Source organism: Pelodiscus sinensis, chromosome 2, assembly GCF_052426305.1.
Source record: "Pelodiscus sinensis isolate ZL-2025 chromosome 2, ASM5242630v1, whole genome shotgun sequence".
NCBI classification, from domain to species: domain Eukaryota; kingdom Metazoa; phylum Chordata; order Testudines; family Trionychidae; genus Pelodiscus; species Pelodiscus sinensis.
This window is the reverse complement of record NC_143053.1, coordinates 87145370-87264087: the sequence shown is the minus strand read 5'-3', so window position 1 is coordinate 87264087 and position 118718 is coordinate 87145370. Positions and strand designations below refer to the sequence as shown.

The window sequence follows — 118718 nt, the reverse complement described above, 5'->3', positions numbered from 1 at the left end:
CTAGTTCTCTTTGAACCCTGTCATAATCTTGGTGTTTACAATATTCCAGGGGTGACTACTGAGGAGGGACACAAGGGGAAGGGGGCACACGGGCACAGGATCATTCCTGCCATGTGACTCCTCTGTGTCACCCCTATGCCAGGGGAAGGCAAAAGCAACCCCTGCCACTGTTCCAAGCCCTACCCCTCTTCCAGCCTGCTGCTTCTGCCCCTGCTCAACCTCCTCCCCGTCTCTTCTCTGCCCTGCCTCTTCCCCCCGTCCCCCAAGCAATGCAGCCCCAGTGGACTAATGGGGATCTGGCACAGGGTGGCAGCAAGGATCAGGCCCCTACCCCTGGCATCACCAGCAGCGGCAGGAGAAAGCAGAGAAGCCTACTTCACTCCCCCAGCTCCTGGCTGTGTCTACCCACTTCCTCTTGCCAGTGAGTGTGGAGGGCAATCCTGCGGCCTCCCCCGAGTGACACAGTCAGGAGCTAGGAGTAGGCTAGGGCCATGTTGCTCCACTCTCCTGCCCCCCTTCCCTTTCCCCCTCCTCCCCGCTGTACATGAGAGCAGGGGGTGATCCCAGCCTCTTCCCTTGAGTAGTATGGCCAGGAGCTGGGGAAGCAGACTAGGCTAGGGCTGAGTCACTGTGCTTTTACCCACCACTGCTGGTTACAGTGACGGGGAGGGGGGCAACCCCAAGCCTCCCCCGCCCCTGCTACTCCCCTGGGCTGCCCGGAGGCTCTCCCCCTCCCCCCCAGATGCTGGCCCCTTGCCTCTCCCACCCACAGTATTTGGGTGCACATGCCTGCCCCCCCATCCCCATGCCTCATCCCTGCAACACCCTCTGGCAAAGAGTTCCACGGGTTGACTATGTGCTATGTGAAGAAATACTTTATTTTGTTTGTTTTAAACCTTCTGTTTATTAATTTTATTTGATGATTCCTACTTCTTGTATAAGAAGGAATAAATAACACTTCCTTATTTACTTTCTCCCACCAGTCATGATTTTATAGACCTCTGTCATATCCTCTCCTTTTCTAAAGTGGCTCTTTTAGCATAAACTGTTTCTAAGAAACAGTAATCTACTTTTATTAGAACAGGAATAACCCCAGAGATATTGTATAAATATTTACTGCTATGAGAGTAATAATCGGTGAGAGTCCCTCCCACCCTGCAAAGAATGACATATGTGCTTAATTCTACACAGTGTTGGCTGGTCTATCTGCAGAAGCTGCACCACGTAACTTATATTGCTTTTTAAATTGGTTTAGTTAAATCTGTGTGGACACACAAAGCAGTTTAAACCTCTGAATTTCACTTGCTAAAAAATAGTGAACATATTCAGATTTAAAAACAATGTCATCACTTTCACAGAGCCCTGATAATATGTAGCTGCTTATTTGATAGTAATCAACACTAACGATTAAATTAAAATATATCAAAATCAGGCCAATCATGCTTAGGAACAAAGAGGGAGAGAGAGAACAACACAAAGACACATGCTTAAGGATTAAGAACAGCTAATGACATTCCCTCTTCCAGGAACTGGCATAACCTCAATGTTTGTCCACATGCAAGGAGATGTGGTCAGGGAAACATTTTTGAGGAATTTGTCATGTTTCAGTGTTTTTAAATGTACAGTCTGAAGCTGAAGGAAAACAAGTCTTACAATGTAACGGTTTTCTTTTTTCTTTTGTGGCAGCTTACTGTGATTAATAATTACAAGCTTTCCAGTGTGTTACAATGTCTTGCCTTGCTTCTTCATACCCTACTGTATTTTGCTTATACTATACCATAAATAAGCAGCACCATTTTTCAGAAATAGTTAAGCATCTCAAATAATCTGCTTTCTCCTTCTGGAATCCTTTACTTCAGTTTCTGTTGACTAGTCAGTTCCAATTCTCCTCTCATTTATTTGGTTTTACACCAGTATAACTCCACTAATTTAATCTGAGGAATTCCCGATTTACACGTGTGAGAACTAAGCCTTTGGAGTTTGATTTAAGCCACAAGGTTTTGATCTGGCTTCAGATATGAGGGCATGAGGGAATATCTGGATTTGGAAGGTTAATTCAGATCAATCTCTTGTCTCTGTATTCAATTGGGGGAGGATAGCACTGATTAACAGCAGCAAGCACCACAGAAGGGAGAGAGGATAGTCTTGTAATTAGGGACACGACTGAGAGTCAAGAAATCTGGATTCTTTCCCCAACTCTACCACAGACTTGCTCTGTGACCTTGGTCAAATCACTTATCTGCCCCATGCCTCAGTTTCCCAATCTTTAAAATAGGAATAATGATATTTTCCTAACTCACAGGGATGGTGTTAGAATGACTTGATACTTGTAAGACACCCTGATTTCTTTCTTTTGTGGGTGACAGATGCAGACATAGACCTGGCCTTATGTCCATTCAGCTCCCTAAACTAAGATGATCCATCCCATTGATGGAGTTATCTTCTCTATTCTACTGCTACTTTTGTTCCTGGTCCCTGGCAAGTGTCCTTCTGACACAAAAAAGTTTTCCCTCCTCCTCACTAGTGAGTTAAACTTCCATATCATCATGTTTTATGCTTCCTTCCCCCCAGCTCTTGTCCCTAATGCATAGAACAGGAGGCAAGTAAACTCATTGCTTGCAGTAAGAAGTTGTTGTTGTTTTTAATCTGTATTTCAAAGGAGAAATAAAATACTCAAATGCACAATATAATGATTTTGCTATAAATATTAGAGATGTGCCTCCTCCTCAAAAAACAAACAAACCTAGTAAATAGAGAACAGCAGCAATAAAGCAAGCAGCTCAGGTCAGCAGAAAAGGGTAATAAGAGCAGCTTGTGGTTCAGACTGTACAGCCTATTCAAAATCCAGTGGTTGAACTACAGTTTATAACCTTGAGGCGTTTTCTTTTACATTTTTATATTTTCCTGCAAATTAGAAACAGATTGTCCTCATCCCATGTCCCAAACCTCCTGTACTAAAGAAACACAGCACAGACTTTGAAGAAATATAAGTGAGAAATATGCAAATGAGGCTAAGCATGGAATATCGCCGAGCCTCATTTGCATACCTAATGAGCCGCCATTTTTGTAGGAGAGGCTCTTGCGTCAGAAGGAGCTGTCTACACTGCCCATTCTTTTGCAAGGAAAACCCTCTTGCGCAATGCCTTTACGCCAATTATTTTCAGGAATAACCACATTGCGCAAGAGGGTTTTCCTTGCAAAAGAAGGGGCAGTGTAGACAGCTCCTTCTGATGCAAGAGCCTCTCCAAAAAAAATGGCGGCTCATTAGGTATGCAAATGAGGCTCAGCGATATTCCACGCTTAGCCTCATTTGCATATTTCTCACGCAAGAAGCCGCGAGTGTAGACATAGCCTAGAGGAGGAAGCATCTGCCACCATTCTTCAGGGGAAAGGGAATGTGACCTTCAAAGGATCTGTCTTTTATTCACCTCTCCATGAGCATGTATGCATGGCAGGAAGGGCATAGCCAGGGTCATAGACATTTCTCCACTCCTTCTGTTATTTTGTATTGTCCTGAGACCCCCAAACCTGCTGGGCAGCTCCCCCTTAAGTGTGAGAAGACATTCTTAGGCAAAGCAGTGATATTGCAGAAAATCCAGTTGTTGGGATTTTTTTAAAATAAAATCTAACAAAGATGCTTCATGCTACTTCCTAAAAGTTTCGTGCAGTTTTCAGAGCAGCTTTTGTAAATGTTGTGCTTGTGAAAAGTCCCAAATGAAAGACTGTTGCCCTCTGTTAAGCCACTGGACAGGTAATACAGGATTATAGATACCAGCTGTGAAACCTTCTCTCTCTCCCCCATCAATAGTGATAGAAATGTAGCCGTGTTAGTCTGGTGTAGCTGAAACAAAAAACAGGACTATGTAGCACTTTAAAGACTAACGAGATGGTATATTAGGTGATGAACTTTCATGGGCCAGACCCACTTCCACATCATTTGATCTGAGGAAGTGGGTCTGGCCCACGAAAGTTCATCACCTAATATACCTTCTTGTTAGTCTTTAAAGTGCTACATAGTCCTGTTTTTTGTTCCCCCATCAATGTACCTCCACCCCAAAGGGCAAGAACTACTCTTAATGCTGCAGAGATAGTGCGGTCCTTGGTCTCTACAGTCTTGTGTGCCAATTAACACTGAGTATTGTGTAGATTTCTCTGTCTTGAGCAACTTGGCCACAATCAGAGCTGATGTACTCCAATCAAGTCAGTGAATGAGTATAGCCCTAGGGCTGTTAGAAACTGGACTGACACCAACACCTAATTTCACTTAGTTCATCAAACATCCATTGTTATTTCAGTCTGTTATTGATGTGGGCTGAATTCAAAACAATACCCTTGTGATGACAGGCTCAGTATCCAATCATCAATCCTCTTTGCTGCATCTAAATAAAAATATTTTCTCAAGTTACACTCAATACAAAGTGCATGGGTGCATACATGCTTATAATGTGAGAGGCAAAACAAGCAGATAAGTTGCTGAGATTTAATGTAGCCATATTTCAAATCAGGGGTCTCATTAAAAGTAAGCATTTAAGGTTGCAGACCCACATTTCTCAGTTGCTATTTTTCCTTTGAAAGCAATTCTTAGCCTACTTTTATTGAGCTCTGTTTGAAATGTCACATGAATGATTATCTCAAGAGATTCCATCAAGCTTATGTGGATGGCTTACTCTCTGGCATGGCTGGCATGCTTTTTTTCTCCCTGACTTAGGATGTAGCTACTTTTCTAGCATACTATTCTGCAAGGCAGTGTTAGAATGGAGCGGGGGGGAATGCACTATACCACATCTGCAGACTCCAGGCCATGGGATTGGGGTGGTGAGGGAGACACAGTTTTAAGCAAGCAGTATGTGAACCTTTGCAGCGGTGATAAAACAATAACATCTCCTGCCTTTCACTCTTCCCAAAAAGCAGCCCAGTGAAAATCCTAGAGTAGCAAACTACAAATGATTCCACTGAACAGCATCTCAGTAACTTTCTAGAAGTAAATTTCTCAGGATACTACTAAAGTAGTTGTAACTGAGAAGCCAGCTCACACCAAGAATTTTATTTTCAATGGAGAAATCCATGTTTCTTGCCAAGTGAAAGGAGAGCAGCCATTGTTCCTACTTTTAATGAAACAATGTAAAATATGAAAATGGCGTAAAATTAAGTTTATTCTCAAAGTTTTATTCTCAAAGGCTATGTCTACACTTGCAGCTTCCTGCACGAGAAATATGCAAATGAGGCTAAGCGTGGACTATCGCCGAGCCTCGTTTGCATACCTAATGAGCCGCCATTTTGTAGAAGAGGCTCTTGCACCAGAAGGAGCTGTCTACACTACCCCTTCTTGCACAAGAATGCCACTACGCTGATTATTTTCAGGAATAAGGGAATTGCGCAAGAGGGTTTTTCTTGCGCAAGAAGGGGCAGTGTAGACAGCTCCTTCTGGCGCAAGAGCCTCTTCTACAAAAATGGCAGCTCATTAGGTATGCAAATGAGGCTTGGCGATATTCCACGTTTAGCCTCATTTGCATATTTATCATGCAAGAAGCCACAAGTGTAGACATAGCCAGAGGGTTTTCTATTGTGTGTATTGACAAGAAGAGATAATAGGCAATTTGGGTACTACCTAGTAGATATGAGATTTGTTTAAAAATGCCCAATTTGAGTACTACCAGCTAAGCAGAGTTTTAGTTTCAAAGTGGTTTAGAGGTGCTTAGTCAGTAAATGCATATTTATGTATGGTTTTCTGTAGAAGCATGTGAATGAGAAATTTCTCCACACCCACTTTTAAAAAGGAGCTTCCAAATACATTTCAAGTAAAATGGTAGTCAGTGCTGGCTAAATTGAAACATCCATTCAGGTTCAGCCAATGCCAGCGCTGCCACTCTCTATTAGCACTGCCCTTCCTTCTACCTGCTCTGCTGGAACTGCACCAGTTGTAGCAACTGTGAAGAATCTGAGTTGCATACAACTCTACTGTTGCCAAAGGAACAGACAGAGCAGCAGTGCAAAGACCCAACACCTACCAACTCATCTTCATACTTCTTTATTTAGACTTTTGAGCCTGATTAAGCAAAATACAGTGAAACCTTTGTTATCCGGCACTCTGTTAACCAGAAAACTTTGTTAACCTGCATTGCCCCCAGCCACAATGCTGTCACATCTTCAGGCGCAAAGGCCTGGCTTGGTTTACCATGATTGACTTAACAATTTTTTCTTTAAGAAGTACTAATCATCTTTAACTCAAAATAGAAATATGAGACCAACTGCCTCACACTACAAAACTACCAATATTAAAAACTTGAGTTTTATTATTATTGTCCATTGTTTTTTCCTAGTTTGATGGGGACCCTCAGATAAGCAGAATGCCCTAATCTCCGAGCGTGACGGATAACATAGGTTTTACTGTACATTAATCTTCCCTTCTTCACTGTCACCAGAAAATATCTGATTCATGTGACCTTTCATGACATGGAAGCAAAACTGAATTTTTTGATAAACTAGATGGCAAATAAGGAGGTTGACTAAAAGAGATCCCTGACTGCAGTCTATCCATCAGTCAGAAGTTCTCATTGGTCACTATATGAAACATGGATTCCCAAGATTTTTTACTCTGACACAAGGTAAAGCTTGTTGGTTTTCACCGAGGAGTCCAGTTATGCCTAAGGACCCCACTGGTCTATGCACTGTACAAACAGAACAGAACATGTACATTCACTCAAATTTAGCAGGAATCCAAAAGCCCCTTATGTCATTGGGTTCAATCATGGTGGACAGGGGCATATGAAAAAATCCTGTGCTTAGATAGAACGTGAATTTGGTCCTTTTGAAGTCAAATCCCCCCACAGCTACTCCATTCAGCTAGTATGAAGTGTATATCTGTCCACTGGGCAGTAAGTTGTGTGCCCAAATATTAATGTGGAAAGGGGTTAGTTCGAACTGAGCCATTTCAAGCACTGAATCCATTCAGATCACCTGTGTCCATTGGAACTCCAGGGCATACCTGTAGTCCCCATAGAAGTAAAGGATCATATGGACTGAGACTGGGTGGAACTATCCCATTCATTACCTTGGCCAGTGGTCTTAGGGCAGGAGCACTTTTTCCCCCATTTAGGCTCCAGGTGGTATTAAGACCTCATAGCACTTCCCGGTGGCCAGAGACCAAGAGCCACAGAAAGTGGTTCTGACAGCAACTCTGACTTTGGGAACTGGGTTCAGAATGAGTTGCAGAGGAGGGAAAAACAAGGAGAGCTCACGTTTGGCGCAAAGGAACTTATTTACACAGCTCTATATTCTAGAACAGGGTGACTTAACATGTGGCCTCCAGGCCACGTGCAGCCCATGGCCCATTTGTTAGGGGCCCTTGGGGCATTTTGGGTTTACGCGGGGCTCAACATGCAGCCCTCAGTTGGGATCCTTTGAACATGGCCTCTACTGGGATCACGCTCCACAATGGCAAGCCAATGTACTGGTCTTCTGTTGACATACGTTTTAGTAGTTAAATTCCTGGACTGTCATTGCTCATTAAAAGTGTTGTCATATGGGTGGAAATCAGGTAAATATTGCATTTTATTAATATCAGCAGAACTGACTTAATTGGGGCCTGCATGTTGTGTTGTCTTGCATTAATTTTTGTATTCATGCCCATCAGTGTGAAAGAAGCTATTTGCATATATTTGCATGTATATGCAACCACACTTAAGTTGTGGCCATCAGCATGTGCTGTGAGTATCATTGTGGACCCCAGAGCTTCCAAAGTTGAATAGCCCTGTTCTAGATACTTACGTTGGGATGCAGTCTTATCTTAATGACACACAGTTATATAAAAGAGTTTGACTGTCTCTGTGGAGCAGAGGGAAGTAGAATCTCAAGGGAAATCCTTTAGAACAGCCAAGTTCAGGCTGAGATTTATATTGTTGCTGTTATTTAAGCCAACAATAAAAGGCAAATCTCAGGAATTAGTCTAGTACACAGCTAATGTGTGCATTTTTTGGTGGCAGCTAAAGAACATGTGTAAGTGGCAAGGATGAATAGAGGAGACAGCCCTAATGATGAGTAAATTTTAAGCATATCTTACTTTTTATCTATGTATCCAGATCCCACTGTTATCAATGAGAACTGTATTCATGATCTGAGGAACAAAGTGGACTTTAAAGTTTTATTTAAAATTAGCCAAATTTCCACAGTCTCCATGCATTACTGAGAGTGTATGTTTAAAATAAATCACAAATTATTATAGCTGATGTGTGTGTGAGCTGTCCTTTTGGCAAGAAGAAGCTCATTCAAAGAGGAAGTTCTGCAGTCATGCACATGGAATTAAATCTCCAGAAATCCTATTGAGTGATAGCTCAGAGAACTATGTAAACTAATTTTGCATGTCCAAACATTAAGCAACTGAAATTACAACAAACAAAAAATTCTGATTTCTCCCATGCTTACTGAGTCACACAAACTAAAGTTTTTGTGTATTTGATCTAAATTCTGTGTCAATATGTGAGTAAAGGGATGTACTTACAATTCATTATATTCACAAATAACTTAGAATAACACTATGATTCATATACAGGTTCAAACAGGATGGGAAAACTTATTTGATCAAACATTGACATTTTACTCTTTTTTATGGTTTTGCATATCCCCACGCAAACTCCACGTACAAAATAAATAACCCTAATAAGCACTTAGAGATAGTCAGATAGAAGATGTTAGAGAAGAACAGATTTTTTAAACACCAGAATTCTTATTCTTGCACATCAGTGACTCAAAATTAACTGAACTTTAAAACTACAGATTTTCTTAATGGCTAAAATTCAGTGAGACAATCACTGCTAGTTTTCACACACACACACACACACACACACACACACACACACACACACACACACACACACACACACACACACACACACACACACACACACACACACACACACACACACACACACACACACACTGAAATCTGACCTTGAAGCACTCATACATTTTCTAGAAAGTTTAGCTGCACAGTCATTGACAACACTGTGAAGCTGCATTAAAAACTACTGTGTAACAGTGTTGCAGCTACTAGTGTGCTGTCAGACAGACCAAGCACCTTATTCACATTTTGGTTTACCACTGGATTTATATTAGTGTAATTCTATTGATTGACAACATTATTCCTTCTTTACTCTGATTGAACCAGTGACATAAAGTTGAACCAGACTAGCAGCCTGATATTTAAGCTAAAATTTGTCTCTCAATTTAATCCCTTTGCTCCTAGTTATATTCTTTTGTGACTCTCACTAAATCCTTTCTATCCTTTGTATTCTTTCTTTCAAGTATTTGTTGATTAATTCTAGGTCCTTCACTCAACTGTGTCCACATTTCATATAAAAGAGAAACCACATTAGGTGGGTATGTCTACTCTGCAGCTGGGAGTTTGCCTCCCATCCTGAATAGGCAGACATGCACTAGCGTTGCCTGAGGTAATGTGCTACAAATAGCAGTGTTGATGCGGAGGCAAGGTCTAGCTGCCTAAGTACAAGCCTGCCTGATCTCCTGGTTCTGTATTTGGTGCCTAGCCCTTGCTAATAACCATACTGCAAGCTCCACACCACTATTTTTAGCCCATTAGCTCAAGCAGAGCTAGCACACATCTGGGTATCTGGTCTGTGAGGCCTTCTCCCAGCGAAAGTGTAGATATACTCCACATGTAAACATGTTAGCTCCTCATAGTTGCCCCATACCTAGGCACATTTTGTTGCAAATGCTGAGGAAATCACATGAATACAAATACATTAGGAACCACAAATTTGCAAACACTCACTACATTCATCACACATATTTCACATCTACTCTGTCCCCTTTTGCGGAAGCATACCTGTAAGCATCTAGTAAATATTAGGGCTGTGAAGTGATTACAAAATTGAATTGCGATTAATCGCCAATTAATCGTGTGCGCTGCCCCTTTGAAACGCTGTGGCAGCGTTTCAAAGGGGCAGCGCTGCGGATGCCTGGGATCAGGTGGAGTCCTCAGCTGACCCCGACTCCAAGAAGTTCTTCCCCTTGGAAAGGCTGCCCCGGCGTTTCCAAGGGGCAGCACCGCGTGCCCAGCTGACTCCCAGCTCTGTGTTGCACTGCCCCTTTGAAGCACCGCCCCAGCACTTCAAAGGGGCAACGCAGCATTAATGCTGTGATTAACACATTAATCTTGTCTCTTTTAATCACAGACGTTAACGCACATCAATTGACAGCTCTAGTAAATATGCTACATACCACAATCCCACACACTGGAAGGAAATCCAGTAAACCTGGATCTGTCACTGGCTACATGACAGGGGGAATCTGCTACATTGACAGCCCCTTACCACCTAGTTCAGGGACCTCAGTCCACAGCTCTGCTTCTTTTAGGACCAGGGAGGTAAATGGACAAACCTCACTGCTAAGTCCAAATATTTGTAAGGTTTCTCTTCACTGAGTTTTCTTTTCCACTGTCCCTTCATCAGGGTTTCCTTCAAAAAAGGAGGCACAGTCTGAATCCTTGTGGAATAAAGGTTGAGATGGACATGTTCTGCTTCCAAAATGTTTATCATTCTCTTGATCTCTCCTGAAGAGGGCTACAGGACATTCTCCCACCAAGCCCTCCACCCAACTCTTCAAATGTAATCCCACCATCAAAGACTTTAAGCTATGCCATCCATCCCTTACCAGTCACAGAGAGTTGTTTCACACTTTACATATGCAACGTTTTTTTCAGCCTACAGTAAACTTCTGATAATCCGGCACCTTTAGGACCCAGGGGGTGCCGGATTATCAAATATGCCAGAGTACTGGAAGGGGGGCTATAAAGGGCCTAGGGGGGGCGGTCGGCGGGGAACTGCGCAGTATGGGAGAGGGCGGTGCTGCGGGACCAACCCGGCAGAACCCCAGCTGCTCTGCCCCCGGCTTCCCCAAGTCCGTTGCTGCTGAAACTGACCAGCGGCTGACTTGGCTGACCAACCCGGCAGCACTCCAGCTGCTCTGCTCCCGGCTTCCCCAAGTCAGCCCCTGGTCAGTTTCAGCAGCAGCGGACTTGAGGAAGCCGGGTGCAGAGCAGCTGGGGTGCTCTGCCCCAGGGCTTCCCCAAGTCCACTGCTGCCGAAACTGACCAGCAGCAGACTTGGGGAAGCCGGAGGCAGCGCAGCTCCAATTGTCCGGCTGGCCGGAGCACTTCCGGGTTCCAGTTGGTGCTGGACTATCAGGAGTGCCGGACCACTGGATGCCGGATAATTGGAGTTTTATTGTATATCATATGTCCTGAGCAACAGGCTTTCACTATTTCCCTTGATAAACTATTCCCATGGTCTTTGTTGTCAAAAAGTTTCCCCTGATATGTAAGCTAAAAGTTGCCTCTCGATTTAATCTCTTTGCTCCTAGTTAAACTCCTCTTTTGTCTCTGTAAATAAATCCTTTCCATCCTTTGTATTTATATCTTTCAGGTATTTGGGGACTAATTCTAGGTCCTCCACACCATTGTGTTCACACTGCACATGAAAGAGAAACCACGTTAGAAAGACAGCAGTTCAAATATATGAAGATATGATACATATAAGAGTAGTGACGATAGCAAGGGATTAACTATTTAAATGATCAAGTTAAAGAAGACAAGATTAAATTTCATTCAATCCATCTTTTATGAGCCACGTTTTTGGGTGAAATCCCAGAGCATGCCACCTTGTGGTTCAGCATGACACTGCTCTATAGCCCATAAGCCATAACTCACCCATAGTCAGGGTTTTAAAAATAACAGTTAATGTTTCTAAGTGTAATTGTTAAGTCCTCATAGTTCCTCTAGAGCTTCCAGGTTCAAACTCTTTATCTTTCTGGGCCTATGAACCTTCACTTTTTCCTGGTTTCCAATTTTCCCTACACATGGGAAATAATTTAGTCCTACTCTGCTCCCAACCTCTCTGGATAATCTTTCCTTCTCAGATCTTTCTAGCTTCAGTCTTTGGCTTTGTTTTCTTCTCCCTGTTCCCTGCCTTCATGGTCTTGGGGACCACAGTAGGCCAAGTCCTTGCAAACCTTCCCTAAGGATTGGGCTCCATGGACAAAAGTTACTGTCCATATGCTGGATGAAGGCCTGTTCAAAACCAAGCTATTTAACTAAAAATCCCTTTTTTGTCTGTGAGTTCCTGAAGAGTCCAATCTGAACTAGTCTGTGCAGATTTAACCATGGGATGATTTCAAAGGGGCGATAACTAGGGAATTACATTAGTATCTCTCTGCTCATAGAGGAGTTACGTACAATTTCTCAATAATACGTACACAACCTGATTTTTAATACAATGGATCTGTAATGGATCAAACCTAACTCATTAAGATTTTACTTAATTCAGTGAAGTTTATCTTAATTCAATGAGGTTTACTCAGAATGTTGCAGGATGTACTCAGTCTTTTACACTCCCACCACGTCACAGCACAGTAGCCATAGACAACCTGGCACTTAAATCATAGAATCATAGAACACTAGAACTGGAAGGGACCTCGAGAGGTCATCAAGTCCAGTCCCTTGCCCTCACGGCAGCACCAAGCACTGTCTAGATCAGTGTTTCCCAATTGGTGCTCCCAACTGGTGCAGCCGGCGCTCCCCCGCCCCCTCTGAAAAAGAGAGAGCGAGAGAGCCGGCTAGCCAGCAGAGGCGTGGGCGGCGAGTTTTGTGGTGCCCAAGCTCCAGCAATATTTGGAGCTGGAGCGGGTCCCGATCCCACCCCCTGCGCGTGTGTCCTCCCAGCCCAGCCCCAGAGTGTCTCTCCCCTGTCCCCGTCCCAGCCATGCACGACCTTCCCTGAGCTCTCCGTCGCTGACTGCTGCTGCCCTGCGCAGCGCGCTCAAACCAGCGGGTGGGGAGACGCCCGGACGTGACATAATGTCACAGCCCAGGATTTTAAACTTGCTGGGCGCTATGATGCGCTGCATGGCTGAGTTGCGGGTTTGGAGTCCAGGGACAGAGCACAGACTCCGGCCCCACAAAGTGGAAGGCAGAAGGTATGGGAGAGGGAGAGGGAAAGAGAGAGGGAAAGGGAAGGGAAGGGGTGGGGCTTGTACAGAGGGAAAGGGGAAGGGCTGGGAGAGGAAGGTGCTTGTGCGGAGGTGGAGGGGAAGGGGGAGGCACCAAAGGGACAGGGGTGGAGGAGAGAAATGGCAGGGGGCCAAGTGCAGACAATGAGGAAAAGGGCAGGAGGGGAGGTGTCAGTGGAAGGGGGACAGGGTGATGCTAGGAGGGGAGAGGGTAAGGGCATTGGGGGCTAGAAGGATGAGGGGAGGTGCTGGGAGAAGGCTTGAAAGAAGGGGTGGGCATGAGGAAGGCTGGGATGGAGCAAGTCATGTGAGAGGGCACAGGGGCATGAGGGGAATGGGGGCAGAGGGTGGTGAGGGGTGGGCATCAGGGAAAAATGGAGCAAAAGGGGCAGGGGAAGTGAGGGAAGGGGGAGGCACCAGGAGGGTACAGGGCTAAGGGAACGTGCAGGTGCCAGGGGATTCTGGGGGTGAAGCAGAAGGTCAGACACCTGCAGTGGAGGGACCACCATCAGAGGAGAGATGCAAGGCAGGTTTGTAGAGGGAGGTGTTAGAAGAGGGGATGAGGAGGGGTAGCTCACATAATCAGAGTGGAGCTACTGGAGAAGTGGGTACAGGGAGGAGAGAAGGGCTGGTGGAGGGGGGCAGGTTGCAGGAGGGCTGAGGACAGTGAGAAGAGCAGGAGTCAGGACAGTAGAGGAGGGTGAGGAGTGGGGGGGGGCAGCAGGCACCAGGGGAGCTGACATGGCAGCAGAGGGAAAAGGTAGAGGTTTAAAAATATGTATTAATAACTTGGGTGGCACATCCAAACAAGCCATATGAACTCAATACTGGTGCACAATACAAAATTCATTTTGCTCATGTGAGGAAACTCTTAGGCTATGTCTACACTGGTTGTTTCTTGTGCAAGAACACATCCACTCTTCCATGTGCGAGCTGTGCTTTTGCACAAGAGCATCTATGGCAGTGTGGACACTCTCTTGCCCAAGAAAGTGCTGATGGCCATTTTAGCCATAGGGCTTTCTTGCTCAAGAAATTCATGTTGCCTGTCTACACTGGCTTCTTGCGCAAGAATAGTTGCTCAAAAGGGCTTATTCCAGAGTGGGAACATCGTAGTTCTTGCAGAAGAAGCCTTGATTTCGTACATGAGAACGTTAGTGTACTTGCGCAAGAACACACGGCCAGTGTAGACAGGCAGCAAATTTTTGTGCAAAAACGGCTGCTTTGGTGCTAGATCGTGCCAGTGTAGACACAGCCAAGGGGAGGGAGGAAGGCAGGGGCAGGGAATCAGCACTGGCTCAGCATGTCTACATGGTTTGGGGGAAGGTGCAGGAAACTGATCTCAGATGGGTTGCAGAGTGGGGAAGTCTGGGGGGCTGGGCTGGGCTGTGGGGTGGGGTGTGTGTGTGTGGAGCTCAGAGCTCAGTTTGACTGCAGGAGGAGGGAGGTGCCGGGAACCGGGGCTAGACTCCAGGGGAGGGAGGGACAGGGAATCAGCTCTTGGCTCAGCAGTTTTGCGGGGCTTGGAGGAAGTGCAGGGAAACGGGGCTCAGCCGTGCTGTGGGAGAGGCATGCAGGGAACCAGTGCAGGGCTCAGCTGGGCTGAGGTGGATGGGGGAGGGCATACAGAACAGACAGGTAGCTCAGCTGGGCTGTGAGGGGCTGCAGGGAACTGGTGTTGCACTCCCTTGGATTGTGAGGGATGGTTTTGGGGGAGGTGCAGGGAACCAGCAGGGGTGGGCAGCTTAGTTCGATTGCAAGGGATAGAGGTGCAAAGAAGCCTAGTGGAGAAGGGGGGGGGACCAGGAGACCTGAAATGACCTCCCCTGGTCCAAAATTCCTCATCTGGGACCAGTCAGGTCTAGAGGGTACCAGATCAGGGAGGTCCAACTCCTACCCAAGTCCCCTCCTCGCACCCTCCCTCGTAGCCAGACACCCTACATCCAGCCTGTTTATGCACCCTACCTATCTGGTCTGCACCCTACCCAGACCTTGTCCCCTTCCGCCCCCCAGATCCCTCCCAGATCCTGCACCCCATCCCTATCCCGCTCCTTGGCAGCCCTGCCATCCACCCTAGCACCGCTCTGGCCCCAGCACCTTGCCTCACACCCCAGGACTCAGCACCGCCCCGGTCCTGGCTCCGGCCCCAGCACCCTGCCATCCATGCTAGCACCCAGCAGCACCCTGTGTCTTGTCCCAGCACCCTGCCAGTCACCCTAGTGCCCAGCAGGACTATGTCCCTGACCCCAGCACTCTGCCACCTGCCTGTCCCAGCACCCTGCCACCTGAGCCAGCATCCTTCCACCCAGCAGCACCCTCTCCCCAGCCCCAGCACCCACTAGCACTCTGTCCCCTACCCCCACCAGCACATTTGGGACCACATTAGTGAGGCTTTGGGGTTTTTGGAGGAGCTTTTTTTTGTTTTTTTTGCATCTCACTTGTGTGGTCCCAACTGACTTTTCTGTGGGTCAGTGACCTTTGACTCAAAACAGGTTCCTCACCCCTCTCATATATAAAGACAATGCTAAAACCTTTTGAGTTTGACATAATACTTTATTTAAAAATGAAGCCTGGCCAACAAACCCCCAATTGGGACCAAACTCCCATTTCACTGCAGCATCATAACACTCCTGCACCACCTGACCCCAAATCTGAGCCTATCATACACTGGAACCCCCCTGTCCTGAGCCTCTTACATCTCCAAACTCCTGCATCCCCACATCCTCAGTCTTCTGCCACAACATTCCTCCACCATCCACACATCACAAATCTGTGTCCTGAGCCCATCATACTCACAGCCTCCTTGCCCTGAGCCCCTCACATATCCAGCCCAAACTCCTGCACCCTCACATCCACAAGCCCTGGCTTGCTCAGCACCCCAACCTTCCACCTGAACCCAACACTCCCCGGCCTAGAGCCCCCTCCCTGAGCCAACAGCCCCTTCTCCTGCATCCAAATTCCCTCCCAGAGCTTGTACTTCTCACCCCTTCCCACACCCAAATCCTTCATTCCCACCCCACACCGCACTCTCACTAGGTTGAGACAGGTATAAGGGCTGGGGATAGCAAGTGATGGAGAGGAGGGAACAGAGCGGATGAGGCCTCACAGAAGGAAGATGGGGGTGTGTCTTGGGGAAGGAATGTGATTTTCATGAATTGGTGGGTCCCTCTTTCCTCCCCCGCCTCCTACCTTTTTTTTTTTTTTTTTTTTTTTTTGCTTGATAAGCCTAGGGGTTCCTTGAAATTCTGAAAAGCTGAAAAAGGTTCCTCGGCCAAATAAAATTGGGAAACACTGGTCTAGATCATCCCTGACAGGTGTCTGTCTAACCTGTTCTTAAATATCTCCAGTGATGGAAATTCTACAACCCATCTACGCAATTTATTCCAGTATTTAACCATCCTGACAGTAAGGAATTTTTTTTATTGTCCAACATAAATCTCCCTTGCTGCAATTTAAGCCCATTGCTTCTTGTCCTATCCTCAGAGGCCAAGAAGAACAATTTTTCTCCCTCCTACTTGTAACACCCTTTTTTAGATACTTGAAAACTATTATTATGTCCCCTCTCAGTCTTCTCTTTTCTAAATTAAACAAGCCCAGTTCTTTCAGTCTTCCCTCATAAGTCATGTTTTCTAGACATTTAATCATTTTTGTTGCTCTTCTCTGGACCTCCGCAGTTTTTCCACATCTTTCTTGAAATGTGGTACCCAGAACTGGACACAATGCTCCACTTGAAGCCTAATCAGGGCAGTTTAGAATGGAAAAATGACTTCTCGTGTCTTGCTCACAACACTCCTGTTAATGCATCCCAGAATCACATTAATGGCTACTCCCTTCCTAACGTGGCTTTTTTTATAACTATTGCATCACTATGGCTTCTTTTGGAAGTTTGTCTCACTTTGACTCATCTGAAAAGTTCTCTCTGGGATCTAAGGGTCTGATCCATGAAGGTACCTGGGGACTGCAATACTGAGCATCATGGCACCTAATGTCAGGCACTTAGAAAACCACAGTAACAACACTGTTATCAACAAACCCAAGATATGGTGCCTAGGCTTTCTATATACAATGGATGGGGAGAGATAGGTGCCTTACAATGCCATTTGCAAAAGCCAGCATGCTAAGCAGGAAGCCAAATCATCTATTCTATACAAAGAAGAGGCTAAGAAACAGGGTATATGAAAATCTGCCTGCTTCTATCACTGCTTAGCAATCCACGAATAAGTCAAGATGGCTTAGGTGCCTAATGGGAGACTGAGGTCAAGTCTACACTGGCACCTTACAGCACTGTAATTTTTTGGCTCGGGGGTGTGAAACCTCCTCCCCCACACAGAGACACACCCAGCACAGCAAGTTACAGTGCTGTAAAGCACCAGTGTGAACCAGGCTGTAGTGCTGAAAGCCCTTGTAGAGGTGATTTACACAGTGCACTGGGAGAGCGATCTCCTAGCAGTCATGCCATGACTACACTTTGGCTACGTCTACATTGGCATGATTTTGCGCAAATACTTTTAATGCAAGAGTTCTTGCATTAAAGTATTTGCGCAAGAGAGCATCTACACTGGCATGTGCCTTTGCGCAAGAGACGTGCTTTTGTGCAAGAGCATCTGTGCCAGTTTAGACGCTCTCTTGCACAGGAAAGCGCCGCTGGCCATTTTAGTCATAGTGGTTTCTTGCGCAAGAAATTCATGTTGCCTGTCTACACTGGCCTCTTGCGCAAGAACAGTTGCACAAGAGGGCTTATTCCTGAGCGAGAGCATCATAGTTCTTGCGCAAGAAGCACTGATTTCATACATTAGAACGTCAGTGTTCTTGCGCAAGAACTCCCCGCCAGTGTAGACAGGCAGTATATTTTTGCGCAAAATCATGCCAATGTAGACACAGCATTTCAGTTTAAAGCACTGCTGAGGCAGCACTTTACACGGAGTGTAGATGAAGCCTCAGAAAGTCCCACATGAGAATACCCGTATCTCAGTGGCAAGAGTACTTTCCTGAGAGGTGGGAGACCCATGTGTGATGCTGTATGGAGTCTGGGAGATACTATTATGAATGTCGATATTGTAGAATGGCAATGAGTTATGCCAGATATGCCATGTAAGATATCTGCAAACATGTTAAAATGTGCTAAATATGATCATTTCAGTTATATGTTTGTATCACCTTTGGATTTGGGGTTAAGGATATATATGTATGTATGTATGTATGTATGTATGTATTATCACAAAATTTGTGCTATGCTTCTGGCTGACATCCACAGGCAGTTTGGTAATGCACTGCCTAGCCTGCTTGATGGCCCATCAAGTACCATCTGCTATTCAATTGACCCATTGAAAGAAGGCAAGGGATAGGCCTTGTGACTCAGGAGCAAAGAAAACACACTTTCTCCTTTTATTCCCTTTTAGTTTGCTTCTCCTTCTTTTTATACTGTGCCCCAAGTAGTGAGTTAAATGTGAGGAATGTCCCAAAGAATCAACTAGTTAGTTAACTACCCAAAATACTCAGGCTGTAGAAAGGAATCAATTACAGTTAGCGTGCAGGTGGTGAGGGATTATTTTTGTGACCACTCCAAAAATATATGGTTGCTGGCTGCTCTGGGTCCCAGGTTGAGTTTGTAGTTCTAGCAGTTTGAATGAAATTCATCCTTTTCCTTGTAAGCTAAGCAAATTTGACCTGGAAATTATTCAAACAACAAACACAAAAACGCATATAAACACACTTTAACATCTTGTATAAATCCATGGAAAAAGAACAGTTATGGAGTTAAAAGATCTATAAATCTTTTAAAACTTTGTATGATAAAGCTATCTGGCCTTGGACATCTCCCAGATTTCATCATTCTTATTGCAATTCCTACTATATCAGTGATTATAAAGGCATCTACTGTATCTATCAGCAGCTAATTTTTTGATTAAGTGGTTTTTACTCACAAAAGCTTATGCTCACATAAATCTTAGTCCTGAAAGTGCCACAGGACTCCTTATTGTTTCCTCTAATTTTTGTTTATTAACTTATGTTAAAACATATTATCCATTAGAGTCTGTCTTGGTTTTATAGGTTCAAGGTTCTTAATAAAAATGAGCATATTTCATGGAATTACAATTAAATTAACTTCTTTATTTGGGCTAGCTATTATTGGTGGTTTCTTTTATTAGTTACATAGTTCTTCCTAACAATGTCCAGTTTTTATTAATTCCTTCTAAACAAACAAACAAACAAACAAATAAACAAGACTCAGAATATTCTCTCAATCACTATATTAACACAATATCAATTTTCAGTTTGAGCTTTAATTTGTTCCTCAGGGGATTTTTATATTATCATAATATGTATAATTTCCTAATATCATAATTTATTTAAAAAATGAAGGCACTCTTCTCTTTTTAGTTTGGTCTCTACTGTTTCAGGATTCAATTCTTTCCCTGTATAATATAAAGCAAGGAGTATCACTACACATAGAAAATGGTGGTCCCATCTCACTATGAGCAGTTAGAGACAGAATTTTAATTCTCCTCCCCCCCCCCCCCCCGGGATCAATCCTGCATTGGCATTGCATGGGTAGACTGCTGTGCCCATGTGAAGCCCTGGTTATATTTTTTATCCCTGTAAATTCCCAACACTGAAAACCTCTCTTGTACATTTAACACAGTCTTCAGCAACATTAAAATAAACCTTTCAGCTAAAAATCTCCATGTAGGTTATCAATATAGGGGTATAGGAATTGCCATACCAAAATAGACCGATGATCTATTAAATTTAGCATCCCATTGGGGCTAAAAATGGGTGCAATAGTCCACCTATACTTTAAATAAATAATAATAATAATACACCAGGACCTCCTTATGCTAGATGCTGTACAACTAAATGATTGTCTCTGCCCCAAAGACATTGCAATATAAGCTAAGAGACAATAGATGGAGACAAACAGATGGGGGAGTACAAGAAACAACGAAACAGTATTTGTCAGAATGATAGAAAGAACTCTCAGCACGCTAGTTGTCTAACTCTTCACATTTTGAAGAAGGATAATAAGGTAGCTTTGTAATCATTTTCGGTGAAGGACACCATGAGAAAAAGCACCAAAATGCTTGTCTGAAAATTTAACAAATGGTTACATTTAACTCGTCAATCAGAGGTTGGAGTCGACATCTCAACAGTGAAAGAGAGATGTCTTGCAAATTTACCGAGTAGTCCTTTCATGTGGAAGCCATTTGGGCCCCGAGTTTTCCCTATGCCTAATGCTTTATAGCTGCCACAATATTGAATAGATTGATTCCATATCCCAGCAAAACATATCTTGATTTGGGAAAACACTGAAGTTGATGTTAATTAAATATTATTTGATTTGTTAATTTTTGTAGTTATGAATAGATCGATAGAGTACTTTACAGTATTCACCTAATCTCTTATTATTGTTCTGGGATTTTATGTATTTAATGCATATTATAATTGCAGGTACCATATATGTATTTTTATCATGTGTGAAATATACTAGAAGTCTTCCATTTGAGTCTTTCCATTCAGAGCCTTTGTTTTAGGGTTTTATACATTTCCTGAGATTTAGTTTCTCAGAGACCATGAGTAGTGGGTAAATCCTTCAGCCCCACTCCTTTTGCACAAGGCCCACCCCCAGTGTGGCCACTGCTTGCCTAAGTCTAGTACCCCACCTTCAGTTGGGCCACTGACCCCCAGCCGAGGATAATGAGGCCCCAGAGCTCCAGAGGCAGTGCCTAATGGACCCCTACCTCCGGTCAAGCCACCAGTCCCAGTGCTTGAAGGACAGGCGGTGTGGTGCAGCCCCCAGCATGCCTTCCCTAGCCTCTGCCACCTCAAGAGCAGGCTGGGGAAGGGAGCCTGGGAAAGTACGGTGGAACAAGGGCAATGCCAGGTGAGGCAATTTGGGAAGGCTGCACCCTCCCCTGCCCATGATACTTGCTGCCCAAGTTAGAGACCAGACTCAAATTTAGCTATTTCTAAGAGCTTGCATTTTCTGGTGTTTGCAAGTAAAGACAGATCAATATGACTATATCTACACGGCAGCGTTATTTTGGAATAAGCTATTCCAAAATAACAAAGTCTGTATCTCCACTACAAGCAGTTATTTTGATAGAATGTCGAAATAATGTTGAGCTGGAGGACTTCTTACTCTGACTCCTGTAACCCTTATTGTACAAGGAGTAACAGAAGTCCGAGAAATAGTGCTCTACCTCGGATTTCCTGCTGTGAAGACAGCGCCAAAAGCTGAAATAAGATATTTCAACTTATGCTATGCAACTGAGAGGGGGATCAGGGCTATGGCTGGGGCAGAGGGCTGGGGATCAGGAGTGAAGGCTCCAGGCAGAACTTACCTCAAACAGCTCCTGGAAGCAGTGACATGTCCCTCCTCCAGCTCCTATGTGGAAGGTGCTGCCAAGTGGCTCTGCAGTGTTTGCTGACCTGTCCATAAGTGCCACTCCTACAGCTCCCATTGGCCATGGTTCCTGACCAATGGGAGCTGCGAGGGCGGTGGTTGGGGCAGAGACAGCATGCAGAGTCCTTTGGCTGCCCTGAGGCATAAGAGCTGGAGATGGGACATGCCAGCTGCTCTCCAGGAGCTGCACGGTGCAGAAGCCAGTAGGGATCCTGCCAACCCTGCTGCACAGTGCCACCAACCATACAGTCAATGGCCTGGTTAGTGGTGCTCTCACTGATTCATGAGATGTTCCTTGACTGCTTACTTTGCATAAGAGCCTTGGTGTGGGATCTTGTCAAAGGTCCCTTGTTTGGACAACTGGTCTAAAAATAATGTGGAGGAGGGCAGGTAGCTTGCAGCTGGGAGGGGAAAGCTCCAGCCCCCCCCCCCCCCCCTTACTTGGTCAACTGTAGTGTTTAACACTACAGTTAACCGGTTAATCAATTAAATGGGATTTTACATCCTAGTGGACTGAACCATACTTTATACTCAATGGTTACAGACTAATGAAGAATTATTGCTTTTGTTTAACTTTAAAATGTATTTTTTCATGAAAAACTAACAATAGCAATAAATAGCACTCCTATGGAGTGTTTCACAAGATTTTTAAATTGGAGGTTTCTCTTCTGCAATGACAAGATATCTATTTCCTAGTGAAGACATTGGGATGCCTTAACTATGATCCCAAGTGTAAGGGCATTGATGATCTCAAAGTGTACCAAATACTATAGATCACTGATTAAAGAATGAATGAATGATTCGGCAAAACCTCTCCTTGCTGCACTGAGACACTTCTGGAAGATGCTTCTTTGTGGAATGACATCACAGAGCCCAATTCTGGCATTTTTGTGTCAGCCTCTAGGGCATCCTTTGGTATTCTAAAAACTAATGGTGCAACCTCTGCTTAGAGCATTCACTTTTGATTTCCTCATTTCAAACAACACTTGGCAGGCACAAGTAGGCTGTGTCTAGACTGGCTAGTTTTTCCGGAAAATACACCGCTTTTCCGGAAAAACTTGCCAGCTGTTTAGACTGGCCGCTTGAATTTCCGCAAAAGCACTGACTTCCTACTGTAAGAAATCAGTGCTTCTTGCGGAAATACTATGCTGCTCCTGTTCAGGCAAAAGTCCCTTTTAAGGGCCAGTGTAGACAGTTCTGATTTGTTTTCCGCAAAAAAGCCCTGATGGCTAAAATGGCGATCGGGGCTTTTTTGCGCAAAAGCGCATCTAGATTGGCACGGACGCTTTTCTGCAAAAATTGCTTTTGCGGAAAAACATCCATGCCAATGTAGATGCTCTGTTCCGAAAATGCTTTTAATAGAAAACTTTTCCGTTAAAAGCATTTCCGGAAAATCATGCCAATCTAGACGCAGCTGTAGTGTAGATGAAGGTGCATTCTGTTTACCCATAGCTCATTTGGGGAATATGGAGCTTAGTTTAGATTATCCTTTTTTTACCATTATGACATTGGCAGACACAGTGAAGGTCCAGAAAAATGTTTAGATTGATAGGGAGGGGGCTTCTGTATAAGCAGAGAGTGCCAAGTAAGACAGGAGTGGTGCCAGTGCCACTGGGCAGTGGTATCAAAGCCAAACAACAGAGAAATAAAACCAGTGCCAAATGTACATGGAAGGTGAAAGAGGCAGTAACAATGCCAAGCAAGTGGAAAAGACGTCAATGCCAAGTATGTGGAGAGGGAGTGACACTGCAGTGCCAATTTAGGGGCAATTCATGTCAGAGCCAAATAATACAGTGCCAAGTGTGCTTTGGTGGGGGTTGAGGGGGGAGTGCAGTGATAAAGCGGGATTCATGCAGGATTCAGGAGAGGGGGCACTGCACCAGGGCCTGATGTCTGGGGCTGGAGCAGAGGACACAGAGCACACGGGGTTGTGGGAAAGAGGTGCAGCTGCAAGCCAAGGGTGAAAGGTTGAAGAAAGTAGGTGAAGAGCCAGGCTGCAGCAGGGGGGTTGGGAGAAGGAAATGCCAGGGCCCAGCATGTGGGGCTGAAAGGGAAGTACCAAGGGCCCAGTTTTCAGGGCGTGAGGAAGCGCAGGGTGTATGTGGGGAGGGGAAGGAGGTAAAGTGCCAGGGCCCAGTGCATGGGGTTAGGATGTGCCAAGGCCCAGCAGGCACGGAGGGGGAAAGGCAGTGCCAGGGCCCAGTGTGCAGGGTGAGAGAGAAGAAACGTCAGGGTGCAGCGTGCGTGTCTGTGGGGGGAAGTGTGCAGCGTGCAGGAGAAAGGGGCACACAGCCAGGGCCGAGCATGCAGGGGGAAGAGGGGAGGCACGGGGCGCAGTGCCCGGCCCAGGCGGGGAAGGAGCGCGGAGCCAGGCCAAGCGGGCAGGGACGGGGACCGCGCCCCGGCTGCCCCCTGTAGGGCCGGGCGGGCCCCGGCCGCTGCCCTGGAGGCGGCTCCGCGAAGTGAGTCAGCGCCAGCGAGCGAGGGGCGGGGAGGGCCGCTCTCGTGCGACTCCCCGGCGGAGGCGGGAGCGGCGTGTCCGGCTCAGACCCCTCCCTCGCTCGCCGCCTGCCTGCCAGTCTCTCTCGGGGACACCGGAGACGCCGCCAGCGGGCCCGCACCGCACGGGGCTTCCCCTCAACACTTGGGGGGGGGCGGCGTCGGCAAGATGGCGGGTAGGTACCAACCGCCTTCCCGCGCCCCCCTCCCCCAGCTGTGCATGGGCCGGGGCAGCGCCCCCTGTTCCGCCCGCGCCCTGCTGCGGGCGCGGCCCCCGTGCGTGTGGGGAGGGGGGGGCGGCTGTGGGGCGACGCGCGGGCCCCCGCCCCTGCGCGGGGAAGGGGCCGGGGGCGCGGCGAGGCTGCGGGCGCGGCTCATTGTGTCTCTCCCTAGATCTGTCGCTGCTGCAGGAGGACCTGTCGGAGGAGCTCGACGCGTGTGAGTAGCGCTGCCGCCGCCGCCGCCGGTCCCCCCACTGGGGCTGGGCTGAGGGGTGGCGAGCCCAGGGGCGGTGCCATCACCCTGGCCGCAGCCGGAAGCTCCGGGCGTGTCGGGGCCTTGTCCGAAGCCGGGGTGCAGCAGAGGGGAAGGAGGCGGGTGTCTGCCTCGGTGGGCAGGTGCGGGTGGCACTGCGCCCGCGGGCGGGCCGGCTGGGGTTGGCGGGGCTTTTTTTTTTTTGCGGGGTGGTGTCTTCTTGGGCTCGATCCCGTGAGGAAATTGGCGAAAGCTCACGTTGCATTGTGGGAGGAGGCGGAGGCGGCGGCCATGCTCAGCTGCTCCTTCCCCACACGTGTGTGTGTGTGTGTGTGTGTGTGTGGGGCTCGGCAAACTTTTCCTGTGCCCACGTCTGCGTGGAGGCGGCGAAAAGGGGGAACGGGGACAAGCGGGAGCTGGGCTGATGACTTGTGGGGAGAGACAGTTGCTGCTGCTGCTGCCTGAGCTTTCTTGGCCTGTTGCGCTTTAAACTCAAAGGCGCGTTATCTTAGGACAATATTTGCAGGCAGGTTGTGTGTTGCACTTGTTTTAAGGCCGCGTGGTTGTTTGTCATGCTATGTCTGCAGCTGCTGGTTGGATATGCCACAAATTGGATGGCTAAATTTTTAAGCTTCTTAGGCTTTTGTGTTCAATGCATAAAGTTTTAGGGTACTTTTATGTGATGGTCGGTAGCTGTGGGAATAGAATTTTTCAGGACTGATGCTGTGTAGAAACTGAAGCTCTTTAAAGGGCCTAGGAGATACACAAAGGGCAGTGTTACTTTCTTGTGGTGGTGACATTGCACCAGAGACATGGAAAATGAGCTGACTTGCATCTATTTCTTTCTTAAATCTTTTTCTTCCATGGTAGTGTTGGCAAAGATAATAGTATCTGAGAGAGAATTAATCTTGTGTTATAGTTCTATAAAAGAAGCCTCAGTGTGCAATTTAGCATTAATAATGGATTGTATGCTCCTTTTTGTTTAAAACAACAATAAATGCAGTGACTTGAAGGCTATGAGAACAGCTGTGACTTTTGCACATGTGAGTTATGGAATGTAAAACGTAACCAACAGTAAAATAGTATGTATATGACTATTAGAAAACTCTCTGGTTAAAGTGTAGAGCTGGGAGTATTAAAACCAAGCTAACTCCAAGGTGGGGATAAAAGAATCCTTCAGATTTAGGCTTTAATCCTGTAATCTTTGTTGGCAAACCCATGGCCCTTTGCAGAGACCCATGGACTTAGAGTCCATACTGTCACAGGAGTCTGCCCACAAGAATCAGCTTTCAGGATTGGGTTCCTAGATGGTTGGAAATAAGCTTTTAAGACATGGAAATGTTAGTAGAAATTTTTCTGTTTTTTTTTCATCTTTCATGTAGAATTGCAGTTTTACAATTGCTGTAGAGTATTTGTGTAACAACATTTAAGCATTTTGTTCTGGTTTCTTTTCTTTCATTTTAAACTACTTTTCAAGAGAGAGTCTCTCTTGTAATGCTTAACAATTATTACAAAATATTAAGTTTAAAATACTAGATTTCGGATAGTATAAAAGGAATATCAATCAATGTGGGATATTCTTGTGAATAGTTAAATGTTTTAAGCTATTTTCTTTTCCCTTTAAAAAAAATGCAACCTTCTTGATTGCAAAGGACAAAGATTAAATAAGACATTGTAGGTCTCTTAAGAGGTAGCTAGAGAAGAATATTTATATACTTAACTACGCCACACATTTTAAATCTTTTCTCTGATACTTTCAAAGATAGATAAAAAATTATAGATTTGACTTTAAAAAGAAGACTCAAAGATCAGACAAGAGCTGTCTTAGAATTCTGAAGGAAGATTCAGACAATTAATAAAAATATTCAAGATCTTACTGAGCAAGAGGGAGGTTCTGATGTAGAGATCAATGGATCAGTGTTAGAGAATAACCAAGAAACTGGATGAAACTAGGGACATAAGTGACTAGTCAACTGCCCTATAAGGGTATGCTTATTGGGTAGTTGAGTAGTGACTTGCCTAGTGGCTCCCCCAACCCCTTGCTGCCTATATCAGAGAAAGGCAGCCGAGAGGGAGAGCAGGAGCTGGCTTAAAAAATGGTTCTCCCCCTCCCCGGTACCGTCTCTGCAAGGGGGCAGGGGTCGTAGAGGCAGGGTGGGGGACTGGTAGCAGGGGGTGGGGAGGGAAGGGGAGCTGGAAATCAGCTGGCGGCTCTTAGTACATTTAAAAGGCAGAGCTGCAGTGAGGTTAGTTTTTGGGACTGGGAGCTAATCCTGCTGTGGCTCAGCAGTTTCCCCCCTTATTGATTAATTGAGTAGTTGATGTAAATTCCATCAACTATTCGATTAGCTGATTAAATGCAATTTAACATCCATTGATGAAACCAGACTATACAATGTAATGTAGGAAAAAATTGTGCATGGTCAAGGGGACTAGATTAGATTATTTTAAAATTCGTTTACAGTTCTAACTTCTGTAGGTTTCAGTAGTTGTAACTTTGACTTGAATAGTGGGGTTATCCTTGATATTAACCAGAGGCATCCTGGAAAAACACAGGCACTCTGCACTGTGTACATTTGGTTAAAAGGCATTGTAGATAACCGTAGATTGCAATTCTTTGAACTTGTAGGCTACGTCTACACTGGCCCCTTTTCCGGAAGGGGCATGTTAATTTCACCTATCGTAGTAGGGAAATCCGCGGGGGATTTAAATATCCCCCGCGGCATTTAAATAAAAATGTCCGCCGCTTTTTTCCGGCTTTTAAAAAAGCCGGAAAAGAGCGTCTACACTGGCCCCGATCCTCCGGAAAAAGCGCCCTTTTCCGGAGGCTCTTATTCCTACTTCAAAGGGCGCTTTTTCCGGAGGATCGGGGCCAGTGTAGACGCTCTTTTCCGGCTTTTTTAAAAGCCGGAAAAAAGCGGCGGACATTTTTATTTAAATGCCGCGGGGGATATTTAAATCCCCCGCGGATTTCCCTACTACGATAGGTGAAATTAACATGCCCCTTCCGGAAAAGGGGCCAGTGTAGATGAGCCCGTAGTGCTTTGTAACACAGCTGCAAGCAACAGCTGTTCCAGTTAATTTACAAAACTTTTTTATGAATTAATTGTAACGTTGGGGATGAGGTCTTATGGTCTGGTATGCGTAAACTGGAATCTGCAATGGTTTACCCAAAACAGGACAGAAAGCTTTGATTGTAAAAGTTGTCCCAGTTCAACTGTATATATGTTGGAGTTGTCTTAACTCTATGATACTGTACATGGTTCTCATATTTAAAATACTCCAACGCCCCTTTTTCTAGCAACAGGCTAACTGGTTCTGAGACATGTTTCGGAAGACCCAGAATGCACTCCTACCTTCTTGGTCCTAAGAAGCCTATTACATGAATGCAGCCATATCGTTTTTCAAAAAAAATCTTGTTTTTAGACATGCTCAATTGTTGCAAGGATAAGTGAGACAAAATATTAATATAATTTATTATCTTTGTAGGAAACTGGCATAATTTATAGTTCACAGTTTTTCATAGAAGGCTGTAGCAGTGTGTAATAAATACCTGTTTGAAATGAGCTCAGACTGGGTCACCGGGATACAAAACTGCTGTACTTTTTGAAAATCTTTGATATTAGAGCAATAAAAAAAGTTTATTAAGGCGGCAAGTATGCAATGAAGAGTGCTTGAGGTTATAAAGAACTCAGTTGGATTTTAGAGACATGAACATACGTGATGATGGAACATGTGTAAATTAGGAGGTGACCAGTTAAACATCACATAGCTCATTAGTTGCTCTAATTTTGCCCTTTCAAGAAGAATGTGCTGCAAGTGTGAAATATTATTATTCCAAACTGGGAAACCTTTATTAATAATACGGTAATATTTCACTGAATATGGATACATAAGTTGATTATGGAATTAAAAATAGATATATTTAAGATGATTGGCACACCTGTTGTTGGTCATGTTAGAAACAGCAGAAGAAAGGGTGGAGGTTAGTGTACATCAGATTCCACAGTGTTAAAGCACTGTCAGATACAGTAAATCAAAATCAGAATATCTTTAAGGTAATAGTTTGGTAGAGGATTTATGCTGTGGTCTTTATTGAAGCTTCTTATAGGTATGTTTTTAATCCTTGAATTAAAATATTTAAAAATATGTCCACTTAAATAAAATCTTGCATTTCAATAAGTAGCTAGTATATTCCCTATGTCATCACATCTGCACATCAGATATTAAAAGTATTCTGGTTTTGATTTGTCACTGAAAATTGACTGCTGCGGGAGTTCATTAATGGACATATAAATCAAATGAAATGTTTCTAGTACGAAAAGAGACTAGCAAAGTTACTTTAGGATTAATGGATGTAGTGCTGATTGCTTATAGATGTAGGGAAAAATACAGACTCTTATTCAAAATATCAGAGGGAAAGTAGTCTTCAAAGAGCACATTTGATTAAAAAATATATGGACAAATAGTTTATGTCTATGATGTAAGTTTAGAGCAGTGTTTCTCAACTTCTTTGATACCGAGGACTGGCTTGCTGCTTTCCTATATTTTGTCAATGAAATTTCAGGGAGATATGCCATTCCATTGACTGATCATTGAGAAACACTGGATTAGAGTATGGCTAATAGCCATGGGGCGGTGCCTTTCAAAAGATCTAATGTGATTCTAATGTCTGCATGTCTGTTTTTTAATAATAATTAGATGAAAGGGAAGTGTCTCAAGATACTAGTAATGAGATAATGGAGTCATTCACTCCTGAGTTACCAGTTTTGAATCAAGCCTCAGTAATGACTAAAAGTTTTACCATCTGGCTATTATATAAAATAAGGATTGGTCCTGCACCATGGGACATAGCTATGTATCTCAAGGGTGTGAAAAATCCACACCTGAGAAACATAGCTATGCCATGTAAAAAGGTGCTATATCAATGGAAGAATTAACCCATTGTCTTATTTACATCTTTCTGGGAGTTGAATTATTTATGCTGATGGGAGAGCCCCTCTGATCTCTGTAAGTAGTGCCTATGCTGAAGTGCTACAGGAGCACAGCTGCAACTACACACAGTGGTAGTTTAAATTTAGACATACCCTAAGTTGTTACTTCTGAGCTTTGTTTAAAGTAGATAGGTGTCCACATCACAGCTTGGACTAACTGGCATCTTTGAGCTTTGTCCACATTTGATTTTTAAAACAGTTTGCGATGTGTAGACCAGGTAAATCATGGTTTTTAGCTTGTGATAGCAGAAACAGTGTTTGTTTTGTGAACTTGTCAAATTCCTGTTTGACTGTGATCTTGTGAAGAGTCCTATATCAAGTCAATTGGCAACTGTGCATCAGTTGGTGGTATATTGGAGGGGCTTGTTCTCACTACAGGTTGTACCTCCCTTGTCCTGCCCCTTTGGGACCTGGCAGGTCCTGAACAAAGGGATTTGCTGAATGAGGGAAGACCCTCCTAACACAGCCTGCGTTGCACCTGCCTAGGACTCCAGCCAAGCCCTGGAGTCTCTGGGGCTGCTGAGGCTCCTAGGACTCTGTGGCCACTGCCAGCCCCCCACTAGTGCCCAGCAGCAGAGGCCAGAACTCCGTCTCTCAACATGGGGCTCCTGGCTGAGTCACACCTCTCCCATCCCCCTCTGCTCCTGCCCTGTGGCCCAACCTCCTTATAGCTGGAATCCATGTCCAGGAATGTCTGTGGTCCTGCTGGACTACAGAGTCCTGGTTAAGGGGGGTACAACCTGTAGTGCAACTTGTATTGCGTGTGTCTATTAGATAAGTAGAGTGTTGCCATCTCTTTGGTTTTCAAGCCAGCATCTGGTACAGTCATGGAAAACAAAGTTCAGTATAAATAATGTGTCTTTTTAATGTAAATTAACATTTGCCTTGTGTTTTTGGAAATCTAGAGACTAGTTTGGACAATGGAACTAAGGAGAGTACTGAAAAGCAAGTAAATAGCTTAAATAAGTAAACTGAAATAAATTTAACTATTCCTCTCAGTAGCTAAAAAGCCCTGTAAGATCATACTTAAGCAGTTTTTTCCAATGCACACATCCAAGAAGCTGTAATCAAAATGGTCATGCCATCTTTTTCTGGTTCATTGCTATGCCCGTGATGCGTGTGTTCTGAAAAGATGTATAATTAGAATCCTGAGTGTGAAATCATAATAACAATGTGATATCAGCTTTCAGCACTGCTGTCACATTGCTACCACACATGTACTACAAACTGGCATGATACAAGCACCGAATGTCGGTAAGTCATTGGAGTTCACCCTTACCTACTCCCTTTTTGGTATACATGGTATCAGTAGGACTTGCTTGCACTGAGGCCTCTTTGCTTTTCTATATTAGTTTCACTGCAGGGGAAGAGTTAACGAGGAATCCTTGAGTCCTGTGGTACTTTTAGCAGCTGTTTGTGTGCAAAGACCAGGAAATTTATTTTTTTAGTTTAATTTCACTACAGGTAGGACTCAATTGTTTTACTTGCCACTGGACATGTAGCTCTAATTCAGTAGTGGAGAACCTCCAGGCCATGGCTTGCCTGGAACTGGCCCCCAAGGCTCAGCATTGGGGAGCCCATGTTGGCGCTCCAGCCCCCCGACAACCACCCACAGGGCTGGAGTGCACAAAATCTGCTAGCCTGCCCCCCTTCCCCGCCTCCCAGGCTCTGGTGTGCAAGGGAAATGTGGGAATTATTTTTCTCATTGTCAGCCAGTGGCTTCTCAGTTGTAAGTAGCCCCTGACTGATTTTTTTTCTGTGGGTCAGAGGCACTCTGGTCCAAAAAAGGTTTCCCACTCCTGCACTAACCACTGCTTCTCCCTTATCCACAAGGCTTGATACCCTATGAAAGAAAGCTATTAGATTGGTTTGACATGATTTGTTCTTTACAAATCTATGCTGACTGCTACCTATTTCCTTATTATCTTCCAGATGTTCGCAGATGGATTCCTTAATTACTTGCTCCATTATCTTCCCTGGTACAGAAGTTAAACTGCTTGTCTGTAGTTTCCTGGGTTGTTCTTATTTCCCTTTTTATTGATGGGCACTATATTTGCCCATTTCCAGTCTTCTGGAATCTCTCCCAACTTCCATAATTTTTCGAAGATGATAGCAAAAGGCTCAGATACGTCCTCTATTAGCTCTTTGAGTATTCTAGGATGTATTTCATCAGGCCCTGTTGACTAGCAGACATCTGACTTTTTCTAAGTGATTTTTAACTTGTTCTTTTTTAATTTTAACTTCTAAACCTACCCCATTTCCACTAGCATTCACTATGAGTATGTCTACACTAGCCCCGTAGTTTGAACTAGGGAGGCTAATGTAGGCATTCGAAGTTGCAAATCAAGCCCGGGATTTAAATATCCCTCACTTGATTTGCATCTTCCCGGCCGGTCGCCATTTTTTAACTTTACAAGTCCGGACTAACTGCCCGGTGCTCGGCGGATGCAGCGTCCCAGCCACGCGCTTTCTGCCGGGGCTGGAGCTGCTGCCTGCCCCCGTTCCAGTGCAGGCCGCTGCTGGCCCATCACACCCTTGAAAAAACTGCCAACTCTCTTCAGTTAATTTTCTTCTTAGTCTTGCTTCCCATGGGACCTTACCTACCAGCTCTCTTGAGTTTTTACCAAAATCTGCCTTCCTGAAATCCGTTGTCTCTATTTTGCTGTTCTTCCTTTTACCATTCCTTAGAATCATGAACTCTATGGCTACGTCTACACTGGCAGCTTCTTGCGGAAGAACAGCCGTACCTCTGCAAAACTTGCCAGCTATCTACACTGCACGAGCGTTTTTCCAGAAGTACATTTACAGTACAGCGTTGTAAACCTGGCTTCTTCTGGAAGAGTTGTTCCTCTCCCCACAAGGAATAAGCCTTCTTGTGCAAGAGCTCTTCCAGAAGAGGCCAGTGTAGACAGGTAACATGAATTTCTTGCGCAAGAAGCCCCTATGGTTAAAATGGCCATCAGAGCTTTCTTGCGCAAGAGAGCGTCTACACTGCCATGGATGCTCTTGCGCAAAAACACATCTCTTATGCAAAAGCACATGCCTGTGTAGACCCTCTCTTGTGGAAGAGTTTTTGCACAAGAAGCTACCAGTGTAGACATAGCCTATGATTCCATGGTCACTTTTGCCCAAGCTGCCTTCCACTTCAAATTTCAACCAGTTCCTCCCTATTTGTTAAAGTCAGATCAAGAACAGCTTTCCCCCTTGTAGCTTTCTCCATCTTCTGAAATAAAAAATTGTCTCCATGCAGTCCGAGAATGTTTTGGATAATCTGTGCCCTGCTGTGTTGGTTTCTCAACAGATGTCTGGGTAGTTGAAGTCCCCCATCACCACCAAATCATGCGCTATGGATGATTTTGTTCGCTGTTTTTTAAAAAAGCCTCACCCACCTCTTCTGCCTGGATAGGTGGTCTGTAGTAGACCCATAGCATGACATCACCTTTGTTTTTTACCCCTTTTAACCTAACCCAGAGACTCTCAACAAATCTGTCTTCTGTGTCCATCTCCACCTCAGTCCAAGCGTATTAATTTTTAATATGTAAAGCAACACCTCCTCCCTTTTTTCCCTGCCTGTCCTTCCTGAGCAAGCTGTACCCTTCTATACCAATTCTGAGGCCGAGCTCCAAGTCTCAAGGGCCAGATCCAGGCAAGCTGTGTTAAACATTTTGTTTAACAAGTTTACTGATTAACCACAATTCTACATCTCTAGTTTGTGCTAGTAGTATTGCTGTGTAAAGCATCTCTGTGGTAGTACTTTGAGTTAGTATCAAGATACTGCTGTGGTTCTAGCTAATGCTTTATAGGAATGTTATGCTCATTTGGTATTTTATTTGGTTTTCAGTGCTTAGAGACCATACTTTTCAGTTTTCCTTGGATCAGTCTTCTGATTTTTGGCTCTGTCATGTCATTTGGAAGTTTTATAATGTGATTTGTTTTTCTAATGTAAAATCATGTAAATCATTCTAATAGTACAATTAAATAAAATATTACTTGTGTAATTTTGTTGCTCAGGTACTTTGTTGCAGCCTGTAACCAGAACAAATGTACATAGGAGTTTAAGACAAATATAGCAAGTTTCTCTACAGTAATTGAATAAAAATGACTACTTCTTATTGGATGTGTCTGTGGGAATTGCAGTAAGTGCACAGTAGACCATAAGAGTATTATTGGGTATATAATGGAAAATGACAGATATAAAGATTAGGCTCAAATCACATTGTCAGGAGTCCCGATACAGTAAAACTCCATTGGTCCGGCATCTGATGGTCCGGCACTCCTGATGGTCCGGCACCATCAGGAACCTGGAAGTGCTCCGGGCAGCCAGACCATTGGAGCTGCTCTGCCCCCGGCTTCCTCAAGTTAGCCGCTGGTCAGTTTTAGCAGCGGCTTACTTGGGGATGCCTGAGGCAGAGCAGCTGGGGTGCTGCTGGGTTGGTCCAGAAGCGCCGAGAATCAACGCTACCGGACCAATCCGGCAGCGCCCCAGCTGCTCTGCCCCCGGCATGCCCAAGTCAGCCGCTGCTGAAACTGACCAGATGTGGGCATATTATGGATTTACATTGAAGCAATATAGATTCCCAACATGGGTAGCTTTTTCTGTCTTTTAACCAGTTAGTGTTTTAGGAGAGGACCTTCCCTCTTATTCCATAACAGTTTACTTAACTTAAGAGCCTTTGGTGAGGTACCCTGTCAAAGGCTTTTTAAAAATCTAAGTACGTTATATCCACTGGATCACCCTGAGTCTTGTTTGCATGCCTGTTGATTCCCTTGAAAGAATTCTAATAGATTGAAGCATGATTTCCCTTTTATAAAACCAATGTTTATCACACTAGTGTGAAAGGGAGTGGAATTGAATAACAGCAAATGAAGGTTTGACCATAGTAAGGGTAGTTATATCTGTTAAAGTTTTATTCTAGCCAGTGCAGGGGCTGAGGAGTGAAGATGCTTGGTTCAGCGTAGGCACCCCCAAGTCTGTACGCAGGTTCCTTGGTGAGCTTGTATTAGGGCCCTTAGCCCACGCTGAAGCCCATACAGCGACATCTTCGCTACCAATGTTATCTGAGCTAACTAGATTAAAGTTGGTGAGAGTGCTTTCCTACGTTACGATTACACGTTCGTTTGTTGTGAAGTTGTACTCCTAGAGGGTAGGAATTGTCAGCCATTGTAACAGGAAATGCAGAGGAAAAAAAGGCATGTTTGTACATGCATAGGTATGAATGGAAATTCATGATAACTGGCAATACAAATGCTAAGCATGTTTTCCTGTTGTTGATGCTGAGTGTACCAGTAGGGTCTACTTAATAAATAGCTATAATCTGGAGTTGTGCCATAAATTGAGTATATAATGTAACTCTGAATCTCTAACCTGGCTGGTGGACTATAATTAAAAATAGAATTTGGCTCTCCTTTCAGAATAAGTATGAACTTTTCTTGGTACTTTTTAAACTAACAGTTATGACAGGTCCTTAATATGCTAATGCTTACATTTTAGTTTATGAATTGACACAATAATTCAAACCACCTTTTCTTTGTAGGTACTGCTAAGGATTTAGCTTTTTAACATGATGGATCTTAACTGCTTCTCAAACATTATTTTCTCATACCTTTTGCACTCACCATTCACCTTGATTAGCTGTTGCTTGAAATCATTTAAATACTGATGTTATTGTCAGTTACAAGAAACACTCAATTGGTGTCAAGCCTTTGGGCAAAGTCTCACTTTATCGTAACTATGATTTAAGTGTGATGTGGATGTACAGAGATATAAATTAATTTGGTGTTCTTGAGTTTGGAATAGTAAGGTTTGGTCTACACTAAAAAATAAGTCATATCTATGTGCTCAGAGGTGTGAAAAATTAATACTTCTGAGTAGTATAAGGTGGCCTAAGTTGGCTGTGTGACACATCCCCTCCATATTTGTGCACATAACATTAATTCTGCACATTGATGGTGTGGCACAAAAGTAGGGCTGTGAGGGGCTCAGGGCAAGAGCAGAGGGATGGAATGGGGAAGGCTCTGGCAGGAGTGGATGCTTTGGGGTAGGACTGGGGCCTTTGGGATGCAGGGTGCCTTGGGGCTGTGGTGGGGAGAGAGAAGTCCTCCGAGCCATATCTCTCTGCAGTAGCTTGAGGCCAGAAGTGGGGTCCCTCTTCCTAGCTGTGGAAGCTCCGGCAAGGCTTGGTCATGGGAAGGGAGGGAGAAGGGCACATTGTCCCCTGGCTGCAGTAAGTCCAGGCTGGGTCAGGGTCAAGACCCCAGCCTCTCCCCCAGCTCGGGTGGGAGGGAGTGCTGCAGCAGGGCTGGAGCTTGTAGAGAGAGATGTTGCTATCTGCCACAGCCCTGAGTTCCCTGCAGCACTTAATAGACAACTGAGGGAATTTAGCTTGAGGATGGTGTTAACCAGGTAGACTTTTAACAGGAGTACAGGATGGTAAGGTTAAGATGTTCTTGAGATGTGAATATGTACAGAGGGATGATAGATGAGTGGGGAGGCAGTGCGGAGTTTGGGGGTATGGAATAAATGGATATATAGTGCCAGCTGTATTCTCCTTTGTTGAGCCTACCATAATGCACTTCACTTGTCTCCATTATTTCTAGAAGACATCTTTGCAACAGGTCATTCTTGGTGAAACTATAAATGACTTGTTGGTTCTTAAAAGCAGAACTGGGAGCTAGAGCTAGTTTGAAAATTTTTCCGCAGCTGGATTTTTCTCATGAAAAATACCCTTTTTGTAAAACCATTTTTTATTCCACAAGAAAATTTAGTTGTTTTTTTTTTCAAATAAAGTTGATGTTTTTATGTTGGGAAAATTGAAATGATGGCTCTTGATAATTTCATCTTCTGCCAGTGAAACCGACAAAAACTTGTAGAAGTTTCCAGACATGGAGCCCTGGGTGTACTCTATCTCCTTGCTCCAGAGGAGCTGGAGGGACAGTCAGACACCATGCATTGGGTTGCCTGAGGCTGGGGACCCCAGTCATTCAGGGTTTGTGTCTCCAGGACAGTGCTACCCTTCTAAGACATCCAGGCCAGTTGCTACAGGGGTCTGAGCCTGGAATGGGCTCCCAAGCTCTGCAGCATCTGGCTAACTCCCCCATATGAACTGCCTCAGATCAGGCACTCCAGGCTTTCCAAACTCTTCCATCAGTTCGCACCACCTGACCTCTCAGATCACGAGAGCCTCAATAGCTGCTGAATGAGATTGAAATTGACAAGAGCGTCAGTGCTGCTGTTGAGGGGAAATTGAAACAAATATAAATTTCATTAAGCGGCTTTAGGGGATCCTAGGGAGCAGATGTTTTGTTCTGAATGGTGATGAAATCTTACTTTAAAAACTAGATTTCCTGTGATTTGGCCAGCTGTACTGGAAACATATTTAAGACAACTTTGGGTACAAATAATCACATCATAAAAGTGCCTCTTTTGGCTATGTCTACACTACAGCATAGGTCCACGCAATTTATGTTGCTCAGGGGTGTTTATAAACCACTCCTCTGAGTGAGGTAAGTTACACCAATGTGGACAGCACTGATATAACTGTTGTCTCTCATAGAGGTGGTTTTATTTTGCAAACGAGAGTTTTCTGCCATCAGTATATAGCATCTTAACCAGATGTGCTACAGTACTATATGTAGATTATCCTTTTACTTCCTGCAAGGAGGACAAAATAGTAGGGACTTATCCAAGCTGCTGATGCCCTAGTTTGTGAGAAGCTGGAAACAGGTACAGTATTGCAGTTGGTGAAATCAGCCAACCATTCTTGGCAAAGTCCCCAGTATTTGTGGCAAATTAAAAATCTTAAAAACAAAACAAAAAGGAAAAAGTATTATATATTGAAATGTCTTTTACACTGTAGAATGGAGCATCTGTTTGAGGCAGTTTGGGAATTACAAAGACTCAGCTTTTTCAGCTGTATGGTTCCAAAACTGGAGACCCACATTTCAGTCAAGCAGTTCAGGGTAACTGCACCTATATTCCCCCTCCATGGTAAAGGCAAGGTACCATCTCTAAACTCCTGGCTGCTTAGCCATTAATTTTTGTGAGCAGTCTACCTTCCTCCTGACTCCTCTCCTCTCCTCCCCTCCCCCCAGATTGCACAGTTCCCAAGCTACACTGTGATTACCCCAGGAAGCCAGACTGCCTCAAGTGGCTAGCATCTGCTCTTTGATTTCTTTTCAAAGGCTGTAATAACTAATTCCTAGCAGTTCCAAGTCTTCACACAACTCTTCAAAGCCCACTAAGTTGTTTTCTGTAATTAGAAGTTCAAAACAGCTCAGAACTAGTGCAACCATGAATAGTTCAGACTTTTCTTTAAACAACTTGGGCCTTCGATCTTGGCCTCATGTGGAAGGCGGTCAGCAGATGAAGGCCTACTCCTCAGATCATTGCTACAAAAGGCTGAGTTTTTACATAACTGGAGGTGGGGAATATGCATTCACATCCCCTTACATATTTCCCAGGAAATCAACTTCACACATATTGTTCCAAAAAGCCATTCTTATATGTGCTGGTGTTCAGTATAGTCTTTTGATTATCCTATGATTACAAGGCATAACATTTCAATTTAATACAATGGATTCTGAAGTAGGGATGTGAAAGGTTAACTGGTAAGCATCACCCTTAACGGTCTCTTCCCTTCCCTCTGCTCATGCCCCTTTACTTGGTTAAACAGTTAGATAATGTTTAACCAGTTATCCAATTAAATGGGATTTTTCATCCCTATTCTGAAGATAGGTTAGGTTGTTTCACTAAGGTTTTCCAAGTGTATTGCAAAAAATTTACCTGTCAGAGGCTTTTTGTGGTGTTTAACTTGTCCGAAGATCACTTGTCATTGCTCATTTGTAGCCTCAAAATCCATCATTAATCAAATTCAGAAGAATTCAACTTAATCCCTTCAGCCATATCTTTCCATGTCATTGGGGCATTCTGATAGTTTTATTTATTTTTTTATTTCAGTTAAGAAAAAATACCCAGATCCCACTATCTGGGCATCCAAGCATCTGTTAAAAATATAAAGTATAATATAAAAGATTAGCAACTGTCTCCTAACTTAAACAGCCAGTCAGTAAGAGCTTGTCTACCCACCTGCTTTGTACGGATATCCCCAGGAAGCGAGATTGCTTTAGATTCAAATTTAGTTGAATCTGTAATGTGGACACAGTTATTCTGGTATGTATCTTATTTTCTGGTTGTCTAGATCTGAGGGTATGTCTACACTGGCAGATATAAAGCTCTGACAGTTGCAGCACTGCTCACAGAGGTCTGCAGGAAAACCACTGTTGTGTGTTCATACTCTTAGCTGCCAGTGTAAAAGCATAAACACACTTGCAGTGGCGTTTGGAGAGAGGTACTCTGGACAGCTAGCCCACAGAGCATCTCTTTCCCCTTCTGACACTGAGGCTTGTAGAAAGGTAAAGGAGGGTGGTGTGGGGCATCCTGAGTCCTGTCTCAGTGCCCTGTGATGCTTCATATCCCGGTAATCTCTGTGCTTCTTGTCTGTTTTTGGTGACATCTTTCAATGGCTTTTGTGATGTGCTCTCTGCCTTCTTGGTCTGCAAGAATGGATCCGGAACTGTTGAAGAAAATGCAGATAGGTCTCACTAACATATCACAAAGTCAAGTCAAGGCAGTCAAGTTATTCTTTAAAGTATGAAGTGAAGAAAAGGGGTCTGACATTGATCTTGCCACCCATAATGACTACAACACAAGATTGCTTGTGGTATTCCCAGAAGTGCTAACCACAAGCACTGAGAGGTAGGATCACATTATCATACAAGTTGGGACTGGGAAATGAGCTCGCCCCCACCATGCAGTGCAAGGATAAGAGAATGAGATCTGCAATGCCAATGGTGAAGCATGTGGCAATTGCAGTGTAGAAACTGACTACTCCAGACAGCTACTGATCAGTCACCAGTCAGTTTGGGGTGGGAAAGTTGACTATTGGACATGTCGATGGAAGTGTGCAGGGTTATTAATCACATCTTACTCCAAAGGATTGTGACTCTGGGCAATGTGTGTGATGTGGATGGCTTTGCAAAAAAGGGCTTCCCTAACTGCAAAGAGGCAGTAGATGGCACCAGATCACCTAGCCTCCAAGAATATTAATTGGAAGGGCTATTTCTCCATGGTTCTGCAGGCACTTGTGGATCACCATGGATGTTTCACAGACATTAACATAGACTGATCTGGAAAGGTGCATGACACGAGCATCTTTTGGAACACAGGTCTTTTCAGAAAGCTGCAAGTCAGGACTTTCTTCCTGGACCCAGAGGATCACTATAGGGGAGGCTTAAATGTCCATTGTGATCCTGGGAGACCTTGCCTACCCCTTAATGCCACGGCTAATGAACCATACATGGGGTGCCCTGATAGCAGCAGGGAGCAGCTCAACAACAGGCGGAGCAAGTGCAGATTGACTATTGGGTGTGCTTTTGGCTGTTTAAAGGCCCACTGGTGATGTCTGTATGGGAAGCTGGACACCATTCCCATGCTTATAGTTTCATGCTGTACCCTCCATAATATTTGTGAAGGGAAGAGTGAAAGCTTCACATAAGGTTGGGCTGCTGAAGCTCAGCACCCAGGGACTGAATTTGAACAGCCAAAGACCAGGTCTATCGGGATAGCACAGCCTGGTGCTATAAAGATCAGGGATGCCTTGAGGCAGCAATTTGATGCTGAAAGCCAGTAGTATCTGTTGCCATGCACGGAAATGCAAGGGTTGTGCTACAGGTTGGACCTTCTCATCTGGCATCCTCGGGACCCCACCAGACTAGGGCTCCAGCCTTGCCCCACTGTTTCCCCGAGCCCCCTGTGGCTTTCTAGCTGCCACCGGCACCGCTGCTGCCAGGGAGTGGCACAGCCAGCACTCTGGAGCTTCTTGGCTCCATAGCTGGGACTGGAGCTCTGCAACCAGTTGGCTCCACGGTGAGGGCTCTGTGGCCCCAAGTGTGTCTGGGGTCATAGCTCCTGGAACACAGCCAGAACTCCACAGCTGCTGCTGGGGTCACAGCTCCCTGGCTGTGGCTAAAGCTCCACAGCTGCCACTGGGGCTAGAACTCCCTGCCATGCTGCCCACTTCCCCACATTGGGCTTATAGCTGAGTCGCCGGTACCACCTACCGCACTCCTGTCCTGCCTCCAGACCTCCCTGTTCCTGGGCTCAGTGGTCCAGGAATGTCCATGGTTGTGCTGGACCATGGATGTTGCTGGATCACAGAGTCCCGGTTAAGGGAGGAACAACATTAGTAGGGGACTGGGATTGCTCTGTACAATGCACTGATTAAAAAGTGTCTGTTGCTTTGGTTGGCTATACTTGCTTCCATTTAAAGGAATAAAGATTGCTTGCAAACCACAAAAATTAATTTATTAAAAAATAACAGTAGTACAGAGACACACTGATGTATTCTGTCACAGGCCAACTGCTTAATACATTTGTACTTTGTGGGATGGAGGAAGGGAACAGGTGAGTTTACAGACTTGTATATGCCCAGGTATCATATACAGCCTGGCTGTTTGGACTACACTGGATGGATGGGGATGTGAGTTGAGGGCAGTGGTAGAAGTCTGCAGAGCGAAAACAGGAATATGGGACAGGACCAGAGGGCAGTCACAGCACTGTAATACACAGGGCATCCACACTGGCAGTGCTGTAGCTCTAGTGCCAAAAGTATTACACTTCTCAAGGTGATTTTCCTGGAGCACAGCATTTATAGAGTTTGTGCACATATAGGCTGTGTCTACACTGGCCCCTTCTTCGGAATAGCCATGCTAATTTAGAACTTTGGAATAGGGAAATGCACGGGGGATTTAAATATCCCCTGTGGGATTTAAATAAACATGTCCGCCGCTTTTTTTCCGGCTTGGGGAAAAGCCGGAAAAGAGCGTCCAGACTGGCGCGAGCCTCCGGAATAAAGCCCTATTCCGGAGGATCTCTTATTCCTACTTTAACGCGAGGAAAATAATGACAAAGGCAAGGCAGTTTGTAGTTTTCACCTGAGTTAGCAGGACAAGTCCTTTTCTTCATTGGGGGATAGGAGCTGTTCCATCAGAAACCCTGTTTCAATCACCTCTGCCCTCCCCAGTTGCCTTTTTAGTTGCCCAAACAGAGGGTTGCTAAGTGTTTTCCCTTTGTGCTGCAATTATTTGATTATGTAACTGATCTTTCGCTGAACCCTCCTCATGAGTAGTTCAGTAACACTCCACCCAGTGTGACTTCATGTTTGCAGAGACCTGTCTTCTGTTCTCCTTCTACTGCAGTTCTGTCACCACCTTACCCTCCAGGCTTCTCAGCTGCTACTGCACTACATCTCCCCTACCCCACTGGTTCCCTGCTGCCTCTCTTCCTAAATCTTACTCTCCTTCCTTTTCCCAGGTTTCCCTTAAAATACTCATACAACTGACTCCCAGCTACTGTAGAATTTGGCCATTTTTTTTTCAGGATATTTGCAGCTCACCCTTCAACTTATATGTGTATTTTGTAGTCATTTCCCGTGGCAATTACAGAATGGCAGTTTATTAGAGAATGGATACAGAACTTTAGATATAAAGCAATTAGGGTTGAAAAATCCTGTTTAATTGATTAACCAGTTATACGTGATGTTTACCCAGTTAACTGATAAAAGGGAGACAAGCGGGGAGGTGGGGGCACTCCAGTCCAAGTGGGGCTGCAAAGGCCCCAGTGCAGCTGAGCTGGAGCGTGCCTCCCCCCTGCAGGTAGGGGATGCTTCAGATGGCCAGGGCAGCCACTGCCTGTGATATGCCTGGGCCAGCTACAAATGGGCTGGGCTGGAGCAGCCCCTGCCTGCGACGAGGCAGGGAGCTGGCTCTAGTCCTCACTATTTAACCAGTTGACCTTTCACATCCCTAAAAGCAACATATTAATATGAGTTGCTAATATCACTCCCTTGAGATAACACTGTCATCTTATAGTATATAATAGTGTGGTATTTAAAGAAGGTACATTTTGAAAACGAAAATATGTAAAGATTCAATTCAGAAAAACATACATACATGCATGCATGTGGAATATTGAAAAGCAATTTTATGTCTGAAACAGTGTCAGAACTTGTAAGGAATGCCCGCATTGCAATTAAACACCCAGATGCCAGCTGACTCGGGCTTGTGGGGCTCAGAATAAGAGGTTGTTTACTTGTGGTGTAGACATTCAGGCTTGGGTTGCACCCAGAGTTCTGAGATGTTCCCATCTTGCAGTGTCCTAGAGTGCAGGATCCTCCCTAGTCTGATTGTCTACACAGCAGTTAAACAGCCCTTTTCACCAGTGTTTCTCAACCATTGGTGTGAGTACCCTTAGGGGTACTTGAGAGAAATCTGTGGGATATGGCAACACAACTGAAACTTGGAGAAAACTGAATTTTTGTTTTAAGTTTTACAGCACTTTATTATTTTTGTACTTTTTACACCCAAAAATTTAATCTCCTGCCCGGCTACGTTTAAGTTGTTTAAACAAATGTGTTGCAATAGTAGAAAAAAATTGTGTGCATCTGGAAACCTGTAGGTACTGGGGGTATTTACAGTTTTTTTTTAAAGGGGGTACTTAAAAAAATAAAATAAAAAAAAGATTGAGATACACTGCTTTAGACTGTGTTCCATGAGCCCAAGTCAGCTGTCACTGGCCAACCAAAAGTTTGTAATTGCTATATTTTAAAAATATAGTTCTAGGCTGATGTATTAAGTTGTCAGCCTTGAAAATGTTAGATGGCAGAACTGAAATAGCCAGAAGTAGTTATACAGTGCTGTGGCTTCAGGCCTACAGTGGTAACCTTGGGTGTGTCTAGACTACAGGGTTTTGTTGACAAAAGTGGACTTTTGTCGACAAAACTATACCTGCCTCCACACTACCGCTGAGTTCTGTCGACAGAATTCAGCAGTTTTGTCGACGCTGGTAAACCTCATTTTACAAGGCATAACGCCTTCTGTCGACAGAGTTTCTTTGCGTCTACACTACCATGTCGACAAAGCAGCTTGCTTTGTCGACAGAACTCAATGTAGTCTAGACGCTCTCTGTCGACAGAAGCCTGTAGTCTAGATGTACCCCTTGTGACCTGGGATTCCTGCGGTTTTTAGGTAGAAAAGTAGTCTCATTTGAGCTCAGTGGAAATATTCGCATATGTAAAGATTACAGGCTTGGATCTTTGATCTGTTTTACTGAATCTTTAATTAACTTAGAGGAGTTATACATACTCAGAGACGTAGGCCACGTGTCTACTTATTGGAGGATCAATGCTCTGGTGATTGATCTTCTGGAGTTTGATTTAGCAAGTTTAATACACACCCGCTAAATTGAACACGGAGAGTGCCCTGGTTGGTGCTGGTACTGGTGGAAGTGTTTCTCTCATCGACCTCGTGTTTTGGAGGTAACACCAACTATGTTGTTGTAGTTGTGTACTTTAAGCCAACTTTCTGGGTATAGTGTAAACCTGGCCTTAGTAAAAGCTTCCATCCTTCTCACAGCTCCATACAGAACATCCCATGTACAGCACCACTGACTTCACTGAGGCTGCACGTGGATGCAAGTATGTGCCTGCATAGAGCTGATTCTCAGATTGAAGTATGCATGTATGTGTAATTATGTTTCAGAGGTGTATTTTCTACATAGATGTAGGTGCATTGGGAAATATTTTCTAAATTTGATCTTGGATTATAAATGTTACAGCAAGTATTGGAAGTTTATTTATGTTCTGAGCTTTCATTTCTGCACATTTTTATTTTTGTTTTGTGCTTTAATTTCATATTAGTCCAGATGCACACTGTCTGCAAAAACTACATCTGTCAATTATGGATTTTTATTTTACTGAGATATTAATCTAGATGTTTTTAAAAAGTTGAGTCAAATGAAGAGTCAGTGGGTTAGTCAAGAGTCATTTGATCTATGCTAATGGAAATATTGTGTAACTCCTGCAGCTTTAAACATTTTGTGACATTTCAGACTTGGGGAATTGAAGCAAATGGCATGCAAGTGGAAGCAAACAGTTTCTGAGATTAAAAACTGACCTATGTAAAGAAGGCTTCATAGAAGGGAAAACAACAATAAAGGAAAATGAGGGTATTTTAAAAATGTGATGCAGTATATACTTACCTGAGACAGATTCTTGCCTGGACTTGCTTGTCATCAGACCAACAAAGGGCATAATTTTAGTATTGAAGTACTGCGATTATAAGGAATATTTCTGATGTCTCTGATAGTTGGTGTGGATGACTACAGCTCAGAGTCTGATGTGATTATTATACCTTCAGCCCTGGACTTTGTCTCACAAGATGAAATGTTGACGCCTTTGGGAAGACTGGACAAGTACGCTGCAAGTGAGAACATATTTAACAGGTACGCTTTTTAAATGTTCCGTTTCTGTTACAGAACAAGATGCATATTGTAAACTAATCTGATTTAGGTCTCTGACTACAGTTAACCAGTGTGACACATAAGTGATTTAATTTCTTTATAAAATACATTGTTAGGTTAAAATGCATACATTGATCTCCTCCTGCCAAAACCCAACAAGTATTTCTTACCTATTTAAGTGACCATAATTCTCAGAGATGCTCAGTACTTTACATAAAATGGACCATATCCGAATAGGTTCCTATGGATGTTTCCCCTCCCATAAACAATCACGTGGCAGTGCATGTGCAAGGCTGTCATGACTTATGTGCAAAAGTAATACAAGTTGGATCTCCCTGGTTTAGCACCCTGGGGACCTGACTGGTCCCAGATGAGGGATTTTGCCAGAGCAGAGGATGTCATTTTTGGACCCCAGACACCTGTCCCTGCTGAACACCTGGGCAGCCATTGTTGCTGTGGTTCTGCCAGTCAGCCTGGTGCTGGGGCTCTAGGCAGCCATGTGCACTGCATTCTGAGGCTCCAGCTATCTGTGCACGCCACACTGGGGCTCCTTGGGCAGCCACACATGTGCTGGGGCTCCCAGACCCGCTGGATAGCCACATACCAGGTCTCACAACCTGCTGGGCAGTCCTGCTGCCACACGCTGGGCAACCCCACTGTCAGCTCCCTGTGGGCAGCCCATTGCCTTGCCAGCCCCACAGGGATCCTTACTGCTGGCCCTGTAACATCCATACCGGGTCCCACCGCCTGGGCGGCTTTGCTCGGGTCTCCCTGGTCTGCTGGGGGGGAGGGGGCGCAGCTAGTGCGCCCCCCCCCCCCCCCCCCCCAGCAGACCAGGCTTTTGTTGCGGGATGCCTCGGGTAGAGCAGCTGGGGTGCTGCCGGGTTGGTCCTGTGGGAACCTACCGGGCAGCGCCCCAGCTGTTCTGTCCCAGGCTCCAGATTCAGCAGCTGTTGAAACTGATCAGGCTGATTCCAGGAAGCTGGGGGCAGAGCAACTCTGCCTCCGGCTTCCTGTAATCAGCCCCTGGTCAGTTTCAGTGGCAGCAGCTGAATCTGGAGCCAGTTCCGACTTACATACAAATTCAACTTAAGAACAAACCTGTATAAAAAGTTTCTTGGTGTTTTAATATTGCTTATATTTTAGGTATAAACTATCTTTAATAATGTGTGTTTGTGCCATTCTTAATTTTTGGTCTTGTTTTTCATATACTTTTTCAGACACATTGCAGAGTAGCTTGTTAATTTTGGTATTTAGGGCCCCAGTCCTGTAAAGATTTACATATGCTTAAGTATATATGTAAATAGTCCGTTAAAAGTTGTGACATGCCCTCAATTTACCAGATTGGTCCTTCATTTTTCAGGCTTACCTGAAGTTTTTAAATGTTCTAATTTAGTAAAGTTTAGCATATAACAGCTGTGAAAAATTTTCTTCCTCTTCAGGTATCTCGCATTTAATAGTTCTTGGTGTAAATTTAGGTTAATTACTGTGGGGGAAATCCTCAACATCCAACATTTCCTCATAGTTTTGCTATTGAGGGTTGAATCAACAGATCACCAAAGTAGTGTTTTTTTTTAAATAAATGTTCTAAGTAAGGCCTATGGTAGTTTATTGTGGTATGTAATAACTAATTAGTGAGGAAAACAAAACTTTTGTAAATGTGAAGCCTATGAGGTTCAAACTTAACAGGAATAACTTTCCCCACATGCATCCTTGAAATGTTTTCAGCTCCACTTACTAAAATTCTTTTCTTTTTTTCTTTTTCCTTCCAATTGCCCTCTTTCCTAAACAAGTATCATGGATTTATTTCTCTCTTCTCATGACCCAATTATGAATTGATGCATGCATGTTCTTATAACTGCACTTACTGTTCTAAAGTGCATACATTTCAAATGAATATTATTCTGTTTCTAAGGAGAGCCTGTTAAAGTATACTTTCCAAAACACAGGCTCACAGAGTTTAAATAAGGAAGGTGTGTTGAAATGATGTCAACAGATGTTGGAGTTATAGATTTACCATTGCTCTCAAGCCGGTGTTAGGGGTCTTAGTCTACTTTATAATAACTTCTGATGTTTGCCAAGTCCAAGGGGTAAGGGATGGGTATTAATCTTTCCATTCATAGTGGTACGTTGCAGGTCAGTGTAAAACTGGGAATAGTTTCTGAAAATCTTAGGTTTGTTTCCTTGCTTGACAAATATTTTAATTACTAATAGTACAATTTCTCAAATCAAGTCCTGTTTTTCTTGTAAACTTGAAAAATCTTCCACATTGTGTTAGAAACCAAATGGAATTTTTTCTAACTTTCCTTTTATTTTTTCACCCTACAAGCACATGTTTAGAAATGTCGTATGCAAAGCTCTAGTAAAAGAGTCTTCCACCTCTTAGACCCCGTGATAGAAATTAATGGCAGAAAGGTGTAAAATGTTTGTATATGTGCTCTGTGAAGATGTCTCAGTGCTGGTTCCAAATCAGTAAGTGCTAAAAAGGAGCTTGGTGTGCCCGAGAAAAGTTATCTATGGTTCTTCAAGTATATATAACTGTAGATCCAACTATAGGCATGTATTTTTTTTTTTTTGTACACACAAGGCAAGAGTGATTATATGTATATAAAAGTACCGACATCACTATATGAAGAACCTCATGGCTTCAGGAATCAAGGATTCTGAAGTTTCTGTAGGCTACTAAAAAGGACCTGTCCTATGAAGGGATGGAGTTGCTCAGTGATCACACAATGTTTTGCATTCTTTGAGAGATTTGAAGGCTACTTTGCAGTCCTTTAGAATTTATGCACTGTCTCCTTATCAAAAACCTTTCTGTTACACACCTCAGATGAAACAGAAGAGCCTGTGGTTTTGTACCAGAGAGCCCAGTTATCCACCCAGGAAAAAGCCCAGCTATACTGGGAGATGCCATTCTTTTACTTCTTAGTGACACATCATGCACTGGTGGCACCTCAGCATATTTGATGGGACTGTTGGGGCCATATCAGGGTTATTTCAGTGATCACAATTTTTGGAAGCCACCTGACACCAGAGAAAAGGGATGCCAGAATAGCCTTTGGCAGTGGTCTCTCTGAAATTTCATTCCTTATTCTCCCTTCACCTCATTTCCCTCCCTTTTCAGGCACTTCTCTCATAAGTACCTACTGCAGGTGGTTTAATTTCTTTGTCTATGAGCCAAAGGCAGTGGTACCTGAATACAGGGAAAGAGGCTTCTTTTTTCTTTATTTTCTCTTTCTGAAGAAAGTAGGCCTTCATTAGGGATGTGAAAGTGTAACCATGTTCATGGTTAATGGTTAACATGGCTACACCTACCTCCCTGTACAGGAGCTGCTTGCTGCCCTGCACTGCTGCCTCAGAAGCAGCAGCGTGGGGTGGCAGACAGGAGCTGGTATGCATAGAGCAGGCATGTCCAAAGTCCGGCCCGCGGGCCAATTGCGGCCCGTGTTCCGGTTTAATACGGCCCCACAGGTAATTTGGCAATATCTATCTTTTATGGCCCCCAACGAATCCATATGTATTGAGATGAATACATTGTAAAATCTCAGTTAATGTCAGTTGGTCTAAATCAGTTATAAATATATTTGGACACAACATGTATACTTGGTGTTATGTTCCTGTTCATATTTTTTGAACTTAAAAGTTGGCAGACAACCTTTATTACCAATAATATGTAATGTACTTTACAATGTTCCTGACATATATTTCAGCTTCCTGGATTTTTTTTTCATCTGGCCTTCAGATATGAAAGGCAGAGTGATTTAACACCTGTTTAGATTGGTCATCCATGTGACGAAATGAAAAGTATGCTGTTTGCAATAAACTTTGCATAAAATAGTTAATTTGCATTTAATTTTAATGGTTCAAAGAATGTCAGGCAAAATGGTCGGCCCTCACGCATATTCACTTCATCAAATCTGGCCCTCTTTGAAAAAAGTTTGGACACCCCTGGCATAGAGAGAGCTGGCTTCTAGTCTGCACCTGCTCCTTAGAAGCCGCCTGCTGCCCTGTGCTGCTGCTTCTGTATCAAAGGCAACAGTGTGGGGCTGCAGGCAGGAGCTGATATGTGTGGAGAGCTAGCTTAAAAGCCACTTGCCACCCTACACTGCTGCTTCTGTATCAGAAGCAGCAGCATGGTGGTGGGGGGAGGAGGCAGGAGCCAGTATGTGCAAAGAGCTGTCTTAAAAGCTGGCCTTTACACACCGGTTCCTGGGGAGACGACTGCCGCTTTGTGTGTAATCATTGAAATTTTCAGTGATTACAAGGTTAATTAATTACATGCATTTTAACATCCCTAGTCTTCATGCTTTGGTAGATCTGAGGAGACTCCACATATACATACCTTGCCTTCGGTTCAGGATGTTAAAACTTGCCTCTCTTATTCCATCTCTTAAAGCTCAAAGCTGATTAGTGGCTTGACTTATAGGATGTGTTTCCATATAGTCATCCATACAGCCCTCAGGAAGTACCTGTGATGCACAGGGTGCCCAACCATTGCCAATACAGGGTAGTGCCATTTGGATTCTCCGTAGGATTGATGATCTTCACAAATTGCCTAGCGGTGATGGCAGTATGTTTAAGGAGACTGGATATTCATGTCTTCCTGTACTTAGACAATTGGTTGATCAGAGGCAGATCACAGAAGGAGACTAACTCTTGTTTCATTCCATCACAAATGATAGAGTTCATACAATCAACTCTCTGTTGGTGAAAGTCTATCTCCAGAGGCCTGGTTCTACATTTTCTGATCAATAATAAACAACCTAAAGTCAAGTCCAACTATGACAGCATAGACTTGCCAAGTTCTAGTTGGCTGCCAGGTGGGCACATAACTGACATCATGTGCCAAACTTCATCTGTGGCTCCTACGAATTTGGCCGAGGAGAGTGTACTCCTTGTCTGTCTACTACATGACCAAAGGTCCAACTCTAAGTCCTGAGAGACCTCTGGTAGTGATTAGATCCCAAGAGCAGGAAAAAGGATGCTCCGTATTCTGCTCCCTTTGACAATGACACTCATTACAGACACATTAGGAGCAGGATAGGGAGCCTAGCTAAACAAATTGTAGGTCTAGGGAACATGGCATCAAGATGACTTGAAACATAAACATCCTGGAGTTCATGACTGTAAGACTGGCTAATATGGCATTTTATACCTGCACTAGTTAGGCCTCAGCTGGAGTACTGTGTCCTGTTCTGGGCGCCACATTTCAAGAAAGATGTTGAGAAATTGGAAAGGGTACAGAGAAGAGCGACAAGAATGATTAAAGGCCTAGAGAACATGACCTATGAAGCCAGGCTTCATGAACTGGGCTTGTTTAGTTTGGAAAAAAGAAGATTAAGGGGGGACATGATAGCGGTTTTCAAATATCTAAAAGGGTGTCACAAGGAGGAAGGAGAAAATTTGTTCCTCTTGGTTTCTGAGGACAGGACAAGGAGTAATGGGCTTAAAGTGCAGCAGGGGAGGTTTAGATTGGACATTAGGAAAAAATTCCTAACTGTCAGGGTGGTCCAATATTGGAATAAATTGCCAAAGGAGGTGGTGGAATCTCCCTCTCTGGAGATATTTAAGAACAGGTTAGATAGACATCTGTCAGGGATGGTGTAGATGGAGCTTGGTCCTGCCTTGAGGGTGGGGGGCTGGACTCGATGACCTCTTGAGGTCCCTTCCAGTCCTATGATTCTATGATACCCTCCTATGGAACTCCAGGTTACGGCTCTTGATGGCCAATATGCAATATAAATAGAGGGGCTGGTTCATCACCTCTCTGTTAGGAAGTCATCAAGCTGTGACACATTGCCCAACATGGGATAATTCCATTGGCTTGTTCTCTTCCAGGAATCAGCAACAACCTAGCAGACTTTTTGAGTAGACCTGCAGTAGTCAGAAGTGGGTAGTTTCTGTGAAAATCCATTACAGAACTGGTATTTGGTCAGTATGGGATTTCCACAGTTGATCTTTTCACTGACAGAATAGTGCCAAATGCCCAAATTTTTTTTGTTCCAGAAGAGTAACATACCCTGTTGTTTTGCCAGTCTGCTTCCTCCAACAATAGACTCAAGTCATGAATGCATTTCCACCAATTTTCTCACCATTCACCAGATTGATGGCCAAGGTCAGAAGGGGCTACATTGATTCTCAGAGATCTTTACTGGCCAAAGCAGTTTTGGTTTACAGACCTATTGCAGGTATCCATTTCCCAGCCTGCCCAGATATGCTATCACAAAATTGCAATTAGATTCTGCACCCAGACCCACTATCTTTGCATTTGTTGACTTGAATGTTAGCTGATGGAGCTTCCAGCAATTAAGGAAATTCTCATACAGAGTAGACAGCCACATGCAGGAAAGATATGCTCTTTGGAATGGAAGAAATTCTCCATGTAAGCATCCCAATTCAATCTAAATTAGGGATGTTAAATTTAGATCAGTTAACTAATTGAATAGTCAGTGGGATTTCTGGGCTTTTGCTGCAGTTCAAAAGCGGAAGCCCCACATGGAGCATGGTTCCAGGAGAGGACGGACCCCTCACTTCCTGCAGCACCTGAGCCTTTGAAATGTACATTTCAAAAGGAAGCCCCACAGGAAGCTTGGAGCCAGCTTCTCCCACTGGTCCTGTACTCCCTGAGGGGCTTCTGCCCTGATGGCCACGAACAGGGGCTGGTGCCAGAGCAGCCTGTTTGCCATCGCCAGGGCTGGCCGCCGTGAATAGAGACTGCTCCGGCACCAGCCCCTGTCCACCGCAAACAGGCTACTGGACAATGAGTAAGCCAGGATTGAGCAGTCCCAGCTTGTGTTGATCACTACATCTCTGTATTTTAAATGTAGTAAGAGCCCAGCTGCTCTTACTACATTTAAAATGCAGAGCCACAGCACGGGTAGCTCTGGAGCCGGCACAAGTCAGGACTGCTCAGTCCCGGCTCAAGTCGGCTCCTCTGGAGCAACTCCTGCTGAAGCTCTGCAGAGGCGCTTATTGACTAATTGTATAGTAGATACAAATTATATTGACTATACGGTTAGCCAAATAATCACATTTTAACATCCTTAGTCTGGTCACCTTCTCTCTCCACGAACACTACATGGATACTTTTTGGTCAATTGATTACAAAACATTTGAATGAAGCATAAAAATTTATCAAACTAGAATTTGTTCTGTTCCAGTTTAGTCAATGAGCATGTTTTTATTAGCTGTTTCTCTATTTAGAAATATGTACCACTTTACAGGTTGAAACTTGGCATGGGTGATCCTATTTCAAGAGCAGGCTTGGAAAAAGTGAAGAGTCTCTGTTGTATTTTTAAAGAAAAACAAGAGTGCTTACTTTTTTGTTTGTTTAAAACAGTTTTGCTGGTGGCTAGTGTGTAATATGGCTGGATTACTTTTGAGATTGGAAAAAATACTCATTTTAATTCTAGAAAAGTTTAAATGATGGTTAGTGTTGAGGCTTTACATTCATGGTAATCACCTGTATTTTCCTGGCTCTATTTAAATGAATTGCAAAGTTCCTAAAGCCCTGCTTATGTGAGAAATCCAAACATGTATTGGTAACCCAGCCTGTGACTCTCTTATGTGATCCAGTTTTAATTAATGTGTTTGATCTTTGTCTGCACAGCTGAATTTTTCCATGGCTCTCCCATTTGTTAACAGACTGTGCGTCCACACCTACGTCACTGTGTTAGTATCTGTTCATTCTGAGACTATTTAGGCAGTTATCCTTTAACTGCCTCAGGAATGGAATAGATTGTTTGAAGGACGTGCACAAAGAGCCTGCAGCTTGTGGGGGCAATGTACTCAGTTTTGGTTTTCTTACTGTAAAGAGAGCTAAAGGACCATCCAAACTGATGACAGTTGTGAGTATCTCATCTGTGTGGCCAAAAAGTGCAAAGAAAACCACATGCTCCGTGTAGGTCGCTTACAAGGCAAAATGTTGATAGTGGTGATGGTTACTAACCAGGTAGTAACCATGCTACCTGAACACATTTCATTTAGGGCAATCCATGTCACTAACAAATTACAGTTTTAGTTTACAAATTAGTCTTGTTGTTTACATTTGTAGTCTAGACTTTAGTGTCAATATTGAGATGTTTTGGGTTAATTATAAAAATTTAATTAGTTAAAAATAGTGAATTAGGTGGTTCTTATTTACATGAATGCTGCATTTCTATTATTCTTCATGTATGTCCCAAGCATAAACAGAATTGTACTTGTGGTTCTGTTTATTTTCATGATGTATGTACATGACTTTGTTTAGGCTTTAGACAAAGTGCAGCATTGGTAAGTTATCTTTTGGTTTGGCTGTAGTTAGTCTCTACTGAGTGCTCATGCTTTCAATCAAAAAGCTGTTCTAAAAGCAAGAGTTTCGCCTGTCTCTGTCAAGTAAGAGAATTCATTGTTGAGGATGAAAATTTGACACACTCGATATTCATCTGCCCTGAAGATGGGGAATAATTCCAGGATGTTGACATTGCTTCTAAGTTCCTTATTCTTGTAAATTGAAGGGAGACTGCACATTTAATGTTAATAGTTCTGATGTATAGCATAGTTCTTTAACGTCTTAGTTTTCTTAAGATTATTTTAATTGAAGTTATTAGCTTAAAATTATTTAGATCCTTTTTTTTTTATAGTGTGGTTAAAAAAACTCCTTCACCCTCAAAGAAATATTGAGTAATCAGAAACGTTCTGTTTATTGCTTCCAAAAATTGTATGATATTTATTCTCTTATGAACTAGGCAAATGGTGGCGCGAAGTTTGCTGGACACTTTGAAGGAAGTCAGCGATGATGAGAGAGATTGTATTGCTGTGCTGGAAAGAATCAGCAGATTAGCTGATGATTCAGGTATGTAGTATGAAAGATCATAATGAATTAATGGAGGAAGATCAAAACGTTAAACATGAGTTGAGTATATTCTTGCTCCTCTTCCTTATTTAAAATAGGCTATCAGAATTCCATAATATTCTCTTTTTTTTTTTTAAAGGAGATTTTCTTCCCCTCCTCTGCTGCTTTTCTCAAGACAGCTAATAATACTTGATTAATTTCTAGTGCTTTTGATGAATAGATGGCAATGAATGTTTGTATTATGTAATCATGTGCCCTGGAAGCATGTAGATGGGTGTGGCTCCCACTTGCTGTCAGTCTCTGAGGGATGCCAAACCCTTTTGCTGATTCTACTGAAATCACAGTCTAAATAAAGGAGGAAGTTAGCCAGCTCCAGTTCTTGGGCAGGGTAGAAACAGCAACTAGTTCAGGAGCCCAGGCCCTCAACGAGGGCGGGGCACCACATAGCCCTTAGGTAGCAGCGAGTTATTCTGGGCCCAGACACTTGGCTAGGGTGCGGCACCCAGCAAATGGTCTAGACTACAGGGTTTTGTCGACAGAAGTTTTGTCGACAGATACTGTCGACAAAGCTTCTGTCGACAAAGAGCGTCTACACTACATTCAGTTCTGTCGACAAAGCAAGCTGCTTTGTCGACACGGCAGTGTAGACGCAAGGACAGTTTACATGCAATAATGCTTTCTGTTGACAGAACTCTGTCGACAGAAAGCGTTATGCCTCGTGAAATGAGGTTTACCAGCGTCGACAAAACTGCTGAGTCCTGTCGACGTTATGTCGACAGAACTCAGCAGTAGCGTGGACGCAGGTATAGTTTTGTCAACAAAAGTCCACTTTTGTCAACAAAACCCTGTAGTCTAGACACACCCCCAGTCTGTCGTTATGCCTCTGGTGGGCGACAGACAAGCATGGGCCTCTTGGCCTTGGGAAGGGGAATATTGCCACCACATGGGTAGGGGGACCCATATTCATGCGACTCCACTTTGTCCCAGCCTAAGGTCCTAACAGTGGCAGAGTTGTTTGCCACTGGATCAGTGAGGAATTCCACCATGATATGCTGACAGCATTTAAGATAGCTGACTGCAGACTGACTGAAGGGGTAATTCTGGACTCCTTCCTCCCTTCTCCTCCAGGTGTACGTGAACCCTGGGGTTGTCCTCTGTGTCCCAGTGGTAGTCCTGGTACCTTGGAGGTATCCTGAGGACAGCAGAAGTCTTCTGCCACTTCCAATTCCAGTAAAGGGCAAGAAGCATCTGTCTCCTTCCCTGAGCAACATGGCCTGCCTGTTATATTTCTGGTTTCTTTCCCACCCTTCTGCTTCCATCATGGCAGCCTAGGCATTCTGGGTTCCTCTCACCAGGGAACGGCTTCATTCTCTGAGGGAGGCCACACCCCTTGGCTACACATCCCAAACTTACATGGTACACATTCTCTGCCCTAAAGAGTTGACAATTAAAGGGTGCTTAATTCTGTAAAAACTTTAAAAAACAGTAAATAGTCTGGTAGCACCTTAAAGAATAACAAAACAGTAGATGGTATCATGAGCTTTCGTGGGCACAACCCACTTCTTCAGATGATTAACTCGTCTACCCTTCTGAAGTTATTAATCCTGTAAGCTAGGGATAGGGAAACTTTTTTGTGGTCAGAGGCCACTAACCTACAGAAAAATAATTCAGCAAATCCACACAGTTGAGAAGCCAAAAAAAAAAAAAAGAACCCCCCAAACCAATTCTTAACCTGGTTTCCAGCTAAGGAGGAAAAAAGCCCTTAGAGACATTGCTCCCAACTGAGAAGCAAAAGGGAGAAAAAGCCCACTTCGTTCCCCTCACACTCCAGCCCCACAGGAGAGGGGAGGAGGGCATGCAGAGACTGGTGAGGCTTAGGGATTCCTCCCAGGGCTGGACTAACTCTTCTGCAGGACCGGAGCTAGTAAATTTTGTGAGGCCCCTTTTGTTTTGGAGTGGACCCAAAATAAGATGTTCAGTGTGCAGGAGGGAGCTGTTGGGGCAGGAGTGCATGGGGCTGTGTGGTATCTGGTTTGGAGGTGGAGTGCAGGATAAAGATGTTAAATTTAGATTAATCAACAAATCAAATAGTTGATGTAATTTGTATTGACTATTCGATTAGTCAATAAGGGCGCCTCTGCCTTTGAAATGTAGCAAGAGCTTTGCCAGCTCTTGCTGCATTTCAAAGGCAGAAGCACCGCGTGCTCCCTCCTTTGGACATCTGGGGCTCTTGTACATTTTAAAAGTAGGGATCATGGAGTATGGGGCCAACAGGGGACTGTTTGAGTCCACAGCTCGCCCCAGGCTTCCTGCAGTGCTTGTGCTTTTGAAATGTAGCAAGAGCCCTGCTCTTGATGCAATTCAAAAGTGTAAGCCCCACCAGTTCTCCACATTCCCTGCCCCTTCTTCCCACAGAGACGGTGCTGGGAGGAACTGGCTTTTAAGCCAGCTCCCCCCAGCACCGAATTCTGCTCCCCCACCCCCTTGCTGCCTCTCTCTGATAGAGGCAACAGGGAGGGGAAGCAACTACTCAGCTAGTAGCTTACATCCCTAGTGCAGGAGTTGGCTGGAGGTGTGAGATCTGGGAGGATTGTGGCGACTACCTGGTGCAGCGGAGAGGGACAAGTGGCTCTGTGCTACCTTGTGCTTGCAGATACCATCCCCTCCCACAGATACCATTGGCCATGATTCCTGTCCAATGAAAGGGACTAGAGAGGAGCCTGCAACTGAATGCAGAACAGAGATTCCTTGTGCTGCCATTCGCCTAGCTTTGGGGGAAGGGCAATGGCATTGCACAAAGTTGTTTCCCTCCTGCTGCCAGGCAGAGTTTGCATGAGGCCTGTGGCTTGGCTCGATCCCGCCTGTGAGGTTCCAGGCTCCCCCTCCTTGTGCTGGAGAGCCAGTGCTTGTACTCCAGCAACGTGGGGGTGCCAAGTCACACATTTGTGGTCCCCTTGTCCCTGTGGCTGGAGTACCAGTGCTCACTTGCCTTGCTGTAGGGAAGGCAGGGAGGCCCCGAGCCTTGTGGGATGGATCAAGGCAAGCTGCAGGTCACAGGTTCCCCTTCCCTGGCATAAGCCCTCTGCAAAACTTCCATTGGGTTCAGTAGGAGTTTCACATGCAGAGTATTCAGGCCCTACATTGATCAAATCAATCACCTGATAACACAAATTGCTGAGGTAAAGGAGGACGTGAGAACTGGTGATGAGGTGGAAGGATTTTGTTGTTGTAGTAGGGTTTTTAGGAGGAATTCAAAGGTTGGGGGAGGGCTTTGCTGATGGAACATTCTGAAACTTATGGATGTTTGAGATGTGAAGTCAAGAGTAGAAGGACCAGAATGGAAAAGTGAGGTCAGAGGACTGGGGAGAGATTAGGGAATAGTACTGAACATAGAGAAAAGAAACTAGGGAAATAGGTGCAGTAAAATTATATACGTTATGCTGTATGTATATTGTGCTGCATCAGAGGCAGCACCATCAGAGGGAGAAGCAGGTGGCTCTGCGGGAGCTGGTACATGGAGCCGGCTTCTCATCAGGGGCAGCAGCACTGGGAGGAGGGTGTGTGTAACCATGCATGTTAACCGATGAGCCCATGCTCATCAGTTAACCATGTAAATGGTTACTTTTTCACAGTGGTCCCCAACCAGTAAATTCTACCGGTAGATCTTGGAGCCTCTGACAGGTGATCTTAACTGATTTGGCCAAGAAGCTATCAAATGCCGGTACTTCAACTGCCTCTTTCCCCCACTGCTGCACATCTCCTGCCCTTTGCCTTGGAGCTGTCCCCTCCTCCCCCCGACACACACACTTGCTGTGCAGGGAAGGGAAGGGAAGGGAGAGGAGGGGGACACTGAAGTCAGGGTGTCTCCCTCCCCCCCTGTATTCTGTCTCCACAGGATGGAGAGGGACACAACAGGGCTTGGGATGGAGGGAGTTTGCTGGCAGCTTTTGAGAGTGATGCAGGGCCAGGGCAGGGGTGAGCCTGCCTTAGCTCCACTGCACCACCTGCGGTAAGCAGTGTCTAGCTGGAGCCTGCATTCTGAACCCCTGCTCCAGTCATAAACCCCCTCCTGCACTGCAAGCCCCTGACCTAGCCCTGAGCCCACCCCCCAGACTCAAACTCCCTTTCAGAGCCTGTTCCCTGAATACCTTCCTGCACCCCAACTTCCTGCCCCAGGCTCAGCTCAGAGCCCCTCACACTCTGAATCCCTTAACCCAAGACCAAAGCCTGAACCCCAACCCTCTGCCCCGCCTGATGAAAGGGAGAGAAGATGCAGTAAACAGGGCTGGGGCCTTGAAGAAGGGGCAAAAAGGAGGTGAGGCAAGGGTATTTGGGTTTGAGGTAGTTCCTGGATTGCACTTAAATTCAAAAAAGTGATCTTGTGCTTAAAAATGTTGGGTATCACTGCTTTTTCACATCTCTAGTAAGTAGCTCAGTGTGGGCACTGCATAATTTTGAGGGCCTAAATGACTATTCTTAACGAAACAAATACGTTATTTTAAAATATGCATTTTAAGATCTAAAAATAGTGGTAAATCATTGTTTCTAGGACACTTTCTGGCTTAGGTTTTACTTCTGAAACTATGTTTCTAAGCATCAGCCTGCCTATTTTTGTTTTGTAGCTGTGCTGAGCTCTAGCATCTCCCAAGGCCTCCAGTTAGTTTTGGGTTCTCAGCACATCTTGAAATAGGACAGATGTGTCTGAGATAAAAATAGCTGCATGCAGAGCTATGTATGTTTTGGTGCAATAATATCAGCCGTCTTTATTTCTGTAGTGAAGACGAAACCGAATGAGCAAGTTTGCTGCCTAAAGCTTTCATACATAACTAATATCAATTTGTCATATCTATTTGTAGAAGAAAGACTGAATACTGAGACCTGAGCTGTAATCTGCCTTGTTTCCCTTAGCAAAAGTTTTTGGATAGGACTGCTATTTGCTTACTCAGCAAAAGCAGCAGCTTTTTGTGCACTTTAGAATTCCAGTTTTGACATGATGTGGGTTTGATTCTGCAGCTGCTTCATGAGTGATCATGTCATTAATGTCATTGTGAGTTTCATGTATGGTACAGATGCATCAGGCCTGTTTTTTTTATGGCAGTCAATTTGAACATTCATTGTGCCTCTTAAATGAAAAATGGAAATAGATCTGTTGAAGCAGGTAAATGAGAGTTTAAATCTATCTCTTTAGTCTACTCTTCCTCGTAAAATAATAGTACTAATGTATAGTAAGAACAGGGATGTTAAATTTAGATTAATTAACTAATTGAATAGTTGATGGGATTTCTGCCTACTGGGCTATTGCTACAGTTCAAAAGTGGAAGCCCTGCAGGGAGTATGGGTCCAGCAGGGGACTGGTCCCACATTCCCTGCAGCTCCTGAGCCTTTGAAATGTACAAGAGCCTCAACAGAGCTCTTGTACATTTCAAAAAAGAAGCCCAGCATGGGGCCCTGGGGCCAGTGGGACAGTAACCTACTGGCCTCACACTTACTGAAGGGCTTCTGCTTTTGAAATGTACAAGAGCCCTTCAGGGCAGAATTGCAGCAGAAGTTGTGCCGCTTGTGCCATTTCCCACTGTGCCTATACCTCCCCTGCCCCCCGTGGAGACAGTGCTGGGGGGGAACTGGCTTTTAAGCTGGTTCCCTCCAGCATCTGCTCCCTGCCCTTGCTGCCTCTCTCTAATACAGGCAGCAAGGGGAAAGAAGCAACTAGTTGCATCACTAGGGATGGTCAACTAGTTGCTTACATCCCTAGGTAAGAAGTGGTATTTTTGAGACATAGATTATTTTGCTTGCTTTGTAAAACTTTTAAACAATTGAAAATGTTAAACTATTTGTGCTTTGAACTTGCTTAGTTTGACTCAGATCTTTGTATGGTGGTACTCTGGCTTCATTGTTAGAATGATATCAGAACCAAGCTCAGGTATCAAGAAAATCTCATTAGCATGTGAACTGCTGGAAGATCAGACTAACCTAATGTAGAGGCTTTCTCATTTTTTGACAGCTGATTTCCACCGTTACACTTGAACTATTATTGGGTTTTCTTCTGATTTTCACCATATGTCAGCTGGCTCAAATGAGAAACTGAGGTAGCTCTTTTTATTTTAGGTATGTTGTATAATTAAGTTTGAAGGCAGAAACAAATGAGAGTGAAAGGACTTGCTTTGAATGAGAGTCCACTAGTGGTATTCGTAATCAAATATAGCTATTATAGCTGGAGTGCTGGAAACACCTATATTGTATTAAGGTTGTATAAGAACTTCTATTGCAAACCCATATCTTCAGTCACTCAGTATAAAATCCATTATTGGGTTGAAATCTTGTAGTCATGGTCTCTACTCTTTATTAAGTTTGACCAAAAATGGTTCAGTTGCATCTGCGTTTGAATAGAAGAATAACGAGTAAAAGATGTTTTTATTATAAAAAATCTTATTCTGATAACACAGAAATTGCCATACATATCATACCAGTGATCTGTCTGGTCCAATACCCTTACCCAAAATGGTTGTTGCTTTAGAATAAAGTCAGTTCTAGATAAAGAAAAATAATAGTAGGCAGATTAATCCGCAACTGTCTAAGGAAGGTTTCCTCCTAACCCCCAGTAAATTAGATATTGGTGTCTGCCACAAAGTTTGAAGCTTTCTATTCCTTCTAAATGTTTTTTTTTTTAAATATTTACTAGAGGACTGTGCCCACTGCACTTGCCAAGGCCACAACAGCCTTCACTCCTCCCTCCCCCCCCCGGCTCCCAAGGAAGGTAGACTGAGGCTGTACAAGCCCTGTCTCTCTTCCCTCCCCCCCCCCACACTCCCCCGAGCTGAGGATAGGTGGAAGCAGTTGGTGGGATGCAGAATGATGTGATGATGGCACTCTGCCATCCTGCAGGAATTTTATACATATATGTATACATATACAGACACACACACACATGTGCGGAGAGTTGTGAAGTTGGTTTAGAATGAGTAGAGGTACAAGATAAGGAGATCCGATATCTCTGAGTATCTTCATCATGCACCTAGAGAGAGCGATGGACAAGATTAAGGAAGAGGTAGAAGGGATATCGGTGCACGAGATGAGAATTAACAACTTGTGGCTCACGGATGATACAGTTATAATCGAGGAAAATGAAGAGAAGCTAGCAAGAAGGGTTCAGGTGCTAAATGAGCAGGGCTTAACAAATAATGTAATCTATTCTCCCATGGTGAGTAGATTACAACCTGGAAGAGCCAGCGCAGAGCGATCTGCACAGCGCGCAGAACCGCACGGCTGGCGAACAGGGCTCGCCGCTGCTTGGCGAGCCCTATAAATGAGGAAGGGAAGCGGTATGGACTGATTATATATATCAATAAAACAAAGACAGTGGTATTTGGAGATAAGGAAATAGGAAGTTAGATCAGTGTAGATGGCCTCAAACTAGAGAATGTAGAGAAAGAAGTTCATGTATTTGTGGAGCAACATGACGTATGATCTAGACTGTAAGAAGGAAATAGCGACTAGAATAGTGCAAGAGTGAGTTTGAAGATCTGGAAAAGTAAAGCAATTAGCTTAGGAATGAAGCTGAGTGTCTTGAAAAACGTATGTATTTAGCAGCATGTTGTCCGGGCTGTGAGACATGGGTGATAATGAATGATTCGAAAAGAAGGATATTGGCGTTCAAGAGGAGTTGTTATATATAGATCCTGAGAATAGGATGGATGCAGAAGGTTACCAGCGAGGAATTATATGGGAAGATACAGCCGAAAGAGAACTTACTGCAGAAGGTTATACAATGGAAGTTACAGCTATTCGGGCATATCTGCAGAATGAACAACGAGTGAAAAGTTAAGACCCTGGTATTCGGCATAATGGATGGTCCGAATAGGAGAGGCAGACCCCACAGAGAATGGGTAGATGATATAGTATATTGACGCAGAGCTAATCTACAGAAACTAAGCCACTCCGCACTGGACAGAGAAAAATGGAAGGAAATAGTGAGCGAGGCGTCGGACACCAATGGGTGTTGAGCCCATGGTTGATGATGATGATAATATAGAGAGATAGAGATATATATGAATGAGAGACAGACAGACTACTATACTCTGGGAGGAGGGTATCGTTACTTACAAGCATTTTTTTGAATTCTACCAAGCCCTTGACTTCCCTGAAAATTTGTGGTAAAGAGAGTTCCACAGACTGAGAGATTATATTTTGTATGGGAAAAATATTTCCTCTTCTGAATTTCTTTCAATTTTATTAACCACCTAGTTCTTACATAAAAAGCATGAATGGTGGTTAATGTACAAACAGATCTCCCTTGTGTACTTGTATGAAGTCCATCACCATAGAATCTGAATGCCTTACAACCGTTAATTGACTTGTCCTTCCAACGCTCTTGTGACCTATAATGTATTCACCCTTGTGAAAGCTTGTCTTGCAGTGAACACATGGAATTGGGATTGAGGGGTCACTTTCCAGCTTTGCCACAGTCTCTTTTGTGAGCATGGACATGTTACTTGTGTCTCCTTTTGCCATTTATAAAATGGGGTTAATTGTACTTCTCTACCTATCAATAATCGTGATAATTTGTCCTCATTTGATTTCGTAGTACAAGTTGCACCTCTATAAAGTAGGTCCCCTAGACGATCGAGATATAAAAGGAGCAATCAAGGACGATAAAGCCATTGCAGAGAAACTAAATGATTTCTTTGCTTCAGTCTTCACGGCTGAGGATGTTAGGAAGATTCCCAAATCTGCACCATCCTTTGTGGGTGGTGAATCTGAGGAGCTGTCCTGGATTGAAGTGTCATTAGAGGAGGTTTTGGAACAAATAAAAAAACTTAATGTTAACAAATCACCGGGACCGGATGGCATTCATCCATTTTCAGAATGGAGAGGGGTAACTAGTGGTGTCCCCTGAGGGTCAGTCCTGGGACCAATCCTGTTCAACTTATTCATAAATGATCTGGAGAAAGGGGTAAGCAGTGAGGCGGTAAAGTTTGCGGATGATACTAAACTGTTTAAGATAGTCAAGACAGAAGCAGACTGTGAAGAACTTCAAAAAGATCTCACCAAACTGAGTGATTGGGCAACAAAATGGCAAATGAAATTTAATGTGGATAAGTGTAAAGTAATGCACATCAGGAAAAATAACCTCAAGTATACGTACAGTATGGTGGGGGCTAATTTGGCTACGACAAATCAGGAAAGAGATCTTGGCGTTATCGTGGATAGTTCTCTGAAAACTTCCACACAGTGTGCAGCGGTGGTCAAAAAGGCAAATAGGATGTTAGGAATTATTAAGAAAGGGATAGAAAATAAGACACAGAACATCTTACTGCCCCTGTATAAAACTATGGCACGCCCACATCTTGAATACTGTGTACAGATGTGGTCTCCTCACCTCAAAAAAGATATTTTGGCGTTAGAAAGGGTTCAGAAAAGGGTAACTAAAATGATTAGGGGTTTGGAACGGGTCCCATATGAAGAGAGGTTAAAGCGACTAAGGCTTTTCAGTTTAAAAAAGAGGAGAGTGAGGGGGGATATGATAGAGGTATATAAAATCATGAGTGGTGTGGAGAGGGTGAATAAAAAAAGTTATTTATTAGTTCCCATAATAGAAGAACTAGAGGACACCAAATGAAGTTAATGGGTCGCAGGTTTAAAACTAATAAAAGAAAGTTCTTCACACAGCGTGTAGTCAACCTGTGGAACTCCTTGCCAGAGGAGGCTGTGAAGGCTAGGATTATAACAGAGTTTAAAGAGAAGCTAGATAATTTCATGGAGGTTAGGTCCATAAAAGGCTATTAGCCAGGGGATAGAAAATGGTATCCCTGGCCTCTGTTTGTCAGAGGCTGGAGAAGGAGGGCAGGAGACAAATCACTTGATCATTGTCTTCGGTTCATCCCCTCTGGGGCACCTGGTGTTGGCCGCTGTCGGCAGACAGGCTACTGGGCTAGATGGACCTTTGGTCTTACCCAGTACAGCCATTCTTATGTTCTTATGGCTCTCTGGTCTAGTTCCAGGATCAGTGTGTCCTGGTGCACTGCATAGGTTGGGTAGCCTGGCGATGGGGGAGGGGCATGGGAGACAAGCGCGCTACTCGGCTGGGTGGGGGGTGGTGGAGACAGCTGGGAAGGCCAATGTGTGGCCCAGCTAGACTGTGGGGGTAAGGGGGTGGAGGCCCAGCACATGCAACCTGACTGGGAGGAGGTGGAGCCAGAAAGGCTGATGTGTGGCCTAGCTGGACTGGGAGGAGTTAGAGGGGGTCAAGAAGTCTGGCTTGCTATCTAGCTGGGAAGCCCAGTGGGGCAGCAGGGAAGGGGGACCAGAAATGACCTCTTCTGATTCAGCAAAATGTCTTATCTGGGACCAGTCAGGCCCTGAGGGTGCTGAACCAGAGAGGTCCAACCTGTATCCATGTTTGTTTAATCAGACTTGTAGGCTGATGGTGCCATTAACTCCCTTTTGAAGTTAATCTTTGATTCTCATTCAACATGTTAGTTTTGCAGCGTCTGTAATACTGGTCCCCCTTCAGTTATAGCATCTGTAAGGCAGGTACTGTGTCTTTAAGGTACTATAAAAACGTAGTAACATAATAAACCTTTTTATTATTTGGCCCCCTCCTGCCACTCTAATGGCTTTTGAATGGTTAGAGCAGGGTGACGTATTCAAAAAAAGAGAAAAAAATTGTAAAAAAGTGACTGACCCTTTTATAAGCCAACTCCAGGGTATAGTCACAGCTTGTCAGTTTCAGCATGGGCTGAGGGACGTGCAGACTGCAGGGTATGGAGCTTCTTAAGTCCCACTGGCTGCTGTTTGCCTCGCTGCTTCCTCAGCTCCTGTCCTCTCCATCCCCTGCCCATCCACTGAGCGAAGGGGCTCTCGTGGCCAAAGGGAGCTCTGGAGCTGCCAGCATCTCAAGGGCAGAACTTTGGGAGGGTAGGGGGCAAAGGCAGAAGGATAGGGGGCAAGGGCGGAACAGAGTGGGTGAGGGACAAGCAGCCATGTGCACCAGGACGCAGCTTGCTTTTGATCCCGTTCCCCAGACACTAAGGGCGTGCAGTCTAGGACTACATGGGGACTCTCCTGTTGACTCCAGGCTCCACACTGTGCTGACTCTTTGAAATGCTGCGTGCAGCCTGGGTCAGCTGGCCCTGGCCTGCATGCAGCATTTCAAAGCAGCAGTGCCACGTGGAGCCCAGTGTCTGGCCCCAGGCTCCACACAGCCCTGCTGCTTTGAAGCACCCCTTCTTTCCCTCCTCTCCCTTGCTGCCTCTTTCTGATGGATCTTTCTGATAGAGGCAGTAAGAGGGGAGGAGAGGAAGCGACTAGTTGACTAGCCTTTGCTTATCGGATAGTTGACTAGTCGTTCAGGTCCCTACTGAGAGGCATACGTCGCGTACAAGCACTTTCCCCACGCTTCCTTAGCTTTCAGAGAACAGGATCAAAAGCAAGCCACATCCCGGCATGCACAGCTGCTGACCTCACCCCATGCTCCAGGTGGTGGGTCCAATACTTACTTTTAAAAACTTTCCACGGATCCTCTGCAGTGCCCTTACAGATCCCCAGGGGTCTGTGGACCACAGGTTGGGAACCACTGCCATAAAGCACAAAATCTACTTGGAAGCCCAGTATCTACCAGGGCTACAGAATATTCTGATGGATGTCCTCAGTGGGACCTTTATAGTTCAAAAGTGATCAGTCTGGGAAGATGTGATACGATCAATCTTCCACAGGTAGGGGACTCCCCATCTAGATCTGTTAGCTGCCCCACAGAACAAAAAGTGCCTTGACTTTTTTGTTCATTCCAGAATCACTATCAGGATTCCATGGGAGACACATTCACTCTGCACTAGCGGGGAATGTCCCTCCTGTGTGCATTTTCCCACAATTCCCTTGGGACATCGGGTCCCACTAAAAGCCCAGAGGAACAGGGCCTATCTAATTTTGGTAGCACTGGCGTGGCTGTGCCAACATTGGTTCTCCACTCTGCTCAACTTGTCGCTGGAAGCCCTGATAGCCCTTCCTCTGTACCCAGACCTCCTGATGCAGCATCAGGGGCATCACAGACACCCGGATTTGCGCTCACTCCATCTAACAGAGTGGAAACAGGCTGGTTCAATTCGCAAGAGCTTCTGTGCTTGGCCAAGGTACAAGAGGTCATCTTGGGCAACAGAAAGCTCTCTACCATGGCAGTGTACTTGGCCAAATGGAAAAGGTTCTCCAGTTGGTGTGTGGAGCGGGATGTTTCTCCTGGGTGGGCACCTATTCTGTGGTGCTGCAGTACCTGTTGCACCAACGGTCGGAGGGACTAGCGCCCTCTTTAGTCAAAGTTCACTTGGTGGTGGTATCTGCCTTTTACCCAGGTTACTCCCAGCATTCCCTGTTTGGCCACCCCATGGTGACACGTTTTAGGAAGGGGTTAGACAGATTATATCTGTATTATCGTCCACTTGTACCCGCTTGGGACATGTACCTAATGCTCATTAACTCATGGAACCTCCCTTTGAACCAATGGCTGAGTGTTCATTGCTTCATCTCTCTGTGAAAGTAGCCTTCCTGGTGTCTGTCTCCTCAGAAAGGAGAGTGTCTGAGTTGAGGACCCTATCATCAGAACTACCGTACACAGTCTTCCACAAGGATAAAGTGCAGCTCAGGCTGCATTAATCTTTCTTACCAAAAGTGGTCTCCTAATTCCATCTGACCCAAGAGATCTTCCTTCCAGTTTTCTATCCCAGGCCACACACTAGTGCTAGGCAGAGAGTGCTTCACACGCTGGATATGAGACGGGTATTAGCTTTTTACATAGATCGCACTAGGCCATTTAGAAAGTCCATGCAGCTATTTGTGGCGTTGGCAGAATGTATGAAAGGTGACCCGGTTTCTATGCAGTGTATATCTCCCTGGATAGTGTGGTGCATATTCACCTGTTATGACCTAGCAGGAGTCCCTCCCCCACTGGTCACAGGACATTCGACTAGAGCACAAGCCTTGTCAATGGCTTTTGTGGCACAGCTTCTCATACAGGAGATCTGTAGGGTGGCCACATGGTCTTTGATTCATATGTTCACGGCCCACTATGCAAGCGATAAATTCTCCAGGGAAGATGCAGCTGTTGGTAGGGCAGTGCTGCCATCAGTCATTCCAAACTCTGACCTCACCTCCATGGGGTAGCAGCTTAGGAGTCACCCAATTGGAATCACCGTGAATAAGCACTTGAAGAAAAAAAGACAGTTACTTGTTCTCATAACTGGTGTTCTTCGAGATGTGTTGTTCACGTCCGTTCCAATACCCATCCTCCTTCTCCACTGTCGGAGTAGCTGGCAAGAAGAAACTGAGGGGGAGGGTAGGATCAGCTGTGGTGTATATATGCACTGTTATAGCAGCGCCACTCTAGGGGTTTCCGCAGCCGAGCCTACAGGAGCTGTTAGGAAAAGAGTTTCCAATGCTTGTGCATGTGGTGTGTGTACACCTGATTGGAATGGATGTGAACAACACATCTTGAAGAACACTAGTTATGAGAACAGGTAACTGTCTTTTCTCTAACTTGACAGTTTTTCAGGCAGACATTCTCTCCTTGAACCATTAATCCCTAGATTGATTTACTCCTGTGTGGTTAGCAAGGCATATCGAAAGAGCAAAGCATCATAGTGGGCAGCCTATAGAAACAGACTGTAGTCTTGTCTGTGTATCAGTCCAGTTTTTTGTTGAATGCAATTAGCAAAGTCTGTGTTGGATGGAGGAAGAGGTGAAAGGGAGGGTGAAGTGAGTGAGCGATGAAGTGGTAGGGTGAGGATTAAAAAGCATAATGGAAGAGAATTGGAAGGAAGAGGAGAGAGGGTAACAAAGGAAGAAAATGGTATATGGAAAATAGTATATATTAGATGGAAGGAGAGAAGGGAATAAAGCTTTAAGAGTTGGTAATGTATTACTGTTTGTTCTAACTATCACAAGAGGACAAATTGACAAGTTCATGTAAACTATATAAATTATATATGCAAATTAGATTCTGCCCTCAGGCTCTTGGTAAGTTGCCATTGTGATTCTCAGTGTTTATTGGATAGTTGACACACTAGTCGATTAGTCACTCTCCCTCCGTCCCCTTGCTATCTCTATTAGAAAGAGGCAACAAGGGGCGGGGAAAGAGGAAGGGGTGCTGCAAAGCAGCAGTGCTGCGTGGAGCCCAAGGTCTGCCTCTTTGAAACGCCGGGAGGAAGTCCCCTGCTTGTCCTGGGCTGCACGTGGCGTTTCAAAGAGCAGCGCTGTGTAAAGCCCAGGGACAGTTCTCCAGCTGACCCTGGGTTCCATGCAGTACTGCCACTTCGATACGCTGCGGGGAGCACAGGGCCAGCAGGGGACTTGTAGTTCTTTGAAAAGTTTACAGCTGAACATTGATTTTATTTAATAGTTTTTAAACTTTTCTATGCAGAAGAAAAATGCTGAGTTCCCTTTATTATTTTTAGTAGTTTACATTTAACACAGTACTGTACATTATTTACTTATTTTTCTTCTGCCTGATTGCATACTGCCAATTCCAAATGAGACTTGTGGTTGACTGGCCTGTTCATAATGAAGTTCTGCTGTAAATCTTACCGGATGGTTTGCCAATTGGGAAGAGCAAAACTGTATCAATTTACCCTTGAATCATTTTTTCAAGTTCACATCCAGGAGAATTAAAAACAAAATTTTGAAAAGAGAAAAACCCTTAAATTGTGGAGCACAGTTATGTGTTCTGCAGCTGCTTAGTCATGTGAGTCCTTGGTGGAGCTACATTGAGTTTTAACAAATGAAATAAACAAACACAAGAAACTTAGGTGTAAAGCTTGAAAAGTAGCCAGTCTTTCAGATATCAGGAGAAAGTATATGTTTGAGAAGTTACACATTTGTCTCTGATAATTTGCTATAAGAAGACACAAAGATACACTTTTAGGCAAGATTTCTCAAACTTCTTTGCACTCTCTTCTCACAACAAAAATTATACGACCCTGGGAAAGGGACCAAAGCCTGAGCTTCACCACCCCAGGTGAGTGGGACGAAACCTCAGCCCTGCTGGCGGGGACTGTTTTGGCATCAGCCCTGGGCAGTGGTGCTCAGACTTTGGCTTTAACTCCATACGTTAGCAGGTCTAATGCCATCACTGGCAATACCATTAAAACGGGATCACAACCCGCTTTGGGGTTCTGATCATTGTTTGAGAACCACTGCTTTCAGATGACAACATTCATAAAGGGAGCATTTTAATGTTTCTTCAACAAAGGTAGAAAATTATTTTTTCAGACAAACTTATGGAAAATGTAATAGTCCTCTGAAGATGTATTGTGGTGTTTAGAGTACAATCATTAAAGTTTAGAAATAGCATTATTTAGCCCTGATTGAAGTATTGATTCAACCCAACTTTTTTATTTATTTGCATTTTGTTAGTACATAGAGGCCTGGGCCTGTTAAACTAAACCCTGTGCAAACATAAAACACAGATATGGTTCCTATCCTGAAGACCTTACAGTCTAAGTAATAAGCTTAACCAGAGCCTTCATAATCTTTTTATTACTAGGGATGTTAACATATAGTTGTGTAAACAATTAATAAACCTGGGTTTCCTGGTTAATCTGAAAGACTACACGTACTCCTCCCCACCCCCTTGCTGATGTGGCAGCACGCAAGGAAAGCAGGAGCCGGTGCCTGTGGGAAGGTGGCTTAAAAGAGGCAGCAGCGTGGGGGAGGGGGCAGGCTCGGGCCCTCCATGGACAGAGGCTGCTGCCGCCACCCTGTACTGCTGCCTCTGATACAGAGATCTCTGCGGGGATCCTACAAAGAAGTGTTCTTTACTACATATCTCTGATTCTTCTCCAGAGCAGGTCCTCCATGTGCACTGCATTAGTCTGTGGTCCTTTAAAAAAATTTCCATCACCATCCCCCCACATCAATTGGTTCTTGTTCCAAAACTCCTTGTCCAGCCAGTTTAATCTTCCTCCCTCTCTCCACCCAAGCTTTTCTTCCAAATATCAATATCCATCAGTTTCCAGTCTCAGCCTCCCCTCCTCCACCCAGCTCCCTGTCTCTTTAACCAGGCAATTCCACCCTCCCAACTCCAAGGCACAGCTCCCCATACCTCCCGAGTCCCAGTTTCAGCAGACTCCTAGTCCCTAAGTCCTTCCCTCTCTGTTATTCTGGCTTTTGTCTTGCATTTGAATCCTACAGCTTTGACATCCATGCTGCATGGGTGCTAACAGGGAAAGCACAAGGACGACAGGGTATCTGCTCTCGGTTCTGGTGGCTGGCTCTATTCTGGCTCAGAGTAGCTATTACAGGGAAAGTGTGACTATTCCCTGATAGTCTTGGGAAGAAACATGGTGAGTTGCTCCATAGAGATTGTGCAAGTACAGCCTGATCAGCAGTAGGCTGGGACATGTTTAGTCACAGTCTGTTCAGTGATAGGAGCTGAGAGAGGCAATGAGCATGCCCAGTGAAATCACAGTCTTTGAATTTTAGCAGCTATAAATCTCAGATGTCTGTACCGAGCTTATGCAAACTGAGAATTCTCAAAGGCTCATAAATGAGCATGGATTTTCACAGGGATGGCAAAAGGCCCTTCCTCTGCCAAATATGAACTCCCTACCCTAAAGCATGGGACTCTGGACTTTACTATTTGCATATGCTGCATTTTGAATTATACATTTTAAGTTATTTATACATTTTTGTGTATAATATAATGTATTAAAATGGATAGTCTCTCTTCCTCCTCAGGCTTTCTTCCAATGAATTGTTTGTCTGTACTGCCAAAAATGTGCACTCAATCGGTAAACTGGAGTCTAAGCTTTTTTTAACCGGTTAATGTAAGGCCATGTCTACCCTAGGAGATTATTTCAAATGTTCTAAGTTTGACTTCTGGGCACCCAGTTTTACATATTCGAAGTTCTGTGACCTCACTACAGAGAAGAATCAAATGTAGCCCAAGGCAGGCTCCGTTAATGTGGACGCGCTACCTCAGACTCAGAGCCCCAGGAAGCGCTCTGGGGAGCTGCAGGAGACCACTCGGAGGCCAATTAGTTTGAATTAGTGGCACTGGAGTGTCCATGCTAACTTTATTTCGGACTTACATGCTTGGGAATAGCATTATTCCTCATGAAAAGCAGGACTACAGAGTTCAAATTCCGTGGCCCCTTATTCCATAATAATGGGCTTGGTAGTATGGACATATTTCTTACAAAATTGACCTTGGAGGGCTCATTTTGGACTAAGTTCCTAGTGTAGACCAGGCCATACTCAATTCTGATTACAATTCAGATTTAATAAATTAAATTTTTAAGGTCTTATTTTTAGACGTTTGATTGTAATAGATTTTCAATTTATACTTACACATCATTTATATGTATCAAGAACATCTTCATTTTAAATACATTTTATATTTTTATTATACAAGTGCTTAAAAATGTCACATGAAGAGAAACTAAGCAGCCCAAAACTGTTCATTTCCATTTGTCTGTTTTCATTGCCCAATAATCAGAACAGCCAACCAACTTGATAATTTTAGGATTTTCTTAGCAGCTTTAGGGAAAAAAATTATTAGAAAATATAGTTGTGAATTCTTCCTGACTCTCTTAAATACATTTTAAATGTGTGATACGAAGAAATGAAATTTCTACAGAAATCTGATAACTTTACCACTCAGTCAAAACCCTTGCTTCTAATTTAGATGCTATGCAGTATTAGATTTGCTCCATCAGCCACTGGATATTGTAGCACAAATAGCAAAATTTGTTTGCAGCATGCAATAACTATGACATATAAATAAATATAAATTATGTCCCCTCCTTAAAATAAAGACTGCTTTTTTTGATGATTAGTTTGTTAATGTACTAAGGTTTACAATGAATGTATTCACCAAAATGAAAAAGTACCATATAGACTTTACTTGAACAGTTCATGTGTGAATGTCCAGTAAGGAGCAAATAGTAAAATATACCCCTGTGAAGGAATGTTACATAAACTCTTTTAATCATTAAAATTGCTGTAGTTTGAAGGTATTGACTTGTCTTTATGTATAGTTGTTGCAAATCTATCCTCTAATAGCAACTACAAAGGTATACAAATTCTGGAGAGGCAGATTTAGTCAGCGGTTAGGTCTGAAATAGGTTGTTTTCTGGGCAGATGGAGTACTGGCAGTCAGTGATGTCCCACTGTCTATTAAAATTGAGGATGTGCAAAATACCCAATTTGAATTTGGTCTGTATATCTTCAGAGAGATGTGAATTCAGTATATGAAGATATGCAGATTAACTCAAGTAGTGTCCCACTTCCTCCACAGAAAATAATTATTCTTCTTCGAGAGGCATCCTTGGGATGCTCCACAGTGGCTTGTCCCTGGGGGTGCTCCACAGTGGGTGTTGATGTGTCCCAGCATCTCTAGATGCTGTGGAGCACTCCCAGGGACGCTCATCTCGAAGAACATCAGTTACAGGAAGGTGAGTAACCTCATATTTATGAAATGGTTACAAATGTTATGAAAATATACTATAAATGAAAAAGTCGGCTGTTTACAGTAAAAGACTCCACAATTTGTGTCGCTTTTTCCGATTGGTTTTTCAGAAGAGGCTTTTCCGATATTTGGCCCTGGGTAGATGAAACTAGAAATACAGGGCTTCACGAAACAGCGTGTCTGCTCATCTGCAAAAAAAAAAAAGCACAAGAGCAGATGCATTCCTTGGACGTGGCAGTGTTTTTCTGGGATACCTCTTGTATCCCGGAAAACCCCGCAATATAGACGTACCTTTAGAGGGAGACCTTTGGGGCTTGAAGGCTCCCTTTTCTCTTTTTCTCTTGCCACCTTGCTGTAAAAACGTGAACCCAGACTGTCAGTAGGTTCAGTGATGCAAATAAAATCTGCATCCTGGCTTGTAGAAGGATGTTATGCTCTCAAAATGTTTTTTAGCATAAATATATTATGATGTGATTCATCTGGGCAGCATTGTAAAAAGCGCTTAATATAATTATATATACAATGCACATTTATTTTATTTTATTTTTATTTTGACATTCTTGTAGAGCCAACTGTGCGAGCAGAACTGATGGAACAGGTGCCTCATATCGCTATATTTTGTCAAGAAAACAGGCCTTCAATACCATATGCTTTTTCCAAATACTTATTGCCTATTGTGGTAAGATACCTCGCAGACCAGAATAACCAGGTAAGAGCTGTTTGTAAACTGTTAAGAACTAAAATTGAATGGCTTGTACATCTTCTCAAATAGGATAATACAAACATTTTACTCCAGTGTTTCTTAATCTTTTTAAGACCGAGGAACACCAAACAATAATTTTTTTTATGAGGAACACACAGGATTTTTTTGTTGAGCCCCCCTCTCTACTCCCCGCCCCAAAAGGTCCGGGGGGAGTCACCTGCCACTTTAAGGGCAGCCTTTTTGAACTTTGTTGTTCTCCATGGCACACCTCTGACTGCCTCATGAGACACTAGTGTGCCACAGAACAGTTTAAGAAACACTGTTTTACACTATGTAAATAAGGTTTAGAGGAAGAAGAAATAAAGTGAACTCTGAACTTACATGAAAGTTTATATTTTTTGAAATATGATCTGACTGGTCTTAGCAATCTGTGACTTCCTTTATGTAGTGCTAAAGCACCGCTACCAAAACAAAACACTGTCCTTATGTAGGCTTTCATATTGTAAATTTATTTGAAGCAATGAAGAAATAAAACCATTTTAAAATATAATTTATAGATTTTAAGATCATTGGGACCTATTATAATCTTATTTGATTTCCTGCATAACAGGCTGAAAACCTCACTCAGTTATTTCTGTCTTAATCCCATAGCTTTTGTTTGAGCTGTAGCATAACTTTTAGCCTAGATGTAAAGATTTCAAGTGTTGGTGCATCCGCCATGTTCTTAATTAAATTCTTCTAGTGGATAATTACTCCCAGTCTTTAAAAATAAAGGCATTTTTTCTAGTCTAAATTTGTCAAGTTCCATCTTCCCATCATTTAACTTTATTATGCCCTTTTCTACTTGATCTCTTCTCTTGTGTATTTACTTGGAGACTGTGATCAAACCATCTTTTCACCTTCTTTGAAGAAGCTCAGTCTAGTTTCTTATAGTTTATCAATCTAAGGCAGGGGTCAGCAACCTTTTCAAACCAAAAAGCCAAACTACATCAAAATTCAGAATACGTGGTCAATAAAGAACCAGTATAAGAATGCCCGTTTGCATGACTGAAAATATATAACTTAATAGTACTAATAATTGACATGATGATTAATAATAGCATAAATGAAACATTGTACTCATGGACTTTATTTAATGGGACTTCTGGCACCTTTTCACACATTTATTTGAAATTTACATCATAACTGGTCAAATTCAGCTTCATGCATGCATTCAGGCTAGCTTCTGTCAATCTTGAATGCAAATTACCTTTGATGTGATTCAAATGAGGGAGAGCTTGCTCACACAGATAGGTGGAGCCAAACATTGAAAGTAAAGCCAAGCTTACATTGTGCATGGTGTTGTATGTGACAGGAAGTTCTTTCCAAGTTTGCAGAATCACCGTACTCCAATTTCTTCATGTTAGCCTATGCGTGCAGTTTTGCCAGTTCTGCACATTGTCGAACAAGGCATTCTAAATCAGAATTCAGTTTGACGAATTTTGCCACCCCAATATCCAACTCCTTGAAATCTGCTGTTTCTGTTTTCATTTCCAAATCGCTGATTGAGATGCCTGGAATGATTGTCAAATCCAGTTCTTCAACAGATGCTTTATGTGGATGAATCATAAACTTAAACAGAGCACTGTGTTTACAAATGTCAACAAAATGAGACTTGAATACCATCAGAAGCTCAGAAACAAACCCCGCAAGGTGCTGCAAATCAAGGCTGCTCTTTGAATTCTCTCTCTCATACGAATCACAAGACCTTCATAATCTTTCAAAATGTGCCAGTCTGCCCGTCTCGATATCTTTGGTGAAGACAGTCAGTTTTGACTCAAATCCAAGCACTGACTGCTGCAGAGTCAGGAATGTATTTCCTTGCCCTTGTAGCTTAAGGTTCAACTCATTCAAATGACCTGTAATGTTGACAAGATTGTAAAACTTGAGCAACAAGTCGCAGTCTGAAAGCTCTGTGTTTGATACCCTTCATATAAAAAGAGCCTTAATCTCGTTAATGTCGGCGGCAAAACAAGACAAAGCTTTTTCATTAAATAACTAGCGAACATTGTGCATTAGTAGATCGGGGTATTCAGAATTTATTTCCTTGAGCAGTGACTGAAATTGATGGTGATTAAGGTCTCAGGCAAGAATCCAGTTGACAATGCAAACGACCAGTCGCATTACATATCTGAGTTTAAGTTCCACAAGATTGCACACACAGTGCCTCCTGATGCACAATGCAATGAAAAGTGGGCAGTTCTGCTGTTCTGACAAGAGTAAGGAATCCCTTGTATTTGCTGACCATACTGTGTGCACCAGCCGTACAAACAGCCACAAGATTATCCCACTGTATTTCTTTCTCGTTTACAAAGTTCATCACAGTTTTAAGGCTGTCTTTACCCTTGTTTGATTTTTCATTGGTAATTTCTCAATCATTTCTTCGTGCACAGCATTTCCACAAATATATTGCCCCAGAATACCCAACTGATTCATGTCACATGTCAACTGTCTTGTCCAAAGCAAATGAAAAATAAGTAGCTGAACTCAAATTTTGCATTTGTTCCTTGTTGATTTGATGGGCCATTTTCATAGCTCTGTCATGAGCTGTTTTTGTCTTGAATTTTCTGTAAGATTTTGTCCTTGTTGTGAAACTCGTCAAATAGTTCATGACCATTTTTAGTATACATCTCTTCAAGTAATCCCTGTCAGTAGAAACTTCCCCACTCAAATAATGCTGTATGAGCTCACAAAACTTGCAGAGTGTAAGCTCCCACCTTTTTTGACCACGTCAGCAGGCTATTTTGTCCAATGTTCATTTTTTTGTTGTTGTTGCAGCTCCTCGCAGGCTTTTTCGTGTGTCACCCTGGGGAAGAATTGTAGCAAAAGCTGCCTCTTTTGTCATGAAATTTGTGGGGGGTTTTGTTGTGTGAGAACTCTCACTACAGATGAGACAATGTGGAGATCCAGATCTATCCACAAATGCATACAAGTTTGTCCCCTTCTTTTGGAAATTTTGGTACTCGTCATCTCTCTTCCTCTTTGTCATTTTTACTGTTAGGGGGTTACAAAATTCACCATCATATACGATGATGGAAATATTTCTTGATCAAATAAAAAGAGAATATGCACAACTATCAATGAGTGGAGAGGATGGGTGGATGTTAAAATGAACAGTTAAAGATGAAATAGCCAAAAAAAACCTTCTTGACATGAGTAATTACGTGTTTTTAAAATCTCGAATTTTTCGTTTTAATTTTAAAAAGTTGTGTGTATTTTGGGAATGACAAAAGAGTTATATATGGTTCCATATTGAGCCAGAGGTTGCAGACCCCTGCTCTAAGGCATGTTATCCAGACCTCAAATCATTCTTGTAGATCCTTTTGAACTCTTTCCCATTTGTAGTGCACTTTTGTTATATAAATACTAGAACTAGACATAGTATTCTAGTTATAGTTCACTAATGCCATATACAAAGATAATATCACCTCCCTACTGCTTGATATTCTTCTGCTTATATACCCAAAGATTGTTACCCTTCTTACAGGGTGTGCACTGGGAGCTCATCATTAATTGACTAGTTACATCAGTGTAGGGAACCTTTTTTAGATGGAGGGCTGGTGACCCACAGAAAAATCTGTCGGGGGCTGCACACAAGTGAGAAACAAAAAAAATAAACTATCACTGACATGGCCCCTGACCGATTGTTATGAAAGACACTCCCTACATTCCCCTCCCACACCAGAGCCTTGGGGGAGCCCAGCTTAGTAGATTTTGTGTGCTCCAGTCCCATGGTAGTGTGTGCAGAGTGGGACTAGAGTGCCCGCATGGGCTCTCCAATGCTGGGGGGAGGACCTGAGCCTCGGGAGCAGGATCCAGGCAAGCTGAGGGCCACATCTGGCTCCCAGGCTTGAAGTTCCCCACCCCGATCTACATGAACTCCGAATTCTTTTCCATGTCACTATAAGACATGATATAGTCCCCCTGTATTTTTACCTATATTCTTTACCTATGTTTTTTATTGTTACCTATATTCTTTGTTCTTCATTAAAGTGTGTGCTGTTCAATAAACCCAATTTACCAAGCAGTCCAGATCAGTGTAGTTAACATTTCCTGTGATTTATCACTCCTTCAGCTTTTTATCATCTGCCAGTTTTACCAGTAGTGCTTCCAGATCATTAATACAGATATTGAATAACACTCTTCCAAGAACACATCCCTGTAGAATCTAATTAGAATCAAGTCTGTTGGATGATGATTTCTTGTTTACATTTATTTTTTAAAATTTGTCAGTTACCCATTTCAATGGATGTAATTGATTTTTAGAATAGTACTGAGTTTTTCTTATCAAGAAGGTTATAAGGGATTAAGTCAGATGTCTTACAGATGTCTAAGTATATTATGCCAACATAGTTACTTTTATCAACCAAACTTTAATTCTTTCAAAAAATGGAATTTGTTTGACAGATATTTTTCAGAAGACTGTTAGATTGGCATTAATTATTCTCTCCTTTAATTCTTTACTAATAGTGTCCAATATCAGCCTTTCTGCGATTGTACCTGTTTTGCATCACCTTTTTGTCTTTTTCGAAATGTAAGGGAATGCTCTTGCAGTATTTGTAATACTGCAATAATTTACTCTATATACATGTTCCTGTGATGACTTTTCATTCAGTTGCAGAAGGACTTAAGAGCATATGCCCTTCACAACAACAAGGGTGATGAGGGCATGTCAGCATATCTTCCAGCGTATATTTAAAAACCAGCTCATGTAAACTCTTGTTTCCACTTTTTTTTTCTATGATAGGTGAGAAAAACAAGCCAGGCAGCATTGCTGGTTCTGTTAGAGCAAGAACTTATTGAGAGATATGATGTAGAGACCAAAGTTTGCCCTGTTCTTATAGAACTGACTGCACCAGACAGCAATGATGATGTGAAGACAGAGGCTGTGGCTGTGAGTAAATCAATAAAACTGAGTTTTTAAGGTCTAAGATTTGAGTTAACATTTGATGATGTAATGTACACTCTTTCCTATATATTTGCTTTCAACAACCAACTACATGAGTGATGTACCTGAGTGTTTAGATTGCTGTATCTAAACTGTATCAAATTTATTCACTGAAATTTAGGTTATTTCCATTTATGTACTACATGTATCTTATTACTTTTTTAAAAGTATGTTATGTTTTTGGATAATCTATGCACAATATGCAGATGTACAGATAGTCTTTCCTTAACTTGTGTATTTATTAGCTTTATTAAAGGTACTCAGGTTTTTCTGAGGCACTTAACCATGTGGTGCCTCAGAAGTGGCTATAAGTAAATTTATCCTTAGCATTTTTTGCACTGTCTTGCACCTAAGCAGAGTCATGTTTGAAATAAAATACTTGTATATTCCCTAAAAGAAGAAAGACCAACTGGACAAGAAACTCAGGAGACTAATTGTATTATCTGATAAAGTGTTTTGTATTTTGGGAGCCTCCCTTTATGGCCGTTGGCACTTGCTTTTTTTCGTACTGGGTTCCTTAGTAAAGAAAGCTTAGTACATGATGAATTGTGTTAACCTTTACTTTGGGGGTTTGTTCTCCCTTTTATTTCTACCACCATGTCTGACTGTAATTCTCATTCAGACAAATGTGAATGAATTTTATCAGATGTAATTTAGAGTAATGAATGGACTAAGATGAGCAACTCAGTGGTTTAAATGAGTACAAATTTAATAAATAGTTCTCATTTGATTATATGTCTCTGACTAAATTAATAATTTAACTAAACCATTTAATGAGTTAATTTATAATAGTATAATACTAAATGTGGTGAATATACTTACCATCTGTCAAATGCATTGTAAACCACTTTATTCCCTCTAGATTTTTTTTATGTGATGTAAATACCTTTGAAACAGAAACACAAATACTTAGTAAGTCTTCAGAAAATTGCTTTTAAGTGTTGAGGTGTTTTAAAAAGTGAAAATGAGAAATGACGTCCCTCATTTTACTGTTTTAAAACTAATCCATTTGCTGTTTCTCTGTTTTATAATACACAGTATTATGAGATAAATGCATTCATTTGTCGAGTTCATTCCTACCAACTTTCCAGAATGCTTTGCAGTCGATTGTTTCCATAACTTTCTGATTTTGTTGCTTTTATATTGGGAAGAACACATTCCTACATACCTTATTGCACTTTGATACAGGGGAAGAAAATTGAGCTGCCTACATAATGCACACACTTTTCAGTATGACATTTAAAATATCAGAAAAATTTAGGATCATGTGCATCTGTATTTAGCTTATTTTTTAAACTAGTTTCTCTGTTGTATAGGCATTCCTCATCAGTATTTTCTTTTCATTAGATAATGTGCAAAATGGCCTCCATGGTGGGGAAAGACATCACAGAAAGACTCATTCTTCCTAGGTTTTGTGAGATGTGCTGTGATTGCAGAATGTTTCATGTTCGTAAGGTATAAATTTTTTCTTGTCTAGTTTGATTCAGTTATTTACTTTAGATTTAAAGGATCCTGGCCAATGTAAAAATCACATTTGTCTCAAATTATTTTTATCTGTTGCTTTTACCTGAAATACCTATGATAACTATAAATGAAAGGTACAGGGCCCCACATAGTCTGAGTGAGCTATGGAAATTTCTGCAGAAGTGTAGTCTACAATCTTTAATTTAAAGAGAAAACTATGCTTCTAGTTCTTAGGGTTGTGGCGGTAACATTGAAAACATGAATCAAATGTAAACTGATACAGATTCATCAACCTGACCCCACAGCTCTCTGGGAGGGAAGAAAAGTTATATCAGGACAGAAGATGTGCTAGGCATAAGCAGAACTGCTTAGGTTACTGAGCAGCTCCATGGGGCCCCCTATTATGTCTGTCTGTCTGGGCACCTGGCCATAGCAGAGTGTGGGAGCTAGGACCACAGCCTCACAAGTGGCCCTGGCAGGTCCCTGGCCTGGACTGCACTGGGTTGGCAGGTGAGGCCCCAGCAGTGCCAGAGTGGTCCCGCGAGGCCTCGGCACTGGCTGCACTTGGGCAGGCTGGCCATTAGGATGCCAGCCCAGGCTGCTCCAACTCGGCAGGTGGGAACCAGGCCCTAGCTACTGTCCGCCAGCATGCCAACAGTTAACCAGTTAGATGGTATAATTTTAATTGTTTAACTGGTTTACTATTTTAATGGTTATTTACATCCCTATTATTAGTTTACTTATCTCTGTTTTTGTCTACAGGTATGTGCAGCCAATTTTGGAGATATCTGCAGTGTGGTTGGACAGCAAGCCACTGAAGAAATGCTTGTAAGTCTTTTGTACAGAAGTCAGTTTGTTGAGCTATGATTCTAGGTATATATAGTCTCCTCACCCTCACAAATAACACCTTCCTTAAAATTACTGAAGAGAACTCAGGAGTTGAGAAATGAGAAAGTTAGGTTTGCACATGCACCTGATCTCTAGTCTTTCAAAGACTGTATTGCAATACATTTCCACAATTACGTAACATGTTGTTTATGCAGAACCACTGCCTCTTTCATCACTCATTCTCTGAGCTTTTTGTATTTCATCAGTTCCATCTGACGTGAATGATTCTATAGAATTTACTCTTTTTTTCACCTTTGCAAGCTTGGATACATGTGTAAGTTGTGGAGTTGTTTTAAAAATACTATGTGATCATTAAATGCGATCAGGCCTGTGCATATGTATGTTGAGAAGAGGTTGCCTGCATTTTGCCCGTGTGGACTTTTCCTGAATTTTGAGTGCAAGCACAGCTTATATATGCATTTAATATTGCTGTTAGTATGAGGTTTTTTTTAAATAAATAAAGACGGAGAAAGATGGTGGCAGGACAAGAAAGAAACAGAAGGAACTGCAGGACTGATGCCTTTTTTTGCAAGCTGAAAGAACTAATAGAGTTGTAGAAATGTAGGGCTAGACGGGACCTTGAGATGTCATCAAGTCCAACCTACTGCACTGAGGCAAGACCAAATAAACTGAGACCGTTTCTGACAGGTGTTGGTCAAACGCAGGGGTGGGATTCCACAGTCACCCTTCGAAGCTTATTCCTGGGCTTAATCATGCTTAATAGTTACAAAATTGTACCTAATATCTAACCTAAATGTCCATTTGAACTGATAAAGCCCATTACTTATCTTACGTTCAATACATGTGAAGAAAATTGATCCTAACTTATTTAAGTAGCATGTGTGTACAGGCAGTCCCCGGGTTACATGGATCCGACTTACATCGGATCCCTACTTACAAATGGGGTGAGGCAACCCCGCACTAGCTGCTTCCCCCCAGCAGACCAGGGAAACGCGGAGCGGCTTTTCTCAGCAGACACCTCAGTTTGAGAATAAAGGACTGAGGGAAGTGAGGTGTGGGAGAATAAAACTGAGCTCTGGAGAAATGTTTGGCTAGAGTTTCCCCTACAATATGTACCAGTTCCGACTTACATACAAATTCAACTTAAGAACAAACCTACAGTCCCTATCTTGTATGTAACCCGGGGACTGCCTGTATCTCATAATTTAAAACTAGTAGGGTAGACATCGTGGCTAACGTCTCATTTAAGAGGCAGACAAGAATGTACAGTGGGGCTCCATTTTGAGCACTTTTACAGAGTCCCTTAATAATTCATACCAGGGATGTAAAAGGTTAACCTCTAAGTTCGTAGTCACCAACGGCCTCGACCAGTCGATCACGAGGTGTCCGGGCCCCCTCCCCTTATTTTCCCCCGACCCCCGAGAAGCCCCATTACCTACCTCCAGTGAAAGTGGAGGTAGTGCCAGCTTCCTGCGGGTGGATGGAAGTCCCGCAGCTTAGCACCACTTCCAGGGATTCCGGAAGTACACTGGCTGCTCTGCCGGGTGTGCTGCGGGAGGGGGTGTTGGCCCCAGAGGAAGAGCATGGCAACTTCCCTGCACCGGAGCAGGAGGGGTGAGTCAGCCCCGGGTCAGGCATGTATGGGGTTTCCCTGTGCTGCGGGTGTGTGTGTGTGTGTGTGTGTGTTTTGGCTCCGGGGCAGGCACGCGCGGGGTTTCCCTGCACCATGGGGAGAGGGGGGAGTCGGGCCTGGAGGAGGCACATGCTGGCTTCCCTGCGGGAGGGGAGGGGGAGGGGAAGGGCGGGGAATCCTGGGAGGAGTCAGATGCAGGGGACTCTCTGCCTCTGCTGGCACCCTGTCCCCACTGCCCAGTTCCCAGCCCTCACTCCCCAGTTCCCTCTTCCCAGCCACAGAACTCTGTCCCCACTCTCCTGTCCTGAGCCACAGAACTCTGTCCCCACTGGCACCCTGTCCCCTGCTGCAGAACCCTGTCCTCGCCTCTCCCAGCACCCTGTTCCCTCTTCCCTGCCCCCAGCCACAGAACTCAGTCCCCACTGGCACCCTATCCCCTGCCAAAGCACCCACTAGCATCCTTCCCCAGTACTATGTCCCCTGTTCCCACCAACACAGTTGGGGCCACATTAGTGAAGCTTGGGGAGAGGGTGGGGTTGGAGGAGGGTTTTTTTGCAGCTCATTTGTGTGTGGAGGGTTTTTTTGCCAGCTGACTTTTCTTGGGTCAGTGACCCCTGACTCAAAACAGGTTCCCTGCCCTTCTCAAATAAAGACAATGCAGAAACTTTTTGTCTGACACAGTATTTTATTTAAAAATGAAGCCTGGCCAACAAACCCCAAATTGGGGCCAAGCCCCCATCTGGCCACAGCATCATAACACTCCTGCACTCCCTTTTCCCCCAGACCCTACATCTGAGCCTATCATATACTAGAGCCCCCTGCCCCGAGCCCCTCACATACCCCAACCCAAATTCCTGAACCCTCACATCCGGAAGTCTGTGGCCTCCTTAGTACCCTAATCCTACATCTGACCCCAACACTGCGCAGCCTGGCGTCCCCTCCCTGAGCCAGTGTCCCCTTACTCACCTTCTCCTGCATCCAGATTTCCTCCCACAGCTTGCACCTCTCACCCCTTCCCACACCCAAATCCCTCATTCCCACCCCAGAGCCTACACATCCTGTCTCAGCCCAGCAAGGTTACGGCTAGACTGCAGGAGTTTTTCAGGATTCCGGAGATAGCCCAGAAAAACACTTCTGCATCCAGGGATGCATTTGTTCTTCCGCTTCTTTTAGTGGAAGAGCAAACATGATCTTTCGGTCACCCCTATATTCCTCTTTCCACGAGGAATAAGGGGGCTTCCAAAAGAAGGGTTTTTTCTGACATTTGGTCCAGTCTAGACAGGCCAAATGTTGGAAAAACCTCTTCCTACAGAGGAATTGGTAAAAAAGCAGCAGGTTAAGGGTTGGGGATAGCAAGTGATAGAGAGGAGGAGAATAGAAAGGGGGGGGCGGTTCTGTCATCTTGGCTTGTTCTGTGATTTAAAAAGTGATCTTGGGTGTAAAAAGGTTGGAGACCACTGCTCTAAGTGGATGCTTAATCAGTTGCAGTTAACGGTTAAACTCTAGGAGTTTCTAGATCCATAATTTACGCTATTCACTTACATTTTCCATGGTATAATTATTTTCTTGCTGAGCTGCTTTAAAAAAAGAGAGAGGAAAAAGAGTGAGGAATTTCTTTTCATGATGACAAAAATGTTTGTGTCCCACTCCTCTTGTCATTCTGCTGTTACTGAAGTACGTCGGCTGAAATTTTATTTAAAAAAAAAACACTTTGGTTGGTCTGGAAAATGTCAACCCAGAAGGAGACTGCTTCAGCAACTAATGCAATGAAAATTGTTGTACTATCTTGATAGAAGCCACTGCGAGTCTTGTTGCATTATCGTGGATAGTGATAATCATGTGACGAAGTTCCATGCAGTGATTGCTTCAACTGCACCCTGTCCACGGATCCATTTCTGGCTGATGGTTTGGGAAACACAGGGATTGAAAGTCAGCAAGCTAGGGAGAAGCAGGAGTGGGTGAGAAGACCTGGGAGCCCATTCCTATTCCCCCAAGCTGGTCCCTTCAGGGAGGACAGGTGCATGCACGCAGGAGAAGGGAGGGAGGCTTCTGGGTTCTGAGTCAAGCCCTGTGCAGCCCATGCGGGGAGTAGGGGGGGGGCATTCCTGTACCCTGTCCTGGTCCCTTGTGCCCCAGAGTGGCAGGCCCTGTACCTTGCAGGTACGTGTTGAACAGCAGTGACTGGGCTGCATCACCTGTCAGGCAGCCTAGAGGGTGCATTGCAGCCAGGGCCAGCAGCCAATGGCTGGAATTGAACGCCAGGTTGGAGTTAAGGCTTTCCAGCATCCACTTGTCATACAGCGGCTTGGCCCCTTCTCTGCACTTTCCCTTCTTGAGACCCTGCACTCATACTGCCCCTAACCCCCAGTCACTTCCTTCACACTGCCTCTTCCCTGCAAAACTCTCCCCTCATCCCAACCCCTACTCGCTCATCTCCACTCCCTTCTCCCCTTCCAGACGGCTGGTTTGTGTGAATGGGGGTAGAGGGAAGACAGCTACTGTGTCACAGGTCAGACTGTAGGTTGATCCTGCCAGATGTGGATTCATGTATTTGTATCCACACAGAGCTCTACCAGTGAAGTTGGTGTCTGTCCTTTATTAGGTGCTAGACTCACCATAAGTTTAGATGGATCATTTATGCAAAGGGATGAACACTAAGGGGGACGCACATGCTCCAAAAGACTATCTCCTACAGACTAACCCCCTCGAGTTACATGCCATCTGGAACATCTGTATCTGCTTTCTGTCCTTAATCAAGGGCCAGTCCATCAAAGTCATGACTGATGTAATCTGTATGTTTTACATAAATATTGGTGAGGGACAATTGTAGTGAAGCAATAAAACTGTGGAATGGATTTATAGCCTATCACGTCCTCATTTCAGCCTCTTACCTTCCAGGCATTGCAAAACACCATGGCTGATTATCTCTGTAGATGTTTTTTTTCAAGGTTATGAGTGGGAACTGGACTCCCAGATCCTCAAACAGTTTTTTCCCAGGTTTCTGAAAGTGGACATATTTGTGACCTCTGCTTAGAGGAAGTGCAAGAAAATTGTGTGCAAGAGGACGGACTTATTGGTCCTTGGAGATTTCTTTCTCATTCCTTGCATGAGAGGTTTTTTCTATGTATATCTTTTGACATAATTGATTCAAAGAGTGTTGAATAAGATCTAACAAGACAAAGACAGTTATTCTCATTTCAGAAATTTGTCTGAGACAGGTCTAGCACATTTTCCTGATTCATTTTAGCTTCTGCACAGTATTTAAAGTTCCAACTATTTCCATCTGCTGATTTAGATCTCAGGTTGGATCCCAATCTGGACATCCTCTGACTCAGTGTTTGATTCCTCAGTGTTTTTCAGAGAGATTTCCTGTTTGACTGACAGAAAGATATCTCTAGAGATCCACAATGAAAAAAATGTCACCAATGGTCTGTCCAGCAACTTTTCATCTCTTCATTCTGCCCTTTCCACTGTTCTTGATTACTGACTGGATTTACTGAACTCTGTTTTTTCTAATGAGTGCTATCGGAGTTTGTCAGCTTTTATAGCCTTTTAGTCCCCAGAGATTCTCAGTCTGTGCTTATCCCACAACAGCAAGATTCATGAGAGGATTTCTTAAACTTTTCCTCCAAATCAGAGAGCCTACATGGAATTTGAATGTGAACCTTAATTGACTTATCAAACTTTCCTTTAAGCCAGTAGCTATGTTATTTGCTGAACTTACCTATGAAAATGGCAGTTTAGTACTTCTGCTTCCAGAGTCAGGCAATTGGGAGCAATGATGGCTGATATTTCTCCATCCCCCCACTCTTATCAAGAATAAGGTACATTTAATCCCACATTCTAAAACGTCCTGCAATACAGATCATCCTCACTGTAAGTCCAAGATACATTCCAGAAAACTTGGGCTTATAGTGAAACAATGTAAATTGAGCTGCCCTATATATCTTGGATGTTAAAAGGGAGTTAGCCTTCTATTTGAACAGTTAAGACCATTTAGAAAGTCTCCGAGACTGTTTTTCAGCTTCAAACAATTCTAAAGGATGCACAAGTCTACCCAAAGATTTTCAGTGTGAGTTTCCAGTTGTGTTCTTGTTTGTTACTAGGCTATTAATGTTCAGCCCCTTTTGAGAATAGAAGCTCACTGTTCAAGATTCCAAACTATCTCCATAGCACTCATAAAAAAAGGATATATCAATTGCTGAAATATCCAAACACAGTACAGTAGACTTCGGGACCTAGGTGATGCCGGATGATCAGATATGCTGGACTATCAGGAGGTGCTATAAGGGGACATACTCCCAACCCAATCCTCCTCCCCCTGCTCTAACCTAATTCTCAGCTCCCGGAGCTGCCGCTACAGCCACGTCTCCCTCCAGGCTCTGGGGCACATGCGCTGAGAGGCCGGCTTTGAGCATCAGCTGTCCGGCACGCCATGCGCAAGCCAGTCCCCTCCCTTCCCCTTGCCTTCCCCAGAGCCAGCACTTCCCCCCCTGCTGTAACCCAATCCTCCCTCCCCGCCCCCAATCTTATGCTCGGTTCCAGAGCCAGAACTGCTGTGCCACACCCAGGATGCCATGCGCACTGCCTTCCTCCCCCGATCCTCCTCCCCTTCTCCATAGCCAGGCATCTCTCCCCCCGCAACCTTATGTCAGGGTCCAAATCAGTTGCCTGCACTCAGCGGCCGGCTGCTAGCACGTGCAGGCTGGGACGCTGTGTGCAACCCGACATGCACGTGCAGGGTGTGACGCAGTGCACTGGGGGCCGTGAGCGCACATGAGGCTCACAGCAGCCCAGACGTGAAAGCGGCTGACCTGAGTGGTTCCAGGTTCCATCCCGGTTCCGTCAGGAGGCGCAATTTTTTTCCGTCAGAAGCCTCGGGTTGGCCACCCCTGCACTAGGCTCTTGCCATTCTGAGGCTGGACAATTGGATGCTGGACTATTGGAGTTTTACTGTATCTCGATGCATGCCTTTAGATCAGGCATTGCTGTTGGCACAATAGTCCTTTCTGTGTTGGAAGAGGAAGCTTTGGAGCTGGATCCAAAGGATACTGCTCAGGAGTACCTAAAGTAGAGTACCCGTTAGGGACACTACTCGAAGAAGAAATGGTGACTTACACTGTGCAATAACGAGTTCTTTAAGAGGTGTTTCCCTAGCTGTGCTCCATCACACTCAGAAATTTCTGATCAGAGGCACATTTCAGAATGGAGCACTTACAGGGAAATACATTTTAAATAATTCCAGTTACTGCATGAGGTGAATAACCTCTTCTTTCCCGGCACCAAATGTAGAATTTTTCACCTGAGAGCCAGGAATGGACAGTGTTCTGTTGATAGGGCAGTGACAGGTTTAAAGGTTGATGTCTACAGTCTATAAGAGCTAGCAATTGGAGTTTTATAGCATTAAAAAAAGAGAGATTCTTCATTTTCTGAAGACTCATCATTTGCTTTTAGCTGGGAATCTTCTTTCCAATTGCTATACAGGCAGTCCCTGAGTTACATGGATCCGACTTATGTCGGATCCCTACATACGAACGGGGCTTTTCTCGCCGTGGAGGACGCGGGTGGCGGGACCGCCCAGATGCGCCACGGCCCCACCGCCCGTGTCCTCTGCGACGAGAAAAGCTCCTCTGCGTCTCCCTGGTCTGCTGGGGGGGGGGGGGTCCCCCAGCAGACCAGGGAGAAAGCGGAGCAAAGCCGTGGAGGACACAGGCGGCGGGACCACGGCGCCTCTCGGCTGTCCCACCGCCCACGTCTCCCTGGTTTGCTTGCGGGGGGGCGCAGCTAGTGCCCCAGACCAGGCTTTTCTTGCCGCGGAGGATGCGGGAGAGAAAAGTCCTCCGCGTCTCCCTGGTCTGCTGGGAGATGTGGAGCAAATCCGCAGAGGACACGGTCGGCGGGACTGCGGCGCCTGTCAGTGGTCCCGCCGCCCGCGTCTCCCTGGTTTGCTGGGGGGAGGGGGGCGCAGCTAGAGCTAGAGCTTCTCTGCCTCGGGCTTCCTGTAGTCAGCCCCTGGTCAGTTTCAGCAGCGGCTGACTTGGGGACGCCTGCGGTAGAGTAGCTGGGGTGAATCTGGACGCCAGTTCCGACTTACATACAAATTCAACTTAAGAACAAACCTACAGTACAACCTATCTTGTACGTAACCCGGGGACTGCCTGTAATCTTAAATGTTTTCTGACAATAGAAAACAAAGTTGTGAGACACAAGTATGATTGTGTCCCTTTACTATTATCTCTTTCAAACGAATTTACCTAGTGAGGAGGTTCTCTTGTGATTTTTTTTTTTTTTTTTTTTTTTTTTTTTTGTAGTTTATGGACAGACTGTTACTTGGATATAGGAGAAAAACAGTGATTAAAAGAGAGTTAAAGGAAAATCTTGGATGTCAAAAATGTATTTTGCATCCAGGTGCACATGCTTTGATGCCCATTTTTGAGGGAAGCTAATTAATAGGATAGTCAAAAGGGCATGCTTGGCAAAACCAATATAAACAGATCCTGCTGAGAGCATCAGGACAAAGAATAACAAGGGAAATAGTAAGGTAAAGGAACATAAATTGGAACAAATAATCCCTATTAAAGTTTTCATAAACATTTGTTTACCATGTTTTATATAGCTACCAAGATTTTTCCAGCTCTGTTCTGATAATGTTTGGGGAGTTCGGAAGGCTTGTGCCGAATGCTTTATGGCAGTTTCATGTGCAACATCTCAGGAGGTCCGGCGGACAAAACTGTCAACTCTTTTTATCAATCTAATCAGTGACCCTTCACGATGGGTAAGAGTTTTGTTTCATTTATTAAATGCCTATTTTTCTGTTCACTTTTTTGATACCTTGTGTTAATTGTTTAGAGATAAATAGCTTTCATGTGAATGACTGTATCCAGTAACTGTGTATACAGGCAGTCCCTGGATGAAGTACAAGATAGGGACTGTAGGTTTGTTCTTAAGTTGAATCTGTATGTAAGTCGGAACTGGCATCCAGATTCAGCCACTGCTGAAATTGATCAGTTTCAACAGCGGCTGAATCTGGACACCAGTTCTGACTTACATACAGATTCAACTTAAGAACCCCAGGCGTCCCCAAGTCAGCTGCTGCTGAAACTGATCAGCAGCTCATTCCAGGAAGCCCGGGGCAGAGCAACTCTGCCTCGGGCTTCCTGTAGTCAGCCGCTGGTCAGTTTCAGCAGTGGCTAACTTGGGGACGCCTGGGGCAGAGCAGCTTGGGTGCTGCTGGGTTGGTCCAGTAGTGCGGCCGCTCCTCGGGCGCTACTGGACCAACCCAGCAGCACCCCAGCTGCTCTGCCCCAGGCGTCCTGATTCAGCCACTGCTGAAACTGATCAGCAGCGGCTGAATCAGGACTCCTGGGGCAGAGCAGCTGGGCTGCTGCCAGCTTGGTCCAGTAGCACCAAGGAGCGGTGCTGTGGGACCAACCGGCAGCGCCCCACCTGCTCCACCACAGGCCCCGGGCTTTGCTCCATGTCTCCCTGGTCTGCTGGGGGGGGGGGGCACTAGCTGCGTTCCCCCCCCCCCCCCCAGCAGACCAGGGAGACGCTGACCAAAGCGGCGGAGGACCCAGGGCCGGACCCGCGGCCGCTTCCAGATCAGCTGGACCAGCAGCTGGACCTGGGAGCCAGCAGACCAGGGAGACGCTGAGCAAAGCCGCGGGGGACCCGGCCGGACCTGCGGCGCTTCCAGATCAGCTGGACCAGCAGCTGGACCTGGGAGCCAGCAGACCAGGGAGACGCTGAGCAAAGCCGCGGGGGACCCGGCCGGACCTGCGTCCCGCCTCCAGTCCTCCGGGGCGAGAAAATCCCCGTTCGAAAATCCCCGACATAAGTCGGATCCGCGTAACTCGGGGACTGCCTGTAATAGTGGTTTTGCTGACTGGAGGAAGGCAGTTTTACATATCCCCGTAAAAGGTACTGAACCCTTCCATTGAGACAAAGCATGTGGAGCTGCAGGCTTCCCTGCTGTTGTCAAAAGTCTATTTATAACCAGGCACATGAGAAAATTGCAGATGTAATTAAATGTAACTTACTGAGATTTTTTTCTCCATGCTTCACATTTATTTTTACCCCATCTTGAAAATCCATCCTTCAAACCTGTGTTAGGGTTGTCAACAGAGGAATTCTTTCTCATGCCAAAAGGAAGCTTCAGTGCCTAAGAGCACCATCTCTTTGGCTCGGAGAAGGCAAGTGAGCCATAATCGGGTACAATGAAAGAAGAAATAAAAATGGGGGAGAGAGGCTCACCAGAAGTAAATGGACACCGTAGGAGCAAGGGAAGGATAAAATGTAAATAAGTGGGAAAGGCAAAGAAATTAAAGATTGTGGTTCTTATTGAGTCAATTTAAATTCATGACCATGAATAATTGAGTGGTAATGTTTCCACTAAATTAGTTTTTTCCAATCACTTGGGTCCTCCACTTGGTTGGTGTTTAGATTTACCCACTTTAAATATTGAAACTATGTGGGAGAGGGAAGGTGATATGAAGATTTATATAATTATCTGTGAATCTACCACTATGCCTACCTGCTGTATTTCACATCTCACCCCAATCTTTCTCCACACAGGGCTCTTTGCTTGGCACTTTCCCATATCCAGCTTGTTGGCATTGTTCCCAGATACAAGACTCCCCTGTCGCTTTCCCAAGGCCCTTACAACTCTTCCCATTCCAGACAGCTGGTGGTGTATTTGTACAACAGCTGTATTTAAATTATTTTCTCTGAAACCTGCCAATTATTTACTCTAGGTCCGCCAAGCTGCCTTTCAGTCTCTGGGGCCTTTCATATCAACTTTTGCTAACCCATCCAGCAGTGGCCACTTTTTTAAAGAAGAAGAAAGTAAGAATGCCGAAGATCATAAATCTGCAGAGGAAAATAGGTATGGATTTTCTTGGTTTTGTAATTTTCATTTTTTCCTGCATATCAATTGCTGCTTAAGGAACTTTTATTATTCTTTTAATTTGGTTACACACATAAGTAGGGAAGACACCGTAACTTTTGCTGAAAATTGGCCAGCCCTCTTTAGATAAGTTATTTAGAGTACATACAAATAATTCTGTGAACATCAAAATAAGAACATGACCGTGTACTTGCATAATTGTCTAAGTTTATAACCGGTATGTTGGATTGTTTTTAAACTCATGCCCATTTTCTTTGACACCCAACAGTGAAAAGATGAGGGATACAGAAGATGTCACAACAGAGAATTTACATAACAGGACAGAGAAGCCGCCTTCAGATACTGATATTAGTGGTATTACAATAAAACTTGAAAACACCATAGAAGAGGATAACTCTGTGCCAAGTAAATCTCAGAGTGAAATTGATTACCAGGCTGAGATGTTTTTATGTTGCACTTTGTCTTCAGAATCTTATGGGGAAATGGCTAAGGAGAATGAGCAAAATTCTAGCTTTTGTAGTATAGCAACGCTTCAGGCGTCTAGGTTGAGGCCCCAGGACACCTCCCTCTCAGAACAGGAATTATACAACTCTTTCCATTTCTGGAGGACTCCACTTCCTGAAATAGACATTGATTTAGAGCTTCAGCAAACTGATCAGATAATGCCCAACTCAGAAATTCAGGAAGGAACAAAAGACGTGACCGTGCCATCTTCTTCAAACATTACTATGGCCACAAGGAAGGAGCTGGAAGAAATGATAGAAAATCTAGAACCTCATATTGATGATCCTGATGTTAAAGGTATAGTGAAGATATTTGTGTATTTCAAGTATCTAGAAGTGTTTTTGTGTTTTGCTGTGGAGGTTTTAATTTTTAACCTTTTGAATGAAGCTTTCTAAAAAAATAATTCAGAAATTCACTTTGCCAGTAGGTTTAACACCTGTTCACAACAGAGGAATATAAAAATGTAGGACACCTGATTTCAATTCCATTCATTTATAGGGGAACATTTATAGTGGTTGTAGACCATTCTGTTTCTGTACCCCCAGCCTGTCATTGTCACCCTCTGCATCTGTGTACCTCCTAATGCTGTCTCAATTGCTCAATTTCTGATAGAGGCAGCAAGGGTTTGGGAAGCAACTAGTCGAGGGACTAGTCAACTATACGATACGTTTTTGCTTATCAGATAGTCGACTAGTCACTTCTATCCTAGACTACAAAAAGGTGTATACTTATCTCTAGACCGGTCACTTTGCCAAATTTCAAGTCCCTGCTCGAAAACATGGAGGAGCTAAATCCATGGTTTCCAACATGCTAGTCACAAGCTATTTGGCTTGTTGAGTGTGGCTAGTTCGCTATAGCAGTAGCCACTATAGTAGGAACTGCTTCAGAACTGGTTGGACACCACGGAACTAGAATGTATCAAGAAAATGGTTGACAGAATTGTTTTTTAGTATGGGCAAAAGAACATTTTCTCATAACCTTATTCTCAGAAATGATTGAACCATTTTAAAAGCTTCGAGAGCAACTCTGGAACCATCCTATCAGTTGAACCATTTTAGTTAAAACTTACCCAGGAACTTCATTTTGAGGCTGATATCTGGCAAAGAAAATTTCAGCACCCAGCAGATAATTTGGCAGCGCTCTAAGCACCAGAATATAGGGGCTTATAATGGAAAATATGTCATCATTAAGTATGTTTGTCTGTACTATATCAATCTGTAATAAATAAATATCAGTTAGTTAAAGTTGGGGGCGGAAATCTTGTTTGTGTTTTATCATTAGAGCAATCTCAAAGGAACTTCACGTTTCTACTAGGTATTTCAGGATAGATTTTTTTTTCTAATACAGACTTGCACCATTGTAGCACATAAAACAATCAAAGAGCATTTTTTGCCTACTAATAATGCACTAAAGAGTATAAATAAGGGAAGCAGAAAAAATAAACTACAGAAAATAAAAAGAAAAGATGTGCTGCTGTGCAGAACCTTATTTTTCTGTTTTTCATGTATTTTTCTGTGAATACACACATATTTGAAGTGTCATGCTTCTGTATACATTGTCTATTTAGAAAAAGTCTCCTAATCTTTCATTTTAACTGAAAATGAAAGGCCCATGTTTGCTTGTGTTTGGAGGGAGAAGAGAAAAGATAAGTTTTCCTAATTGTGCTTTGGGATAAAGTTCAGTTGAATTGTTCAGATTTTTAGCCTCATAAGAATTAACTCTTCTGAACATCTGGAATAACATTTCATGCCCAAATAGTCTGGTAGACGGTAATCATCACTTGCTTGTTTTAATTTATAGCAAAAACTCAAATAATTCATTTTGCTTGTCCATGTATCTATTATTTGTGTATTTAAAATGGGGGTCTTTCCATCACTTCTCAGTAAAGAAGAAACGGCTGAATGCTTCTGTGGGGTCTCTAATTGTAAAATTAATGAGATCTTGACGAAGTTTACTAAAGAGAATTTAATAGTGTTATATGAAAGATGGTATTAAAACCAACTTATAGTTTCTATTGAGCCTGATGCATTTCATGATACAATATTAGTACTTTTTGGCTTACTTAGTAATTTGCAGTAGACTTCCCTGATAATATAGATTATTACAATCCTACTTTAAACTCTTTTCTTTCAGGTATTTTATTAGATGCTTGTCAGTTACAGAACTGGCCATGCTACATAATAACCAAATCTCTCTTCATATTCTCCAGCTGTTCTTACCCCCATCTAAAGGCCATCCCAGAGGTAGAAGACAGCATTTCATGTTTGGCCTTCATAATTGGTGTTACTTTCCCATCTAACACCATTGTATGTGTTTCAGTTGTCTAACTTTGTGCACAGTGTTTAATATTGTGTTGAGTTGTAATTCTGCTTTATGTAACAGTAATTGAAAGAAAAGAAAAGTTAGGTGTGTTATACAAATTAATCTGGCTTTTGATAAACTCTGGTGACCTTATGAGTAAATGTATATGCACGAATAAAGGTGACAATTAACAATCCAGGATGGGAGGTAGAGTGAGGTGGATGATAAAAACAGATGCAATTGTTTAATTTCAGAATGTGTACGAAGTATTGCAGAGCCTTGCATGTTTAAAAGTCTGAGGGGTAGTGTGTTAGTCTGTAACTTTAAAAACAAGTAGTCCTGTGGCTCCTTAGGGTATGTCTACACTTGCACTCTAGTTTGAACTAGGGATGCAAATGCAGGCATTCGAAATAGTCAGTGAAGCGGGGATTTAAATATCCCAGGCTTCATTAGCATGATCTCACCGGAGCTTTACTCCGACCAACAGCTGTTCCGAAAGCGAAAGTGCACGCCGGGACGTGTTAGTTCGAACCAAACCCCTTGGTTCAAACTAACGTTACTCCTCAAAAAATGACCAAGGGGGTTGGCTCGAACTAACGCGTCCCTGCGTGCACTTTCACTTTTGGAACAGCTGCTGATCGGAGTAATGCGCCAGTGAGATCATGCTAATGAAGCCCGGGATATTTAAATCCCCGCTTCATTGACTATTTCAAATGCCTGCATTTGCATCCCTAGTTCGAACTAAGGTGCAAGTGTAGACATACCCTTAGAGACTAACAAATATATAGTATCTGAGCTTTTGTAGACAAAACCCATTTCTCCAGGTGCTATATATTTTGTTAGTCTCTGAGGTGCCACAGGATTATTCCTTGTTTTTATAGTATTGCAGAGGCCTTGAAAAAAGGTTCAATACAGTTTTAACTCATGCAGGTAGGCTGATTTGGACCAGAGAGCCACTTGCTTCTTCCCTGGAAGGGAGGAAAAGAGCGACCCAATCGCTTCTGGGAAGTGGATGTGGAAGGCAGAGTAGAGCACTCCCTGAGCCACTTGTTTTTTCCAGGAAGGGAAAGTGATAAGCTGGGTGCGAGCAATAATTTTTGCAGCAGGGCCATGTAATGAATTTTGGTAAGTGGTCATGGGCCAATTCCATGGAAGGTGCTGGGCACTAGCTTCACCTCAGAGTTGTCCCAGGGCTGGAGGCTTTGAATTAAAAACACAGCAAAGAGCTTGTGGCTCCTGGCCCTGCTGCTACCGCATTGCCTGGCAGCCAGCCAGGATAGCACCATGACTGGAAGCTGGGAGCCATTTAAATAGAATCCTGCTGCCTGAGCCATTGCCTGGAACTTTGGTGGTAAGGGCAGGATATAAATAGAAAGAGGCCAGATGCAGTCCGCGGGCTGGGTCAAAGTGTTAGGTGGGCCGGATCTGGCCCCCAGAGCCCATCTTGCCTAGCCCGTGATAGGCAGAAAGCAGAATGGCAGGTGCTGCAACTTTCTTAGGAAGGGAAGGAGAAAAGAAGGGAAATACGAAATAGTACTGGCTTCACTTCAAGAGAAGGGGAATGAGGAGCCAAATGACAATATGGAAAAGTTTTGCTGTGAGGCCAAGCACCTCCTGTGTACCCAGGAGTCTTACAGTCCTCGAGAGGCTGTTCAAAGAAATAGAGGGCCCAGTAGTTTTCTTTGCAGTTGTAATTAGCTTCATTTAGAGGAGGAGGAGAGCCAGAATTTAACAACAAGATTGGGAAAGTATGAGAGAGCCAGAATTTATTAATCTGTGGTGGAAAGAAGAGTGGCAAGAAGGACCAGGTGGAGTGGAACCTCAGATTTCATTTTTATCTGTTTTCAGGATATTATCAAAAATGTCTAAGTCCTGAGACATGCAATTGCACTGAGTAACCTACTCTCTGATATGCTGTGTCTGCATTTCCAGAAGAGTTGCTTTGTTTAGAATTAGTTCAGCATAATGGGTCCAGTCAACCTTCTGGCAATTTGCAGCGTGGGAGCATCTGAAAATGTATTTTCCAGGATCCCAGACCTATCTTATATTCTCTGTTGGAACAATTAGCAGCCCTGCTCTCCACATGGCTTTACAGGAATGCAGCTAAATGCACTTTTGGAACTCCTGTTTATTCAGTCCCTAAAATTACTTTCTTCTGGTCTTTAAAAACTGAAAAGTCCAGTTTTCAATTGTATTTAAAAAACGAGAGTCCAACGTTTTCCCACCCTTTCCTTGCTGTGTTCTTTTAACAATGGTTGCCAGTAAGCTGATGCGGAAGATTGTGCACAACTGTTTATTTACCCAGCCTCAACATAAGTGGTTTGTCAATTTTTTGTAAAAGATTATTCTTTAAAGATACTGTTTCCTAAGCAGCTTATCACTCTTAGTTTTCCTGCCTCTCAGACAGTTACTCCCTTAGTTCTGGATTTCTGAGGCAATGGCAGCCAGTGTGAGGACTACCAAACCTTTCATCCTCACTGGTTTCTTCTATTGCAGGACTTACTAATCATTGATAATCTGAGTAAGAAATGTTCATTTTACCTATTTAGGTATTCCTTAAATTAAAAAATATTTTTCAAAAGTAGTTGCCATTAGTAATTTTGTGCTGTGTAACTTTCCAATTTTATTCATGTGTTTCACTTTGCATACAGCACAAGTGGAGGTGTTGTCTGCTGCACTGCGAGCCTCCAGTTTGGACTCTCAGGAGGAGATGATGGCAGGCAAGGGAATAGACTCACAAAATGAACCGAGCATCAAAGACCAACTAAATTATAAACTAATTCAGGATGATACTGTGCCTTTAATTAGCGACACGGTTGAGGTAAGAGATGTGGCTGTGTTTGGCATACACATTATTTAATTCTGCAATACAGGGCTACGGTAATATGTATTTTGCACTTCTGGAGAAAACATAGCTAAACTGTTCTCATTTCAGGCAGAAATGTTTGCTGATTTTTGCACTTCTGCCTGTTGCATTAAGTAAAGTTTATTCTCCCAATGATCTGAATCATTTGAGTACTTGAAGTTAAACCTCAATCCTAACTGTCACTTTCATTGGCTTTGCTGCAGTGAAATAGCCTTACTGGAAACAAAGCCCTTTTTAAAATAAGTTAACTCTTTTTTTTTTTTTTTTTTTTTGCTTGGCGAGAGAGATGCATTCTCTTTATGGTGGAAACATTTTGCTGTAGCAGGCAACACACTTTTCTGACCAGGAGACAATCGGGATATGTTGCACTAGACCTCTGGCAATATCTGGACTCCAGAGAATGAGGGCGGGTAGTACTACTCAATATCATTTTGAGCTTTTATGTATGGCTCTTCTTCCCATTTTACCACCACCACAACCACCACCACCATCCAGTCAAAGCAGCGTTTAGTACAGGTGTCATGTTCTTCATTGTGTGTTGTGGCAGAAATCTTGTGACTACTTCACTTGAAGGCACAAGTCTGATGGTCTTTGAAAGTCTAGTGCTATAGAAGAAGAATAAAATCTTGATGCAACCTTCATGGATTGTTGCTTGCCAGTTTGCACTATGAATAGTTTTCAGATTATACTCTGTTGCCATTCACCTGCTATAGTTAACATGGTTCACTGTGTTAAGAAGCACCTTACATATATTTGTATTTGATTTTTTGGTAAAATCTGCGTTTTTAAAAAATTTGGATTGTTTGATGGGAAATATGCAGACTGCTCTCATTCCAAAATCTTAGAGATGCCACCATGACCTAGCTATTGACCTATCTTACAAGCTTTTATTCAAGTTCTTACCTTTGTAAAATGAAGTTATGTTGTGAAGAGTGCCTAAAAATGGTACCCCTGTCAAAATATTGGGGGTGGGGAATGCCATCAGGTGTTCTCTGCCCCTTGCCGTAGGTATTGGTGCCCTGATAAACCTTACCTAGGAAAACCCACTCAGGTTTATGTACCAAGAAAACATAATCCTCCAAGAGCGTAAAAGGGCAAGAAATGGTTAGTGTCCCCATGAGTGGGCAAGTTAAGAAAGCTTGCCTGCTCTTCCTGGGAATTGATGGATGGAGCTAGGACAGGATGGGAGCCCCTTGGTTCCCCCTCCCTAATAAGCCTGGCGTTGTATCCGCAGCCTGCCAGGGTGGGGTTGACAATTTCTCCTTGTCTCCTTCGTCACCAAAACACATGATTTCCTGGTGACTAATGTCTACTTCAAGTCTATATAACATACTTTTAAATATAACTATATTAGTCCTTAAATATTACCGATATATACATCTCTTAATGATTATGAATCTTGACAAGTCATGTCTGCAAAAGACAACTTACATGTTACTCTTTATAGATAAATATCCTGTAAGACATGTTTGGTGTGGTGAGTTTGTCAGGTCTGACATGAGTGATTGCTAAGAGCAAAGGGACCCCTTTGCAAAGGGTGCTCTGTCTCACCCACTTTAGAGTAATTTCATCTATTACCACAACTCTGTAGCTTGTTTAGGAGAATGTCATATGGGACTGTGTCAAAAGCCTTCTTTAAGACAAGATGTGTCACATCCACTTGGTCCATAACCTTGTCAAAGCAGGAAGTTAGGTTAGTTTGGCATGATTTGTTCATGACAGATCCATGCACGTTGTTACCTTACGGCTGTATTATGATCTAGGTGCTTACACATTGTTTAATAGTTTTTTCCAGTGACTTTCCTGTTATCAGCATTACAGTGAGTGGTCTATAATTCCCTGGCTAAGTTTCCTTTAACCTGCTTGGCCACCTGTCCTGCAGCTGCCTAACAAGCCCAAGTGCAAGGGCTCAGGGAGACTGCCCAGAGTGCTGCCTCTCTCTAGCCATAGCAGCTCTGTGCTGGGTCTCGGGGAGTGTGCGCCTCTCCCTCTGGCCACAGTGCCAAACCTGAAACTGTCCCAGATCTGTAGGAGTACAGGTACCCCTTTCCTAGTCCCCACCCAGCCTAGCCTGGACCTGCCCTGGCTGGGGGACAAGGGTCCCTCCCTGGGCTGTGGAGAGACCTGGCCCCAACTTGCTCTTGTGAGAGTGCTGAGAGAGTCCTCGTGCCCTGGGATAGCCTAGAACCTGAGCCTCCTCACCCCCACACTCTGCACCTCAATCTTCTGCCCGAGGCCTGAGGCACCCCACCCTCCTGCATCCCAACCCCTCGGTGCCACCCCACCACAGATTGTTGGTGTGCAAAATGACTTTGGTTATGTGATATATCACTTCCATGTTGGTGCACATAATGAAAGTCATTCTGCACATGGGAACACTTCCTCGGATCCTCTTTGTTCCCCTGTACCCTTCTCTAGTCCTGGGACCACACCCATTCCCCATGAATTCTCAAAGATAAATTTAATTTTTTTATGTTAACTTGAGCTATAGGAAAAATATGTTGTAAATAAAAATACATGTCAAGAATCTTAAAGAAAATACCTACAATGTGAGGCAACCTTTCATGGCATTTAAGTTGTATGTGTATGTTTGTTTAATCCTTGAATGTCCCATTTTGTAAGTGACCTTTCCCCTTCCACGTGCAGAACATAGATTCCACTCTCCGCTATATTCATAATGATTCAGACTTGAGCACCAATAGTAGTTTCAGCCCTGAAGAGGAAAGAAAGTCCAAAGTACAGGTAAATGAGAATATTTTCCCTTGTAATTCTGATTAAATTGAATGGAAGATTCACCTTTAGTTATGTAATCCATTGACCCACCCTCCTTTGGTAATTTTCAGAAGATGTTGAAAGCATCAGTAGTTGGTCACTGTATAATCCAGCCTTGATGGTTACATTGGCAGTTTGCTTTGCTGTAATTGACCATTTCATTCTTTGTAGGGTAGTTTTGACAGTACAGCTATTAGTCAGGCTCCAAAGATATTTATTTTATTTTGTCCTCTCCCACTGACTTGCTGTGCAACATTCAATGATTTATTTACAGAGCCAGTTGAAAATTTTTCATTAAAATTGTTTTTGAACAAAAACCGAGGTTTTCTATTAAGCAGAATGTTGCACAAAAATCGTGTTGTACATTGAAAACTTTGACTTCAGCGGGGGGGAGGAACAGATTTAGATTTGATACCAAATAGAACTATTTGGTCTTAATTTGATGTTAAACTATATCCTCCTGAGCCACTTTGATGCCTGATGAGAGTTGTATTGTGATACCTCATTCGCTCATACTTCTCTGTGGGCTGGGCACTCCCAGACAGACTTCCTGTCCCATGAGGCATGGCAACAGCTCAACAAGAGGGTCACTGTGGAGTATCTTGGGAGAAGTAGTTCCAACCAAGGAGCCTAGTACATAAGGGAGAAGAATGTGGCACCCAAACTGCTATTCCTTTGAGGCACTTCAAAAGCTCAGGCCGACACAATTTAATACTGAACTGAGCCAAAATGAAACATTTCAATTTAGTTTTCATTTTTTGCCAAAAGGTAAAAATTTTCTGCGGGGTGGGGGAAAAACATGTTCTGACCAACACTAGTCACTTTTATGTATTTTATGTATTTGTTAAACAGGCATAAAGTTTGCCAGTCTCACAGGATATTAAGTCTTTAATGTTTGTGAAAGAGCTAAGCAGTATTAAGAAGTCTAAGTCTGTCTACACTAAGAATGTTAAATTTAGATTATTGAACTAATTGAATAGTTGATGCAGTTTGCATCGAGTATTTAATTAGTCAATACAGGCACCTCTGCCTTTGTAGCAAGAGCCCTTCCCTGCTCTTGCTACATTTCAAAGGTGGAAGCACCACTGGGGGCACAGGTCCTGTGGGGTCTCAAGCAGTCCCCGGTTGGCCCTGTACTCCCTGCTTTTGAAATGTACAAGAGCCCTCTCCGGGCTTCAGTCCCCTGTTCGCCCCCTGCTCCTGTGCAGCTTCTGCATTTGAAATGTAACAAGAGCCCTGCTCTTGCTATATTCAGAAGGTGGAAGCACAGCCAGTTCCCTGCTGCATCCCTGCCCCCATTCCCCATGGAGGTGGTGCTGGGGAGAACCAGCTTCTAAGACGGCTCCTCCCCTTGCTGCCCCTCTCTGACAGAGGCAACAAGGGCTGGGGGACGGGGAAGAGAAGCGACTAGTCAGGTTTGACTATCTGATTAGCACTTGCTTATTGGATAGTTGACTAGTCAATTACATTCTTAGTCTACGCTGCCATTTTCAATGCTCAACACATAGTCAGTCATTCAGGGGTGTGAAAAATATCCAGAGAGTGACAAAAGATCTAGAGCTGAAAAGTGCCACTGTAGACAGCACCTATCTCTGGGAGTCATGCTCCCAGCAAGAAAGCTTGAGCATTCCTCATATTCCTCATTTGTTTTTGTTTTTTTGTTTGTTTGCTTTTTTTTTGTCGAGAGTTTTACCCCAACAATAAAATGTGACCATGCTTCCCATATAAGAGGGTTGTGGTGGCAGCAATGTAATGTGAGCAGTGTAGACCATACACTAATCCACCCATTCATCCTTGTTACTTCAATCTGGGTATTTACAAAGACTAATAATATCTTCTCAATTATAATTTACTTAAGCAATATAAATACATAACATTAATATTTTCTTAAAATACAAACTTTAAACTACTGAAGTTAATCTCATTTTTATATATGGTACTTTTATTAATTATTTATATGCTTAATCTTTAAGTATTTTTTGTTGTTTATTATGTGAGAATTCTCTTAATATGTAACTAAGTTTTGTACAGTATGGAAGTTACTTGAAAACGTGGCAAATTAAGTCTTATCTCTCTAGGATGTTGTACCTCAAGCCTTGTTGGATCAGTATTTATCCATGACTGATCCTTCTCGTGCACAAACGGTTGATACTGAGATTGCTAAACATTGTGCATATAGCCTTCCAGGTGTGGCACTTACCTTAGGTAGACAGAACTGGCACTGTTTGAAAGATACCTATGAGACACTAGCATCTGACATGCAGGTATGTTAAAGCATTTAAACTCAAGCAGCTTTGAAAACAAATTTCATATAAACTTTAACTGTTTCTGTATAATGGGCATTTTTAATTAATAGTTTTCAAATATCCTGTCACTGGTGTTGGTTATTTAGTAGGTAATGCTCTTCGTCCAATTAATAATTTGAGCAGTGTCCCAGAACAAATCCTGGACATCATGTGGTGAGGTGCTCAGATATGGTCACGGGTACTATATAAGTGGCTAGAATAAATGCACAAATGTTGCTGAGCTTTTCACCTTATGGTAGATAAGAAACCAAGTTCTTTTTCAAAGACACTCACCCTTTTTTGAGTAGTCCTCCTTCATCCACCTAATAAAGTTAGTCACTGATGTATCAGAGCAAAAACTTACTGACATGCACATTGTATTTATACAGTGTATTCTAATTTTTCCAAATAATGGGGGTGGGGGAATGGGGTGGTATTTGGATACTTGATTATTTGAATAATCAAGAAGTCTGGAGCCATTAAGTAGTGGGGTAGCCTCCCCTGTGGCTAGAGGTTTGTCATTCTGCTCATAGTCCTGACAGATCTCTGCTCTATTGTCCAAACTAAAATCATATTTTAGTCATGCAGTTTTCTCTCACATTTTTGTGGCAGACTCTCAAAATAACTTTAAAATGCATAGCAAACTTATTTTAGTTTCTTTACTGATCACTTGTGTCGTCGTCCATCCGTGTCTGTCCGTCCCCCCGCTTACTGTAAAGTTTATTAAAAATTCTGTTATCCAAAGCTCCATATCATCCAAATCCCTTCCTTGTCCCCAGTCACAGTGCGTAGAGTTCATGTATGCCATGCTGGGGAACAAGGAGGGATTTGGGATAACAGGATTTTTAATAAACTACATTTGTCTAAGTGCTTTATAGTAAGGTAGGATGCACATAAGTGATCAGTAAAGAAACTTAAAAAAATAAAATAACACTGCTAAGTTTTCTATATATTTTGTTATTTTGAGAGTATGCCACAAGATTAACGAGTGAGAGAACTGCAAGACTAAAATAGGTTTACGTGTGCAAAGATATCATTTGGTAGTTGGAAAATGCTGGTCAGAGAAGGAGGATAGGGTTAAATACCAATACTTATTTTTTACATAATTGAAAATGCATTTACATTAGAACAATGTATCATGTTTCCTACTCTGCCCACCTGCAAAATAAGACAACGTAGAAACAAAATGCATCTTAATTGGATCAATGCTTGTGTCAAGGCATTTGGTGGAACAAAATATTTGTTAATGTGGGTAGATGTCAGATGTTGGCTTTCCTAAGTGGAAAGTCTCTAAACCTCAGAGAGTTACTACATTTTTTAATCAAAGTATGGCAGAGTATCTTCTTTCTTCAGCTGCTTTGTAAGGTTTAGGTTACAGAAGTTAGAGAACAAGACCTATAAATTTCAATATGCATAAGAAAAATTGAAGCAAAAAGACTGCAAAAATGTTATCCAACATTTTTGTTTTGCTTCTCTTGATTAAAGACACAATTTTTTTTTATTTGTTCAGTTCCTGGATATGCACATGGAACAAATGATCCTTTAACAATCCCATTTATATCTTAATTTTTTCAAAGGCCAAAAAAAATTTTTTTTATTGAAACAAAGGATTGAAGTAAGTGGTTGTAGGGAGGATTCTAATATTAATGTTGGACAACTCAAGAAAACTAATGTTAAAACTACTATTGTTTTGGGATATTTGATTAATAAATGCATTTTTGGTATTTTTTTGCAGTGGAAAGTTCGAAGGACATTAGCTTTCTCTATACATGAGCTTGCAGTTATCTTGGGAGACCAACTCACAGCTGGAGACTTGGTTCCAGTCTTCAACGGGTTTTTAAAGGACCTAGATGAAGTCAGGATAGGTGTCCTTAAACACTTACATGATTTTCTAAAGGTACATTTATTTTTATTTCACTTTGGACCATAATATGCCTACCATCCAATTGTTTTCCGTGAGCAGACCTGTACTCATAGATTTCAAAATTCCTTATGGTAGTCCAACCAAATGCCTACTCTTTTTTTATTAAAATATATACAGCATAACATTTTGTTTAATAATATCTCCTTAACTCTTTTAATATCTCCTTAACTCCTGACTTCTTTGCAAGTCACAGCAAAATTTTACCCAAAATGTTATACAAACATTATACTGTTATATATCAAAGGGTGATTGTTGAATCAAAGTAGGTATTTTATGATAAATACCTTGTTCATATTCCATTCATTCACATTAAGTGCGTGTAGTCTATACTTCTCTCATTTTTATTTATTGTTCCAGCTTCTTCATCTTGACAAAAGACGAGAATATCTTTATCAGCTCCAGGAATTCTTAGTGACCGATAACAGCAGGAATTGGCGTTTTCGATATGAGCTGGCAGAGTATGTTGTTCATGGGGTTTTGGTTTGGATTTGGGTATTTTTTTGGCTGTGTGGATTTTAAAGTTTCAGTTCATAAATCAATGAAATTCACTAGAACAATTTGAGTCACATTTTTACATGTTTTCATGTGCTCATCAACATGAGCTCTCTAACTTCTACAACACATACTACTCATTTCTGTGATAAACTTGTGCTGTCTACAAATAATTTTTTTCTTTTCAACTATTTTCTAATTCCCCTTTAACAGAGTGAAAAAAATGAGTTGAGCACTTGCACTTAGATTGTCCAAGCCATAACTAAATTAGTATACTCAGTGGGGAAGGAGAAGAGGAAAGGAGTGCAGAAAGCCTTATACGTAGTTTGATCAAATCTGCTGTATTCGCGTTAATCAGAATAGCAGTCGATCTTACTGTACAAGCAGCGGGGTCACACTCTTGCTTTCATGTACCTTGCAATGCTGTCATTAGATATGAGATCTAATAAATGCAACTTTTTTGCCTTTTAATTTTTTTCTTGTCTCATATTATTTTTGCACTTTCATTGATCTCATGCAGAATTAGGATCATGGTTACTGAATAAATGGTAAATTGCAGCAGTGGGATTATTCAATGTTATCAGCGAAAACAATTGAAATGAGACTGAAGAATGGAAAATTTTTCTTATCAGTGTATATAGTTTGATTTCTGTTATGTAAATAGCAGACGATGTTGTGTAAACTAATTTTCAAGGTTATGGATACCCTTTTCATTTTTGATCTGCTGTGTTATGATTTGTTCTTTTTTTAGGCAGCTGATCTTGCTTCTAGAGCTATATAGTGCCAGAGATGTCTATGACTATTTGCGACCTATTGCCCTCAGCCTCTGTGCAGATAAGGTTTCCTCTGTTCGATGGATTTCCTACAAGCTGGTATGAGCCAAGAAAGAAATTTTAACGTAAAATAATCTAAATTAATCCACTATCTCAGACTTCTAATTCACGGTCATGAGCTGTTCTGTTTGTATTTATGTATTGATAACTTAACATTTCTTATAGGTTAGTGAAATGATAAAGAAGCTGCATATGGCTTCAACATCAACTTTTGTGGTAGACCTCATGACTGAGCTTGTTGAAAAATTCTGTAAATGCCCAAAGTGGTCCGGTCGGCAAACATTTGTCTTTATCTGCCAGGTAAGAGCCTTTATTAATGTTTTTGTTTGGGAGAGAGTGCGCAGCTAATTTAAGGAATTCATCTGTATTCTTCTGAATAGCTCATAGAGATCATTGCAGAGAATCTTTCCTCTGATTGAGGGGAGTACAAGAGTTTTGCCAACAATTCAAGACTTTCTGTTCAGCACCGGCTGTGTAGGTGAGATATCAGGAGATGTTACAGAAATGGGGCTTTCTTCCCTACCCAGGGGAGTTCAGAAGATTACTTAGTTCCACAGTCACTCTTGCTTCTAAATTCCCATGTTGCATACTGCTAATGCTCAGCACACAAGCATTGTCTGTTCAGAGAATCAAAGTATGTTGTTGAGTATAAAACAACAACAACAACAAAAGGCAGAAAATTAGTCTGACACACAGGATACCTGAGTGGGAATAACCTTTAGCCTCATGGTGTTCAACACGCTAGGCACTAGCCACATGTGGCTATTTGGCCAGTTGAGTGTGGCTAGTTCTATAGTGGCTACTGCTTCAGAACTGGTAGGACCCCCTGGCTTTTGCCACTTGTTTGTTCCATGGACTGGTATGAAGTGAACACCCTCTAGTGGTGAGTATATGGTGCTAGCAGCTGCTTACCATTTACTGATGGATCTATTCAGGCAGAAGGGACAAATAGATGCCATTGCCTACATGCCCAGCTAACATAGGTCATTTGAAGCTGGCAGATCTCTGTGAGGCAAGCCCAATGGAATCTCATTGGCCCTCTCCGGTTACCCAGTGAATTTTGCCAGGAGAGACTACCACCTGGGTCTTAATTCTCTACTGTTTTGTGTTTTACTCGACTAAATATTGTGCTTTTGTTGTTCAGTAGAGGTGAGATTACATATTTGGATAAGTCTTTAAAATATGGTGCTTGAAATAAGCAATCCTTAGAAGGAAAACTGCAGTATAACATTACCCTGTTCTTACCACTGCATCTGATTCTAGCAGTCTAAATTAATAAGAATTTTTAAATTATTTTGAAGACCCACTCAGTTACAAAATGCTTCTATTACTGTAAGTAAACATGAAAAAGTTACCAACGTTACTGTAAAGTAACTCTGACTGATTTCTAATGTTCTCTTTTTGAACCTGAATTTCCTTAGACCTGTATTTTGCTTTAGAAGGCCTCAGCTCCTGCTGGGAAGTACAGTGCCCTATAAAGCAGTATCAATGTAAATAATTTTATGCTCTGTAGATGGAAAGTGCTATATGAATGCTAAATATTTTTATTAGTTGATTATTTCTGAATTGTAGGATCCATGAACTGTCATTTTGTCTGTATTTGTTTTTAGTTCCCTCTTTACGGAGAGAAACCTAATGCAGTTGCCTCATTCTCTTTGACAGACTATCATCGAAGATGACTGCCTTCCAATGGACCAATTTGCTATGCACCTGCTGCCTCATTTACTACACTTGGCATCCGATAGGGTTCCAAATGTTAGAGTACTTCTTGCAAAGACATTAAGGCAAAACCTGTTAGAGAAAGGTTGGTGGTACTGAAGTTCAGAATATCTTGTTTAATAGGTGATGAATGTAAAATATAACAGGTACCTGGTTAGCTCAGTTGGCAGAGCATCAGGCTATTAATCTGAGTGCCTAGGATTTATCTGGGCACATGGTTGTGAGCAGTGCATCTTTTGTGACAGTATGCACCGGTACAAAGTACCGGCACCTTTTTATGGGAGCACTCACGCCGTGTTGCTTTCCCCCCGCACAGCCCCCAGCCTGACTGACTCCTCCTGTGGGAACAGCAAGATGAAAAATTTGCTTTTCACTTATGTGCATGAGTATGTTGACATGATATAGTAAGAAGGGTGGGAGAGGCATTTTTCAAATTTATTTTCCTCAAGAAATGAGTACCGGCGCACTGGTTTTGAGGGTTCCAGTGGCACATTTGGTTAGCACACAGTACTTATAGAGCAGTACTCAGGCTGAGATTGTGTGCTCAAACTGCACATGAAGCATTGATTTCTAGGGAGTTTGTGGAATCTCCATCACTGGAGATATTTAAGAGCAGGTTAGACAGACACCTGTTAGGGAGGATCTTGATGGTGCTAAGTCCTGCCATGAGGGCAGGGGACTAGACTTGATGACCTCTCGAGTCTTCCAGTTCTGTGATCCTATAAGGAATGCTTAACATGTCTCCTTTGCGAGTTAGTTCGCTGTAGCCAAGTGGGGAAAGGAGCACCAATGAGTAGCCACTTATGCCATTGTACTCTCCCGAACCTTACCGCTAGGGGTGTTAAGACTGCCTGGACTGACCCTTGAGGCTCTGATAATATCTGCAAACCTGTTGACAGCATCATAACTTCAGAAACTATTTTGTAATGTTGGAGAAATGGATGGATTCTTTTTTTCCTCACTCTGAGCTCATTTTCCTTTATCATTTTTCCCTAAATGGGCAAGTTTCAGGAAATTAAGGACCCAGATTGCTCACCCTGCATACTGGTGTGTTGTGTGTGAGTACACAGCCGTCCTGTCAATAGCATGGTTTAGAGGGGCCGATCTAGGCCCTGTGCTGTTGTGGGGGTCCATGGCAACCACCTCAAGAGTCCTGTGGGCAGGTCCTGAGGGGCCCAAGGCTGCCTGGAGGATTACCTGGGGAGTCCGACAAGGGGTGGCAGCAGGGGTCAGGGCCTTTTACACTCATGGTGGGAGCTGGAGTGACCCGGCAGCCTGTTCTGGTGCCTGTCCTCCAGCCAGCTGAGCTCTGCTTTCTGCTGCCTTGAAGTGGAGTGTAGAGAGCTTGGGACATGGGCAGCAGAGCGGAGTAGGCTGTTGCGTTATTCTAGCTCCTGCCGCTGTGTTAAGTGTGAGAGGCCAACCCTTGCTACCACCCTACGCCAAGCCCCCTAGTACTCCCCTGACTCATGTCACTTGGGGGAAGAGCTTCTGCCAAGGGGTGCAGTTGGTGTGGGACCCTTCGGCATGGTCTTGATTAAGTCTAAAAACGGATGCTCTATGTAATAAAGGCTGGGGACCAATAAAACAGCCTTGACTAACTAACTCTCTCTCGCCTCTGTGGGAGAGGAGAGGTGATTAGTGCTGTTCAGTTTTCCTTTTGGAAGTGAGGGGAGAGTCTTTCCAACATTTCAGCAAGGGAACTGCTACTGTCAAACTGTAGACTTCCCTTAAGGAATGCATCCCAGTGCACAGCAGTTGAGAAAAGCTAGTGATGTTAGGATGTTAAGAATAGGATGGGAAATAATACTGGAAATATTATGCCATTATCTAAATCAGTGGTATTCCCTCACCTGGAATATTGTGTTCAGCTCTAGTTACCTTCATTTCGAAAAGATATAACAGAAATAAGAGCCCTTAGGTAGATGGAGAAGCAGGTATACATTTTAGTATGTGGAAATTGAAAATACTAGGATAGCTAGAGAAGACAGCTAGGAAAGGACATAATTATATAAAATAATAAACACTACAGAGGAGACTGTTTCAGTATTCTTATTTAACATTTATCAATAGAAGAACAAGAAGACATGAAATCAACTAAAAGGAATTAAAAATACTTAATTAAACTGTGGAACTCAAACTCTTGGGGCAGAGAGCCTTGCTTTAGTCAAAAACGATATTTACAGGGTGCTTTATCATTCATTGACATGAGGATCCCCATTGACACTGTACAAATGTAGAACAGAAACAGTCCCCGTCTCTCAGATCTTCTAATCGATGTATAAAATGAGAAACAATGGGTGGATTATTAAATTTAGATTTAAAAAGTAAAAAGTATATTCACAGACTGATATAGAAAGGGAGGGTTTTTTATACAATTATATCATTTTTTTTAAACTGACACATTGGGGTTTCTTGCATACTGTTTATTCGTATTACCATTTTTATTATGTGGTAGCATCTGTCAGTAGAATGGAATAATATGGCATTTTATTTGTATAGCTTTCCACTGGAAATAGAAACACATTGATTTGGGGACTCATGTTCTTAGCAGCAGTTTTTCTCTTTCTACATGTTATCTGCCAGTTATTAGATTGAAGGAATTGGGTCTTGGATTCTAACACCATGAGCACAACTATATTATTCTTAAGTCTTTGAACAAATTTTAAGTTAGTTTGAGGTTATATTTAAATGACTATATTATTTGTCTGCTTGCAAGGATTGCATGTGACGGTAATTAGAGTAGATGTTGCCCTAATATTTCATGTCATTGAATTGAAGTAACATTTACCTTCCTATAGCATAAGAACTAAACTAAAAATACAGGCAGTCCCCGGGTTACATACAAGATAGGTACTGTAGGTTTGTTCTTAAGTTGAATTTGTATGTAAGTCGGAACTGGTACATATTGTAGGGGAAACTCTAGCCAAACATTTCTCCACAGCTCAGTTTTATTCTCCCACACCTCACTTCCCTCAGTCCTTTATTCTCAAGCTGAGGTGTCTGCTGAGAAAAGCTGCTCCGCGTCTCCCTGGTCTGCTGGGGGGAGGGGGCGGTGCTAGCTTTGCGTCTCCCTGGTCTGCTGGGGGAAGCAGCTAGTGCGGGGTTGCCTCACACTGTTTGTAAGTAGGGATCCGATGTAAGTCGGATCCATGTAACCCGGGGACTGCCTGTACCCAGAAACTCTGATTTGTTAATACAGAATTTCAGTCTAATCAGTAGCCTTTCCGTATTAAAACAGAACTCTGTTTGTCCTTGGTGTAGATGCGTGCATGGTTTTTAATATAATGCTATAGCGTAGTAGCTGAGATTTGCACAAAAATCTATTATCCTCATTTTTCATATATATATCCTGCGTTCTCTGTTATTTACAGAATATTTTCTGAATTCTGCCAGCTCTCATCAAGAAGCTGTGGAACAAATAATTGTGGCCCTTCAAATGGATGATGACAGTGATGTCAAATATTTTGCAAGCATACACCCTGCCAGTACCAAAATTGCAGATGATGCCATGAGCACTGCTTCATCGACTTATTAAAAGAAGTTCCTGAATGTTACTATAATTTTAATAAAAAACAAACAAAACACAAACTATCCTCAAATGCTCCTGAAATGGATGGTTTAGGACAAACTCTTCTGAAAGAGAGATCTCTTGCCAGACTTAACTACGGGTGGATGTTATCTAAACCTGATACCAGGGATTTTAAGAGTCAAGAAAAAGTAAACGTTACCTATCTCATCTTGACTTAGAAAAACATTGCTCAGAGGATTATATTTGCCACTGAAGCCTTAAATCTTCTGTCTTCCTGAACACATGAAACTTGAATTGGCAGAGCATGTTCAATGTATAAGGGATGTAATTTCCTGAGACCTGCATTATTTCTCCTGAGGAGTTAACTTAGCAAGTTTTTTTTCCTGAGCAACCGATAGTTGAAATTCTTACAGACAGAGGCAGATTTATACCAAGGTGTAAGACCTCCAGTATTAGCTATAAACGTTTTTATCCATGCAAAGAACCTGATTGTGTGCAGCGGGGCACATTATTAAGTGTGAATAGTTTTGATGTGTGTAAATGGGGAACAGTAGAGATTTGGATTTCTCTTAAGGGCTCAGTGGTAACACTAAACTAGAATCTGATTTTAATGTTTAAATGCAGCATATTGCTGTACCCATTAGCAGAAAACTTTGCTGAGTACCTGTGTCCTAATTATTTTCATGCTGGTCATGACCTGAAGAAAATTTATTAGCACATGTACTTTAAGTCAGGTATTTTTAACTTGATCATGGTCAGCTCTGAGGTGCAACTTTTTCTTCATAATTGTACATATCTGTGACCACTCTTGGGAGTGCAGTCTTTAATCATGTTGTTTAAAAATGTTGTGATACAGGTTGTTCTCTACTTGTCCAAATAAAATTTATTAATAAGATTGAATACATTGTGACCTTTTAAAGACATTAAAGAAAAAATTTGAAATGACTTTGTCCTTCCTTTTCTAGTTATTACATGGATTCCTGTAAATATTTAAATTTGAAAGACTTTTTTTCAGAGATTTTAATGTAAAGCTTAAGTCTTTTATTTTAAAAAAATACAGCACAACACAGAAACACTTCTTTAAAATGGTTGAAACAATTTGGTAAGGAGTTCATAAATTACTCTTTATCAGAATCTCTTGACTCGTATTTGGGGCTCATTGGCTCTCCCATCACTCGTGCAGAATGACATATCAGCTGTGGGGAATCTGGACAGCCACCTGCATCCCGATTTTCAGGGACCGGGTTGATCGAAATTCCTTCATCTAGCTGAATAGAGTTGTGGCGTTGCTAAGAAATTTACTATCCTTGGATCTCTTTTCATAAAAAAGCTAACTTGAGTGACTCTAGAGATGACCTCTTCCCCTCTGTCTTTTATGGGACTTCTGCTTATAGCTGCTCTCTTCTCACCCACCATAGTGGAGACTAAGGTGGATGAAGCTTATTCTTCTGATGTAACAGAAATAGTTAATGCACCTTTTTAAAAGTTTTTGCAAAATGTTGGAATTATGGTACCTTATAAATCATATGGCTAGTACCTTGAAATGTAACCCCAAAGCAGGCGTGGTGGAAGTAGGAGTGTTAAGCTTGAAGTAGTTTCCACCATATACAGGATTTATCACAGTGGTGGGGAACCAGTGGCCCTGGGTCAGATCCAATCCCCAGCTTACTTTGATCCAGCCTGCAACAAATTTCCACATCATGGGCTGGAAGCCCTGAATGTGACATCCCCCTTGGGGCTGTAGTTAAATGTGAGTGAAGGTTGGGGTTTTTTTTCTTCCCACCTTGTGAGCAGATGAGTAGTGAAGGGGTTTATTTTGTTGTTTAACTTGTGCGTGGCCTTTAACTGATTTTTCTGTGGGTCAATGTCCTCTCATCGAAAAAAGGTTCCCCACTCCTGTTTTACAATTTTAAGTGCCTTTCAACATTCCCACTAAAAAAGTTGTTCCAATGCCACTGCCCAAAAGAGAGCAGCATATGTATCATCCTACCTGTCTTCTTGGGAGAGTCTTTTGTTGAAAAGATCGTTCCAGTTCTGGCTTTTGTAGTAAAATAGCTGCATGGATCTCTCCCAGATTCTAGAATCCTTCTTCCCTGATAGTGTGTATGTGACAGCAAGAGGCCTGCTGTCTGCTCTTAAGACTGACCCTGTGGTACCTTCAAGTACCAAGTCATCTGGATTGTCTTGAAGTTTGTGTCTCCTGAAGATGACATTGAGAGGAAAATGCAATAAACAGTCTGCTTATATTTTCAGAGTCTCTGTGGACTGGACAGTGGCACTCCTAACATCTTGTCTCGTGAATAGGCTATCATAAGTCTTGTACAAGTGCCAGATCTCTATTAGTTTACTTTGTGATATATAGCACAGAATGATACCAGGCTGTCTGAAAATACTATGAGCTCCTTGTTGATGGGCCATAGCTGTGATTTGGTGACAATACAGAGACTGAAGGGGAACGAGGGAGAAGGGTACTCTCCCAAGCTCTGCTTACAGATCAACATCTCCCAGTTAAGAAAAATGTCATGCCATCAAGTAGATTACGCAGTTTTTATATGATAATCCTTGCTTTCTGTCCTTATCTTAGTGAGAGTGGGAAAGAGTTAGAACAGTGATTTTCAGGGTTTTTTTTTTCATTTGTAGACCTCTAAAAAATTTGGAATGGAGAAAGCTTTGGGAAAGCTTACACATAGTCTGTAGACTCCCCACAGGTCCACATAGGACAAGTTGACTACCACTGCCTTTGGATACAGGGTTAACATCACATTGAGATGAACACACACAGTTGGCACTTTTAAAGCAGTCTTTTAGACTTTCTGCAGCGTGGCAGAAATCTGTATCAAATTTTCTAATTTTGAATAGAATGTAATCTTCACTAAGCAGGGCTGGAGACTTCTGGGAGGTTGCAGGGGCTGAGACAATGCCCCACCCCTCTCTTGGCCCTGCCCCCACCCCCACCTCCACTTGCCCCTATTCTGGCCTCACCTCCGCTCTGCATCCTTCCCAAAACCCGACCCCTTCCCTCCTGAGTGATGCTGGCTACTGGTACCTGCTTCCCTCTGAGTGCATAGGGCCCCATCCCCCAACCACGGGGGCCAGGGTGACCAACCTCAACCATCCAAGGGACTTAAATCTCCCTTGCTACAATTTAAGACCACTGGGTTTTGTCCTATCCTAGAGGTATAGAGAACAGACTTTCACTCTCTTCCTTCTAATAACCTTTTATGTCTTGAAATTGCCCCCTTAATCTTCTCCAGACTAAACAAACAGTTTTTTCAAGTCTTCCCTCGTAAGCAGAGCCATCCAGTCCATAGGATGGTTCAGGGCACTTGCCCCTGGGTCTTGTGCTTTGGGGGGGATGTGGGGTCTGGGCGGTGCAAGAGCCTGCATAGTGCCACCAGCCCCGCTCTCTCCACCCCACCCCTGCTTCAGAGTACCTGGGACCTGGGCAATGTGGGGACTGGTGGCAGCATGATGGACCTCACTCCTCTCTGCATTCCCCTGTCTCGGGAATACAGGTCCTGGGCAGCATGGGGCCCAGCAGCAGTGCTACCATCCCTGCTCCACTCCACCTGCGGCACAGGAGGCAGCAGCCGAGCAACTAGCTCCACTTCACTTTTTCCTGCCTCCACTTCAGGGGGATTCAAGGCCTGGGTTGCACAGGGGCCGCAGCAGTGCTGCTAGCCCAGCTCCACTCCACTGCGCTTTGCCTCACTGGCTCCTGGCCTTGCTTGGGGCAGGGACTTGGGGAAAGGGGCCGAATGGGGTCGCAATGACTGTTATCGAGCTTCTCACTTATGAAGTACCAGCGTAAAACAAAAAGTAGCAGCAGCATTTTGCTATTTAGCTTGTTTCTTCTTCAAATTCTTTCGTGGGCTGCCGCCTTGTATATGACTTGCCAGAGTTTATACTCTCACTAGGATTTGGCAGTTTGTATAGGATGCCTTGTTTGCCTCTTAAACACTACCTACACTGTTTGTTTACTCATGATGGCCTTTCCCCCACCCCTTACTGGTTTATCTTTAGTTTTAGCCTCTACTTGGATGTTTTTAAATAGTCTCCATGAAGTTTGTAGGCATTTCACCCTGATGACTGTTCCTATCCATTTTTATTTAGTTTCCTCATTTTTGTGTAGTTCCACTTTAAATGCTGCTTTGACAGGTTTATTTGGCATTTATGCCCACTACAAGGATGTTAAATATATTTACATTATTGGAGGGACAGCAACTAATTTTTGGTTCCTTTCAGTCCCTAATTGTCTGACACTGGGGGAGAGGCGGAGAGAGAGAGAAAGATGGCTCATACACTGGCATTTCCAGACCACAAAAAATACTTGCCAGGTAAGAAATTTCACATTTTGGTAACTTAAAATACTGATAAATTGACTCAAGTTCGAGAAATATGGGACACACGCTGTAAACACTGAGGCTATGTCTACACTCTTGGCTTCTTGCGCAAGAACATCTTGGCCCATGGCAGTGTGGACGCTCTCTTGCGCAAGAAAGCTCTGATGGCCATTTTAGCCATAGGGCTTTCTTCTGCAAGTAATCTCTGCCGAGCATCCACACGGCCCTCTTGCGCAAGAGCTCCTGTGCAAGAGGGCTTACACCTGTTAAAAAAGAGCGTAGCTCTTGCACAAGAAGCCATGCCGTACTATAAATTTCCTTGCGCAAGAGCGGGCAGGCAGTGTACACGCTCTGCGGATTCTTGCACAAGAATGGCCATTCTTGCGCAAGAAGCTGTCAGTGTAGACATAGCCTAATTGTGGTGGTTTGCTTTTGGCTTTTGTTTTTTGATTCTTTGCTGTTTGTAGGTTACAACTTTTGGTTTGATTTTTACAGGATTTATGTGAGTTGAGTAATTGGAGGTTCAGTTGCCATACAAACATTAAGTACATAAATGAAATGTAAATGAAAGCAAACACTTATTTTACCACAACTGAAAGTGTAACAAGGTTTGTTTAAAAAATCTAAGTAACTCCAGATTTCAGAACTCGAGTGTCTGCTTTCGGAATAGGTTCAGCAATGTTTGTGATATTTTAAAGGAGAAAAAAGAGTTATGACGGTGGAAAGCACAGAGTATTTTCTGTCAAGAGAAAGAACTTGTCTTACATCAGGACTGTGACGGGGTGCAGTCACAGATGACCCCTTCGGGGTGCCGCCTGGGGTGCTGACACGGCCACTGCCACTCACCTTCCTGCTCTCTAGGACTCCTCACCGCCTGGTCCTGCTAGGCCAGCTCTGCTGGTCTCCCCCAGCCAAGGCCCCAAGCTAAGGTCCCTGTCCCCACCGAGAAGCAGTACAGACACTGAACCACTTCAGGTTCAAGGAGAGTGCAGTTTAAGGCCCGGCCTCCTGAGAGAGCACTCCCCAGATGGCATCAAAGCCCAAAGAATCATGTAAGCCCCCTTTAGCAATGAAAGGGGGAATGTGCACACTGGTTGCCCCCCAGGTAACAATCACTTACACTGGGTTTGATAGAAAATAAATGGTTTTATTAAGTTGAAACTGTAGGATTTAAGTAGTAATTAGTGAAAGTAGGCAGAGAAAAGTAAAGAAACTGCTTGGCTAATTCGACACTGAAATCTCAGTACAAACGTAATCAAACTCACTCTAAAACCACCTTTCCAGCTGCCCCTCCAAACCAGGGCTTTCTTCCACATCCTGGGGTCTCAGGCTCCTTTCTTCTGGGGCAGCCACCGCCAAAAGACCCAGGCTTCTCCTTTCCTATTCCTTTTGTTAAGGAGTTGAGGCCTCTCCCTACCAACCACTGCTCAGACTTAAGGACAAGAGATTGTTTAACACTGGCTCATCTAGAAGTTGCAGGTAACACCCTCCATGTCTCCCATTCACACATTTGAAACTCACCAAATATTCCCCACTTCGTGTGTCTGATTTTCCACACACACATGATAAACAGAACCAGCAAATCATTACATTGATGGGTTACATGAAATAATTCGCTCAAACCACCTTTGAGTTATATATATTCGTGTCCATGAGTCCATTTCTAAAAGCACGGGGAGGGAGGTCTGTCACGACTACTCAGAATCATGGAAGGAACAGTTCACAATATAGTTAGTATATAGAAAGATTGAAAGAAATCTTTCTAAGTGAGAGTGGGTATTTTACAAAAACAAGGATAATGTTGAGAAAAGAATGGGGTAGCTTTGACTGTGAAGCTGATTTTGCCATTTGAATCTTTTCAGACTTATCATTGGCTCCCAGAATGGCCACTCATCCCTCTTCTGTCATGGCGGGAGTCTGAGGAGATGAAAGAGGGAGTAGTTACGTGTGCTTCAGTTCTTTCCAGTTATTTGGGCCCCCAGGAAGGAGTGAAGTTGAACAGGGAGTGTGAATAGGTGGAGGAGGCTGGCTGCTAAGATCACTTAACGATAATTAACCTTTTTGTCTTCCAGTGGCCTCTACATGTTCGGCTTGTGGGAGATTAGCAAGCAGCACATCTCCCACAAAGGAGAACTGAAGCCTACCAAACTGCCAAAATGAACATCAGTTCTGAGATCAAGCGTATACTGAAAATGACACAGCTCTTGCAATCCTAAATGAAGCCTTCCTGGCTTATCCACATGGAACATCAATACGCACTACATGTTCTAAAGTGCCCCAGCATGTTGCAGCTGGCCCAGGCCGAGCCTTCTGTTGTGCTCAAGTGCATTTTACTGCGATCCTATTAGCAGCAGTACAGTACGGCACAGTAGGGAACTTTTACTTCACACCAGCAGGGTCTATAGGGACCAGTGTGCGTTACTGTTCCATCTAGACAAGCCCTAAGTGAACAAAAGCAGTTGCCTCCTGAAAAACTGGCATAGAGCTAGAGAAAGCAGGCCTGCAGCATTCTGCAATGAAGACAGCATAAAAGCATGCCATGGAAGTTACCTTAAATCAGAGAATATGTTGACATTTCTAAGGAGTTGAACACCTGCCAATTCATAACCATTGCAAAATAGAATCTGATTCTTTTGGACAGTTTATGGGGTGACCCTTGGTCCACCTCCCGCGGCTGCCATGTGGCCCAACGGTGGGGGGTGGGCAATAATTTTAACGGGGAGCTACTTCAAGATTTTGGTAAGTAGTCAAGGGCCTCTCTGCTGTGGAGGGGATATGGGTCTGGGATGGAGGACTGGGGTGCAGGAGGGAGTATGGGGTCTGACCAGGAGATTGAGTGAAGGAGGGGGGGGGGTTATGATCTGGGCCAGGGACTCGGGGTTGTGAAAGTAGAAAGAATGATATTGTAAGAGAAAGATGAATTCTACTAAGTTGAAAGAATATTGTTTGTCTTTGAACAGGAAAGAGAGGGATTATGTTTGTAGGTATGCAGATCAGAATGAAGCCAAGTGAGCCTGGGATAACAGGAAAAGGAACATTAGGTGTTTGTTAGGTAGAAAGTAATTGCATTAGCCAGAGAGATATGAACAGGAGATTGTTGTGTGCTTGATGTGGAAATGAAGATACTTGACTAGTCTCATATTAATGTGAAGTTTTGCCACCTTGTTAAGTTGGCTTTCTTTTGACTGTATAAATCTAAAGGGTTTGAGCCGTGTATGGTACTCACATTTTCTGGGTGTATTAGCAGAGCGGCTTTGCTAATAAACAGAGCGGTCGGACAAATCTGTGAGTCCTGTGTCTGACTTTGACAGGGTGCAGGGTCCAGGATGGAGTGCAGCATCTGGGCGGGAGTTGTGACCTGGAAGAAGGGGGGGTGCAAGGGGGTTTGGGTGGTGACATGGGGCAGGAGCATGGGGTGCAGGGTTAGGGAGGGGTATGTGTGCAAGAAAGGATTCTGGCTGGGGGGGGGGGTGCAGGGTCTGAAAGGGAGTTGTGACCTGGAGGAGCTGGGGAAAGGGGATATAGAGGGGTTAGGTGGTGGCCTGCAGCAGGTAGTTTGGGGGAGAGAGGGGGCGGGGTGCCAGAGGCAGGCTCTAGCTGGGCAGACTCGACACCTGTGTGTTGGGCAGTGGATCCACAAGGCTCTGCTCTGGGAGGGGCGGGCGGGGGGGGGGGTGGAGTGAGTGAATGAGTCAGGAGGCTTCATTTGCTGCTCTTGCAACTCCTATTGGCTGGAAACTGGCTGCTGGCGGGGGCGGGGAGACAGTGATTGAAGCTTTCTCCTCCCTGCCCAGCATGCAGAGAAATTAGCAGTCTGCTGTCTGCAGCTGCTCTGTAGTAAGGGTGCTTGCTGGTGAGGGAGCTGAGGGCTGGATCTGAGCTGCCTCTTGCCCACCCCTGCTCAAAGGACTGGGGAAGTGGTGGAAAGATTTGGTCCCGTACTGATACTCTCAAGGCGCTGTATCTGATTCTCGCTAGGTTATGGCTGTAATTAATGAATGATGTCTTGAGAGAGAGCTGGAACAGAAAGCAGTGTGACCAGTGTTTGAAGACGGGGCAAGTGGTTCCTTAGAAGTCAAATGGTGCTGGTTTGCTGCCAGTGGACTTTATCCACCAGGGTGGAGCCAGGCACTTTGATGTCCCTTACACCATCCATAAGCTGCCATGGTGAGCAGATCTCTCTAGGCAATGCTGGTTTTGCAGATTGATGGCCTGAGGAGACTCTCTTGTCCAGGAGGGGTGAGGCAGCTCTGCTGTTCAGGTGCACAGCTTCTCTCCTTGTCCAGTAATGGGCCAATAGTCCAACCTGTGGAAAGTGGAGGTGTTGCACTGCTGTTGCGGGAAGCTCCAAGACTGAGCTCAGACTACATGGAAGCTCACTGCTAAGAAAATCAGATGTTCTGCCTCTCTTAGCAGATGACAGTTCAGCATCCCCTGAACATTTTATTTTAAAACCTTTATTTGTATTTGTTTTCATGCAATTGTGTTTTATACTCCTCCTTCTCCCTGTGATCAGGTAAATAGTGGTGTGGTGGCTTTAATCATGTGGACCTGCTCCGTAGTGCCTCCCTGTCATATC

General features: G+C 43.5%; 1 protein-coding gene across 7 annotated transcripts; it reads left to right on the top strand.

Annotated features, from left to right (window-relative positions):
- The first annotated feature begins 23766 nt into the window (after positions 1-23766).
- On the top strand, positions 23767-110741 carry PPP4R1 (protein phosphatase 4 regulatory subunit 1). Of its 7 annotated transcripts, none has more exons than XM_075920974.2 (20): positions 23767-24096; positions 24314-24358; positions 44641-44725; positions 53470-53576; positions 72594-72736; positions 77517-77663; positions 79065-79172; positions 79944-80009; positions 88280-88438; positions 90417-90547; positions 90837-91369; positions 96025-96194; positions 98886-98981; positions 101090-101275; positions 103032-103193; positions 103578-103678; positions 104464-104584; positions 104711-104845; positions 106208-106349; positions 109639-110741. In XM_075920974.2, the coding sequence occupies exons 1-20, from the start codon at positions 24090-24092 to the stop codon at positions 109800-109802; spliced, it is 2808 nt and encodes a 935-aa protein (XP_075777089.2). In that variant the 5' UTR covers positions 23767-24089; the 3' UTR covers positions 109803-110741. The 7 variants fall into 7 exon arrangements, with proteins under 7 accessions (XP_075777089.2, XP_075777095.2, XP_075777086.2 ...); XM_075920971.2 differs by having other exon boundaries at positions 23768-24096; positions 44590-44725; XM_075920972.2 differs by lacking the exons at positions 23767-24096; positions 24314-24358 and adding an exon at positions 24671-24710 and having other exon boundaries at positions 44590-44725.
- Positions 110742-118718: the final 7977 nt, after the last annotated feature.

What these genes read in the sequence shown, in the direction of transcription:
- PPP4R1 (XM_075920971.2), top strand. An exon ending in TGATGATCCTGATGTTAAAG is followed by an intron (nt 91,370 to 96,024) that starts GTATAGTGAAGA and finishes CTTTGCATACAG; the next exon opens with CACAAGTGGAGGTGTTGTCT. An exon ending in GATGGATTTCCTACAAGCTG is followed by an intron (nt 104,585 to 104,710) that starts GTATGAGCCAAG and finishes CATTTCTTATAG; the next exon opens with GTTAGTGAAATGATAAAGAA.